This window comes from Falco peregrinus, chromosome 4, assembly GCF_023634155.1.
Source record: "Falco peregrinus isolate bFalPer1 chromosome 4, bFalPer1.pri, whole genome shotgun sequence".
Lineage (NCBI taxonomy): Eukaryota > Metazoa > Chordata > Aves > Falconiformes > Falconidae > Falco > Falco peregrinus.
In genome coordinates this window covers 39,448,579-39,576,809 of record NC_073724.1, presented here as the reverse complement: position 1 = coordinate 39,576,809, position 128,231 = coordinate 39,448,579, and the positions used below count along the sequence as shown (strand labels likewise).

Genomic DNA, 128,231 nt, shown 5'->3' with positions numbered 1-128,231 from the left:
AATTGGAGAGGCTGATCAAGAAAAGCAACAACCTCACATTTAACTCTGAATGTATGTAGATAACTTTGTTAGCAATGACTGAAGGCTCGCTCTTGTGATTGAATAAAATTTCCATCCTTAGAAATTACTCTGTCATTTAACCATTTGTCCTCATGGATCAGTATTCTCAAATTTTTATTGAGTTCAAGTTGGTTTCCTGACTTCCTGAAAGAGCAGCTTTCTGCTGTGCTGCCTCACTCCCATTGCAGAGCTCTGTCAGCTCCCTGCTCAGCTGAAGGATGTTTTAAACTCATTTTAAAAATCTGGCTTTAAGGCTACCTGTTGCCCCCACAACTGTCACATTCTTTCCCTATGAATGAAAGTCTCTTTCAAAGCTCCTGCCTTTAGAAATAATCTTTTGGTTGATGTCCACTTCAGATTTCAGCTTTGTACCTTGTGGTTTTGGGTATCAGTATTGTATCACGGCTTCTCTGAACTGTGTGCATCTAACAGATGGTTATGCAGTTTCTGCTTCTGAAATACAAAACTCGTCCACTGGAGTAAAAACCCTGGCCATCTTTAAATGTTGCTGCTGCAGCAACTCAGTTGGAAAGGTTTTGTATTTCAGTCTTTTCAGAGCTAAACTGATGTTTTGAAACTGAGAGGTGATAACAACTATGGTTGAAAAAGACTGGCTATGACGCTGGCTACTAGACTGAATTCAAGGTCTGGGCGTTCTTGTGCCTAAAAGCAGCTTTCTGATGTGCAAAGAAGTATCTGCTGTTCTTTGGCCAAGGTGCTGGTGGGCAAGGGCCCCCCTGCTCTAGAGCTTCAGCACTTGCAAGTAAAAGGGGCAGAGAAAACAAAATACGTACGCTAGTAACAGATGGTTGTGAACTGACATTCCCAACCTGAGATTACGGGAAGATTAAATTTTATTTTATATTACACATGCCACTCCTCTTAACATACAACGCTTTTTAAGCCTTTCTCCTACATAATTAAATGCTTAAGGAAAATGCTCCTAGTAAAAGGAAGCATTTCCCACTGACCAGTGACACTTATTCCTTTAAAAGAAGTGGCTGTGTATATTTGCAAATGCAGTTTGAAGTTTTGTCTTTCGTATGTTCAGTCTAGTTTTCTGGTAGCCAGGTGTTATGTCCACCTGCTGCTTTGGGACTCTGTAGATTTTTATAGTTACAGGAGACTTGCCCATTTATTTCACTGTAAGTGTTGCAGTATCCTGCAGTACCTATAGATTGTTTCTGATAAATCTGCCTGGGGGACAAGCGTGAGACAAGTTGAATTATAAGAAGAAAAATAGCAGTTCTGAACTGATCCACGGATCTGGCATAGCAATGTTAGCCAGGGCCAGAAAGGAACACAAATTCTTAACTAATCCAAAAAGCTATCCCGGATGATAGCAATAGGCTTTGTGGCTTTTCAGATAACAAATATTGATCATGTTAAAAGTTTTCTTAATATAGAGAAGAGGTGAGAAGTTTTTTGGAGTCCTGCAAACACAGACATGGAGCTGAATCAACGTGAGGTTGGGGGGGCTGGGGAGGGGAGGCAGAGTTGCTTGAAACTAAGTTTAAATTACTTGCTATCTGTACAGGTTTGAGTGTCTTGCAGGTTACCTTTGAGACTGCAAATATTTTCCCTGCATTTACAAAGACTGCAGGAAACAAGTTCTGATAATTAGTAGCAGAGACGAAACAAAGCTCTGTAAACTAGAAGCTGGTTTTTTCTTTCAAGAGCTATAGTTTGTCTCTAAGTGTGTGCTCAGTTTCATCTACCAATTGAAAGTTACTCTAGTTAGCAGGCATTTTAAAGCTAAATTTTCTAGCTGAAAAATAGCAGATAGACTATTAAGAGAATATTTGGGCCATTTTAAGCACATTTATGATTAAACTGTCAAAGGTATCTCTTCAGAAGTTGTGCTATACTGGTTATTTTAGTTCAAGTGGTTATAGTTGTTCCCTGACCCGAATTTTCCACGCACCACAGAAATCCATGTTTTTAAGGTAACAATATATTTCAATAAATAAACGTGTAATTGAAATGCATTATCTCTAGGTAGCATCTAGACTGTAGTTACAAAGTGTGACTGTTGTGTAACCCCACAATAGCAATATAATCGAGAGTTTCTTATTTTGATTAAATCCCATTGATTTCAAATACGTGAGGCTTTTCCTGAGATGCTCCAACAGCCGCTGGTGGTGGTTTGATGTTCAGTGGGTAGATAGTTTTTCGGGAATGTTTTTAAGACCTGACGTTGGCTCCAGGAGTATCGTGCTCCTGGGAAGCAGTGGTGTGCTGGCTCTTCCCTGTGGGGCTCTTCCCCCTGTACTCCCAGCCCCTCTAGTTATTCTAGAACAGTCATTAACTACTTTGGGAAACGACTCCCACGTAATAGGACGTCTGGCTGCCGCTCCTCCAAAAGATAAAGAGTTGCTGAGTGAGGAAGGATTGTACTGGTGTTGGTGGGAGGCTGGGCAGAGTGGCACAGATGCAGCAAGCTCGCTGCAGCCTGAATTCCTGCCCCTGGAACTGGAGTTTGGAAGGGCCCCCGGAGGCGGGGGAGCAGAGCCCCCCTGAGCAGGACTGTCCCCTCGTGCTTTGCTGGGGAGCCAGTGCAGGCCGCCAGGAGCAACCGGCGTAAGCAAGTGCTGCAGGGGAAAATGGGCTCTGTCTGCTGTGTGAAATAGGGCTCTGGGGGCTGAAAAAGCGTGGTGTTTAGCTTCGTTGTTGACCGGTTTTACTCCTCCCGTGATCCACCACCACCGCACGCGCGTGCTTTTAAAAGGCCATTGTCATCGAGGGTGCAAATACCAGAGCGGGGGGGTTTCAGCTGCACCTGAGGCTCCCTTTTGGAGAGCAGAGACTGAAGGGGGACTTTGTCAGAAACTACAAAAAAAAGATGTGCTGACGGGCTGCTCTGAGGTGGGGAAGCATTTTGCTGAGGGCAGGCACCTCCTAGGGTTCAGATGAGAAGCAGTCCCCTCTCCTTTGCCACTCCGGGGGTGCACCTGCCTCCCTGATGTCTGACCCTTCTCAGGGTCACTGCAGCTAATCGAAAATGAACGGGGAGTCCTGCCCTACCCTCAGGAAACCTGCACTGTGGCTTTGAAGCACTCGCATCTCTGCGTGGCCGTGAACTAGTGCATACAGGCCCGGGGCCAAGCCCCCAGCTCTGGCCCGCAGCCCCCCACCTGCCTGCTGCCCGGCGGGCAGGGACCCTGCAGCAGCCCACCCTGCCCGCGGCCCCCCTCCTGCTGGCCCTGCCTGCTGCCACCGGGCTGCTCCCCGATCCGGCATCTTTATTTTTGAGGCTCCTTCTGTGACAAATACAGCCTTGAAAGCAGCTGGCGAGCTTGCAGAGCAGCAGGCAAACCATAAGTGCTGTATTTGAAAGAGATGGAGCATCCTTTGGAGCCGATTTTGCAGCACAGGGAGATGGGGGCTGGGGGGCTGCAGGGTGGCCCGGACCCTGCTGTGCTTCCAGCTCAGACCTGTGCAATGTCGATCCCGCAAAGCGGGGATGGAGCCAGCCAGGCGCAGGGCTAGGAGCTGCCAGTGGTGTCCGTCTCTGGTGCCGCTCTGCACAGGAGCTCCTGCCCTACTCCTCGAGGTTACTGGAGTAGAATAGACTCGGTTGGAAGGGGCCTACAACGATCGACTATCCCAACTGCCTGACCAATTCAGGGCTGACCAAGCTAAAGCACGTTTTTAAGGGCATTGTGCAAGTGCCTCTTAAATACTGACAGGCCTGGGGTACCGACACTTCTCTAGGAAACCTGTTCCAGTGTTTGATCACCTTCTCGGTAAAGAAATGCTTCCTGATGTCTGGTCTAAACCTCCCCTGCTGCAGCTTTGAAGTGTTCCCACACACCTTGTCACTGGATCTCAGGGAGAAGAGCTCAGCACCTCCCTCTCCCCCTCCTCAGGAAGCTGCAGAGAGCAACGAGGTCATGCCACAGCCACCTTTCTCCAAACCAGGCAAACCCAAAGTCCTTAGCTGCTCCTCATAGGACATTCCTTCCAGCCCTTTTGCCAGCTGCTTTGTCTGCCTCTGGATGCATTCAAGGACCTTCACATCCTTCTTAGATGATGGGGCCCAGAGCTGCACGCAGTAGTGCCAAGTGAGGCTGCACCGATGCTGAATACAGCGGGATGGCCGCCTCTTTTGGCCGGCTGGGTGTGCCATGTGTGGTGCTGCCCAGGATGAGGTTTGCCCTCCTGGCTGCCAGGGCACACCGCTGACTCACACTGAACCTCCTGCCAACCAGCATCCTGGATCCCTTTCTGCAGGGCTGCTCTCCAGCCACTCCTCTTTTATATATATATAACAATTTATATTTGTTATCAGGCCTTTGCTCATGAAGTGCTGTAATGTTGTAGGAACTCATCATGATTTTCATGCACAGCTGAGAAGCCACGTTGTTCATTGTGTACCTCCCTCCACAGAAGCAATTCCACAATACGGAACGATACTGCAATTATCTCACACTGGTGCTATTAAACAAGAGCTAACACTTTGACTTGCTGATCTGTTAAAACATCAGCTAGCGGGACAGACTAGATCTTGTTTAATTACATCCATTCTCAGTCCTCCTCCCATCAAAAGCTGCAAGGAAAAGAAGTGTTTGTATACATGCCATAAGTGAGCTCGGGGGTGGGGAAAGGAAAGGATAAAATGGATGTATGCCTTAGCTATTTGGACAGCCTGCAAAGCTGACTGTTTTCTAGGGATTTAGCTATGTTAAAATAGTTCTTTGAATAACATTACTGTGTGAGAACTGAAGTGTAACTTCAAATAATACTAAGACATCCTCCCCCCACACCCCACTGAAGCAGACTGGTTGAGCTCCCGAGCCACGAGTCCTGCTTAGCTGTCACCTCAGTGCCCAGGGGAGAGACACCAGCTACCAGCCAAGACCTTACCTGTACTTGAAGCTAGCTCTGCCCTTTCTGCCTACTCTGCGCTCTTGGGCTCAAGTTCTCCAGTTCAGCTCTGGGTTAACATGTCAGTTGACGCTGTATGAGAAGCTGTTTGCTGAGCAGCTGCCCCAGCAGCACCCTCCTGGCAGCTGCTGCCATGGAAAAAACCCTCTTATGTTCTCCAACCTGTGGCGCTGGACCAGCAGCCATGCAGGAGTCAGCTGGGGAAACCATACTGCAAACCTCGGCTTTTGCCAGGCAGCTCTTGCAGACCTGCAGCCATCACACTATTGAATTTTCTGCATAGCAGGAGCCTCCAAAGGTGGGCCCTGGTTGAGCGTGTTTTCCCCTGCTAAATAAAAGTGGGCCAGGTAGTGAACTTTGGTTTGCTGTGCTGAGCCACAGGACCTGCAGGCTCGCAAGCTTCCCGGCTCTGTGCAGGACCATTCCGGCTCACTCCTTGCGAGCTGAATTGGCTCAGGGTGGGTATGGACACGTGTGGGTGTGATTCAGTCAGGGCCATTTGTTCCAAGGGCCCAGGCTAGGTCCTGTCCCTCTTGTGTAGCAGTGTAGGTGCACCTCACTTTCACAGAGCTCCGTGCTGGATGCACATGTTTAATGTGTGTTTGGGGTACCTCTAGATGCTCAGAAACATTAAATTCCTTTTGATTTCTGTGGACTGGAATTTACCTTGGGAGCAACTGTTGTGCTGGGTAGTGCCTTTTCTTTTGTGCTACCTCACAAATGGGGACCAGGGCAAGCTTTAGGAATAAATTCATTCTTTTCTATGCTCCAGGTGCCCTGGTCTATGCATAGTTGGCCATAGTCAACTTGAATTCATCTGAGCTTCAAAAGCACACTCGTTGGTCCTGAAAACAGGTTTGTAAGTTGCTTTCCTCTACACACTTCTGCATTTGTTTTGTTGTAGATGGGTACTTTAAAAAAAATAAATGCCTACACACCCCCACACCTCTTGCTCACTGCACAGTTTGGCATGATCTACATTCAGCTCTTATGGAAGAGTCAGCTGCCCAAACAGGGAAAGATTTGAGTCTGAAGGAATCAACCTTTTATTTAAACACACTGTTGACTAGCAAACAGCACATTCCGGGCATCCTGGAAGAGGATTATTCCAGTTTGTTTCATTTACTTCAGATGATACGTCCTTGAAACTTCAGTGGCAGTCACGGTCGGGTAGTGACGCTGGACAGGTATGCAGCTGAAGCCCAAGGTGACCTGTCAACCGTGTGGGTTTTGTTCGGCAGGTTTGCTTAGCCTGTGGGCAGCTGAAAGTTTTTGGAGTGGTTTGGTGGGGTGCAGCAGCGCTCCTCCATCTTTTATGACTGCCTCAGAGACAGACACCGGCAGCAAGTCACAGGGGTCATCCTGACCAGAGTTTTTCCAAAGAGTCCTCTTTTCTTTCGTAATATGTGGTACTGTACAGCCCTACATTGTGCAGGGTATTTGTGGGCAGCAGTACCAGTGCTGGGCACAGAGTGGTTGTGGCACTGCTTCTGCTCTTCTCCTTCTCCTTGGGGGGCTGGAGATCTCAGAGACCTGATGGTGTTCTGTAGAAATGAGAGTTCCTTCTCCCTCCTGGCTGAACGGGCTTGGGAGGGAGACCTGAAATTCACTGTGCATGTTGCAGAAGGTGCCAGGGGTCTGACTGTTCTATACGGCTATAAAAAAAGGTAAGACAAGGTGTTCTGCTTTACATTTCATGAGAAATATAGGGCTGGCAGTGGCCTCCTGCATCTCCAAACCCAGATCAACTGCAGGCAAATGCACTGTAAAATGCTGTTTATAAACTTGGCAGGCTCCATCTTAAAGCTACGTGCTTTTGCCTGAACTCACAAGTCCTCTCAGAATCCCCTGAGAGTGAGGCTCTTGGAGATCTTCACTGCTCTGAGCTTTGTGGCGCTACAGAGATTATGTCAGCCACAGAAAGCTGTGAGCCTGAGGTGATATTTGTAAGTTTCCAAGGAAAAAACTGCCCTTTTTCCATCTTGTTTCTGTGCTCCATTCCCTTTGGGCAGAGTTAGGACCACAGTCAGGCAGCAGCTGTTAAACTGTGCTTTTAGAAGCATCTTGATTCATTCTCCTGCAAGAACAACAACAAAACCCACCCAGCCACAGCTCTCTTTCGAAGACCTGTCTTAAAGTTAGGGAGGAGCGGAGGGAGCCAGAGGGAGGAGTGCAGCACAGGCTGGCCCAGAGCTGCTCAGCATCCTGTGGAGGACCCACCACAGACTGTGTAGAGGGACTATCCATAACTGCTTCCCTCCTTCCCCATGGCCGGGACACCCACCCTGCAACTGGGAGGGAGCGGGAACATCTCTCTCGGGCTGGCATTGCCTGTTCTGTTCTGCTTTTTGTGCCTTGGACAGCTTTGGTCAGCAGGTTGGGTTGTCCCATGCAGAGCAGAAGGCAGATCCATGGGGTGGATTGGAAGAAGAGACAGGAGGGTGCTTTGTCTCCACATAAGTAAGTGAAAGAGAGCAGGAATGAATAAAGGAGAGACTCCGAGAGATTTGGAAGAGCAGGAGAGGTGTCTGAGAAGGTACTTCAGCTCTCCCCACCTAACTCCATTATTAATTTTAGAGACGTTAGTTTTAGGAAAGCAGCAGGCAGATAACTCTGTAGGATTCCTTGTTTGGCCTTAAACAAAGTATTTGCTGATGAAGGTCTGAACAAGCAAAGGCAGATTTTTAGGTTGCTATGTGACAAACTTGGGAGTCCCCTCAAAAGGTATCAGAAATGTTCTCCATCTTCTCACAAGTCTCTTGTTCTAGTCCAGCTTGGCAATTTTGCAAAGAACGCCTTGCACGTTCGCCTTTGCCTCCACTGTTGGCATTCGTGAGCTGCTGTATTGCTCCTCGGTGCAGTTATGCAGTGCTCTCAGACACTTACCTGCCTCTGCCAGCAGCTGGGCTCCTCACTTAACCAAACTAACCAAAATAAATTCCAAAAAAAAAGGAATTTAAAAAGGATTTTATTTTTCTCTGCTTTTCCCTCATCCCACAGTTTCTTGGAGCTTTTTGTCCTATAAATGTTGCATGCATCACGCTGTGACTCTGGAGGACTCAAGTTAGCAAAGCTTACACAAGGAAGTGGTTAAAAAAATAAGAAAGCCAACCTGTCGTTATCGACTTTTAGAGCAAATGTAATTATTTGAAAACCTATTTATATCTACAGCGTTCAACACTATGAGGAAATTTTAAGACATTTAAACATTTTAAAAAAATTAAATGGAATTATTACAAAATTAATATTTTATGCAAATTCTAATTCCAGTGGAGAGAGACCGGGTACTGGGGTTTGGGGTTGGATTTTGTTGTTTGGGGTTTTTTTTTTCCAACGTGAACATCACTGTGTTTTTGCAGATCTGAATATAGCAGCACTGTGCTAATCAACAACAACAAACAGAAAATGCGGCTGACCAGCCTGTATCATTGTTTTACATCAGTGCTTTTCAATATCTTAGTTTTTAGCTTTACATATCTTTGTTTTTAAGGAAAGACGTCAAAATCTTACTCTGCTTCTCTTTGATTTTCCAAATTTTCCTCCCCCTTCGAGTTGCACAGGCATTTAAATACACAAATTAATAAAAGCAGCCCTCTCCACCCCATCCCAAACCTTTGCCAGGGTGCCCCAGATGCTAAAACAAGCAGTATTAGCCCGGTTCAGGGATTGGCAAGGAGCAGGGTAAAGCTGACAAATTAAGATGATGCAAACTGTGCCCCAGAGAACTGATTCCCAGGGAGCTCCTGAGCCAGAGGTGTCCCAGGAGCCGCTTCAGCCTGGCACCGGAGCCAGCAGAGGCCTGTCTGTGCAAGAGCAGGTCTGCACCCGGGGCTCCACACCGGGGCTGTGGGGAAGATTGTTGTTTTAAATAAAAATGTGGTTTTGAACCCAGGTGGAAAGGAAGATGTGGTTAACCCTTTCGTTGCCAGCGGTGGGAGGATGCGTAACAACATAAGACACCCACCCACCCACCCTGGTTTTGCTTCAGGTGAACCCACCGGCTGGAGCCCGCAGTGTTCTCCTGAATTTGGCTGTGTTTGATGTTTTGCAAAGAGAAATTGAGTCGTGGGGGTTTTTTTTCCCCCGTCTAACACTTCTATTTCATTCTTGTACCTGGGAGTCTTTGGGCAGAGGCTGACGTGGGAGCGTTAGGAACAAAAGGAAAACAACAGCTGGGGCTCGGCTGTGAACTGCTTGCCCACGCAGGTAATTTCTGACCTTTAATTTCGGCGAAGCGCTTACAAAAACTGTGCTGTCAGAACCCCGTTTTCCAGCTCTAAATAACTCCGGGTTTCAGTCTCTGTAGCTGCCTGGCTAACAGCTTCCCCGGGCCCTCCTCCCCTCCTCCTGCAGCCCCGGGCTGTTTTCCTCCACAGAGCAGGAGTTAACACAAAGCTTTTAGCAAATGTGGCATTTCCTCCCCCTCCGCTCTTCCATTGTCACAGATGATTTGACAGAACAAATCTAATTTTACCTTTAGCAAGTGGGGGGTTTTTTGTTGGTTTGTTTTTTTTTCTTCTTTTTGTTGTTTTAAACAGCAATTCTTATAATGACAGTGGAAACGTTCTTTTACATGAAGTGCTGATTTTTCAGGGGAAAAATACCCTCCGGGCTAGCTTCCTCTGCATTCCACATATTCTCCTAAAATTTGTGGTAGGTTTTCAATTTATATGAATACTTTTAACCTCATTGGTACTTGGAATATACTTGGATCTGTAAGGAAATGGAATATTTTTCCCTTTATTTAACACATCACATCACAGTTACTTGCTGTCTGGCTCTGCTGTATATTCGGTAGGGGCACAGACATATCCCTTCAGATGGAATGTTTTCAGTATTTCAAAACCAAGATTTTGTGTTGGAAGGGTTTTCTGCTTCTGTTCTCTGTGCCCACTTTGAGGAATTGTGTGTGGTCCCCTCCAATCATCCTTCCCTATCCTGACCATCCGTGCTCCGTTGCCAAAAGCTAGCATTTTACAGACTTTAAGATTAGAGAAAATTTGTTGCCTTTCACAGATTATAAATTTGTTTCCGACACAGCAACATAGTTGTTTTCCCTGTACTCTTAACACCAAAAATATTTCCCGATGTTTCAGTGTTGGACACAGAAATATTGGGGTGTCTCTGTTTGAACTCTCACAGAGCATGGGGACATGGGGACGGGGTCCAGCACTGCCCCCCTGCACAGACACATCATAAGCTTATCCTGCTCCCAGGAATTGCCCTGGTAGTGGGAGTTCCTCAGGTTTGCCAGGTCCGAGCAGGTGTCCCTCAGAGCTGGTGTCCCCAGCAGCCTTGCTGCTTTCAAGGACAACTTGATTATAAGGCTGATTTTCTTTTTCAACACTGTAGCATAAAAGAAAACTTTGCAATCTCAGGCAATTATTTTCTCTTGACGGTGAACATCGGATGGCAGCTTATTACATGTTCGTTGACTCTAGCCCATCCTCACTAGCGTGGCAGAAGCAGCAAGCTGGGGTGACCTCGGCAGCCTTGCACCCACCTTCCCGGCATATCCAGGTGGGGGGGAGCTGCTGGGGAGGGCTCAGGCCGTCCAGGGGCCGGTGTGGGGGACACAGCCAAAAATCAGCTGAGATTGTCCTCCTGGTCTGATAGGGGGGCTCCACGTCCCACCTACTTTCAGTTACGGGTGTGAATGACAAAGTGGGAGGACGAAGGACCTGTGCCCTGTGCCACGGGTGGCTGGGTCTGTGCTGCGGCAAAGCCATGTAGGTGTGCAGTCAGTCTGACTTGGGTGGGCTGAGGAACAACTGGATCTTTCACGCTCCATTCTGCACCTTAGCCTCCCCTTCCACACCAGCACGGGGTAAAACACTGGCTCTTCAGATGGAAAAGTCCCAGAAGCTGACAGGTCACAGCCTGAGCAGTTTTTAACATTGGGAGGTGGTAAACAACCTGCCATTGCCTTAACCTGTTTGTTCCAGGTGTTTCCCATATCCTGGTCTTTTCTAGATCCCTACTCTGATTCACAGCTTTTAAAATAATTTAACCACCATTATTTTTTTGCAGTTCATGGGAGAGCCCAAGATCAGAAATGTTTATTCCTGGCTAAAGCACACATGGTTTCACATTAGACATCAGATACCAGGAAAATGAGGCACCTCATGCAGTAATACTTTGTTCCATCAGAATATTTTTGTCTATTGGTACTACTCCAACGCTTGCAAGAGATGCGGTTTATAAACAACTTTTTGAAGGACAGGAATGCAGAGGCTACAATGCTTTGAAATATAGAAACATGACCAAAACCAAATTTTAACAGAGACTGGAGAAGAAGAGCTTGAGGAGGAAAAAAATGAAGGTAAGAATGTAAATGTGTTTATTTACTAGCCAAGGTCGTGTTGCATGTTACCGGGAATTCCATAAAGGAATCTGGCAGGCAATAGGATTTAAAAACTTAAGCTTTTCAGATTTCCACCCCCCCACCCCCTGCCAAATAGTTAATTTAGGCTACAGTAAGCAATGACTCCTACACAGTGCTGGAAATTACAGCAACCGGGACTTGTTTTACCACTGCCAACAACTGACGATTTCAGCAGCTGTGGAATTTGTTAAGAATCGGGTCTGTGCCACGCAAGTGGCCAAACACGGGGTGGAAAAAAGAAATAAAGGCGATTCCCGTGTGGATGAACTCCTGGGAACCCCTGGGATAACAGAAGGGGAAAAAAAAAAAAGAGGGGGCGGGGGTGAGAAAGGGAGCAGAGGAGGAACTGAAATGCAGAATGGTTTAAACCCAGACTATCCGTTCAAGACAAGGAAGCCAATCTCACGACAATGATCGTGACTCCTGTTGCGGCATGCCAGAGCTGCTTTCTCCAGCGAGGCTCCTGGGATGGAGCGGTTTGTCTGGCAGCTAGCTCCTCGCCAGGAGCACGGGAGGCTCCAGCTCTGCCCTGGGACGGCAGGGCGGCCAGACTGCCACGAAACACCTTTCTCAAGTCAGGCTTCCCACTGCCCTTCGGACAAGCTGCGGCTCGGCGGGGCCGCGGGGGAGCGAGGGGTGGCGGTGGGCTGGGGGCTGCTGTGCCCAGCCGTGCGGGGGCCCTGCGGGGCGCAGGCAGCTTGTGCCCCTGGGCTCCCTGAAAACCAGGCAAAAAGCCGGAGGAGGCCGGGCACCACAGGCTCGGCGTGTGTCCGGCAGAGCATTTCTTTCAGTTTTGCCTCTGGCCCCTGGTGACTCCCTCTGTACTCCCTTTGATACCGACTCTTTCATTCCCTTGGGTAAAAACCAGTAATTAGGGGACAAAAGCAAAATTAAAGTGACCGCTGTGCTGCAGGTTGACACCAAGGCCGTTACGCTTCTACGGTGCTATTTGTGTCCCAGCATGCTTCTTTTCCTGATTCGCTTCTGCTTTTTTTTGGTACGCTTATTTTGTTTTTCTGCAAAAGTAACAAACATAAAAGCCAGTTTCTGGTAGTCAGTATCACCTGTGGGGTGTTAGCAGTATGGGCACGGTTTTGCTGCAGAGGTTTTTAGTAGACATCTTTTTAGGTGGAGGTATTCCTGTTAGCTTTCTGAGTTGATAAATCCTCATTTTTACAAAATGTGAGTATACTTTTTTAAAAAATCTCCTTTAAAATGTGGAAAGAATGTAAAAGTATTTCCACCTTTTAATAGAAGTAATGTTTTTAACAGGGGGAGGAAACCTCTTCTTTCGTTTCATTTGTAAAGACCAATGCAAGTGTGTGTGCACACACACGTGCACAGAAGCGATCAAGACCAATTCAGAGAGGGCGCTTGTCTTGCGATTTGCTTTTTTATGTCTCCTCACCCCATCAGCTCCTCTGCATGACTGACAGCTGATCGAGCTTTCTCCTTCCAGCACGTTTTCCTTTCAGGTTACCCACAGCTATTCCCACCACGTGGGTGCCAGCAGCTTCCCTTGGAAATCAGGCCACATGCAGCGGTGAAACAGCCTCTCTGCTCCCAAGGATACACGCAACAACCTAGAGCATGCACACCTCCCTAAAGATTTCCAGAGGGCAGAGCTGCACATTCACCAGCGGGGATGAGGTTATACTCACTCACTGCTTGCAAATCTGATGACTTTGTGGGGTGCTCCAGCAGCCGTGGAGGCAGCAGCTCAGCCATGGGGAGCACTGGCACGGGAGGGCAGCTGTCTCCCCTTGGCTCTGCCAGCTAGCTGAAACATTTGAGACAGGTCGATTGAAAATAATTGGCACAGCTGGTTTATGTAATTTTTCCTTTTTTTTCTTTTCTGCAGCAGAGACTAAGAGTGACAGAAATAGGAGTTGAGAGCTGTCTGATGACTTTAAAGGGTTTTTTCTTTCTAAGCCAATGCTGTACATTAGTCAAGATTTTGATTGATGACCTACTGTAGGATGTAGTTAGAGCTCCCATTTAGCTCTGCTGTATTCCAAATGCAGTAATTGATTACACAGGTATTGCAACAGACTTTTTTTTTTTTTTATCAATTCCTTGGGTACTTTGACCATGGCATTTTAAGGAAGTACTTTAAATAAGGGGATTGATCAGGTAAGTAGGTAGACAGCACTGAAGTCTTTCAAGTCAGTGACCTTAAACTATTGGCTATAAGCTACCAGATAAATTACTATGAATTTAGATTAGCCATACTGCTTCTGTCCCTGCTGCCTAATGAAAAGCATATGCTCACTAGATTAAGGGCATGTAAATTTGTCATCATAAATTCACACACTGGAGCGTAATTAAAGTGAAATTCGACTGCCTTTATAAAAACATTTGGTGCAACCATGAATTTTGTTTCCCTTATGAAGCATTCTTAATATTTTATGATGTGTACTCATGCCAAGAACTTAGCTATGTATTTTTGGTGATGCTGGGTGACATTAACGGTGTTACTAAATTTGATTGCCAGAGTCCTTTAGTGTGAAGTTGCACAAGACTGAGGAGAAAGAACAGCGTGGTGATGTCACAGCAGTCACATTGCACCAGGGCGCATGTCTCTCAGAAGTACGTGAAGCATTATAGTATCTGCTAGCGCTCCGCTGACTCCAGAAGTTTCCCAAAAACAAAAGAACACAAGCTGGGGGACCCGAATTTGTCACTGGACCAGGAGACTGCAGTCATTAAAGCAAGATCAAAGGCTTGCCCAGGAGCTGTCCCAGTTCAGAGACCTGCTGCAGTCTGTGGTTACAAAGAGTGCCTGGAGAGGATCTGGCGGCAGTGGTGCCAGTGTCTGCGCGAGCTCTGCACAAAGGGAGTTGTGGAGTCTCTGCTCTCCAATCCAGTGAACACACCACATACCGGCCCTGCTCCTGCAGGGACAGGGCATCTGTGTATGCTGGCTAGCTCTCACTCATTTCTTTTCCATCCTTCACGCCGTGAGCTGCATAAGCCCTTTAAGGTTTAGTGCCTGCAAGCAAGTGTAGTTCCTCCACAGCAACACCCTGCATTAGTGGCAGAACAGGACAGGAAATAAAACTTCAGGGTTCCCCGTTTATTCCAGTTTCTTCTGTTCTGCTGGATTTGAAATCCTGTAGTTCCACTTTTGTCTTCCTTGATCTGCCTTCTGTTCTGTTCTGTAATACTTGTGTGGATCCCCTCTCCACCTTCTACAAAGATGAAAATTTTTAAGAATATGGTTTAGGGCCTGCAAAGAAAAAAATTTAAAAAGCAGGACAGTCCCCAACCCTTACTCGAGCATGATTTTTTTTTTTTTTTCCTGGAGAACACCTGTGAATTTTAGCACAAAGTAGCCACTTCACCATAGCCAAGAATCGTGTCAGTATAGGATTCAAACTGTCATTGTTCTTGCAGGTTTTTGTTCCGAGACAGATGCTCATGTCCTTACACTAGACTCTGGCAGCGTCCTTGTCTCCTCCGCTGAGGCTGACCCATAAATCCCAGCAATGACTCGCAAGGTTGCTCAACATTTGTGTTTTGACATGGTTTCTTCATTTCCACTTCCTTTTAAGACTTGAATGTAACACATTTCAGATCTGCTTCAGGCTTCCCTTGCCCGTGTGCTGCAACAGCAGTGCACTGGCTGGAAGAACTCTGAAAGCTGCTATGCCTGCCACAGAGAAGTCTGGAACGTTGGGGCATACACAAAATGTAGATTATACCTCCCTTCTGCCAAGTGTAGACTTGGGGGGATTATCTAGAGAAAGCAGCATCCTGACTCTTAAAAGAAGCCTTTATTTTATGGCTTATTTTCTCTCTTCACTCTAACTATCAAAAGCAATTCTCAGGCTTCAATTCTGACTTGAAATTCTCTCCTTTTTCAGAAACATCAGCACTTCAGGAGAACAGCTACCCAGACTCCAGGTACTCCCCAGTCCGAATACCGGGCAATACACAACTAAGGTCTGAAGCAGACCCAACCAAATGCATCTTGCTCTTTTTGCCAGAGGCCAAGCTCCCCATGGAAAAACCCCGTGGTGACTGGACCACCACTCCCTGCAGCTGTTACATCCTAAATCCTACAGACAGCACTGTATGGTTTCCCAGCCTGGCTGGAAGTTCCCTGCTGCTGAATATTGCTTCCTGACGCTCCTGCCCTTCTCACTTCAAGCACACAGGATCCCAATACAGGCAATATTTTCCTTGCACCCTGCTCCCCCCTGTAGCCTCACAGGAGGGCCTCAGAAGAACAGTGATAACTTCCCTTTGGGAGCCAAAACTGTGGCTCTCTGTGGTCTTCCTTCACAGAGCTTCACGTGACGGTTTCATTGCTTTCCTGGTAGCGCTGCACAAAAACCATATGATTTCTGCCATTATCACATAAATCTTTTTTACAGTGTGTATTCTTGGGATGATTAAATTTAAAGAGAACGATCAAGAGCAGGTCTAATAGTGTTGACAGCACTTTTCATCCTAATTAACTGAATTCTAAGTAGGAAAATGCTATTCCTGGCTCAGGGATCAGTATTGTAATTGCCTGTCTGACTAGCAGTTAAGGACCAGTACTGTTGTACAGTATAATGTGTCTTGCTTACCTAGCTCAAACCAAAGGGCAGCGGCTTTAGCCCAAGGTGCACAAAGCAACTAGTATTTCAGAAATCACACACATTAGAGTGCCCAAAAGCAACTTTACTAACAGCCGGGGGCCCACAGACATCAGAATGAACAAATGCAATACGAACATGAGAAGTGGGAATTCAAATGTGCCCTTCAAAGTAATCTAAGACTAACTTGAAAAAGTAAAATTAGAGCCTGCAGCAGCAGCAAGCAGCTGGAACAGAGCTGACAGGATGACCATCTCAATGGCAGGTCCTGCATTTAAACAAACTCTATACTGCAAACTTCAGACTGATTACAATATAGCTACTTAAGTATACGCGACATGCAGACATTAAAGACTTACAATTAATTATACAGTCACTTTAAACAGCCAGCTCCTGTAAAACTCTGCACCAGTATCTGAAGTGCACTATTAATCTGATTAAACCTCTGAATTAACTAGGAAGGCATTAATTCAATATAGACAAGAAGCTCAAGCTGAAGTAAATCTTCACCAAAGCCCACAGCCCAGACAGCCTAATCTTGCAAAAACAGAGTCCTAGTACTATACAGTAAACGTGCAACAAGTGTTATCCCCCTTGCTTTTTTTTTTTCCACCCTCCTTAAAAGGCCTTGCGGAATACACTCTCTACAAAGCTGCAATTTGAGTTACTTATTGCTTATAAAAGCAGGTGAACACTCTCAAACTTTATGGTACTACAGTGCTCAGCCTAACAGAATCACGATGTAGTTTATTTTTACCCCAGAGATACTGTTCTTCCGTTAAGAGAGTCTTCAGGAAAAGTCTATCACAATCGTGCTTCCCATTTACTTCAAATGAATTACAACAGCTTTACTCTTGTGGGAGAGCTGAGCTGCTCATTTCTGATTGTACACAGGGTCACTTTAGCACAGTTTCTGATCGATGTAGGATGTAGCAAAGATGTTGCAACTGACCAGAAAGTTCATGCAACAAGTCTCAGAAATTGGAGCTTAAGCATCTCCTTAAGAAATACGGGAATTAATATAAAAAGACTTAACAACTGTAAGTTGGTAATTAGAAATTTCAAGGAGTGATTTGAAATATCAGGAAACGTACTGAGGCATTGTTTTTGAAAAAGTATTTTAACATTTTAAACCTCTTAGCATAGTTTAGGACAAGCAGAATCCCATAAAGCAGCTTACTGTATTTCAACTGCTTTGTGTCAAAGACAGCTGAAAACAATGCAAGCTTCTAAATATTTCCAGAGCATTTACCTTTACCTTACCTTTTTGTTTGTTAACCTTTCACTGCAAACTAGTCCCTGCACTCTGACAGTAACCTGACTGTGGTCATTCTTCCTCCTGCCACATACCTAATTTATTTTAGGGTATAGTTTATTTGGCAAGATTCTACTGTTAACATATACTACCCCCTTTCTTACCCTAGACCATGCTTCCTGCTGAAGTTCTGTGGTATTGTCTTCCATATTAATTGATCTCAAAACAGACAAAGACATTTAAATGTCTTTAAAAGACCATCTTGTAACAGTTTGCTTAGAACATTAGGTTTCATGCCTATCAAATGGGATGATAGAGCAGTATTTTGATTGTTTTTATAATAAAATTGTACAGCTTCATTGGATGGATTTGATTCTTATTACAAATCTGCAAGTCTGTTACAGAATGTTCAATAATTAGACTACACATTCTTGTCAGAGAAACCAGCAGTGCAACTCTTCCTTTCTATCTATTGATCTTAAATCACTATTGGTCTTAATCAGCCAGATTAATTTTAAGTGCCATTAAAAGTAATTTCAAATTATTATAACATATATAAACTGGTTTTCCTGGACTTGGGCAAAGCTGCAGCACATTACTCAATTCCACATGAAGCGCCATTCAGGATCTCCAAGACACGAACAACTTCAACACCTCCAAATCAGACATTCCCAGTAAACAAGACTAATTCAACGAGCAGATCTTTTCTGGAACTGGAACAAATACCTCAAAGGTAAGCACATTGGAGGACAAGATGATGAAATAAAAAGTTTCCATTCATGTTGTTGTAGTCTGGAAGAATTCCTTTTACCACAAGAGCAAATGAGTTTCTAAAAAGTAGGTAGTTCTAAAAAAGATTCAAGCCAGAGATTAACTGCTTGTTTTCCTAAAGTCACTACTTGGTTTAGGAAAATTAATCCATACAAGGTGATCTTCCACCCTTTGCTTTTGAAAGACAGTAAAAACTAAGCTGTTACAGACTTAGGCCCGCTGTCACATGCGGGAGGCTGCCAGCACCTACTCTATTCAGCTAAGCAGATACTAAACAGAAGTATACACACCTATGAAGCCACAAAGAAGAAATGCATTCAAGAACAACTGTTCTTTGTTTTATTGAATGGTTGAAGCAGGACTATAATCCAGGTATATTTAAATCAAGTGTTGGTCCACTCTTATAATCAAAAAGAATTTTTTTTAAATAATAACAAAAAACACAAATGGAAGGAATATGAAGCATCATAATAGGAACTTCCAACTGTATGTGACATTAAACTATGATCAGACTGGTGCTACTTCAATATTTATAGACTCTCCACTGTATAGACCAGCCACACTAGTGTCATTTACCTTCAAATCACTGATGTTCTAGGCGAAGGATCCTTCTGTCTACAGCTCACATCTGAGCCATCAACATGAGATCAAAATGCCATTTGTGCCACTAGAATTGTGGTCTTGTAGAAATATTTCTATATTTAGTATTTTACTAAAGAATAATTACTATCCTCTCTGAAGTTACATATAGCCATTATATTTACATCAAACATCTACAAATGGTTCATAATATGCAACACAACAATTTAGCTATAATTTCTAATCTTCCAGTGTAAAAGTTTCAAACAACATGTTGCTATTATAATTTCAAATTATCTGTTTTGCACACAGTCACAGGCAGTACAGGGTATTTCAAAAACTCATGTTACATAATAGAAAAATGGAATGATGTTACTTTCATAACAATTACTTTGGGGATTTTTAGGTTTTTCTGTTTGGTGGTGGTTTTTGTTGTTTTTTTGTTTTTTTGTGTTTTTTTTAAACAAGCAGATTTCAATTTCTAAATCCCATCTGGTGCTACCACTAACATTTAAAATAGGCTTGAGAGGGGAAAAAAAATACTTAGAAATAAATACACCTTTAAAAAATTCCACAATTAACCATGTCAGAATATTTGTTTTCCATACAGTTTAAAGGAGACCTTACTCTTCATCATTCCTTGTGTTGAAATGCAGTGCAGTTCAATCCATTCTTATCTTCTGATTTGTCATCCTATAAATAATGCTGTCATATCCAGGATCCATGTTCCAGAGGTTGTAGGAGATAACTATCACAGCTAAAGCAAGACCTATCATCATCCACAGAATAATGTTGAAGATTACAGCGTAGTTGTAGTTATATGGATAGGCGAGGTTATATGGATTTTCTGTTTCACTCTGTAATAAAGAAAATGTGCATTATTTTAAAGGTAGCTTGCATACAAAACACATTCTGACTACATTGAAAATCTAAGCAATCTGAATAGAGGAGATGTGTTTTTGTCTAGACAATTCTGATACTAGGGCACAAAATGCAAAAGTGATTATGTGACTGACATTAACGGAATCCAAACGCATGGGCTTACAGGAGCCTCATGAAATTCAGTTAGGACAAATATAAAGCCCTGCACCCAGGACAGAATAACTCCACATGACAGCACAGTCTGGGGAACTGACCAGCTGGGCAGCAGCTCTGCAGAGAAGGACCCAGAGGTCCTGGTGCACAAGGCGAACAGGAGACAGCAGTGTGCCCCTGCAATGACGCAGGGCACCTGCATCCTGGACTGCATCTGGAATGTAGGCAGCAAGGCAAGGAAAGCAATCCTTTCCCCACTTGGGAAGCAGGACTCACGTGCACTACTATACTGGGGAGAAAACAACAGTAATGCAAATTCTAACAAGACATAAGGGAAAAAGTTTTCACAGTAAAAGTGGTTAAGACTTTGGAACAAGCTGTCCAGAGAGGCTGTGGGACTTCCACCACAGGCTTTCAAGAACTTGGCTGGACAAGGACCTGAGCAGCCTGATCTAACTCGTGAATTAATCCTGCTTTGAGCAGTAGGTTAGAGTAGATGACCCGCAGAGGCCCTCTTCAACCTAAATTACTATATGATTAAGTCAAGATCAAGACAGGTAAGCTGATCTCTTCACACTCATGCCTAAATCATAGTCAGTGTCCTAGTTATTAAAAAAAAAAGTTATGTTGAAGTGAAGAATTGATGCAGTTTGGATCACTTTTAATAAATGAGATATAGAAAAATGTGCATCTACTACCTGTGAAGACTGAAGAATGGAGCGAGTCTTCCTTGTGAGGGGAGAATTAAATGCCTTTACAGCTACTACTTCTACTACTGCATTTCCGCTATACAGATTAAACATCTCATCTGCAAACTAGAAAAGCAAAAGTGATTTGATTTAATTTAAAACTTACACTGTAGCCAGGAATTAAGTAGTTTTTGTTAGCAAGATGTACTAAACCATAAGATGTCAGCTTCAGGAATAATTATGAAAAGTTGTAAAAATCTATACTAATTTAGAATTCCACTAAGAAACTGCCAACTTTCATGTGGTTTACAAAACTTCTTTAAAGCCCCTCAACCACTGTTCAGCAGACTGTAGCTTATGACTGCCTTCTGGGCTGAAACTCATCCTTTCATCCCTTTTACAAAAAGCCCATCACTGTACAGTTTCCCAATTGTATGACTGACAGTTTCAACAAAATATTTAGGTTCTCAATCTTCCACTGGGAAATTATGAACTTGAATATTTTAATCTGGTCCAAGGACTAATATGTCTAGTATTTAAAATATATTTGCTTAACTGCAAAGAGGCCGAAGAACAATGTTTAAAGAAAGCAGTTATTTGACTTAGCAAATTCATGCTTTTACACTTTTCCATCATGTTTTTGAAATTCTCAGAAGTGACTTCCTAATATTTTTATCTAAAGATTACATAAGACCTGCTGAAGAATTATTTTCTTGAACACACTGGCAGATGAACAGCAGTTAATTTAGAGGCTTGGAAATTTAATTTATATGGCTTTGTGGGCAAGGGGAAACTAACCACTGTACCCTGGGATAAAGATACTTCCACATTTCTGAGAGCCAGTTTTTCTGAGACATAGTGGTGGGTTTTAAATGCAAGGTATTTATTTAGGAAAAACACACATCAGGTCATGTTGATATATGGTTTCAATGTATTCCTGCTCGTTACACAAAATATTCAACACATGGTAGAACCATGTCAACACTTTCCAGAGTGACAAATTGAAATATTCCATTTTATAACTAAACAACTGCATTAAAAAAACCTCAAATAACAAAAAACAAGCATCAGGCAAGCTATCATTAATGAAGTGGCAATTCAAAGCAGAAGACAGTCAATAAACTAACTCCCTTGTAGGTAACACAAAATATTATTTCCTTAGTAGTTCTGTGAGTTTTGTTCATTAGGTAGAAAGTATACCTTTTGCAAAGAGTCTACAAGAATTTGAGAAGCATCCTTGAACTGCTGAGAGTCTTCCCCATATCGTTTTCCAACCTCTTCCAAACCAGCCAGTTCCAGAGAATACAGGTCTGGAGAGTGATCTTTGGCTAAGTGCTTGTGTCGAGATAGCTATGTCACACGATTGATGGCAGAAAGAAATTAATTCATACAAAGGTTATTTTAAAAACACATTTCACAAAATCGGTTTGCTGGGACTAATCCAGCCTCACTTTCCACAGTCATATTCCATATTGATTAGGAAGTGGAATTTCTTGCCAACTTAACTCTTAACTAGAAGATGTCCACAATTGTTTCTTTTCTTATTCTACAGAAGAAAGCAGATGCTCATCATGTAGCATCTATTCCTAACCCAAGGTTATATACATGTAATACAGAGCTCTACTATAAAGAAGCATTATACTTATTCACATCAGAATCCTTGTTCTATAATTGCCGTAAAAATAAAGCTTAGAGGGAAAAAAACCACCCACGGAACTACAGTACTTGGATACTATTCCCTCCACTGAAGCTGGCCCTTGCAAAACTGAGTAGGTTGCAATTTCTACCTTGCTGTTGCTCATGCACAAAATTTTACTTAAGGGGTATCATTCCATTGTCATTAAATCCAACCAATATAATCCAAATTATCTAAAACAAGAGCAGTGATATTCTTGCACTTCTACAGGTATGAAGCTGCAGCAATGATATTTGCCTGCATAAAAGAATACTCTCTGAAAGCAAGGAGTTTGATCTGTTTCTATCTTCCTGTCTACTTTAACTACAGCATTTCTAGTCCGCAAGACAAAAACAAGTTGTTCTACCTCAATTTGTCAAAAGCCCCATTTCTCTCCACTGGCCCTTCACCTAATGTGAGCTTCCGAGTTTTTCATGACTCACTCTTTCAACTCTGAGTAGCTGAGGGCTGCAGGTTAAAAGACACAAAAAAAGAACATCCCCCCACCCCCAAAAACACCAAAACCAAAAACCAGAACAAACCCCAAATGACAGCAACAAGACAGTAGTTTCTTAGTAAAAAGATCATAAGAATTAAAAGAATTTCTATCACCAGCACTATTCACACTACAAAAGTCACTCCCATCTTCTCAGATACAGTGTTACAGTGATATTTTGAAGTAAAATGGTGGACAGGGAAAGAACATGTTCTCAACTACCATTATCCCTCTCCAGTAAGAAAACAAGGAAAGCCCTGGCAAACTCTTCATTGAGCACTTCCTGTATCATTGGGTATGGAGAAACAGCAGCTCAGAATTCCTTGTTCTCACCAAATGCAATGCAAAAGAAACCACAAATGAATAAGATTCTCATTTTCTTCCACCAGTGACAGGGCTGATTAAATAATGCATTCTCAAGCTATTTGTAACTGATGCAACCAATTGATGACACATTTGAATATATATCACTGGTTGTCAAATAGCCTGGCTATGGCTTCTCTACCTTCAAAGGAGATGTCTGAAGTTTGTGATACAAGATGGGTAAAGTATTTCAAAAAACCTTACCAGGCTTGCGATATCATGTAGGACTTGTAGTTCTGACAGGAAAAGCAAGTCAACCTGGGGAAAGAGGCAGAAGGAAAAGGAATTTCCTCTGATGAAACCAAAGTTAGGGAGTCTTATTTTGTTGTAAGTCTCAGTATTTTACAACAGGTTGTGTCTGTTACAGCATCAGAACATGCTGGAAGGAAATTACTCTTTCAATAAAGTTACTTACAAAAACCTTAAAACTTAGTTCCTAGAGTTCTACTGGAAAAAATAGAGCTCTCCTAGGCAAAGCAAGGCGAAAAAGAAGAAAAAAAAGAAAGTAAAAGCACAAGCTAACTAAGAATATTAGAAAAAAACCCTAATATTAAAGTTCCCACTGATTAAAGTTTTTTTTTACCTCATTGTTTCTGCTGAGGGAGTTAAGAGGAAGGGAGCTGAGAATAGAGTTGTCCTGGAATAAACGGTTTCGCAGTTGGCGCAGTGTAACAGAAAGATCTTCAAATACGGAGTTTGCCTTGCCCACCATGTACACTCTCTGCAGGAACAGCCATTATTTAATAACAACAGGGGTTAGTTTTTAGTTTTTCCAGTGACACATTAATAATCATACTTGCAATCTCTCTCCACCACAAAATATTTCATATAATCCATTGGTTTTCCTCCAGCCACACAAGTGGAAAGAGGTTTACTATTTAGAACATCCAGAATTAGAAGTGAAGCAATACTCACTTCCTCACTGGGGGCCAGCTGCAAGACCACAGGAGTTTCCTCAGAGAACAAGGTATGAATAGCATTTGCAACACTGTCAAGACTGAAAGGAACAGCCTGGAAGACAAAGTGTAGTTAGATTTTTGAGTAAAATGGGGCCTAATGATATAAAAGGAGATAATTTGGTTACCTACAGAAGTCTGGAATAACGGGCTCTTTTTGAGCAAAGAGTATGAATATTGCCAAAGTAATAATGACAAGTAATAGGAATCAATGTGCAAAAAAAAACCCCATGAACTGCTACAGACTATTTATTTGTATATATGGCAGACACAAAAATGAGAACTCCAAGGGACCATGACTGTGTAATTAAGAGGCTTCTGCTAAGAGTATAGCCTTATTTGTCAACAAATATAGAAGCAATAGAAAAGGGGAAACCAACCTTAGTGCAAATGGAAAGTTATGAACCCCAGAAAACTGATGAATGAAAATATACCAGTAGAAAGGCCAACTGCTGAAACACCGAAGAGAAGAGCCATATAAAAAATTACCAACAATAAGAAAACCTACCACAGTATAGTGCCATTACCAGCAAGCTAATTACATTGTTAAGTTTTTCTAAACACTTACTTCTGGGTTTCATGTAAAAAGCATCAGAATGGCACATTCTGTTAAAAATTCTAGTTAAAAAGCATAAAAAACATCCTTGCTAATAAATTTTAGTAAGTCTGTAAGCTAGGTCAATTTGTACCCAGTGGCCCTGAACATGGACTCAGTGATGATCATTTGAAACTCATTCTTGAGTATCAGAGAACCAGTACTTTGCCAGCATACATCTGGGGCAGCTCATCTGAAGCCATGGCCTGGTTAACTGAAACAATTAAAGCTTAAGAATAATAATTCCTATCAATGGGAAATAAAGAAAATACGCATTATGTACATATCAGAACCTTATCAAAGTTACAAGTGCAAATATGACTGAAGACTTCAAGTATATTTAAGGCTTCCACAAGTTAGCAATGCCTACATGGTCAGGTGCAGACAATTCTAAATCAGTTTTGGTCTAGAAACCATTTCAGCAATGCCAACATGTAACTGTGCCTGAACTACTGAACTGTGCTCAAAAGCTGATGTGAAAGCAGATCTGTGTTAACCACAATTTGACCTAAATTCAACGTAAAGCCACATAACATTCCAATTAGACACTGATATTTTCATCTCCATCTGTGGAGATACTCAAAACCCAATGCAACACGGTCCTGGGCAGCTTGCTTTAGCAGACCCCGCCTGATCAGGGTTTTGGACTAGATGAGTTCAAGAAGTCCCTTCCAACCTAAATGGTTCTGTGACACTGTGACAAGTGTAAGAAAAGTCTCAGCAAAGACAGACAGTGATAAGTAAACATAATGTTGTTTGTTTTCTTTTTTGATACAGTATAATCAAATGGTGTCTCCAAGTGCTATATTTCACAGTCAAGTACTTGAGGAAAACTCAAAAGACAGCTTAGAGGGTGATACAGTATGTCAAAGAATCAACACCACACAAAATGCTATCACACATACTCAGCCTAAGCGAAAAAAGTTAGTAATTCTGCCTATGAATCAGTAAGTTAACATGGAAAGCAGTGGATTTTCTGCCTTTTGGTACAAATATATTAAAACTAGATGCCTTTCAAGGAGAACATGCTGCAGTCAAACAAGTTACTGAATTCAACACAGGAGGCCTTGGGTGATCTTAAAGGCCTCTCACCTTGTACAGGAGTCTGACTGAATTATTTATCCATACAGCCTGATTTTATCATTCAAGGGGACATGTGAACTTCAAGTGAAGTAAGAATAAATAAACGTCAAGGACTACAATAGGGAGTCACGTACTTCTCATTAGATCACAAGACTCACAGAAATCACGCGATAATTCCAAATGTGGATACTCACATTCTCAATAGGGTAAGAAATCCCTTTCACGGGCAACACCAGCTTGTCTACTCCCTTCACTGTTACCAGCACAGTAGCTCGTGGTCTGTGAAACAGATCACCCACTGCAAGTCCAGGCCAGGGAAGGTCCTATTACAAAACAGTAAAAATACCTTATATTTCACAGGAAGAAAGAGAGGAGTCCTCCCCTGCTGTTACAGCAAAGTAACTTCCTATGTTGTTGATATCTCCAGGACAGCCTACTGGAAATTTCATGGGGAAGTAACTTAATACTAGAATGCTTTCATCTTGAATAATACTGTCTCAAGTTAACCATGAAGAAACTGTTAGTTTAAAAGCTGCCAGTAACTTTCTAACAAAGTTACGCTGAGAAAGCATTATACGTATTGTATGTATCAAGAGTTATTTCCCATAATTAAATTAGTAACATCACAGTTTGTATTTAATAAGGCTGAATTTAAATTGTAGGCTGAATTTAATAAAACAAACGACCCAACAAAAAAACCCAAACAAAACCAAAGTCCTTCCCAAAACACCATAGAAACAGGTTTAGGCACACTAAAACACTAACATCTTGGTATTTTCAGTACCAGAAAGAAACTGGGGGTCAGTGGGGTGGGTGGGAGTGTCAATCATACTAACAGCCTACTAATCTAAAACTTCAAAACGTAAAAAGATTCCTTAGTAGCTTCCTACAGTTATGTATCAGTAAGAGCACAGTGAAGGTTTATTCGGGAATAACATACAAATCCATCTATTTGGAATTAATTCAAACAGATTTCTCCATTTGTGTAAAAGACATAACTGCTTGTTTAACTTTTATGGAACAGATTTATTTGGATTTTAGAATTAAATGCCATTGACATTATACTCTGTCTCACCTCAAAGAAACAAAAGAAAAACCTTGTAAAGCATCATCAGGGACAAAAAAGGGGTTCAGTTTTATCTTGCCTTATTAAGAGAGGAATATTGAGGTTGATAATCCCCAATGTAATGCAGCAAGAATGCCAAATTCTCTACAGTGCACCTACTGCACTGTCAGTTTATGTTCCTAGACTACAGCCTTGATGTAAACAGCAAAACGAATGTTTGAGCCCTGCAGTATTCTCCAAACCAGGGTTGGAAGCTACCCATATGGTGATCTCTGCCTTACTGCAGAAAACTTCCAGTGTCGGGGCTTAACTGAGTAATCTAAACACTTCCTTCCCTGCCTGCTTCTAGGATTTGAAATAAGAGCTATTTCTGAAGGATGCTATGGACCCATCACAGCAAATGAATTCCAAACTGGCAAAGGCACAGAGCAAGTACTGAAACACTTTTTTTTCATGATAACCATGTCACACCTCTGGATGACCAGTACGCCAAAAGTCCAGTGTTCAAAATGGGCCAAACCCCACTGTTTTGCTGGGTGTCTTCACATGCAATGCACACAATACCACCTCATGTATTGCTTTTTCTTGATAAATAATCAACATATACTTCTTAGGAATACTACTCATAAGAGTTTGTTACTAGTTTAATGACAAAAAAGCGTAATTAATTGACAGCAAGATATTTTCAGACAAATTCCAAAACACAGGCTAAACAGACCTGCATTCAAACCAGATTTATCAGACCTCTTCCCTACTGCAGTATGGGAGAAATGGGAACCGGCCTCCCTCACTAGCACTGTGAGAACATCCCAGCATGTAGCTTTGAGTATCTGGCTGCACTCAGACGCTGCTAGAGATGTCTGGCTATTATGCTTTCACATACTGCTTCAACAGCCACTCATCCCTGCTGAAGCCCAGCAGAAAAGTAAGTAGGTAAGATGGAATCAATCCAAGGGCTCCTACTCATGTGCCCCACTTTAAACATCTCTAAAGCGATATTCAAAACCCTAATTTGGGAAAACACTACCACAAATCAGGTTTTCAAGTCTTTGGATTACTTCCTAAGTATCCAGTCTACTCATTCTTATTAACTATGCTCAGCAGGCAAGCTTGCTGACCTGACAAAATGCCTGCTTAGCCAAGCCATTTCTTGCAATCTTCAGAGTACTCAAGAACAGAGCTCTATGGATAGCTCATAGGCAAGAAATGACACTGGTTTCCAGAGATTCTCAGTACGTGACCACGGATGGGGGGGATAGCATGTAGTTGGGTCTCAGAGGAACTTAAGAACAGCACTGTAAAGACTCCACAGGCTTGCTTGCTTCCTTCTATAGCTGATGATTCAAATGAGCCAGCTAGCCCAGCCTTTTGCTGCTCACATGACCGATACAGCTCTATGCCTGGAAACCACACTCTGACAAGTCAGTCATGAATTCCTCAAAACAAACAGGATGGTATTTTATATATTCCAGCACATGACAGAAAGATTTGCATGTTAAGTGAGCAGGTCTGTAGTTTCAGAGGTGTTTCAAAATCAAGACCTGAAACATACATCTTCAACAGAAAAGCCCATGGATAACGCAGCTACATCTGGGATCCGCTCGCCAGGAATGGGCCAACTTCCATCTCGAAAAACAACTGACTGAGGTGATCGTAAGATACTAAATTCATCACCGCATACACCTAAAAAACAAACATAAAAAGCTGTCAGAGTTCTTGCAGTCTTTCCCTTATATAATAGGAAAACAGCACATTAGAGCTTATAGTCCTTCTTCCTCCTTCTCATGCCTATCAGTTTATGTAACATAACAACTAATCATTTTAATGCTCTGGAATACAAAATAACACTTCTATACAGCAATAACTAAGGGCAGACAAATCCACATTAACAGAAGCCAGACAATTATTCAAGCAACAGCACAGTACATTTCTCATACGCACTAGCAGGTTGTGAGTGGTGTTAAGAGTTGAACTCTGGAAAAGCTAACTCTCAGCAGAGCCAGGCAGACTCCAAAAATCCTGTTAGCTCAAAAGCAGCTATGCAGCAACACAGCTCTGTTTGCTTCCAGGAGTGCTTGGCATAGCACCTCTTTTCATGCAGACAACAGCCTGAGCCACTGAACCCAGCGCCAGGAGGATCCGCAGAGTTTGTTCCTGGCAGTGCTCTGTTTAAGCCGGCACCGACAGCCTGGCTCCTGCAGAACAGTTCCAGCGCTCTCTGCTCTGCCTTCTCAATCAAATGACGTTGTGAGATGTTTTTCTTCCTTGGATGCCGTACTGGACCTAAGCTGATTGTGTGAAGCCACAATCTGCAATACACCTCATGTGGGGTTTTCACTTATTTGAGATCCCCCTTCACTCTCTTCCCTATTACCCTGAATAGCAAAGTTGACTAAAAGCCTATTTCTAAACTGTATTATGATGACAGTAATTAACTGTGTAATAAAGTCAGAAAGGACTTCATAAATATAAGAGATGGGCTTATTTCAACCTAGCTTCCTATTTTGAAGTCACTTAAGCATAACTGCAATACCGTGTACACATTTATCTAAATAAATTTTAAAACATATTTGGTGCATAGAGGCAGCAACATGCACAACACAGAATTTCAGGTGTATTCCCCCAATGAGCAATCTCTGTAGGTTTCTAACAGAAAACTAATCTAACACAAGATTCAAGAAAATAACGTATGAGAGCAATAAATATCTGCAGGCCATCTAACCTGAAGTTCTAATCATACAATTAGTCCAACTGCATACTTCAAAATGGCATGAATAAAGATAACCGTCGAAAGAAAATAGAAGTATTTACTCATATGATCACTGAAAATTAGTTACCAATCCAAGCAGCTATATACAATAGTTTTCCAGGGCATCTGCAAACACGAAGGCCATTTACAAAAATAGTAAACTGATGTGTTGTGCAGTTATCATTTTCCCTAACATTAACCAATGTGACCTTGAAGATGCTGTTTTAAAGCCTGGATCATGACAGCTCATATAAACGTTGACAGTAAATCTGAGCTATGTTATGATAAACATACTAAAGGAATAAAGCACTGTGACACAGGTCAGGGAAAGGTGGCAAAAAGGAAGGAAACAGGCCAAACCAGTAGGTGTATATGGAGTAGATTCAAGCATTTTTTGTTTTAAATTGGTATGTGTTCATTGGATGGCCTGCTATCAGGTTTAGTGGTGTATCAACCCACATTCTGAAGGTCAGAAATGTTTCCAGACCAATTTGTTTACGAGGGAATTTACAGAACTGGTACAAGTATTTTTGCTCAGCGTGTAGGCCTTCACAGGTCTCTCTCTACAAGGGTGTAAGACAGTCACACATTATGTCAGACAAGTTGGCTTACTTAAGATCGCTTAGGTGGATAAAATTAGAGCATTACCCTTTTCAGTCAAATCTGCCTAGCCAGACTTGATCAAGACCTCAATGATTAAACCTGAATTAGAACTTGGGAACACAAGCCTCTTCCTCAGACACACTGTAACTGCTTGACCACAGCACCTCACTAGGCCACATGAGCACTGAAGTCTAGTGAGTAAATTCTGAGATGCAATTAATACTACATATGGTTATGCACCCACCTACAGAATACTTAACCAAACTTGCACCTTGCCAAAGCTGCACCTCAGGAGAACTCCAGCTCTCAAAAGCCTTTGTGAAGCTGGACTCAAGAACTATGGTATACCGAGTGAAAACTATGTACAGCGCCTGGAAGCCTTCAGTGCAGATGACATGCCTGACTGACGAGGAGTAACAGAAACCCTCCAGCCACCACAACAGCAGCTCCGCAAAACGCCAGAATTCGTACATGCAAAACGGCGTGTACCCGCAAAATGCTCCGCGCTGCCTTTGCTAGAGGGGGAAGTGCCAGGAGGAGCTGGGGGGGAGGGAGGTGGGGGGGCAGGGAACTGCAGCAAGAGGCCAGCCCCCCACTCCCACCCCTCGGTCCCGAGGCTGCCAGGCCGACCGGCACACACACACACACGCCCGCCCGGCCGCCCGCCCCCAACGCTGCCCACGGGCTGGTGAAGCCCTGGCGCCGTGCGGGGCCTGCGGGGCCTTCCCGCCCAGGCCGCCCCAAGCGCCCCCGCGCCCGCTTGGGGCCCCGCCCCTCCCTCCTCCCGCACCCCCCGGCTCGCGCGCTCACTCCCCCCCTCCCCAGTCGCTCGCGCGCCCCCCTTCCCCCCGCCGCGGCCCGAGCTGGCTGAGGCGCGCGGTCGTCCCTTCCCCCGCAGCGGCGACGCAGCCCCCCGCGGTAGCTGACCAGGCCGGCGCTCCCCCACGCCGGCTCGACCCCCGCTCGCTCACCGGCGAGACAGGCCGATGTCACCAGCACCGCCACCTCCAGGGCCCAGGGACCCCCGCCGCGCCGCCCCATGTCCGCCGCCGTGCCGGCCGCCGCGCTGCAAGACGCCGCCGGGAAGTCGCTGGGCCGCACCGTCGGACAGAGAACCCCGAGCGCACCTCCCACTAGGGAGCGCTGACGGACACCCGCCACAGCCAATCTGCAGGTGAGATTCAGGGCGGTTAGGCGGGACTCTGCAGGAGTGACTGACGGAACTGACCATTCGCCAGGGAAGCACACCCCTACCCTGTCACGGGGCTGACCGGTCAGCTGAGATGCGGTCCCGCCAGGGGGCGGAGTCTTAAATTGAGTGGCGTTTCCACTTGGCCAATCAGATCGTGAGAGATCTCTGCACCATTTTCCTCTCTGCACCGTAAATTCAGAGGGGAGCGGTGAGGAGGCGGCGCCTCGCCGGAGTGAGTTGACGGCTGATTGGACCAATCGGAGTGCATGGGATCGGGGCCTTGCCCCTCCCACCACTCATCAGCATCACCGGGATGGCGTTAGACGGAGACGAGGTTGGATCGGGCAGCCTCGGCGCGGGGGGCGGGAAAGCGCTCTGATTGGCAGTTAAATGCACCATTCAGAAAGCAAGGCCGCCTGCTCCTCCGTCCTCGCACCTGTGTAGCGCGGGCATCTCTGGCTGTGCGGCCGTGGCGTCCCTTCCCCTGCGCCCCTCTGGCAGTGCATCTGGTGTACCTTGGGAGGGGCAGAGGGGAGGGCAAGAATACATATTAAGAGTGAGCTGGTCCGCCTAGTGAGGGAACTTGTTTCAGAGGGGAGGGGGGGGACTGTTTTTTGTTTTCTTTTTTATTTCTTCAATGGAGTTTGAAATAATAAATAATGTTTGAGTTTGTGTTTATGCCTGATACCTGCCTCAGTGCGCCACCTCTGACAGGCAAGCAAAGGGAGCTGAATCTGAGGTGGGCACCTTGGCGTGGTTTGTGGTTTGGACATTTATGGGATCCATCAAGCTGGAGAGGGTTATTGAGCTGGGGAAGGAGAGGGATAGAGATGGAGTGTTTGTCTGGGAAATCCCTGGCTGCTTCCCTGAAGGGTGGTGGTTGGGAATGGTTACAGTAATGTATCCATGCTCATCTCACCTCAGCTGTTCTTGATTGTAATAGAAACAGGCAGCTGGGCGCGTGCTGTTCATTGTATGCGTAGTGTTCCTGCACCATGAACAATCAAGTTGTGAGTGTTTCTTGGCATCTTTGTACATTTCTAGGCTTGGGGATCTTGATGAGACTATCTGTAAGTTAAGGCAGAGAAAACTGGGCTTTTAGGGTGAATTGCCATGTAGCATATGAGGTGAAGACCTCCATTTCATTGTGGAGAGCATCCTGTAAGTAAAACTGTCTTATTTCTGTCCTGCATTCCTCAGAAAGCAACGTGTGTAAATTCACAGGAAATCCAGCAGTGCCAGGAAGTATTTCGTCTGCTTTGCTGGAACATGGCAACTGTGTCACATCTACATGATAAGACTGTATTTATGTGTTAAGCATGACAGAGATTACTAGCCACACAGCTGTCTGACCAGAGCTGTTCTGCTGTGTATTTAGAAATTCCAGCCAACTACAGAAAGACTTTGAAAATCTGCCTGAGCAACATTTCTGCACCGAAAATGGGGCTGTGTCTAGGAGAAGCAGTGAATGAGTTGGGGAATGCCAAGTAGTAAAATGAAAGTGTGTGTACAACAATTGAACGGTATTTAAAAGGCTAAAGTTATATGCCTGCATCTCCCACACGATGGTGTGTAACAATGGGCAAATCATTTAAACCCAGCTTTTCATAGGTGGCAAGAATAGTCTATTCCTTGTCTGTAAGATGATTTGCATAAATGAAGAGGAGCTGCTGCTCCCACTGTTGTCAGGTGGAAACTATACTTTGAATATGAAAACCATGCCAAACATGTAGAGTACTCTGAAATTCAGCAGCCAGGCAAGTTACAAGCACTTCAAATTAATACTCATATATTCTTTACTTTGTATTGTGCATCACAAAACCAGCACTGCATAACAGCTTTTGTAAAATAAATGCAAATAGATGTTTGTGAGATTACCTGGATACTGTAGCAAAGAGCATGATCAAAATAGTTGCTTCATTTTGGTTTTTTCTGCCTTCAGAAAAGGATTAAAGAACATACAAAAGACAAGGCCTGGATCACTGAACAAAAACATTGAATGATTGCTTTTTCAATAAGCCCAGCCTGTTTGTGCACTGAGCAAGGTAAGATGATATTAAAAAAATAGTATCCTATCTTGTAAGCTGAAATGATACCACAATGTGTATGCCCATGGATTCTGGATTAAGGTTATGTGGGTTACCTCATTCTTGGCTTTTACTGGCTCTTGGGTGCTTGATTTTGCAAGTGTGCTGTTTACTGTGTATAATTTAGCATTGTTTCACAAAGTTTAACCTATCTGGGAAAAATACAGTTCCTGCACTAAGATGCTTGTAGTTTGAAATAAGTGATCATAGGACGTGAAATATGCATATACACTGGATTGCCTTGTCACAGCAGCAGCTGTAGAACTGCATTTTCCCCCTTATCCTCCCCTCCCTTCAGATTGGGTCTACACCCAAAAAATGTGTAGAAATAAGGCAAGAAGGGTGGCTCAAAGCAGTGTTTGTGAAACTGCTAGAGAGCATTAGGTGGATGTGATGGTGTTTTGGATGGGGATGTAGCAGAAAGTGCAGAGCAGGGGAAGGAGCACGTGAGGGAAGAGGTTGTCCCTTCTTCTAAATCAAGGACTTCTTACAAACATGATGTGTAAAAGAAGGGGGCAAAGTGAGTAACACTGTTTTAAATAAGTTGTTTCTCTTATATTTGTTACTATCTCTGTGTTTCATATCTATGCCTGTTAGCAATCATTTAAAATTTCGTTATGATTATGCTGATACTGTTTTCCATAAAACAGTCACTCTAGAAGTCATGCTAGAACCACAGTGTCATCTTATTTTTTCATATTTGCAGCAAGAATTGTATCTTTGAGACTTTAGGGTTCACATTCCCCTTTTTTTTCTGAACTCTCAGTACTGGCAATACTATAAATGAATTTTAGAAATAGAAGATAAATCAGAATTCTGCATTTGGATATTCCTATATTCCTTCTCTGCTACTTGAATTGCTTTTCTTCTTGAAATCATGATAGAAACACAGTTTGTGAAGAATTCTCTCTTCTATCTGGTGTTTTCCTGTTTTCATCTTGGTTTCTTCTTTGGGAAAATAGTAAGTAGAAGCAATAAATTTTATTATGAAACAGTCAAGTCTCACTAACTCTGTACACTGGTTTTCAGTGCCCACTGGGTATATCTGTGTGTCAGTGAAGCCCAGTATAAGAGAGTAATACCATCACTTTACAGGCTGACAGAGTTCTAGCTATTTTCTCTAGGCTTAATTTAGATCCCAGCTGTCCTTTGAAGAGACTGCGTTTTGCAATCCTTTAAGCAATACTTGTGACAAAATCTACATGCAGTAGAATTATTCTAATAAAACTTATTTCATTCAGAGCTTCTGCTCAGGGCAAGTAAAAAAATGAGACAACATGCACATTAGGTCAGAAATAATTTTTATAAAGCCACATACTGCTAGTAGCAGTCACAAAATCAAAGTGCCAGCTGTAGGCAAAATACCAGTATTCACTGGTTCTTTTAGTAGTGTGCTGTGCAAAAATGTCCTCAGCAGGAATTGCTCATGTGCTGTGTGGATGCTGCCTTTGCCTAGAGCCTTGTCTGTGCTAACAGTGTTGTGGATGATGGTAGAAGAGGAAATGCGAGGAAAAGGCTAAGTCAAAAGCCCTTTGTCTGTACTGGACTACTGTGTTATCATTTGGTTTTATTGTGTCACTACTAAACCAGGTGTAGTTGCTAGCAGAAGTAATTGTCTCAACCATCATTTCCAAAACAGTGCTTTACCTGGAGAATATTCGCCTAGCTGCTGCAGCCACCAGGCCAGCCGTATCCTATGGCAAAGAATGATTCCCAGTGCCAGGTGCCATTCAGTGTTACCAAGTTCAGAAGCGCGGTGGGGCGAACAATATCCCTTTTGGTCCTAGGCTTTACAGTCTCACAGAAGATTTATGCACAGAAGCTCCTGTGATGCTTTCTGACTTTGACATGCTAATGGAACATGTGCCTAACACAGTATGGGTTTGTTGGATACCCCCTGTCCTGGTGTGGTGGGGGCATGTGACAAGTTTGAAAGACACTCTCTGTTCGGCAGTTAATTTGGGGCTGCTGACATATGGGGAGACTGGGAGATGAGAGACAAGATGATTGTGCCTGGCTTGGTGATTTATACCGGTTACAGTTGTCAGGCAGGTCTCACGTGAAAAGTTGTTAGTCTTTGCCACTGAATTGCTTTGTGGTCTCCTCTCTCCTGTCCCCATTTACAGACTTCGTCTGTGTGAGCAGAAACAGTTGTTCCTGCAGATGTGAAAATCAAGGCTAAATAAACCAAAGGCAGCTCAAGCAATTTCTAAAGGGCTCAGAAAAAAATCCGAAAACAGTAAGAAACCCCAAACCCCTTGTTAATAAGCTAAATCTTAGGCTGTGTCAGAGCCGATTTCGTGAAGACTCAGATCATAAGAAAAATGGAAGTACTGCCCTCTCTACAAGGTGGAGATGTCTTCTGTACTACTTTGGGAAAGGAAGGAAAAGTGCCTTTCTCTTATACTTCTATCAGTCAATAGCTGACTTTGTGATCTTAAAAGGAGATTGCTAGCTTTCTTATCAGTGGGACGGAGCTACAGTTAAAGCCTGCAAATATGCATGAGAAGCCCATTTTAGGGTTCTTTTTGCTGCGTTCTATATGCACATCATATAAAGAGAACTATGCTTCTTTTTTATGTGTCAGAACAAATGTTACAATGTTAAAACTGAGATCCTGCAATGCAGCTCCTGTAATCTCTTGATGTTTTCTAGCAGTTTTCTCCGTGCCTTTGTTTATGACTTTTGGCAGCACCTATGGGCTCACTGGAGGTGAGAGTGCCACTGTACACAAGTTTTGCTGAAGGCGGTCCCCGGCCTGCAAGGTTTGCAGTCTGAATAGTGGTAGTGGCTGGAACAGAGTGTTGATGAAGTGACTGACTTGCCTGAGCTCTTACAGCAAGTTAGTGGAAAGAGGAGGAGGACCTTGCCTCTCTTGCCTGTACTTCAGCCTATGCTGCCCTCTCAGCCCCTGAGGGATTTCTCTGCCTTCAGTGATCACAGCAGATTTTTAGAAATGTATTTTACAAACATTTTGTTCTGGTACACAGCACTGCACTCTGCTAAGAATGTAATTTTGATGTAACAGTTCTGAGGAAGATGGTCATCTGTAGTCTGCTTAATGTTAGTAGTTTCAAAGTCACATTAATCACTATCTTTTAATTAAGCCAGCTTAATAAAAAAAAATTAATGTGCTATTTTTAATGGCATTGAAGGTAGGGGGAGAGTATGGTTTTAAGGGTATTTTATATAATTAAAGGTACACAGCTTCCCAATGTTGATGTTGTAGCACTAATGAGGAAGAAAGCCTGGGAGAAAGAAACCAAATATTTCCCTGGAATTATGGAGAGAAATTAAGATATATGTGTGTGTGATGCATATGAATTGTAGTTGATCTGTTCATTACATTTTCCTTCAATTTGTCTTGATAATCCCAGCAGTAAGGACTTCAGCAAAGTGAAGATTTGCCAGCGGCCTTTGGAAGGTATTTTGAATGAGCGTCCCGGGATCGTGGGCACTTTTGGCACCATCTGCTGGTCAAAAATGCGGTTGCAGCCTCGCCGGGTTTGTGTTTTCATCTTCAAACCAAAAGTTAATTGAAATGCAGCCTGTCTGGGGCACTTCATTTGGTGTCCCTTCTGTCCTACTACCCAGCCTTTCTAGTAAACAGTGGCTAAGAGCATCACTGAAGTGGATGACAGAAATTGAGTCAGAACTAGGAAATGAACTAGGTGGGAACTGCAGTGAAACCGGCATGCACTGTTTCCTTCCAGGTCAGTGGAGAATTTAAGTTATTCTATCCCACTTGTTTGAGCTTACATGGTTTCATAAAAGGCAAGAGGTCATCCACAACAATTTATTAGCTTATTAGGGAGAACTTGCCTTCAGTAGTGCCAGGCTAAATTTTACAATCTGCAAAGTCTCATAAACTGCACCATGGAAGCTTAGAATTGTAGAATGGTTTGGAAGGGACCTTAAAAACCATCTAGTTCCACCCCGCTGCCAGGGGCAGGGACATCTTCCACCAGATCAGGTTGCTGACAGCCCCATCCAGCCTGGCCTTGGGCACTGCCAGGGATGGGGCACCCACAGCTGCTCTGGGCAGCCTGTGCCAGTGTCTCACCACGCTCACAGTGAAGGATCTCTTCCTTATACCTAATCTAAATCTACCCTCTTCCAGTTTAAAGCCACCTCCCCTTGTCCTGTCACTACATGCCCTTGTACAAAGTCCCTCCCCAGCTTTCCTGTAGCCCCTTCAGGCACTGGGAGGCTGCTGTGAGGTGTCCCTGGAGCCCTCTCTTCTCCAGGCTGAACAACCCCACCTCTCTCAGCCTGTCTTCATAGGAGAGGTGCTGCAGCCCTCTGAGCATCTTCCTGGCCCTCCTCTGGACTCACTGCAACAGGTCGATGTCCTGCTGATGTTGGGGGCCCTGGAACTGGATGCAGTACTCCAGGTGGGGTCTCATGAGAGCAGAGCAGAGGAGGAGAATCACCTCCCTCGACCTGCTGGTCACACATGTTAGCTGACAACACTTAAAGCATCTCTGTTCCTAATTCTTCTTAAAGACCAAAGCTGGTACCTTTGCCATCCAAAACCTAAAACAGTAAGTTAGACTGTGTTTTTATTTGATATACAGCCATTGTTAGAGTTTCTGAGCACCTTCTAGAAAAGCCTTAAATCCTTCCTACATCCTTTCAATCATGGCTCTGAGCTCTGGAGTGGAAAAGTGGTAAAGCAGGAGACAGGCCTTGGTCATGTGCAATAGGGAAACAGCCAATCATCTTCTCCCCAGAAGCTTCTGTCCTATTCCAATTCTTTCTCTACCTGGTCTCCCACCTGCAACTTTGATATTCAGTTTTGTTTCTACAATTTCCCCCAGTTTCCAAGAAACCCTAGAGGCTAACCAGCTACAGAGGAGACACTGGGCCATTGGGCGACTAGGTTAGGTACTGTGAAATGGCATTCCTCCATCCTGTCCTAAATGCAGAATATACACAAGTGTTCCAAGAGCATTATCCTTTCTCTGGCACAGCTGCCTAATATTAACATCAAAATGTAGGCTGAGCTTGTAGGTGTAGGCATGTCAGCCACTTGTCACACAGTAAGTTGGGGAGTGACTTGCCAGCAGGTAAGCAACTCGGCAGTAACTACCTGCATGTCATACACAGCTGTAACAGGAGGGCAGGGTTCTTTGGCTCCATTTCAGTGAAGGGTAAAGCTAATTTACACTTTCTCCACAGCCAGCAGGTATAAGAGTTGGCTTCTGTAATCTGTCGCTATCACTTCACCAACTGAGAAGGACAAATGTGATCTTTTATACTTTTGGTTAATGAGGCCTCTCTGCTCTGACCTATCGTGTTTTGCAGCCCCACAAACCTAATATCCTGTTGTGACTACTCAGCCTTTCTGGAAATGCACCTCTTCTTCCAGTTTGAGAAGATTTAGGATGTGGTGAGAGGGAGAGAGTTAAATTTGACATTCTATGCTTGAAGAGATTTAATTGAAGTTCACCCAGGGGAAAAGTCACTACCAGCAGATAAACACCTTAGCTTGCTATTTCTACTAAAATGGTTAACAATGGAGTAGTTAAGACTTAAAATATAATTTGTTGTCATTAAGCTTTTATGTTATCTCCATCTTGAGCTCAATAGAAGCTCCTGTTGAAGAGTCCGCGTGCTTTAGACGTGTCCTATAATTTGAAGGTAATCATTGCAACCATTAGTGTGAAGATTGCTGATCTAAGCTTATAGCTTTTTGCTTTTGAAAGGTGTGGCAATGTTTCTGTTCTCCCCCAAGTCTGGTTATCTCCCCCTCTGTATCACATTGGCTGTGGGCCTCCTCTCAGTTTACTGCATGGTTATTCTGACCCAGCTCTTGTGGGGAGTTGGTTTTCTTAAACTTCAGGAAGCTGAACTGACTTGTTGAAAGGTGAGATGATTATCAAAGCTAGGGCAAGGGAGGGGGCAGGAGTTCGTGGAGGGGAGTAGGGGAAGTGCAGTCCTCCCTGTTTCGGTGCCCTGATAGCATTTGATTAGCACAGGCTGCGTTGCACTTCTTGGCCTTACCTCTAAGGTCAGGAGCCATGATTAAACAGTCATTTTAATCTGGTTGCTGCTGTTGCCAGAAAAATTCCTGGTTCCCTCCCCTTGTTTGTGCTCTCTCCCTTGTGCTGAAGCTCAAGTTGAGGGAGCTTTTCTTCCTCTGGGGTGGGTCACTCCTCGGTGAGATCAGCTCTGTAAGTGGTGTGGCCATACAAACGTCGACACTGCTGCAAGCAGTGAGGCAGGAGCCACTAGCTGAACGTCAGACTGTCTAGGCACCAGCACAGATTCATACCTGAATTAAGTGACTATGTATCCACTAGTCATTTTTCTTTTCTGTGCCCTTCAAATCGGGCTTCCAAATGAGATACCTGAATACAAACACGCTGACCGTTCTCCTGTTAATCACGCTTTCTTTAGTAGTCACTTAGTGTTTGGGAAAATCAGGCCAGTTCTACTTGTACTCAGTTGCACTGCATCCTGGGTCTCATTTGTTACTGATCCTTGTTGTGGGAGGAGATAGCGTGCTTGAGAGCTGAAGGGATGGCAGTGTAATAGTGAACATCTGTAAGACCAAATTGTGAACTTAAGGGAGATAATGAGAATGCTTTTGGTAATACACAATATGTATTATTGAGAAAACGACCCTTTTTCCATTGCATCTTACCTCATGGAATTTGAAACCACAGTGTAGCTACATACACCTTTGGGAGGGTAAAGAAGGATTCAGCATTTCAGCCGTAAGCCACAGAAAGGCTTTTCACGCTTGCAATATCTGTGTCTCATTTAACAGTTTCTTTAAATTTTGGTGCTTGCTTTGGGTACTTTCCCTAGCGGTCTCCCAAACTGATTATAGACTTGTTCAGCTGATTTCCATCTCGTGGTTTTCTGTCAGTCATTGGGTTATTGGAGAGCTGCTGTCAGATTTAAAATAACTATTATGCAGGTCCCCTGTGTTTAAAAAAGACAAAAAGTGAAAGAGAGAAACTGGTCAAAAGGGCTGAGCTGTGAGTAAGGAAGCAGCCTTAGCAATGGAAAATGCAAGGCAGTTGTGTGAAAGAGCTCTCCTAGCCAGTGTGGACTTGGGATAAGACAGATAACCTCAATGAGGCTGAATGAAGTTTGCTTTTTAGTGGCTTGAAATGAAATACAAAGGTGGTGCATGAAGTGTATTATTCCCATAAGCCTCTATGAAATGTCAGACAAAAATGTCTTTCATATAATGGCACAACCAAAGCTGAGAATTGTGCAAGAAGAAATAGAGCCTTGAAGTAAGCAATTTGATTACTGGAACTATTAGAATGGAAAAGGAAAAGTTGTAACCTGGAATAGTGGGGGCAAGGATTTAAAAAAAAAAAAAGCCACAAAAAACCCCCCACCAAAAAGTCATATAAATTTTGCTTATTCTATTTCTTAAAAAAAAAAATAAAACACAGTAAGACCTATAAAAACAAGGACCTTGCTGATAGAAAGTTACTTTTTTTGAGACCCTACTACACAGGCACTGTACACTATTCTTACATATACTAATCATGTAACAGAGAATGTCTGTTGTAAATTTGCAGAATTCAGTCTTTTTTTTCTTGAATCTCTATACTGTCTGTTCTTGGAGCGCATTAAAAACATTTACCTTCTTATAAACCATTCAAAACATAAGTGAAGCCCAAAGAACTGCTACATCCATTAGGAACAAGGTAGAAATGTCAGCAGCAGGGCCAGTCCAGGGCTGACGGTCTATGATGCCAGAGACATCTGCCTGAAAGGAGTAAGTGAGGTCAGAACAATGGGTCTGACACACATCAAAGCAATTCTGGTGCCAAAGAGGTTTTATAATTACCTGGTAAAGTTGAAGAACTACTCAAGTAACAAGAAATTTCTGGTTCAAGTTAACATATAGGTCGTGGTGGTGTTGTGAAGAGTGGCTGGGAGATTGCAGCCTGAGTACATAGAGTAAAGCAAAGTACCCCTGCTATGTTTCTGTGCCACCATGCAAGAATTCTGGATTTTCAACCTATCCCCATTTCTTTCTCCCATGTAAGGTTGCAAGGGCTTGGTCTTACCTCTAGTAACAAAGAGAGGGCTGTATTCATTGGCAGTTCTGTTGCTGAGATCTCAGTGTAGTCCCTCTGATGCCCCACCAGCAGGTTTGTAGTTGTCATAAAAGAGCTTTGCAGTATTCCCCTGAAGCAGCTCAGCTTGCCACTGCTGCTTGCTCCAGCCTGTGTTTTTGCTGTCAACAGTCTCTTAGAATCAGAAAAGTCACTTTCTTTTGACATTGAACAAAGAACTTTGTTCAAGTGAAGGTTGCCCCCAATGCTACGCTGTCTCGTTCATTGGAAAACTTCTGCCTAGAACATTCCCATGACAATAAACAAGGCATTCCAGTGTAGTGATGCTGCAGTGACACTGCATTGCTCTGTACTGTGTTTGGCTGCTAAAAAGGGACATTGTAGTGTGGATAAATCACAGTACTTGTCCCAGACACAAGAGCTCATAAAATTCTTGCTATGATGTCTTAGGCCAATGCTCTGGAACACTGCAATGATTTTTAAAAGCTGTTGTGGTATTAGTTAATATACAAATTACTTGTTATGAGACGGCATTTTTGTAAAACTTACGTAATAAAAATTAAATAATGATTATGTTTTTTAAAATAGAGATATTAAAAGTGCCCTATTCTGCAGACCAAAGCAATAATATGTTGGGAAGCATCAAAGCATTAAACAAGATGGTTTGCATCATTAACACTAAATGAAATGGCTTAACAAGCCAATAAATGATGAGAATAAAACAAAGTTATCACACAATACAGTTCTTGAAAGTGCCAGAAAGAAATTTTCTGAAGCAAATAATTTTTCAGTAAAACTAGATGGAATTTAAAGGAACATGTTTTTCTGATTACTGAACGTGGGATCAAATATCACAGTTAAATACTATTTTGCATATTCAGTGTAGTATATGTATGGTCTTCATAGCAGCCTAGTGAAGCAGAAAGGAAGAGTGAGCATTATTTTTCTTATTTTGTAAATCAGGCAAATGTATCAGGAATTACATCAGGAAGACTGGGAAAAAACCTTGCCTCATTTTGAAATCCATATGGTAGTTAAATCTTTAAACCTTTCTTTTTCTTTGTTTTCTAAGTCTGCAGAAAGTCTTTACACATTATGTTCCATAAACAAGGCTATGAACAGAACAGTACTTACAGAAGTGTGGGCCATTTCAGAACCTGTACTGTTCCACTATGTAAACTGCATTTTTTACAGTGTGATATTTATGTGCATTAGGCTTTACAGTTAGAGACAAGAAGATAAGGTTCATGCTCCACAAAGCTTCATTTAGGGCAGGGATGGGAAATACCGGCTGTGGGCTGGCTGTGACCTGTTTCTTAATTTCATGTTGTGGGATTCTTTTCATTTTTAGGTAAGGTGAGTGGTAATGGGGCTAGACGGGTCTCTGACCCTTGACAAGGAAAAGATTTCCCACCCTTGGGATAACATCAAGTTGGTCAGATTAACATGCTTCCCAGTTCTGCTTTGTGTCTGCACATATAGCTACTGTCCTGGGAGCTAAATATTTTTCAGATCCAAAATCTATTACGCTTGCTTTGGAAGATAGTTTACCCTGTGCCTTTAAAGAGTACTGATGGCACAGATGAACCTGAGAGATCTTATCAGTCATTATTGCAGAATCTGCACACAGCATTCTGAGATAAGAATATATACAAGTATACTAATTCTGTCCTTTTGACATTTGGTAACTTTGTCCTTTAAAACAAACCTTTGGCATACACTCATGCCCTGCCAAATTCAGCCATAGTACTGCTAGGCCTTCTCCAGTGACTTCAGTGGGTTATAATTAGCATTCCACTGCTATATATCATTTTCTCTTCCAAACTCTGATTCAGGAAAACACTTGTGTAATTATGAGCATCTGTTGAAGTCCATGGTATAACCCCACGTCTTCTCCATAAGAAGGAAAGTGGAGAATATTTCTTTTTTTACTAAAGTAGTTTTCTGGGGAAGGGTGGAAAAAAGCGATTTTGGCTCATTCCTAGAAGAGAAAAATGGGAATGGTGGTTTCTTGGGTCAAGTAAGCAATAAATCCAGGCAAAGAATTAGCTGAAAAGACTCATGAGAAGTTTGTGGATTACACTTGCCTTCAGTTAATTTTTATTTTATCTTTAATTTTACATTAAGTACCTGCTTAATGTTTTACTGAACTGGTGTTTCCATCCGGTATTATGTATCTCTCAACACATTGCATTGAAAGCAATTTTGAGACAAACCCCTCTTCATTCCCCACATTCTTCCAAACACTGCTGTTACATGATTTGATTGCTTTTGATTGTTCATCTCTTCCTTTTCACAGCAACCCCCACCCTCCTCTACTGATGGCCCAGACAGTGTTCCAGAGCCGTTTCCCCTGACAGAAACAGAACTTAGAAAATAATGAGTGAAAAATCTTCTCTCCCTCTAGCTGGTATTGAGCAGGGTAATGGGCTGCTCCATTTCTCCGCTGGGAGATGACTTTTGCAGAAGTGCAGTCTCAATGGGGAGAGTTTGGGGGTGATTTCTCTTGCTGTAGGGGAAAACCCCGTGGTGGTGGTGGTTTTCCTTGCAGAGAAGCCCCCAGAAACTGCCTGTTCCCTTATGGATGGGTTCAGGCAACGATATTTTTTTTTTGTTCCTTGTATCTTGCTGTGAACTGTCATCATGATGACAAGGACTTTTTTCCTCTTTACTTATGAGGGTGAGGCTGCAGTCTTTCTCTGAGGAGCCTAAGAAACAGAGTTGTATTTGGGCAAGGCTGGGGGCTTGTCTGTGATGGATGTTCCTTGCAGCTGACTGTAATGATGCTCTCTTCTGTAAGGTCTAGGTCATGGATACAAGCAGCAAAATTTCAAACAGAAAGGGCTACAAGCAAAATTAAAGCTAATATGAAAAATAAAGCTTTAGAAAAAAGTTTTCCACATGAAATTTGACAATTTTTGTTTTATAACCTTTTAATTGATGTTTTCTCAGATACACGTCACAGACTTATACCACCAACCCCTACAGCAATGGCATTTTCTTTCTGATTACAGGGGGGCTTTGAGTCAGGCCCTAAATGCTTTGAACCTGTTCTTGCCTGTCTTTAAAATCAAATGATGGATTGGTTGTCAAAATGAAGAACAAAACAACTGGGACTTTTGGAGGTCCGTTTGCACCCTGAGCTTATTGTCCAGAGGTGTTCAGCTCCTGCTGGTGCCTGCCCATTGTGGTCATTGCTTTCATTGCAGTGTCCTCACTCTCATCGTATTTCAGTGTGACTTCTCTGTTGGTGCATGCAGTTGAGCTTGATTTTGTAAATGCTTTTAGGATCTTGGAGCATTGTTGGACAGTCTTCAACAGTATGTATGTGACAGCATGAGCATCTGGAGGGTTTGTTTGCAGATAAAGCATCTGTGATGTTGGGAAATCACTGTATAGTGTTTTTGCCAAACTGAAGTTGAAATGTCCATATCTAATTGAATGGCAGCTTTTGAATCACAAACTGGAACTTTCCATGCTACAAACACACACATGGATCTTATGGCAGAAAGAATAGTTTCCAAATCAACACAGGGAAATTATGCAGCTAACTCCCCAGCACAATTAGAGTACTAAAGGCATGTGAAAACAGAAGTATTTTTTAAAGCTAACAAAATAATCATAGATTGAGGTTTTCCACAGCTTTATAAAATGAAGCCAAGGATCACTTCAGTGCCAGGTAAAAGTTTCAGTCCATAAAGAGCAGCTGTGTTGTGCTACTTTGCGCAAAACAAATAAGCCAGTAAAGTTTTACAGGACGTGGGTATACTAGACTCAACATGCCAAACCAAGAGGCCCTATTAAAGAAAAAAAAATCTTGTTACCTAAAAGAGCTTGTGTGTTTCCATGTTTTAGAAAAGATGATTTAAGGGCTGATGTCTTCTTGGTTATACTGCAAGTTCAATGCTCTGAGAGGCAATCTAACTGGAGAGACTGCATGTCAGCTGATGAATGAAGGCGATGTAATTAAATTCAGGTCATCATAATGTAGAAAGAGTTTCATTGAGATAAATAGTGTCTGCATACCTCAGCTTTACTGATTGTTGGTTATACATCCCCTAAAGTGCTAATCCCAGCCTTGTTTTATCTGGAGCTCTGTGGAGTGACTGAAAAGGCAATCATACTTAAAAATTGGACACCCTTTGTGAATTAGCAATGGTCTGCCCATAAATCATCCATAAGAGCTTTCTGCAAAGTTCCTGGCCTTTTCTAGCTTCTGTCCACAAAATACTTATGTTTGAACCTGTTTGGTAGAAATGGGATATGTGGGGAAGAATTTCAGGGGCTGTGGTGAAAATATGAGTTTACCTTAACTTTAGCATTTGCAGTACTCCTGTGTTTAGGGTGGAAAAAGTGGGGAAACTCCAAGGTCTATCTAGCTGTTGTGAGTGCTAAACAACCATCAGGGCTTATTCTCAAACTCCTTATCGCTTTTGAGCTGGTCAGTCTGGCAATGGGGGATCCTCAACATGCCAAGGGAAATGAAACTGGAGAAAGAAACTCCAGTCTCTTGGTGCTGATCTAGTTCCAGCCCTGCAGGGACCCTGTCCAGTTCTCATAAGTTCAAGCACCCTGTGATGAAAAAGCCTGGGCGAGGGCCAGCATCATCTGAGAATCAGCATGGGCTCCCTAGCATCCCATCCCTTCTCCTGGGCTCAACATATCTTGGCACAGGGAGCAATCTGGCCCCCTCCTCAGAAAGCTCATGTCACTTCTTCCATGTCCTGGGTTGGCTGAGTCCCTCCCGAGTGAGCAGGCGGGTCGGCTTTGCACGGTGAGAGCCATTTTCACTTAGTTTCTCAGAGAGAGACTGTGTTTCAGCTGAATTCAAAGCAGCTGGATAATCAGGAAAAAACATTTCTTTTTGTCCCTTGTGTCTGTCTAACTCTGGCAGTCAGTGTTTTAGCACATTATTATCTTTTAATTCCCATAGTTATTGGGCATTGTCCAATTCATAAAACGCAGGCCTGTTTGGATCTGGGGTAAGTATGGTGAAAACATGGAGACAGACAGCTGAGGGCAAAGGTTCTCGGTTTTTCTAAACTGTAGGTAGTTATTTCAGGTTTGGAATAAAGGTTTTGGTTGATTCTTTTGTTATGCAAGTGTTGCAGACAAAAAGGCAGTCTTGAGTTGGGGAATTTCACAGAATTTAGTTGATTGCAGTTAAACTTTAAAGTACTGATTCCAGTATTGAGAAATACAAACACTTAGGGAAAATACCACTTCCCTGCACAAAAGCTTTCCTCCCCTTCCCTATCCACAGTCCCCTCACTGCTCACCCCACATGCTTCATCCCTTTGATAAGACGATGGTTGTCACAGGAGAAGGCAGTCAGTGCACGATTTTTCCTTTTCTTTTAGTGCTCCTTGTTTCTTAATCAAAAGCTCTGATGAGGTTCCTCCACAGGTCACAGTCCCCTCAGAGGCATACCTGCTCCAGAGACTCTGCACCCCTGCTCAGGCCTTTCTTCTTGCTGTGCCCCTACTTTGCCCTGGATCGGGCTCCTCTTAGCCTCCTTTTTCTCCAGCGTCTCTCCTGCTCTGGTGTCTCTCTTGCCCCTGCTTGGCCATCTCTTCCTGTTCTGTGCCTACTCTGGCATCCCTCCTCCTCTGGCATCTCTTCTTGTTTGGTGGCTACCACCTTTCTCAAATCTGTTTTTGCTGAGGCACCATATGCTCTTCTCTTTGGTTCAATCTTGATGTACAGGTGGGTTAGTGTTGCCCATTGCAGAGCCAGCTGGAAACAGCTGTGACCAGCACAGGGCGGTCCCTCTTCTTCTTCTACACAGGTCACCCCTGCAGCCTCTTCTGCTACCAAAACCTTGCAATTATGCCCAATATAGCGAGTCATTCCAATTGTCTCTGTCTTTAATGTTATATTACACTGATCTCTGTGAACACGTTCATTCTCTTCACTTCAAGTGCATCTGGCTGTGGTGCTCAGCACCTTTCAGAGCTGAGCCCTGAGTCAAAATTATGTTGATTGTAGCAATTTGGTCTAATGATTTATCTTGCATGTACACGTACCTATACGCTTTATTTGCTGGTAAAGAAGCCTTAGAACTACCCATAAATAAGAGCAAATAAATTATTATATGTAAACCGATTTAACACAAATGTGAGTGTTTTTGAGATTTGGGGAAACATGGCTAATTTTCAACATGAAATTTTCACAGTCCTCTGGTTTTTGCATCTGTTCAGGGATTTAAAAGTCGGTGAACATCACTGTAACATTTCTAATTTAAACAACAAGAAATGTATCATATGACTGTATGTGTTAATACACACATACAAAAGACCAGTTTGTAAGGTGAAACTCTGAGATACTTGATCAAATCAGACTTAAATCTCTATGTTGAACACAAGCCAAATTTCTAAGTCCATATCTAAATAAACACCTAAACTATTTCTGGGTGATGAGGTACCTAGGTGCCAGACATGCATTCAGCAACTGTTGTGACCTGCTCTCATCTCCAGTTGCTGAAAGTCTGTTTACAAGTTCAAGTGATCCTGTCTGTTGTCTTTTCTCCCTGCTACTTGGATTATGGCACAGTCTGGGGCATTGCTGTACTTGACAAGGAAAACCAAGTTTGTGAAACCTTCATGATGGCAAACAGCCATAAGCTGTATGTGTGCCCCACATGCTCTTCATTTTATACCTATATATTTCAAAGCTTTTATCTTTTATCATTCAGAGGTAGGTATAAAAAGTTAGACCTGCAGAAGGGCATGAGCCACCACTAGGCACGTTAGGTGATTAACTCTGGTATTTAGAGCCTCAGCCAGAAGCCTGCTGAAATGAGACAGCATTACCACCATCACTGGCTCTTCACTGCACCACTCTGGTGCGGCACATGGCACTGGTGTTCACCTTACTCTCCCCGCCTGTGTGGGTGGCCAGGGTACACCAGGTGCCCCAGGCAACCACCAAACCACTGTCCCTTTCCCTGGCCATCACCCTTAAAACTATACCAACCGGTAACGCCATAACTCTTGCGCTACCTGACACTAGCTCATAGCTTTATCTATGCCGCTTAAAGTGGAGCTCAGTAGCTGCCAGAATTTCTGAATACTATCACCTGAGCCGTGGAAAACCCAAAATCATTTACCTTAGAAACGTAACATACAGGCATATGTATATGTGTATACATGTTTTTTTAAACTCCTATAGCTTTTATTTCTGCTGCGGTGGAGGCAGTTGCATGCAAAGCTAGCACAGCTCTGTCGTCCCAAAATAGCCCTATCCATGCTGTTACTTATTTTAGGAACACATATGGCCTCTCTTTCTTTAGCATCCGAGCATCTCACAGTCCCTGAGAGACTTCTTTGCTATTGTCTCCCATTTTATACATGGGGGACTGAGACATAGAGATGGGGTGACTTAAAATAGTGTGAGGCACTTTCCATTCCCAGTGATGAGCTTGGCAGAAAATACAAGTACCGATCTTATGCCTCCAGTAGGAGAAGGAGTGGACCCTGGGCTTCCTGAGTCTAAACGTGCTGCTTAACTGCTTGGCCATGCTTTGTCCATGAGAAACCATTCTTTCATTTTAAAGAAACATCATGGCTAGCCAGAAGCCACCTTCTGATTAATTTTCACTGTAACGTGTAGGAGCAAAACCAGCAAGCATCCTAGTTGCCCTGGTTACTTTAGGTTTAGAGAGTGATAGACCCTTCCTGACTAAGAATTAGTAGACCGATAATTCTTGTTCCTTCCCTACTCCACACACATTTGCAGCTAAATAAATATAACCACTTTAACCCTGGTTGAAAAACTTGGTCCCATCTTGGGCTTCTCATCTTTGGCTTTGCAGTGGAGCATCAGCTCCAGAAATCGTGTTCTACCTTAAGCAATCTGATTTGCGGAGCTGTAGTCCTAGTGAAGTACCAGACCAGCCAAAGTTTCTGACCTCTGCTTCCCCTCCCTTGAAGGTACAAGGGGCCCCTGAGCTCTCATATAATTTGCTGCCCCTGTGTCACGTTTGTTTCCTAGCAGGACAGCTGCAGAGCTCTCAGTTGAGCAAGACCTGTTGGCGTGCACATCCATTTTCCCATTAGCTTTCTATGAGAAAAGTGCAGCTTTGGTTGGCAAGTGCTGGCCAGAGTCCTGGTGCTCCAATTCCCTCCCTCTGTGCACGAGAGGCCTGGCCTGCAGCCACGTTCTCACATTCCCCAGGCAAGGGAGAACTACTGACCTGGGAGAAAATGCTGGCTACAGACCTGGCTTCCAATGCCTTTTCCATGAGAGAAGATTACTTGAGGCCAGGTCATTCCTATTCTGTATTAAAAATAAGATCTAAAAAGTACAGTTTTATTTATTTACAAATGGTCTAAAATAGAATCCTTTGGATATGTGTAGCACTCCCATCTCTGCATCAGAAAGCACTTCGTAAAGCATTGAATTAATTAAGCTTAAGATACACTCAGGGGATACAGAACTATTTATTATTACCCATATTTTAAAGTTGAGGAAATGGAGACAGAAAGAGAGTAAGGGACTGGTGTGAGCATGCAGACCGAGTCATTTGTCAACTCAGAAATTGAACTTAAATTCAAGATTCTATATCCTTTCCTGCTTGCAGCTAGAATTGGGTAGAAAATGGTGGGTTTAATCTGTGAAAGCACATGGCCCTTTCTATTGTAAATAAATAATCAACATTTTTAAGCAGAACATTTTCTAGGCTGGATTATATCTAAATTTTTCTATAATGGTCCTCATAAACATCATTCAGTTCTTTGGTATCCATAAATCTGAAGTGTGTGTGTTTGGCTAGGTGCTGAGAGGGGAGGTGGAGGTACAGCTTCCCTCAGTTCTAAATAATAGAACCCTGTTCCTGGTAATAAAACCAAACCAGATGAAAGTTTATGCAGGTCCAGAAAATTCAGTTAAGACCATTCATTGGTGAATATGGAAATAGCGGATGCTTATTTTCTCTTATACGTTCAAATCCTAACTTGCTTACTTCCCAAGAGCTACCTTCTCCTAATGACTTTCCTTCTTCGCTCATGCTGGTTTCAAGAATTAAAGTAAGCTCTTTTTGGCATGCTTATCATTGCTTGTAGTAAAAATCCCCAAGGGTATATAAATTAAAGCTAAAAAAGAGAAGTAGGTTTCCAGTCATCCAAATAGTGAGGTTTCAGAAAAATGTCCCAGAAAGAGTGGTGGTGGCAAGCAGCTTATTATTAGACTGTGCTTGGTAATTTTATGAAAGAGATTTTGTGATGTAGTTTCTATAATAAAGGACCTCAAATTCAACAATTCATGAGATCTTTTCTGCTCCAATGTAATTAACAGAAAATTTTACTGATAAAGCAGGACTTGGGACAGAAGTCAGCTCATTTTCTCAGATCAGAGTTTTCTCAAGTGGATTGGGGGTGCAGTGGTGAGCAGCTGCTCTTGTCTATAAAGTGGATAGAGAGAGACTACATCTAAACCATGGGATCCAAGGGCAAGTGTTAAATTCTGGCTCTGAATGAGCACCCTGGTGATGCCTTGACTATGTGTGAAGGGGAGATAGAGAAGCTCCCTCCCGGAGCCCTACATAAGCTCTGGCTCCTGTGGGCAGTGGGGCAGGGATGCATTCGTGGTGTTCTCCGAGAGCTCCCTCGGGAGCAGCTGGGGAATCACAGTGTGCACTGCAGCCATGAAGATCCCTTGCTGTTTTGGTGCATAAGGAATGAGAAAATACCGTTTTGCATAGTCTCCTTTCTGTACTGTTTTTATACTTGAAGTGTTCTCACTTTTTTGAAACCCTTATAGAATAGCAGTCAGATTAGCATCAGGGAGCTCTGAGCAATATATGAGTTGGAGAAGTTAGGTTCGGTTTCCAAAAGCAAAACTTAAGATTAAAGACGACAGCGTAAGGAACAATGATGTTTGAATTTTTAAATACTAATATTGCCTTAGAGATCTTTCTTTTCATTTTACTAATTAATTGATGTCCTGCCACTAGTGTGTATATGGAAATAAAGCACGTATCAAAGTAAAGATTTGGAGATTATTACCTATTTTAACATACAGTGCTGAAAGTATTAATTTCAGCTAAAAACACTGCTACTTTTCTCACCTTCGTTAGCTTTGTTCATTTGACTTAGCCTAATGTTAGAATGAAGTTAGTCCATGCAAATGACATCATTCTATAATCAGACTTCTACTAATTTAAAATTAATTTCAATTAACTGTTGGAAAAAGGCTTTTTAGTGTCTTCTTTAACTGTGTGTTTCATTTGTGCTGAACTATATATCTCAATTAGAAGAAAAAGTGCTGCCAAATGAGTTGGATTATGGGCTAGACCAAACCTCTAAAATAAGAACTTTAATCCAGATTTTGAATGCTAGAAAGTGTCACATTCCTGTCTCTCTTCATACAAATTCTATGAGTTTGGGGCTCTTCAAGGGAAAATCACTACTCATTGTGAAAAGTATCAGAATCTGGACGGAGTGCTCAGCTTCAGAATTTGGTCCAAATGTGCTAGAAAAATAGGTACCATGAAAAATGCAGTGCTGGCTTAAATATGCCAAAGGTTTGAGAGTTTTAGTGTAATGTTTGGCGTTTTAATCTAACCCTATGGGTCCACTAGTAAATGGTTTTACTTTTCTGTTTCAGGAACATCTGTGTTGTGGTGAAGGGTAGGTGAAGGTAAAAAATGACCTGTATTAATCTAAAGTTCAAAGCCTGAAATGTGCAAGTAGGGGAGAAAAAAGATGTAGTTTTCTCCATGGTAACGTGGATGTGTACGCACCTTTTCATCTATGAAATAGAGAATGGCTTTAAATGCTTTGGAGAATCCTCCCTACTTTGGGAACATTTGGGCTTTCTTTTTGGAGCAGTGGGCACAGATCAGTTGATTGAACCATCTTCCACCATTTCTCATTTTTAACCCTTCATAACTTCAATTCATGTTGGGGGTGTAGAAGTGACACTTTTTTCCCAGCTGGTAGCTTATGTAGCTGAATGCTCCAAAAGTAAATATAATTTCTCTAGCTAAGTGACCTTTCCCTGAGCAAGATCACAGGAGGGATCATGCTGTTACTCTGCATCCTGGAGCTCAGTGAAATATGCTTTTATTGTATGAGAGGACACAATCATCAACACTTCATCTTAGTTTGCAAATAATTCCACCTCTTATGTGCAACTTTCTCTGATGCTACGGTAACTGTCGACGTGCAACTTGGCAGTTTGCACAATGGAAAGCAATAAAGACTTACTGCTAGATTTGGATGCAAAGTTTATATTGTATGTACTGTATAGTGAAACAAACAGAAGGTTCTTTAAGTGCTGTTTTCTTTTGTTCTATGAGGTCTTGAACCACAGTACTGAATGCTAAAGAACCCAAACAGTTTGTGTGCAAGATGTGTTACAAGTTTATTTATACTGGATAAATGTGGGGTGCTTTTGCAGTTACTTGTAGTTATTTCATTTTTCTGTATACCAAGGCATCTGTAAATATAGCAGCTCACCTACATTGGGCAGACTGGCAAGAGCAAGGTGATCTTCCATTCAGGGTATCTGATGGCTTTTTTGCTCAAATACCCCTGCAGCCTACTGGAATGTAAGCTTGGCTGGTAATCATGCTCATTCCCAGCAGAGGAGATGCTGTGGAAGAGCTTTGTTGCTAGCAGCATTAGTTAGCAATGCTGTCTTGTAGTCTCTTCCCTAAGGCTCAGGCTCCCTTTCATTATGCCCCACCACATACCTTCTTGAAAATCCTGGTTGTGCTACTGTTGATTACTTATTCTGAATGAGCCAAAGTGAAGCCACTGGCCAAGGGGGAAGCCCATGTTCCTGGAGTCAGGGGTCCTGAGGCTAAACATCCCAGCAGTGCATAGGCTGATGACAAGAGGCCTGTCTGGCATGGACACAGCCTTGGATTATTCCTCATTTATGTCAAATCTGTTCCAAGAGATGGCTGGCTCCCCCACCATGCTCTGGGAGCCAGCCACTTCTTGGAAAGTAATTTCAATAAAGCCACCATCATCTCTTTTGAGGGGAATATTCCAGCTCATTGGCCTTTTGATTTGAGAATTCAGCTGTTACTTCTGGATTCTCTGCCTTCAAAGAGCTATGCAAGAGGGGCTGGTACATCACATATAGAGACAAAAAGGGGGCATTCATATTCTTCAGCTGTAAGTCTTTTAATAAATCACATGCTTTCATATTACTTTGCTGGTTTTGTCCTATTTTCTGCTTCTTATGTATGTAGCTAATTGCCAAAGCCCCAGAAAAAATAGTTCACTTATATCAAATCTGATCCTCCCATGTGCTGAGCACTTATTAGCTTACAGGCATTTTTCCAATATCACAAAAAGAGATTAATGTAGGGATATTAGTCTGAGGTGTTTTAGTAGCAGCTATCACTGTAATTTCCAAGGCTCCAATAATGAAGACATTACAGGTGAAGCAGGTAGTAACTCTTTGACTTAAGCTCACTTGACACCTCCCACTGTAACATTTTTCAGACCTTTTAACCAAACTTTAATGGTTGGGGTTGCAATTTTCCATTCTACATAGCCTAAGTTGCTTATAACTTCTTTGTGAGAGGGAGACAGGGATGATGAGGTATCATATAAGATAATTCAGCCATTTATGAAAAGGAGTCTGGCCAGGGACACAGTATTAAATGGGGGAGATCCTTCCTGTGGCAAGGTGCACTTTTTTATTTTGCTGTAACAGAGTCATATTTTGCCAACTTATGAGGCCCTAAGTATTTTCTGTTTCTGATCTGGGATGTTCTGGAGTGTGAAAGGAGATGCAAAGCTGGATTTTTCATGTAAAATGTTCTGTGAAATTACTTTGCTTTTTCTATGGTTGGGGGAAGTAAAATGTTTTTTCTTCCTGCTGGAAACTCTGAGCCTCCAACGTCCAGCTGATAAGGTGAGAATTAGAGGAGAATGTAGAATATGGAGATGTTAAATTTCTAACTTACATCTGGATCAATACTTGAAATCAGTTTTTGAATATATAAGTGATGTAATATTAAAAAATAAGGTGTCATTTAATATTTATTGGTTAAAAATATGAAGGATTTTACTGCTTTTCGAGGATGGAATATACCCCACTGGATTAGTGGTAGATCTGAAAAAAATAAAACCAAAGGTGGTATTATGATGAATTACAGTTTATCAAATACCTGGGAAGAAAGTGCTCAAGATACCCAGCACTGACTGATCAACTAGAAAGATGCCTGCAGCTGAATGTTTTTAGGGCTATCCAGGGAGAAAGGAAAAGAGAAGAGTAGAGGTCATTAAAAGTCCTCTTTATAGTTACTTCATTTGCAAATACAAGCAAAACCCCAGGTTGCATCAGGCTGGGCTTTGTCCCATCTGCCCCTCCACCAAAGAGGAATTCATTGCATTACATGGAGGCATTCCTCTTGGTCACTAACCAAAAAGATAATTCTGTCTGAATTTATCATCTTTCACTGCTTTTTCTACTGCTTTCCATCTCCATTGTCAATCACATTTCCAAAAGAAAGATCAGCGCCCTTTAGCTTCCGCAGGTGGGACTGGTTCATTGTGAGATGAGCCCCCTTCAGAGGCCAGGAGCTGCTTCTTCAGTTGCTGCCTGCCATCCTCCATGTGCGAAACGCCAGAGTTCATGAACAGCCATCCAGCTGAAATCTGCTTAATGATTCAATCTGTGCATGAACATTTCTGGTGTAGTTGTAAAGGCTGTCTTTGCAAATGTGTGGTATGTATTTGTTTACTTGGCACAATGCAAGGCCACACAAAGACACCCAAAGTGGTTTCCAGTGGGGCTAATTGGGCCAGGTGGAGCCGTGTAGTAATGTAGCTACGCTTCCCCTGCTACCGCGCTGGCTCTCTTAAAACTAGTTCGGTAGCTCTGTGGGGCATCCTGTTGTGCAGCTCACTCAGGCCCCTGGTGTCCACAGGGTGCCTGGATTAGCAAGAAACAGACCTTTAAAAGACTCATGACCTCCTGCAGGTGTTGGGGAGTGTGAGGTTTCTTCTGCCAGAAAAGTTCAGCTCTCTCCTGGCAGGCTCAACCTGGATGGGGGAAGAGTGGAAATGTTGCCTGGCAAAGCCCTGTGTGGAGAGAAGCAGCTTTTGTTTCTGCTGAGCACTCCAGGAGAGGCTGTCTGATAAACGTCATTGAGGCAGGGAGGGGGGGTTACCCTGGGGAGCTGTAGGCTGTCATTGTATCTGCTGGCCACCTTCAGCATGCCCGCCTCCTCCCTGGTTAGCTTTGGTCACTTTGCAGGTTGTTGCTTGCCGATCCTTTGTTAGATCCCTGGTGGCTGCTAGGCTGGGGTTCATGTGGATGGAGAGCAACCTCCGTGGGATTTCAGCACGTGCTGTGCAAGGCTGCTCTTTAACACAGACAGATGTTGCAGTGGGGAAGGCTGGAAGATAATCTGCCTGTTAACCTCCTGCACACTCTCACTGTGCTGTCTGAGGTCGGAGACAACTAGTAGACAAGACCCGCATTTCACATGGGAATTACTCTTTTCTTATGGGAAACAGGCAGTTTTCTGGCAATCAAACGCAGCCTGACATTTTCACTTCCTCTTTTACTGCTTTAGTGTGAGAAAAGATCATTCTGGCTGAAGGCTACACCATGAAAGAGAGTTGCACTCTCCCCAGTTTTGCAGCCTAACAGTTAAAACTGAGTTATAGGTTTTTTAAATAAAACAGATGCCACTATAAGGTTGAAAACAGAAGCTGATTTAGATGCATGCTTCCTCAGATAACAAACTGCTCCTCTGTAGATGTCTGTCTCTGGTACCTGAAGCTGGGACTCTCAGAATGAATCATATGCATCGGAAACTTGGCAAGGTAAAAGTAATGCTTCTCCTGGACTCTATACTCACAAATGGTACTTTCAGTATATTGTAGCTTTTTTTATTTCTATGTTTTTAAAACTGATTTGTTCATAATATTTTGTGTCTTAAGCTATTACCCCTCCCTTTAATTCCACATGCATTGCTCCCCTGAAAATAAGAAAATGTAAAAGTCAATGCTGTGCTATATAGAGAAGTGTTAACTGAGTGTTAATGAGCTGCCACATCGGCTCCAAGCCATCTCTGTAAGCCAGCACAGTAAAACAGAATTTAAAGGCTATCAAGTCCATTTCATGGCTACAAATCCTGACCATGTTTTGCAGTGAAGTAGATGTGCTTATTATCTGGGTGCCAGTTAAACACTGCCAGCTTAATGTGTGCATGGCGTAAGTTGCCTTTCTGTGTCTGGAGTGATTATTTTACTGTACACACCTCAGCTAGATACTGGTCCTCATCCAGACCACATCTGCAAACTGAAGAATAGGAAAAGCTTTTGGATCAAGAGGAGAGCAGCAAGTGCAGAGACCGCTGGTGCTTGATGTGAAGTAGCTACAGAACACAAGGAGAGAAGGGCTGGCACATGATGGTGGCTAACAGCCTTCAAACACATCTAAAAAGCTCTTTTAGCTCCATGTGGCAGAAACATCTCTTCAACTAAAAGTGAGCCATGGAAATTCTGGAAACAATAGTGAAATCAGAAAGAAGTTCCATTTACAAGCAATGCTCCCTCCACATTACGCTGCTGACTGCCACGTTCACGAGCACAGCCATTCCACAAAGCACTATTGAAGGCAACCATGTGTATATTCTGGTGAATATCTTTTCTATTTGCCTTTTTTATCGAAGTGGGAAGGGCGGAAGTTGTAACTTCACCAGACAGTAGAAGAACAATGGAAGGAAAGATGGTAAAAGAAAGGAGGGCCAAACAAGTTGCTGTTCCTGGCAGCAGGAATTAGTCAGTCAGTGAGCAGGATGGTAGTAATCAACCTTGGATTTCTTTGCAATAGCTCCTCTTCCTTTTTTCTGGATGGTGCTTAGCTAACAGTGATAAACATGTTTGAGGAACCTACATAGGATAAAATTCTCTCTCTTTCATGAGTTAGAAAAAGATGACGAAATCATCTGTTTGGACTCTTCTTTCTGGGGAAGACTAACCAAAATACAGGCACTTGGTGAATTTGATGTAGAGAGCTGTCAAATCTCAGTTTTGTTGTGGTCATCAGGTGGGCATCACTCATAACTGCATCACTGCATTGGGTGGACTGTGGGTACGTGGTGGTGCAGACATAATCTGCTTCCACCCATACCCATTCTAGTAGAGGAAGATCAGGTGAAGATACGTGAGTCAGCCCTATCTGTGCCAGCTTGTTTCCAGAAGCTGTACTGTCTCAGTGAGAGAGGAAGGAAATATTGTATTGGTTCTCTGTGTTAGGATACAGCACATTGTAACTTCTCTGGTCCTTAGCATCTTGGAGATTGCTGTCCTGTGCTTTGTTGCACTGGGTGAGTAAGACTATTGAAGTACCAGGGAGAGCTGAAGGAATTTGTATTTGGACAGTAAGTTGAATGGATCAGGAGCTGAGCTGTAACACGTGTGAGCTGACTTCTCCAACCCACTTAAAGTAAGCAGATGTGGGATGTCTGCTGAGACTCCATGACTCTGTAAATAGCTCTTACGGCTCCATGTCTAATTTAGTTGGCAAATTTTATTCTGGAGGTAGTTTTTTTCTTAGTTCACCTTATGTAGCCAGCAGAAAACTTGTCACTTAACACACCTTTGATGCTACACTGCTAGTTTTACCTCTCTTCAAACTTATTCAGAAATACTTATTCAAACCTTGTTATAAAGCTTGGTTTTTTCTCAGTTTCTTGCTGCATATACAGCAAGAAAATAATACAGATTCAAACACTTTGAGTACGCTTACATGGAGGTGAGATTTAAAAGAAGAGTTGCAAAATCTGAGATGTAAAATCCTAGATAAATGCAATTGCTGAAATTAACAGGTAGGGTGCTTTACCAGTTTGAGTTGAGAAAACAACACTCCATTAAGAAGTCTTCCCAGAAAATGAAGGGTTAATCTTCTTTTCACCTTCTAAGGAAAAAATAATTCCAGCCTGAAGAACCAGTTTTTAATTCTGTGTCAATCAGAGATTTCCTAACAGAAAACAATGATTGAAGATTTCTTGTACACACACTGGAGAAACTGGTATCATCTAGAGAACAGTAAATAAAACACAGTTATCTGCCTTTTAGCCCTTTGGGCTATGATTTTTTCTTAGCATCAAACTATAATTCTCAAATAGTTTAAGAATACAAAATAGTTAAGAGAAAATATTTAAGAACCTTTGTGCATCTTATTGAAAACAGCTGTTTTCAAGGATATGTTTTTATGAATAGGGATAGTTTTATACCTGTGCTTGGACACAGTTCTGAATTAGGACCTCAGGCTCATTTACATAGGAGATTCAACTTAATTAGTCCAAATTCACTTAAAGTGTAAATTGAAAATGGATTAAGCTTTATACGAAGCTTAAGACTACTTTAATTTTGAAAAGTCTTTACAGGGTTAAATATGCTTTAACTAATCTGCTTTAAATTAAGCCTTTAGTTAATTTGGATTAATTTTCCTGAATATCTTTGTGAAGACCAGCTCAGAGTTAGGATCCAGTCCTGCAAATACTCACAGAAATATTTCATATTAAATTAATTATTCCCATGCTTAAAATTAAGAATGTGCGTAATGCTAGGTATGCAGGTAAGGTCAGCACATGCTTAAAGAGCCCTGCGCATCTTTGCAGCAATCTCAAACATCTGATTATGAATGAGTTTTCACCGTGATTGATCAGCTTGTCTAGTATCAGCAAAGAATATATAGTCAGATTCCTTGCTTGCTTTACTGTTTGAATGCATGTACAAATACTTGAGGGACACAGCCCATTTGGTATCGTCTCCAACCTCATTCAGACTGGACCTGGAAAGCTATACTAGAGTATTTGCTGTGTGTTGATTTTGCATTTCCTTCTGATGTTTGTGATAATAGAATGTTTTGTTTCCATATCCTTACTAGCGATGAGTTTATTTAAAATTATTTTTAAAAAAGCAACCTTGTGCCCATGCTCTTGATATGGTTGATATGTTCTTGGCCTGTTTAATTAGTTGGATGGAAAGGATGAGGTCTGCTTCCATTCCAGTCAAATATGAAGTGTTTCTGTTGAAAATGTCCCAACAGAAGGATTCCTGTGAATAATTTTTGGTCCACAGTTTGTCAGTGAGAAGCTGACGTCAAAGAATTTGTTTCTGGTTAGTTCTGCTTTGAACATTAGTAGACATTTTCATGCTTAGGCTTAAAAGGAATGTAAGTTCTGCAGTCAGGTGTCCTAGGAAAATAATTATTTCCCAATTCCAACAGGTGACATAGGAGTCCAGTAAATTAATTTGCTTGCTGGAACGGGGCGAAGCTTCCCTTTCGCTCCTTCAGAAACAGTGGAGAACACGAGGATTCATTCTCTGTGCCCATCTGAAGAGCCCCATGCCTTGAGAAGGGAGAATGTGTACCTGTTCTCAGCAATGCATGTCCCTGACTTTCAGGTTTGGGCTTGTCAATGTTCTCCACATGTTCCTCATATATGCTGGGGAAGTGGGAAGCTCATAGCTGTCTTTAGGACAACCCTGCTCTCCAGGTGGTACGGAGCTGCTGCACTAACCTCAAGGCAAGGAAATTTGCTATCCCAAGCTTTTGGTTGCTCTTGATATTTGTGACAAAGTGGACTCCGGCTTTCTTGCTTGAGGCTACACAGCCTTGCAGTGCACACGCTGCAAAGCAATTAGTGCCCACAAGTAGATACGAGGAGGGAGCTATGGGAAGGACCTGGCAGGCCCCAGTGCCTCCCAGCAGCGAGCTCTGTCAGGGTGGTGAGCTCGGTGCCAAACTGGGCAAGGTGCATACTGCATGGCCTCTGGACTCACTATGTATATCTTTTCTGCCTCTTGAAAGGGACCCTGTGCAAGCTCACCTGGTCAGATCTACCTATCAGTGCGGAGGGTTAAGCTGGAAATATAGCCTCTGGAGGGGTGGGAGGATGCCCTGCAGCACTGTATCCCCAGGTGTTGGAGGCCTGTTACCCTGGTGGACATATCCCAGGCAGGCTGCCTCTGGGCTGCCTGCAGTGCTCTGCACATCTCCCATGGTTTGCCTGTGACACAGACCCACACGGGGCAAGCAGAGGCTGGGAGAGCACACCATGCTCGCGGCCACGCTTGGGGGCAGCCACCAACAGCTGTGGTCCTGTAGACTCCGGGAAGGGGAGAAGGACAGGTCAGGCCTTGCAGGCTGATGGTTTCCTGCAGGTTCTGGCAGTGATGCTGTCTCAGTTTGTATTCAGCTTACAGGTTTTCAGTTCTCCTCACAATGAAAAGGCTAGAAGCCCAGCTAAATGGAGATGCCAGAGTATAGTTGCATAGGAACGATTTTCACAACTATGGGACTGCAGGAGATATATATATTTATTTTTATATATATATTACTCATTATAATGAAATTGTAGCTAGCTGTAGTCTCAGTGAAGCTATCTGGAGTATTTAAAGTCCTGTTCTGGCTGACAAACGCAGTGCAACACTGGCTCTCCAGCGCTTGATGCACTTGATGTGCTGCATGGGAGGGACTCTTGCTGGAGGCTGCTATCCCTTTTGGTTGTTTGGGTAGTTCTTTGCTTTTCTGCCTGCAGTTTTAGTGAGCTGAACGCAGCGTGGACAATACAGAGGTCATATGCAGAGAAACTCGTGCAGGGCAACCAGGAGCAAAGGGTAACAGAGGGAAGGAAAAGTCATTACCATCTGTTTGAGGTAAAAGGGAGGAGGATCTGTGGTGCCTCACTGTCTAGTAAAAGACACGATTTGGCTCTGGTTGATCTTCGTTGTGTGGCTGCCAATGCTGCACCAACTGTGACAGGTAAGATCTTGCCTTCACTCCTGAAATGAGGAGACAGGCCTGCTACTGATGCAGTGAAGCTCAGTGTTTTCTCTCTGGGGTGAGGAGGGAACGAGGAGAGCAAAAGGCAGTTTGCTGCAGCGTGTCTTATGTATGGCCTAATTACTGAGAGCCAGCATCACCAGCACCTCCTTCTGTCATTGTTCACAGCTGCAGAGGCAGACAACCCCAACTATTACTTCTAATACCTGACAGATCACAAACCTACCCAATTTTGCACAAAGTGCATAATAATGTCATAGGCGGATATTGGCAGGAAAGGTATTATGGGATGTTTCAGTTTATGCTTTCTCAACAAAAACACAGATATATATTTGTATACATGCTTATGGTGCTGACTGATAAACAGCATGCATTGTTTCAAAGTAAAGGTTCTCAGGGTGTGTAACAAAATCTGAAGCTCTTCTTTGAGAGTCTATTGATAAGCCACTTAGTGCTGAAAAAATGTGGTGTGATATCCCACTTACAGGCGATAGTAAGGAGATTGTAATGTTTCTTTCTAGAGCCTATGAAATTCCCTTACCGCAACCTTGTAGGCCATATGTGTTTAACTTGGCTTACTTAAATGGAGTTATACAAGGCTACAATTTGCTACATTACTGCCTTTAAAAAGCCTGAAATGCTCACACACTTTTTTTTTTCTCTCTCTCTGTGAGTGAGAAACAGTGTTAGTCTTATGGATTTTGAAGGCCTTTTATGAAATTGATGATACAGGAGAAAAGATTATTTTCATAAAGCTAGGGTCCCTTGTGTTGCTCTGGTTTTGATTAGCCTGTGTGCTTTGAGACAGACTTCATGGTGAGTGACTCGTTTAAATGCTACTTAGTTTTTAATATTTCATTTGTTGCCTTTAGAGAAAAAAGTGAGATGTCCATAGGAACTACCATTAACATCCTTTACTGTGTTCCCGAAGGTTGCCTTCTACAAGAGAGATTATTGATTGTGACTCTTTGAAGGAGAATTGGCCAAAATTAATCCTTCTTGACAGGATTTCTTCTTGGGATAGGACCTGAGAGGGGGCAGTTTAACAAAAATAGCAAACACAGTTACAAACGAAACAGAATTTATTTCAATCTCATGAAGGAATTTCGTGAATTTCTCTGGTTCTAATAATACATCACCTTGCTGTGCAAGTCTGCTTCCCACCACAGGGCAGTAGAGGAAAAGCTGCTTTTTTCATACCAGGAGCCTTTTATGTCAGCAAATGGGCAATAATATGTTCCTTAAGAATTAGTGTTTCAGTCGGTTGGCACAGGGAAGAGAGGAATTAGAGTTCTGTGTCTAAGGACAAGGTCTACTTTTGTGAATCACAAATTGTAGTAGATTGGCAGAATTGGCCTATGAAGCAGAGGCACAGCGTTCAGAGCATTACATTCATTTTCATATGTCACTATGTGTCTGCACTGGAGATTGTCTTTGGGGATCTGTTCAATGTAGACAGAGTTCTTCCTTCAAAAACACACACTAAAAATAGTGACAGGTATGAGAGGGTTTTTTAATTTGAAGGACAGAGAGGGCTGCCAGAATGGTGAACAAAGCCAAATCCCTTGAGACAAAAGGAGACACAGCTTCCTAATTTCTTAACATGATATGCATTTCTGAAACAGCAAAATCAGGAGACGCTGTGGAATTAAAATTCTGACCTCTGGGTCCAAGAGGTGGCTGGTCCTGAGCTAGATTAGCACCGTTATAATGATTTCCCTAGGCTTATAAATACTACCTCAGATCTTAACCTCCCTCCCTCTACCCTTTTCAAATATCTGCAATAGATACAGGAAAAGTGCCGCAAGTCACAAGCTATTTTAAGCTTTTTGTGACACCCACAGGGAGGAAGAGAGGAGGAAATCCAGGCAAATGTGGAGGTGTAGTTTCCTCAAGTTCAGTTTATGCAGCTTCTGTGAGAATTAAATGTTGCTGGGAGGGGAAGAACGGACAGCTCAAAATCTCAGTCCTGAGCCCTGGACAGGATTTGGTCTCTGCATTTGACTCCGTGGTCCTGTATATAGGTGAACTTGGGCACCACTGGAGTTGTGCTGCAGGAATCAGTGTTTTCTCAGAGCAGATCACAAAAAGGTAGTAATAACAGTGGCAAGCAATTGGTTATAGACTCTGAGCTCGAGAGTTTGCAAGGATTATCCTCCCAGTCCAAAAGACCCTGAGTGAAAAAGCTGTGCCACGTGGGTTCCTCACATTGCCCTCCCCATGTAAGGATCAGTTCCCAGGAGTTCCCTGAATGTTACAAAGAAATACATAATTCAGAGAGCTTGAGAGATAAGATGTGTGGCATCTTTTTCATAAGCCAGTGTTTATTACTAGGACTGTATACCATTAATTTATTTATTGCAGTCCTACCTATTGCAGGCTCTGCTAAAGCAGTTTTTTTGATAAAAAAGCATTTTTCTGGGCATATGTGTTTTAGGTAAGAAACTGTCCAGTGAACACCACTGAGTAGTTACCATAAAAATGAGTCATTTCCATAGATCTAGTAAGTGCAGAGATTTCCAAGCCCAGGCCTGCAGACAGGGTTTTTGTAAAGGTAAATGTTTGCCTCTCGTTTGCATCGAGTTTGGTTAATTGTTTACTCTCCCATTGCATCTGAGCACAACACGGGGAAGCAGATGCTGTGCATGTATCCCAGGTCATTTTATTCCAAGCACACCAAAAAGAAAAAAAGAAATCATTAATATTAAAAAGGACAGCTCACTTCTAGCAAAGGCTTCAGCATGCCATCGTGTCCCTGTTCTTGCTCAGGAAATACTTGCTTCACCTGCCTCACATAATCCATTTTTAAGTTGTTTCATGAAATCTTGGATCTTACTTCTTTCTGATTCTTTGCTATTTCCCCAACTCATTCCTTCAGTAACTCACAGTGCTTTTCATCCAAGGTAATTTTGTTTATTTTGGATAAATAACATTCAGCTATTCTGCTCCCAAAGCTTTGTCCCATGTAACCTTTTATGGCTCCATGATAACTTCCTCCTTTTCAGCTTTAAATTGCTCCCTGAATCTCGTGGTAAAGTCTGTTGCAAAGAGGAAAAAAGAACAGTTTGTTCACCAGCTCTGGGCTGGGGCAGACAGGATGTAAGGGTTTGAAACCGCAGCAGAGACTTCCTCCCAGCCTCATGGTAAGGAAGCGTTCGTTAATGGTAGATTACTTAGGGAGGTAGGTCTTAAAAGAGAGAATAAAAAAAAAAAAAGTCAGAGATGTTTGTAGTTTTGCCTCCTGGACTTTTCCTCAGTCCTATTTTCTGTAAATCCATAATTCATCCAGAAATTCTTCTCAACTTCTTCTCACCTGCTGTAACTTCTTTTTTTGGTGGCTTCTCCCCCAATACTCTGTTGACTGTTCAGTGTATGTTCATGGCGTAGCAACTGTATCTATATAGTCATATGGATTTATTATTAGAAATCCTTATATAGCATTAATAATTGCGATACAAACCATTTATATCTGTGAGTAGTAGACTTTTGATCAAGACAATGGCAAGATATGTTATAGAAAGAAGAAAGTCTTTTGGTGGAGATATTTCTGGTTTTTTATAATATATTTGAGACTTTCTGTCACTGGCAACAACAGTCAAATGTATTTGTTTGTTTAAAAAGCATTTTTAAAAGGCCAAATTAACAAAAGCCTTTTTTACCTTCCACTGACAACCAATCCCTTTACATACACTTTTCTTGAAATTAAGTTATTGCTTCAACATTTCTCATATTCTGGAGTCTTCCCCTAAAGCTACTTCATAATGTTTACGATTAAAATAATACTAGAATTATACTTAAGTATCAGAGGAGCAGGTCGTGAATATTTTATATGCATATGTGCAATTTTTAAATTGTTATGTGTACATTGTATGACAATATGGCATGATGATATATTTTATAGCAATTGTTAAAGTTATTATTTGTTGCTATGGTATTTTATTTCATTTACAGGAGATTTGTGTAAAAATTATACCTGTTTGATCCTTGTATTTTCGTCCTCTTTGTGCATTGTATATTGTGCAAACCCTACTTGTCTTTGATATCATTTATACATGGTATAAATATAATCCTTACTTCACTGAAAATAAGACTTTTTGCTCAATTTTATTCAGATGTTTAAAATCTTTTCATTTGGACTCAGGTTGAAAACTGAACTGAAATTGATTTCTCTATGAGATGGAATGTCCTAAAATATTTCAATTTGTAATGTTTAATTTCAAAAATTCCTCTCAAAAAGTTTGGATATTCCTGATCTGAAATGCTTGGTTTGCACTTGGTGAAGGAGGAGGACCCGTTGCCACTTAGTTCACTGTGACATTAATTTCAGTCTGTCTGGCAAGCTGTGGCGCCCATGGGACACGTCTTAGGTATCAGATGCTCAGATTCTGTTAACTGCTTGGCTTTTGGCAGGACCATCTGCACCTCCTTGCAGTGCCTCGGTCTCTGATGGAATACAAAATCCACATCACATCTCAGGTTACCATGTGAAAGGTGTAGCCTGACCAACCTGTAACAGTTGTTACAGTGTGGTGGCTCGGCTGGGTCAGGGAACCATTCTAAGTCAAAAATCGCTATTTTTTTTGTTGCATTGGTTATTTTTAACTCATAACCATTCTTCAGTCTGGTTCCTAGCGTGGCCCCGTGAGTAGCTGTTCTAGCACAGTCAAGATGTAGCATGGTATAGGGGCATGCAGCAAGGTGCAGGGGCTGCTTGCATTGGCACTGAGGCTGAAGGAAATGGTCAACAAACTGTGGCAAGGGTTTCCTTTGCTCCCTGACTCCCTGACTTTGCTGCCAACCATGAGGGAACAGCGTTAAATCATGAGTTAACGGGCAGTCTGCTGCTAAGCTTGAGCCTAAAACCATCCCAAGGTGCCAAGGAGAAGACTTGACACTGCACTGGTAGGGTAAGTTCCCAGCAGGTAGATTGTACAATATGTAGGGGGATAGGGAGAGGTTAACTTGAGCAAAGGCTAGAGTAAGTTATAAAAGATGACACAAAAAAACCAACAAACCACTCCTGAATCTGTGTCTTGCCTAATCCTGTCCATCCCTTGTCTTAACTGGACTAGGAGCTAGAGGGGTGGTGGTGATTGTTTAATCACATTCTTACATTCTTAACACCTTGCAAGCCACATTCCCTCTCACCAAGTAAGAGGGGGTGCTGTGCCAGGCACAGAGAAGCTATAGTATCAGCAAGCTTCCTGATCCTGTGATAGGTGTGATGAAATCAGTGTTTCCTTGAGGTCTGTGTAGTGACCTAAGTGCATGAGAGCAATGTAAGCTACCTAGGATAGTTTTTCTCTCATCTTGCATTCCTTTTGCTTCTCAGTGTTGGCTGACAGCTGTGGAGCTGAGGTGATCGTTCTACAGGAGCAGAGGGAACAGGAGATAGAGGCTGTGGTCCTAGTCCTTGCCTATGTTCTTCCTGAAGGGTGGGAAGCAGAGAAAGCCTTCCAGAGAAGCAGCAATAAGGCATTGCCTTAGAAAAGCCAACTCTCTGTTTTTTAGCAAATATTTGGGTTTGTACCTTGAGGCCAGCAATGTTTGAAATGCTTTTCTTACCCTGAGGCCAAAGAAGTTTGTGCTTTGATTTGAGCATTCATTCTGGTCTGTATTTAAGCCATCACAGGGTAAACTATCACATAAGGAGGGCTCTCAAAAATGCTCATTGTGTCTCCACCCTCTGGTTTCTATTTCATCACAAGTGATGAAGGATTGAAATTTCGTAACAGGTAAAGTGTAGAGGTGGCCCAGAGGGTTAGCACTGTCACCTGGGCTCTGAGTGCCTGGTAAAGGACTTCTGATCAGCATGTTTCTCTAAGGCTTGGAAATCCTACTTCACTGTGCTGCAGTCAAGCAGCAGCATAGATAAGCTCCAAAGCTTCCTCCAGACTTTCACAGCCAAGGCAGATTGCTGTAAAGAGAAGCCTTGGGGAAAGAAGTCTTTTCCAGCCAAGTGGATCCCATCAAATAGTAACATGTTTGTCCATTCCACTGAGTCCTCCTGCAAACCTGAAAAGTGGGAAGATCCGTTTCTCACGCACAGTCCACCTGCCTTTCTGAGGAGCTCCAGAGCAATGAATATGGGCTGCAGCCTATGAGATACTCTGGGGTTTATTGACCTTAAGGAAATCCAATTGACTTCAGCTGTGACGTCAGATGAGTGCTGTATTTTCAAAACCCTTTGCAAATGTACCTCTGCATTCCTAAGATGGTAGCCTTGTCTAATGGTTATGATAATACCCATGTGTCAAAACTGAAGTGTCATCTGTTACCAGTGGCTGTGTGACGGAGTCTCTTCCTATATCACAGCATGCCCATTTGTAAAATGGATAATATTTAGTTACAGCAGAGAATGGTTTTGTAGGACTGATAAAATGTCTGCAAGCAGTGCAGAATCTTTAAAAAGAAAGATTGCTCTTTTCTTGATTAAGCTGTGTATCAACAATTATTCCATTTCTTTACACACACAAAAAAGCTATCGCTTCTGTACCACAGTTGTCAAAGCTTCAATGTAAAGGCAAGGATGAAAGAGTTTATCTCTCCTTCCATGGTGAATGGAGTAATACAAATGTTACTATATACCTAACATTCGGTCCAGCCACAGTCAGATTGCCATCTAATTTTGAGAAAAGCAGATTTAGTGTTGTGAGATGGAGTGCTCTCTGGCAGATACCATATTCCTTAACTGTTACTGACTGCTTGCTCACAAACGGCACTTCGAGCATCATACACAACTAGTTTCTTTTTGTAAGTGATCAGGAGACCTGGAGGAGGAAGAGGAGGAAAGGGCTGCTTCATTGGAAGGGCTTTGCTCAGAAGTACCTAAATCTTTCTCTCCCACTGAAATTACTGATTTGACTTTTTAGTTTAAATTAGTATTTGACTGGATGTGGTCATTCTTTGCCCTTGTCAGAGCTTAAAAGTTGCACACAAGTAACGATGTCAGTTGTGAGGGTGACTTCTCACCAGTGTTGTCATATCTGTAAAAAATACCATTATATATGTAGTTACATGTAAATAATGAAGTGGCAGAGTGTTCCCTTGTCCCGCAAGGGAGCATTTCTACCAGAACAAACCACATCTGAATACCAGCACAACTATGTCTCCAGTTAGGAGAATGTACTGCTTTGCAGGTCTCTTACATTAACTGGGGGAAACTGGGAAGCAAGGGAAAGCATCGTGAAGACTTTCACCATCACAAGACTGAGATTAAGCATTACACCAGGTAGCACTGATGTTGTATCTCTTTTAAACCCATGCAGCTGGTAAATTCCATCTGGTCTTACACCACTTGAAAGTAAGTGCAGATGAACCCTTAAATTGTTTTTGAAACAACTCATAGTAATAATTATTTTTAATCTACATGATTGCTGTCTTAAGTTAAATGGATACCGGCCATTCTTGAATTGGATTTGAAAGTGCCTGTAGCAGATAGAAAAGTCAACATTTGACTTTTTTAGACCACTGACAAAGATTTGTTTGGGAACCACAGTAAGACGTGATGCTTTTTAAAAAGCCGACAAATACAGATGTAGGGTGTAGCACCAACCATCCAAAGCATTCAGGCTGAGCTCTCAAGCAACTGGATAAACTGAGAAGCTCTTTCTGAGCATGTACACCAGCTGTAGGTGTGTTTCTGTCTGTGTGGATTTAGAGACTGCTGGCATAGCCAAGAGAGAAGAAAATACTGTTCTTTGGAGTCAGCTCACCAGGAGCTGAAGAAAATGGAAAGGCACAGATTACACCACCTTACTTTACCAGTGCCGGTTTTCAGTCTTTATATAGGTATGCTTTATGAACTGTCATTTTGCAGGTTTCTCTAGCTGCCTGTGCCTGTAACCATACTTTTCTTTTATGGTGTACGGTTCTGCTTCTCTTCTTTTCTATTTGCTGTCCTGAAGCAATTCTAATGTATGCTGGTGCCATGATTTGGAGGTTACCTGCTGCCCATGAAACTTTGGGATCACAGGATCTGTCCTATACTAAAAGATTAATTTGGAAAGTAACTGAGCAATAGATCGATTGTTAAACAGTGTTCTAAAGCTATGCTCACCATTTTAGGTCAAAGTTAAAATAGTCAAGTACCAATTGCTGTGGCTTTCCTTAGCCTTCAGTCACTTACTTCAGTGCAATTCAGGGGCATTACCCAGTATTTTAATGCTGATAACCCAGAGGTTCGGAATGTAAAGACATCGCTGCAGTTTCAGATACCAGCAAATATTTATAGCGTGTGTCTCAGCAGTTTTCTTTCTTCCCTACAATTATTTGAAGGCTGTAAGCCAACTCCAACACCCACAGCAAACCGGTTTAAATTGAGATTTAAATCTCCAAGCAGGAAATCTTGGTTTAAATAATAGATTTTATCTCTTTTTGCAGTTGTCAGTTATGCTAGTTATTTTTTAAAAGAAAAGTTAGTTTTCATGGGTTGGTAACCATTAGAACACCTTGATTTATAAAAAGAGGAAGTACTCAGTGAGTGAGGTCTTTCTTCTTGTTAACAAAAGGTATTTATCTATGCACATTTATAATAGAATCATAGAATCATAGAGCCATTTAGGTTGGAAAAGACCCTTAATATCATTGAGTCCAACCATTAACCTAACATTGCCAATTCTACAACTAAACCATGTCCCTAAGTGCCACATCTACATGTCTTTTAAATACCTCCGGGGATGGTGACTCAACGACTTCCCTGGGCAGCCTGTTGCAATGCATTATGATGATAAATTAAGAATCACTTTATCAGATTCTTAGTTTTGTCATATTTTTAATTGGAAAATGAAAGATGGTTCATTTATTTCCAGATTTGTTTTCTTGGTTTTATGAACCTATGTTTGCATGAAAACTAGAATTCAATCAAAATTTCCCAGAATAGCCTAATACTCTTTTTGTTACTTAAATAAACTACCTTAAGTGATATCTCATGAGAAAATTTAAAAAACAGACATTTTTTTCTAAGTTTACAAGTAAATAACTGGAAGTAAGTTATCAGTCACTGAAGTAAGTCATAGCCAAGCTATTGCAGAACTCATTTTTATTCATAAATTGGAGAAGGAAAAAACAAGTCGTCCCTTTTTTTTTTTTTTTTTAAACTTCTCTAGGGTTTCTCAACTTGAAATGCACTTGTTGAATAGAATTGACTGAATAAAATAAAGTACTTAAATATTCTGTATGTGCAAAAGCCTACTGCTTCCAAATCTGGTTTTCTGCTTCAGCAAATGCTTGTCCCAGGCAACCCACCTAGTTCACCTGTCTAGAACTTCAGCAGTAACAATATGTTGCTGAATGTTATTTAAACAAATGATATAATTTTAAGCCTTGATATGATTTGTTTTAATTTCACATTTCATTTAAATATGTTTATCTCTGAAGTCTTTATTTCATGTAATGTTGTTTAGTTTTTAAGTGCTTGGGTTTTTTTGTCAGCTATGTCCACTACCAAGGAGGGTAGGGAAGGCAGTGGCTTGTGTTCTGCGTAGCCCTACTAATTTAATTCAAGTTATGCAGGTTGTGAATTGGCACAAAGTTTGTGCTCTCAAAAACAGCAAACTGCATTAAAATGACCTGGAAACCTCATTCTCCAGATGGAGGAGGGTATTTTGAGCTCAAGCACTTAGAGGGGAAGGGAACCAGCCACAGCTGCTCTAAGAGGTTTCCAACCTAAGGATTTTGCTGTGCCAGGGTGGTGTCCCAGGAGAATGGTGGGGCTTAAAGGGGAGGGCAGAAACTGCTCTGTTGTGAATGAACACGTGCAGCAGGTTAGCATGTGACCCATGGCATTACATGCCCTATAGGAGCAATTGTCTTCCAGCTAGTATTACCTGGCGTGGCACGTATTCTGTATCATGCAGCAAGTAAGATGCTATGCATCTCTTCTACTACCATTGCTGCTGCATTTGGCTTTAGAGCAGGAAGATGTCCCCATCTCCTTGCTCTTTCTGAGACTCTAGACATAGGGGACATGCACAGGAGAAAGAAGAACTAATTCTAAGGGTGTTCTTCTGTAAAGCTTGTTGCACTTCAATGTGGCGGGCTCTGTGGTCCTTGCCCAGCTCTTAGAGCACTGACCATTGCACTCCTGGTGGCTCATACCTTATCTTTCAAAACAGAATTTACTTCATTGCTATCTGTGCATTTTGGACAGACAAGCACTTTTCCAGCAAAATTCTAGAAAACTATTTCTTGATTGACAGCTGAGCACATGAGCACAGCTGAGCACGATGTGCTGCTAGTGTCTCCTGGCCTGGCCAGGAATTCCCTGGGCTGAGAAATACTCATCTCTGGCAGGAGCAGCATCTAGCATCATCCCTGCTCAACATCTTTTTTTCCTCTGTATAACAGTATAAAGAAGAGGATGGAGGTCACAGCAGCAAATAACAGTTGAGGCATAGGGCATTTCCCAGGGAATTAATGGCTGGCTGGGGTTAATGGCCCTCCAGTTTGCTTTGGGCCATCAACTCTCCCAGCTACTCATTAATCCCTAGGAAATGCCCTGTGACTCAGTTGTTATTGCTTAAGCGGGTAGTATGAATCAACAATATTCTGCATCTGCTCTAGGTATTTTAGACAAGAATGGAAGGTAATAAATGTGCTTTTATTGTGAAAATCTGCTGTATTTGCATCCAAAAACCTTTAGTTCTCCCTCTTAACATTGATCAAATGTACTGGAAAAGGATTCCTCATCAGTTAAGTGATGTCAGAGGCTAGCAGGATACAGACAAAATGGCTCACCTCTTCACTCCAAGGTCTATTCGCTTTAGCTTTTTCACCCCCAGCAGCCCATTTGCAGGTTGTTTTATACTTTTGCCTGAGTGGATTTTAGAACATGGACAGTTCTTCATGTTAACTAGTAGGAACTCACTTAGCAGGGGTAGCTGAGTATTATGTTCTAGACAGGGGTTGCTGAGCAGGAGTCCCACTTACACCTCCATCTGCTTTGATTTTGGACAGGCTTGGAAGCATTACATTAGCAGAAAACTCCTTTGAGACAAGTCAAAAGGAAGACACTTAACAAGTGTCTTTGCTGCAAGACAGGGAATGAATAGATATGATCAAGACTGAGTTGTTTGTAGAGCAGGTAATACATAGGTAGAAGAAAAGGACATGATACATCTTTGTTGGGAAAAAAAACACTATGTTTTGGCTCTTCACCTATCATTTATTTATTACAATTTTGAGTTGTGCATTGCAGGTGATGGACACAACACATCCTGAGCTCCACTGTAAAATGCAGTCCCTTCTGCCTTAGGTAAGCTGAATTCAAAACCTTATACATGCATAGTCTAATTTTGTCATGCACAGATTCTGCATATAACTTACCATTATATGAAATTCCATAGCGTTGCTATGGAAGAGCTCTAATTTTATAGTAGCCACACACACTGCAAAAATAAAAAAAAAAATTCTCCATCACTCATATATAAGGAGGTAGGCTCTAGCTGGACCTGTACCCATCCTTGTATGAATGGGTCCTGGTAAGTTCTGTGGGTTTGCTCAGAGCCTATTTATTTCATCTCCAATGTGGTATTTGCAGGCATGCCCCTTGTCCCTGAGCTAAGCAGCAGTACACCTCAGAAGAACAAAACAGTGGAGATGACTCACTCCCAGACCAGAGACTGACTGGATTGATCTGAATGCATGTCAAAAAGCATTCAGAGGAGGCTAGTTACACACAGACGGGTGCTGGAAAAAGTATTCACAGACATGCTCTAAACCATCTCCAAAGTCCCACGCTGGGGTAGAAGACTGAGTGACGCAGATACCTGCAAGTAAAAGCAAAAGACAGATGCCAGGTCTACCTCTTTCTGACAAGGAATTGGAAAATTTGTTCTTGTTCCCAGCGCACTGGGAATGGTTGCCCAGTGTTGCACTGTCCAAGCCGATTGCTTGCCTGTCTGAGCAGACAATCCTCAGATCAAATAATCATTTTTTTTTTTCTATTTGTAGGCTGATATAGGAAAACAGCATGGCTTGCTGTCTTTTTCGGCAGAGGTTCCAAGCCAGGCTCAGACAGCCTGGGTCTGGCTTGCTGTTGGGTGCTCTGTGTTGCAGACAGACAAAGTGTTCCCTGTCCAGTGCCTTGTGCTGCTTCTGTGGAGAGGCTGCAGGCCATCAGGCCTCTGGGAATGCTATTCTTCAGGAGCAGCCTGCACATTATTACCTGCATTGTGATCCAGTCTCCCACATCTACCCGCCCAATGCATTTAAAAACACTCTTGTGGGTTTCAAAAGTTCATATGACTTCTCTGATACTTCTGCAGTCTACAGCAGATGAGGGAGCTGGGAAAGGAGGAAAGTGAAGCCAAAAAAGTTACATATGCAGGAAGGAAGCTGCTGAATTCACATAATACAGATATTGGACGTACATCTTAAAAGAATCTGTCTCAGATACCAGCAGCTTTGATATATGTCCATGGTCCCCCAAACTGAGGTAGACAGACTGTTGCTGTTTATGAGGCCATGCACAACTACATCCATGTTACCATGTTTTTACATAGAGTGTTCGTAAAAAACAGTGTCTGGTGGACTCTGAGAAATCAGAAGTTTGGTACTGGTCTGCAGTCCAAATTTTCTGCAAGCACAGGTATATGCTATCCATCACCCTGTTGGGAGTCCAGTAGTATCTTGTTTAATTTTTGGATATCACACTTGCACTGTGGACCCATATGCAGAGGAGATAATCTTGTTGTAAAGAAAAACTTTTCATTCAAAAACAAGACCCAAAACAATCAGCGCTAATATGCCCAGCAGTTTCCACATGTTTGATGGTGGACTCACCTTGAGTTTAGTGAAATTAGCTGTTGTGCTGACAACATGGGCAATGATCCTCTGAAGAACCTCCTTATGGTTGCCTTTGGATCTCATGTAGATTCCACATCAACAGAGAAATGGTTTCTTTTCCAGTATTTCACTGTGTGTTTTAGTAACTAAGAAGTAACAACTTCTCTTTACCTTTTTTTTTTTTGAGGTTTGCACCTCTTGCTCTGTTGCTGTCATCTTTCACTTGTAAATGCACCAGGATCTTACAAGCCTCTGTGGTTTTGGAAAGGAAGAGTATTCTTTGCATGCCACCCTAATAAGCCTAGAGGAGCTGCTTGCTTTGCCTACACCACAGGAGAATCCTTAGGGGCAAGTGTACAGCTGTGATATAGACCAGAACTTGACCTGTAGATAAGGAAGGAGCTGGAGCACTCAATGGCCAGCAAAGTAACAGCTCCCGGTTGTCTCTTTGGTCCCTGTCTCCTTCAAGGCAGCATGGATGCCTGGGAGTTTGGGGACCCAGGATGTAAGGGAAGAAGCTGGGATCTGTCACTGGCTCCAGTTGGGCTTTTGGTAAGCTCCCCTGCTGGCTCCTTGGGACAGAAAATTGTAACTAATGGCATGAGCTCCCTTTCTTTCAAGGTCATCATTTCTTCACAAAGTGCAGGTAAAAGTAGAGCAGCATTGTTTTCCCAAGCCGATTGCTCTGGGTAGGAACATCTTGCTCCAGACCCTCTGTGCATGTGTAGAGGATCTCGGGATGACATGTACTATATGGAGTAAATATCAAATCCACAGCCTGTCTGCCAGCACAGTGGGTTTTTCTGGTCCACCTTCTATTTTTCTGCAATAGTATGGCTTTAGTAGTTTAAAATGTGTTTTGTATGCACTTTGAGGAGGCAATTCCAGGACAAATGATAGAAGAAAGGCACCGACTGTTAGCAGTTCACTGAGTTTACCACTTTTCACCTCTGCTCCCTTATATAAACAGCAAAGCTTTAGCTTTTCTGTCATATCAGAACACAAGAGTACTTTCATTTTTTCAAAAATAAATTATTTAAAATTTCTCTGCAGTCAGCATTTTCACTAACTTAATAAAATATAATTTTCTCTCTGTGAGTCTCAAATCAAAAGCTGTTCCTTTGCCCTGTACTCCTAGGCTCTAAGATTTAAATAAAAATGAACATATTGAATTTGAACGATTGTAAAGCTGAATTTTACTACAAGGCTTAGACCAACACATACATGATTTTAATATCTGGAATGTGTGGATTTATTCTACCAGTTATGTAATGGCATGTTATTAGCTATTTCATTTATATGCTAGACTGGGATGTATTTATGAAATTCCTAAAGGTGACCTGGAAAAAACAAAATATAATGGACGAAAATGTAATGATTGGTGCCATAAACAGCAAATTAGTACACAGATCTGAATTGGAGAGTTTAAAATAAACTACGCTCTTTAGAGATACATTAAGTGAATATTGATGTGTTAAAAACACGTGCATGTTGCCCCGACTTTGCTATCAGGCTCACAATATCTTCGAAATAGGTGCTCGCAGATTGCAGCTCTAACTACATTTTCAGCAGATAGTCTTTCATGTGAAAAAAAGAAAAAAGTCAAGGAGACAGATTTGGGTTTCTGTTTATTTTTGAAAAGCTACAAAAATACATTTCTATAGAAGCCATATGAATGTTATTCCTACACGGTCCCTTCCCAGGCATTGCCTGGGCTATAGACAAAGGGCTGTGTTGCTTAGCAACCCCCCTAAAGCTCATCAGCACAGCCTTGGTATTAATATTTATCCCCCCCTTAAAAAAAGCTTTACTCTGAAATTTGAAATGGGATCTGTCCTCCCTCTCTTTTGTGCAATTAAAGTAATACTGCTCACTTTTCCCAATTAACATTACTGGCTAAGCCAAACAATTTCTGCCAGGCACACCAAATCCAGCTCTTGGGTAACCAACTGAAATAAAAGTTATGGCAGGGATGAATTTCTGTAGCCCAGTGTGTCTTCTGCTGTCAGTGTTTTGTGGTACCTCTTTCCTTTAGATAACCTAAATCCATATTTTCCATCTTCCCAGCCTTTCTTTCTGAGTTGTCTCCCTCTGTGCCCATATTGAGGAGCTCCCTCTTGGCTGCATGTTCCTTGCTGCCTCCAGCAGCTCTGGCTTTCTTGGTGGGACACTGCAGGGGCAGAAGGTGTTCCCCAGCGGCCACCAAGGACACCCAGGCACCAGAGTAGGTGCTGAACAAACCGAAGTGACAAAAATCCAGTAAACAAGACTAAACCCTCAACTATCTACACTAGGACTAACCAAGACCCAACTGTTACTTGGTGAAATACTCCTCTACACAAGCAAGAGCCCTTTGCGTTACGTGAGTCCCCTGTACAGCCCATTTTTGAGAATTTCAGTGAATGTAATTAGCACATAGGCCAAAAATAGGAGTGAATGAAAATGTCTCTGGAGGGAGCAAAGCAAATTTTTCAATGCCATGGAAATATTCTGGTTCAGCTGTGGCTTTCTGTTTGTGCTAAATGGCCATGAGATCCAGGGATATTCACTTTTCTACCCTTCAGCCTTTCCAGAAAGTACCATCACAGGATTCAGAAATACAGATCTGAGTCTACCAGGCAGTAAATACTCCTGCCATTGTATCAAAACACCATGGTCATGTTGGGACTTTGTGTGAAAAAGAGTAGCAGAAGGAAAAGAAGTCAGCTAGAGCTACAACACGCTATGCACTGCTGAAAAAAAAGGGCGCTCAACACACATACCTAAATATGGGCTTGGTGCTTGAAGTTTTGGTCCCATTTGCTTTCTTCAAAATCTTGGCCACAAAATGTGATGCTCAGCAAGGCACAGATTCTTTCTGGAGTAAGCTGGAATGTACGAGACTGCCTACCAAAGCCACTGAAGGTTGAGGAAAGAACTGTGATTCTGGAAGCAATTTCTTTACAAAATCATTTTCCTTTGGGGGTGGAGGGGAGATTATTTTAAGGTCAGGAGCAGATGTGTATGGAAAGCTAATTGAAAATGTGATAAAGGAAGAGAGGCAAAGGGTCCTTCAAACAGAAGCAGCAACTCTGAACAGCAGGCAATACTGACCTCAGGCTCCAGCAGTGTCTTAATACTATGTTTTGGGGTTTTTTCTTAACTTCTCCCCCTTCTGTCATGCTAAGCAATAGCAAGAACTGTTCGCTAATACCAGTGAAACAGGAGTCCACAAACACATTTGTTAGGCTAATCCGGACTGGAGAGAACGTTGTGCAGATGCCTCACAGTCTGCCTTTCTTATCTGTGAATACAGAACGTATCTCAGGCCCACACTTACCTTGGAAGGTTACACCAAGACCTGTCAAGTGGAATTTTCTCTGCTTGTAAACTCATGCAGTGCTGCTCTTTAGAACAATGTTAATTCCACCTGGCCATATCCTCAGCTGGAGCCAATCGATACATCCATTGCTTTCATCGTCTGCACTGCCTGTGACAGCCAGGAATGATCAGTTCTTTATGTCTAAAAAATTTCTTTCGTAGAAGTCCTGAAATCTGGAAGCTTCTTAGTTTTGATTAGGTTAGCCTCCATTCAAAAGAAAATCAGCTTTTAGCCTCTATAAATTGGACCTCCTTTCTATTCCACTTGTTTTTCACTGGTTTTGCCCTTATGAATTTCCTTTAGGATTACTCCTGTCTTATACTGGTATAAGAATGAGAAGATACAGGACCACTAAGTGCATTTACAGCCAAAATGTGTGTATCAATTTAGGTGCAAATACATCTCGGCACATTGGGTACAAATACAGGAAAGGAGAGAAGGGAGATGGGGCAGACACGAGCAAGCTGAGTGACAGCTATGCAAGGGGCCGTGCCATTTACAGAACGGTACTGCAACACCCACACCTCCTCTTTTGCCAGTTGTTGATTATATAGCCTCGCCTTTGCTAGCTCTCACATCACTCAGGCTATAAGCAGACATCATCTTTTGGACCCAGTTGTGTCAGTGAGCAAGTACTCTTCAGCATCTCGCTGATAAACTTTAAATCTCTTCTTGACTGACAGGTCTGGTAAGAAAACAGCTTGCGTAAACTCCCCCCCATTTTACTGTAGGCAAAATAGGTAGGCAGCTCAGCCTAATTATGCCTGACCTTTCCTGCTGTGTGATAGAAAGTATACACATGGGGTACTCCTTCAGCACATCTGGAAAGACCACACTCTGGTGAGGAGGCGAACCTGAGGGTAATGATGCCTCCCAGGGACTTTAATACATGCAGAAGAGACTGGCTGTTGTCACTGTGGACACCCTGTTAATGCTGCCTTTATGCCTAAGCTATAGCGTCTTGAGAAGCTGCAGAACAGCACTTCCAAGGGTAACTAGTGTAATTGGGTTCGTCCTGCTTACCACTTTAAATGGCACCTTAGGAGAGCTGTTGCTTTTCATTTACTTCCTTCCTTTTTTCTTTTTGTGAGCTAGTGCTGCTGTTCATCCTAAACTCCTAGGCAGATTCTTGTCTTCTCAGTGACAGTAGCTCCTTTTGTGTCCTGGACTTTTACTTTTGAATTCATTTAATTTAATGCTGGTGAGAAGCAGGAGGAATAGCTGTGTGATCCGGCATTTAATTCCAAAGGCTGGACCTAGCCTGGGCAGGGAAAGTGCAGATTTCCTCACCTTGCCATGGTGAACTTGCAGTGTGAACTTGTTCGCTCTTCTGGAAGCCCAACTGGGATAGTATCTTTTCCAGTAAGGCCCATGCCATGCCTGCTGCCAGATTGACTGGATTCAGAGGCCACCAGACAGTCAGGACAGCTGGCTGCTGACTCCATTGGGCTTGAGCCAAGAGCCAAGGAAGAGATCTTGTCCACTTGTCCACTAAAATGCTGCTCATTTTCACCTCATCTGGCTTCCAAAGGTCTGAAAGGTTTCATGTTTGCAGCCCTTTCCATATTAGGATGATCTCCCTTCATCAGCATTCCCACATCCTGCTGGTTTTGAGTTAGACAGCTTTTCTTTTCTCTGGTTTTAAGCTTTTAAAATCACTTGTATAAAGCGGAGGGAGGGGGTTTTGTCCCAGAGAAACAACAATACTTAACATGTGTAAAACGCTTTTCACCTTTCAAGCAAATTCAGTTAACTAATTAATCCTTGCAATATCCCTGGGAGGAAAGTAAACGTTATCTCACTTTTACACATGGGGAAACTAAGGCAGAAAGGTGAATTGCTCAAAGCTAGTGAAAGATTTAGTGCTGCAGTCAAGTTTATAAACACAGGAGTTTTCTGCCTCCTGGTTCTGCATGCAGGCAATTAGACCAAGTCTCCAATGGCCAAAGCAGGCTACAAGGCGTGACCTTCCCTGTGAAGCAGTAGCATTGCTCTGGGGTCTGCAGAGAGGCCGAGGCTCAGAGCTAGGGAGAGATGAGGTAGGGGTAAGCACTGTCCTGGTTTGAGCCTCAGCCCCTTTCTAACTGTGCTCCATCACTGCCCCACAGGTAAAACGAGCTGCGTAACAAGTACAGCAAGCAGAACCGCAGAATGTAGCGAGAGTTGAAAGAAATTTTGCACCAGCTGTGTCAAATCAGGGACTGTAATTTGGAAGCTGTGTGGAAGACATGAGTGCTGCATGTCCTACAAATGAGTCTCCATATGATGGAGATAGGATGTGCCATGCCTGTCATCCAGGGTAATAAATGAGAATATTAATCTGCCTAGTTTATCAGTTCTCCATCTCAGGAGAGGGCATGGACAACTTTTCTGATACGTATTTTGTGCTGCTACTGTGCTTATTCTGCTTAAAACAGTTCCACTTGTTCCAGAATTACACTGAGCAAGTGAGCAGCCTTATCACGGCAGTAGACAAGGAACTACATTCTGGTATCAGTGACAATGGTGCAAACAGAGAAGCTGCTTCAGTTTCGGAGGAGCTGCTTAAGCTTTCTGCTGCTGTATCTGAGCACTGCACTAGCTGAAAATACCTCTGTTTGGACCAGCTGAGAGAGGAAAATCAGGGCATCTGTGCAGCACACAGCAAGGAAACTTCTCCGTGTCACCAGCCAGCACTGTCAAAGGCACTGCTCTAGGGAAGCTTGCACCAGCACTTCAGTCTTGCTATTAATAATGAGCATTCCTGCTTTTTCTGAGAAAGGATTGGTGACTGAGGAATTAACACTACCCCTCCAAACTCACCAAACTTTTCTTCTAGTTAGGGGGTCGATGCTTTAAAACAAAACAAAAAGAGCACCAGAAATACAGCAGGTGAGTGCCAGTAATTTTTATTTCTGCACTGGAACAAATTGTGCCAAGCATTTTGTGAGAGAAGGACAAGAGAGGACAATCCATCAGTGCAGAGTACATCAACGTATTAAAAAAATGCAAGTAGTGGGGAAAGCTTTTAATTTGAATGATATCAGTGCCCACAAGCACGACAATAATTAAAGGTCTGCCAGCATGGCTATTATACATTCTGGTTTAGTGCATTTAATATCTCAGCTGCTTCAAATCACATCAGCCTGATGGCTGGCAAGCACGATTCCACTCTGGATGCAAATCAAACTCTCACACATTGTTCTGAAGCCTCACTTTTAAGGTAGGACTTTTTTGCATCGGGACAGGACAGGCTGTCCTTTGTCCTTGCAGTTCTGTGATGCTGGTGCGCTTCCACTGCCCAAGGAAGAGCAGAATAAATTATTCTCCTTAGGGTTAGTCTGAAGTGATATTGTACCCTACTTCAGGGCAATTTTTCCAGTTCTCAAAACTTTCCTTCTCCCCTGGCAGGTGTACGCTCTGTGAACCAGCTGGGATGTTCCCTCCCTTTTGCGTTGTAATGAGGGTAAGCGAGGGGACAGTCCCTCCCGTCTCTCCAGCCCTAAGCTGGTGGCTGACAGGACACATTGGGCTACATTGCATTCAGCTTGCTGGTGGCAGGCTTATTACTAGACTGCAGCCATCTCTGATGGGGTGGGTGGGCAAACAAGTGTTTTTCCTTCATCTTCTGGTGCTTCCGTGCTGTGCTATTCCTGAAGAGCCACAGGACCTCCTCAGGAAGCGCAGCCTGGAGCAGCACTGGCACAGAACCAAGCTGGATGGAAACAGATGATCACTTTTGCAAATACTAATTTACAACACTCCCAGAAACAAGCCAACTTATTTTATTTTCATATCAGGGGGGAGGGAAAAAAAAAAAGAGAGACTAACAAGCAATGTGACTAGCATCATCATGATTACTCCGCTTATGTGTATCCCACTCGCCTTCACTCTGCCTGCTTTCCCTTTCAGCCCATAACCTCAGGAGGACAGGACCTGTCTCTCACTGGCTGTTTATGCAGATCGGAGCGCAAGGGGGCCTTGATCCTCCCTGGGTCCTTCTGATGCTACTGCAGTGCAGCTGATGAGGAGGTTTTAGACCGAGGTGGCTGCTCGCTTCAGCTCATAAGAGATTGAAAGTCAGGAGGTCAGGGGGAGGTGCCACGTCCTTCGACCTTGAAAGCATTAAGGAGTTGAACAATTAGCTGGCTGGAGTTTGGCAGGAAGAGTGCTGGATCTGAAGCCACGAAGCAAAAGTGCGACCTTGTTAGGATTAAAAAGTGGAGAGTTCAAAGGGATACAGGAGGGAGAGTGGGAGGTCTAATGAAGGATATAGGCAGACAGATAAAAAGCTGAAGGAAAAATCTGATGGCAGTTTTCTTTGCCAGTTTAGCATCTGCTGTTGTACCAACTCAGTCTCTTGGAAATCACATTTGAGCAGGTTTTCCCCTTAAGAGACATGGTAAACAATGCTGCATGCACTTCTAGACCATTTCAAATGCAGGGTGAAGTATAAAAGCATTTCAAGCAAATGTTTTACTGTGTATTTGCAGTGGACCAGGAGAGGATGCATCACAGATTTGTATCACATCAGCTGAGGGGCAGGAACCCCCTATTTTAGGGGTCAAATATTTCTTATGCTGTGATAATTTGATCACTCAGGGCAGCTTCGTTTGGAGGATCCTGTCATGTGTGGATTCACTTCTCTCGGAGGAGGTGCAAATTCATACTGCAGCCTTCCCTTCAGTGGGAACATTAATACAGCCCTGTCTGCCTGCCCCTTTGCAAGCACAGTTTGGAGGCTGATTAACTTTAAAGACTTTCATACCTTGTCAAAATGTTCAAAAGTTATTTGCAACAGGCATCTACCTTAGCAATTTAGTGTGCTGGAAGGGTTCTTGCTATAAATACTCTTTGTGTCTTTACTTTGTCTCTTGCAGTTGCACTAAGGCATTCACCTGATCACAGCAGTGAATAGCTCAGGGCCATTTCCCACCTATTGGACCCAAGGCTGGAGTCATGCAGTGCCGTGCCACCCAGGACGCTCCACTTGCAGAGTAGACAGGAGATCTGCCAGCTGTTAGCGCTCTGAATTTGTGTGGTGCGTTGCACCAGAGACTGCACTGGCACAAACCTCATGGCTGGTAAAGATGTGGTGTGCATGTGTGGTTTTGGAACCATAATGGGAGGCAGCAAAATGAACTAGAGTCCTTCCCACTTGGCGTCAACTCCAGTTGGTTACGTCGATGTGTCCACAGAGCATTGAAATCAGGTAAGCCCTGTCTCCAGAAGACATAAAACTAAAAACAGCACCAGCCCTGATCAAGTGCTGTTGGCTAGATTTGGTTGTTAGCTATAATGAATAGCTTGAAACAGCATCAGTTTTAGTGACTGTGTTGTTAATTTTAATAAGAGTTTTGTTTTATGCTGATCCCCTTAATTATTAGTTTAAATATTGCTGTCTGCTATTAATTGGTAACTGTGCTGTCTGCCTGGCTACGTCCTGCCAATGCAGAGTGTGTGATGCGGTGCTGGCTCCCTGCAGGACACCCTGCCAAACAGCCCCAGTATAGGCAGATTTTTACAAAGAGCTGCAGCCTGAAAGGAAACCAGATCGAACACACTTTCATTTGCATTGTGCTCCTCACCCACAGGATCCTGCTACCCAAACCTGGGCAGCATTTCCAGTTATCACTGTTCTCTGATGTCGTATCGCACTGGCCCAGGCTCATACTTCCCGCTCCATTCCATTCCTTACCTGCATCCAGTGCGCTGGGAGCTACCTTCTGGCTTTTGTACATTGGAGGTTCCCTGAGCGTGTTTTCCATGAAGGCTGCTCCTTTTCCACAGCATCCAGCTCTCATCACACAGACTCAGATAAAAACTCCTTTTCCCCTGCACTGTCCATTGGCCGCAGGAGCACAACAGATTGCTAGTTAATATCTGGCGAGAGCCAAGTGTGAAACCTGATTTGGGAAAATGCATCCAAAACCAGTGTCTGGATCAGAGCACCTGGAAGAGGCTGTCTAGTAAAAAACTTCAGGCCCAGGGAATAAGCTGGACACCAAGTCGGCCTCCCACCACCTAAATGATGCTGTTTGGAAACACAGAAAATCCTACTCTACCTGCCCTCCTGTAAGGGTTTTGACAAGATGCTACCCCATAACCTTGGTTGCTTCAGCTGTTGGGCATCCAAATGGTTCTGGAGACAGTACCACGTTCCTTTGTCCTGCCAAGCATGCCAGTGCTCCACAGCCACTCTCTGTAATGAAATCTTTTTCTGCCAGTCCTCTGAGGTCAGAGTGGTCTCATTAGCTCACCGCTGGGCAGCAGCCTCAAGCCCAGCAGAGGGCAAATGGTGGGAAGTAAACACCAGGTCCTGCCATTGCCTGATGCTCTCCTGATGCATCCCGTGCCAGCGTTCATGAGCACACTGTCCTGGCCGGGCAAGCTCTGCACAGGGAAGAGGAAACACACTTGCAAAGCTTGAGCCCACAGGGATGATGTGGACATGCTGCATCAGTGTCCCTTGCTATCTCAGCCGCTTCACTTAGGTCCTCTGGGCCAACAGAAGTGTCAGTGACCTCCAAAACCTCCCTCGGCCCATGGTTTATCAGTGCAGGCTTGGGCAGGGTACTAAGGAGCCTCTGGTTCAGGCTGTGTGTGGGAAGCAGTGGTGGGCGCTGAGGAGGAACTGGAACTTAAGACAGATGGCATGCTAGGGGGTTTATCCCAAAAGGAGAGATGTATTAGAGCAGCCTGAGAGGAGATCACAGCAGCAAGAGCAATAATGCAGCTCTTTTTTTGCTACAGAATAGAGAAAGGGAGTTAGATTGACATGCAGATATCACTGCTGGCAGATATGCTTCCCAGGGAGTTTCCAGCGCACTATCAATAAATAACAATTTCTCTTACATGCTTTGCACTTCAGAAACATTCTGATGGTCACTGCTTGCTTGCTTTATTTTTGAAGGAACACCACCACAAGAGTGGCATTTGGGCACTTGGGCACACTCTAACATGTAAACTTACCCTTGTCTTCTTCTACCTGCAGATTGCCAGTTAGGGGTGAACAGTACATTTTGAGGGTAACTTCCATAACTTTCAGCATTTGGACATTGCATTTGCTTACACCCAGCATCAGAGACAGGCCATTAGTGGAAATACCAGGGGTTGGGGAAGGTGGAAGGTGCAGATTCTGCTGGTTCCTGGTGGCATGGGGATTTTTATACTCCCTTCAGGCATAAAATAGAACAACCTCCAGGCCGGGCTAGGTCAGTCCCATCCCTGTCTGGTCTGTCTCCCCGTAGACCATCAAAGCTCCCCAATAGCTTCCCATTCTCCAGGATAGAAGTGATAGATACACGTGGGCATCTTTGAAACAGCATACCTTTGTCTTTCCAGTTCATTTTTACTGCTGGAGTTGCTGATACCCAAAATTGATATTTGGGAGCAGCAGGACATGAATGGAGCAGCATAGCCAGAGGTTCTACTCTCGGAAAATGTTTGGGGAACTGCAGCAAAGAAAATCTAAACCCCAATAATCCTACCTGAATGTCAGCATTAAAGTCACATCAGGACACCACATGCTTGTGGTCAGAGTTACTTCCATTCTTTTAAATGTAATGGTGAAGCCAAAGGGCAGCACAGCAGCTGCATGGGAAATTGATCATCTCTTCTGGACAGATCCCACTGTATCCCAAAATCTATGTGATCGGCCCAGACACTACAGCGATAAATGCTTTGGAGACATTTATACATTAGATGAGACTTGTGTTGTTTAGGACACAGTGGTTGAATCCTGGAGCTATGCCTTTGGAGTTTATGACTTGCACCAAGTTTTCTGACCAACATAGTTTATTCTTTTTTTCAGGGATTTTAGTCCAACAAATAGCACTAAAGGCAAGCAGACTTAAGGTTCACAGATTAAGATTTTCTGGCACAGATTGGTTTTATTTCTTAAATCATTTATTTCTAAAGGTCAGTATATAAAAATTCATGTTATCTAAGATCACTTTCCTATCAGACAGGCATATTCAAATATTTGATACATAAGTCAAAGTACACTGCCTTTAGATCAATCACCCTTTTCATGCCTAAACCTATACAAACTACATCTCTGTTTCATAGCAATGCTTGAAAAAAACACTCCAGATTTGTTTTTTCACAGATGAGCAGCAAGCTTATACTGAAATCCAGACCTTTGAAACATGCTCTTCCGGCCAACTTTCATCCAAGTACCCGAGATTAAAATGGTGTTTGCTACCTCCTTGAGGAAATCTTGCACCTTTTCTCCCATGGGGCTGGAAAGCTGTCCAGTCAGTGCTGCAGCAGGCTTGGTGGAAGTGAAACAAAGCCCTCTCCAGCCATCACCCAGGCTTCTCTCCATACACCATTTGGGAACCCACCTCCCAGCTCAAGATCTTGCCAAGACCCTTGGGGAAACACTTATGCTAAAGCAATGTAAAAGTCTAATCCTCACATTCCTGACATTTTGTTGGATCATGGCACCATTACGGTGTAGATTAAAAAGCATTTGTTACCTTTATTGTTTATCTTATGGGCTAGATTAATGTCACTATGTCACTTACTTTGCCAAATTGAACTGTCAGTTCAAAACTCCAAAACAGGCATGTGAAAAATGTCCAGTAGATTATTTTCTATCTAAGATTAAGTTCTACCCTATCATCCAGGGTTAATTTAGGACCATTAATTATGTGTGGGCTGGACATAAGTTTTCAGGCATGTATTATTTTATTACCTGGTCACATAATTAAAGTGTCACCTATCAAGGGACAAATTTTAATGAAGTTAAAAGCACCTTGATGACATACTATTATTTGACCTGTTATATAAGAGGATTATTTCTTGCCTGTTACTGATTTTCTTTGACAACATGAAAAGCACTGGTTTTAAATTAGCTTTTTCTTCAGAGGGGCCAAAGCCTTACGCTACATTCTTCTTATTACCTCCAAGACCCCCACTCACTGAGGTACACTGAGAAGACCCCCTGTTTTTACACTTGGAGCTCATCAGCTTGTTCAGCTGCTAAAGAAAGGGTAAACATTGCTAGTCTGCAATAAAATGTGCGTAAAGAAGGTCAGGAGAAAAAGGCTATAATTGCAGTGGTATCTGCTGAAGGTCAGTGAGACTGAGCTCTGACTTAGGAGACAAGAGAGAAATGTAAATTTCAACAAAGTGACAGCTAGAAAGGTGACAAAATAACCAACAACACACTTCTGACATATGTAAATACCACTGGAAAGAGGTGAATGCGGCGTGGGGCAAGATGCTGTAGGGAAGGATAACAGAGGCACTAGAAAAGCACTGGTTTACTAGTAGGTGCTTCCTGCTGGTACCACTGAGGTGACAAACAAGTGGGACGTGCGGGCAGGGGTTTGCTGCTGCTCAGCTAGTCACAAACTAGATGTATCATTGCTATTCCAGATTCTGAAGCCTGGCAATCAGGTTTTTTCAGGTACGTGCTCAAAGCATTCATTGTGAGTTTACTTAAAAAGAGAGCCTGACATAATTTGCCAGGATTTCACCAGTATTTCTAATGTCCAGCCAGCTTGCTTGCTTGCAGCAGGAGCAGGCTGTGCTAGATGCTTTCTAGCATCTAGAAGCTGGATGGAGCAAGAAGGGATGGGGCTGTTCCTTACAGCAGTGTACATTCCTGCACTCCCTCCTTAGACTTATCTTGGCTGAGATCACTCTCAGCTTCTTCTGAAGATGCTAATAAGAATTCATTGGTTCTTGTGAAAGGAACCAAGATCAAAATATAACATATTTTAGGATGTGTCCTTGTTTCAGCTGGGATAGAGTTAATTTTTTTCTTAGTAGCTGGTGCAGCGCTGTGTTTTGGATTTGGTGTGAGAATAATGTTGATAACAGATGTTGTTAGCTGTTGCTAGGTAATGTTTATACTAAGTCAAGGACTTTTCAGTTCCTCAGGCCTTGCCAGCAAGAAGGCTGGAGGGGAACAAGAAACTGGGAGAGAGCAGAGCCAGGACAGCTGACCTGAGCTAGCCAAAAGGGCATTCCATACTATAGAAAGTCACGCTCAGTATATAAACTGGGGGGGGGTTGTCCAGGGTCTGCTGACCACTGCTCCAGGACTGCCTGGTCATGAGTCAACAGGTGGTGAGCAACCGTATTGTGCATCACTTGTCTTTTTCTCCCTTTCCTTTGGATTTTAGTCCTCTCCCCTTCTCCCTCCTTTTCATTATAATTGTTATTATTGTTGTTATTATCAATATTGGTTTGGGGTGCGTGTCTCCTACTTTTATTTTATTTATTACAATGTTCTTATCTCAACCATCGAGTTTTACATTCCTTTCCAGTTCTCCTCCCCATCCCTCAGGGTGGGGTTGGCGGGGAGTGAGCAAGAGGCAACATGGTACTTAGTTTCTGGCTGGGGTTAAACCACAACAGGGTGAAACAGGAACTGTGGAGTTAATTCTAAGGAGGCAAAATGTAAGACTAACTAGCAACAACAACAAAAAAATTCCCTCTGGAGAGTCCTGCTAAGTTTCAAGATAATCTCTGAAGAGTAGAAGTTCAGTCATTCTGGACACTTAAAATATATACAACAAAGCACTAGTGGGACTTGCTAAGCCACTATCCATCATATTTAAGAAGTCGTGGCAGTCCAGTGACCTTCCCGCCAACTGGAAAAGAGGAAACGTAACACCCATTTTTCAAATGGGAAAAAAGGAAAAACCAGGGAACTACAGGCCAGTCAGTCTCACCTCTGTGTCCTGCAAGATCATGGAGCAGATCCTCCTGGAAACTACGTCTAGGGCACATGGAAAATAAGGAGGTGATTGGTGACAGTCAACATGGCTTCACTAAGGCAAATCATGCCTGACAAATTTGGTGGCCTTCTACAATGGGGTTAGAGCACTGGTGGATAAGAAGAGCAACTGACATAATCTGCCTGGACTTGTGCAAAGCATTTGACACTGTCCTGCATTACATCCTTGTATCTAAATGGAAAAGACATGGATTTGATGGATGGACCACTGGATGGATGAGGAATTGGTTGGATGGTCGTACTCAAAGAGTTGAGGTCAACAGCTCGATGTCCAAGTGGAGACCAGTGAGGAGTGGTGTTCCTCAGAGGTCAGTATTGGGACTGGCGCTGCTTAGCAACTTTGTCAGGGACATGGACAATGGGACTGAATGCACCCTCAGGAGGTTTGCCAGCAATACCAAGCCATGTGGTGTGGTTGACATGCTGGATGGAAGGGACGCCATCCAGAGGGACCTTGACAGGCTTGAGAGGTGGGCCCATGCAAACTTCATGAAGTTCAGCAAGGACAAGTGTAAGGTCCTGCACCTGGACTGGGGCAATCCCAAGTACAAATACGGTCTGGGCAGGGATTGAGAATAGATGGAGGGCGGCCCTGAGGAGAAGGACTTGGAGGTGTTCCTTGATGAGAAGCTCAGCATGATCCAGCAATGTGTGTTTGCAACCCAGAAAGGCAACCGTATCCTAGTCTGCATCAAAAGAAACATGGCCAGCAGGTCGAGGGAGAGGATTCTTCCCTTCTACTCTGCTCTCATCTCATGAGACCCCACCTGGAGTACGGCATTCAGCTCCAGGGCCCCCAGTGTAACAAGGACATGGACTTGTTGGAGCAAGTCCAGAGGAGGGCCAGGAAGGTGATCAGAGGGCTGCAGCACCTCTCCTATGAAGACAGGCTGAGAGAGGTGGGGTTGTTCAGCCTGGAGAAGAGAGGGCTCCGGGGACACCTCACAGCAGCCTCCCAGTGCCTGAAGGGGCTACAGGAAAGCTGGGGAGGGACTTTGTACAAGGGCATGTAGTGACAGGACAAGGGGAGGTGGCTTTAAACTGGAAGAGGGTAGATTTAGATTAGGTATAGGGAAAATATTCTTCACTGTGAGGGTGGTGAGACACTGGCACAGGCTGCCCAGAGCAGCTGTGGGTGCCCCATCCCTGGCAGCGCTCAAGGCCAGGCTGGATGGGGCTGTCAGCAACCTGGTCTGGTGGAAGGTGTCCCTGCTTGTGGCAGAGGGGGTGGAACTAGATGGTTTTTAAGGTCCCTTCCAACCCAAACTGTTCTATGATTCTATGACTTAACAGGGAAAGATTCTGCAAGGGATGGAAGATGGAGTAGATTACCTAATGCTCTCTTTTATCTCAGTTTATGATCTTGAGACTAGGCAGACTGTCTTATAGTTACATAGCCTCCAGATTACATAGATGTCCTTATACCAGTCTGGTCCACTTTAGAAAGGAATGAATATAGCAACTTTGACCATACCTAAGTGAGATAAGGCATTAAATACTGCCACTGCTACCTTCAGTCTCATAGCAATGGTGGGGTTTTTTGATGCCACCATCTTACTCCAGACTGGACGTAAATCTTTTATAAGAGGTGCAGGGATAACCCTGGCGTTTGCCCGAAGTCCAGTGGTTCTCAGAGCTTTGTTTCTTTAGTGGATGAAGCATTGCAGTGGGGCATCATGTAACAAAAGTTATTTGCAGTGCAGTAAGTACTTCCATCTGACACAGCTGGCAACAGCATAAATGCAGAATTTTTCTGTTTATTCTGGATCAGAGTTCAGCCTGGGGGTGAGCACTGCCTCAGTCTGACATGGGCTGCAACTTGCAGGAAAAGCCCTGGCCACTAGAAAATTCAGCCCCCTCGTACCCCCCCTGAGAAGGGAGTGTCAAGCTGTACATCTCCCACCCTCCATCCCCTGAGAGCAGTGTCCTCTAAGCCTCAGTGGCATGGCACCCATGAAGCAGGGCCTGCAATGGTTTCTCATTGCCAGGTAAAATGCACCCAGAATGATGGAGGAGCAGCGAGGAGCAGGAACACGCTGCTGCAGGGTGTCCTGAGCTGTGGTAACTCCAGGGGTGCAGGCTGCATTCTGCTCAAACCAGCTTATTGCTCCAACCCTGGAGTGCCAGGACACTCATCCCAGTGTAGCCCCTTGCCTGCTGCTGCCAGGCAAAATCACTACAGCCTCCAAGATCAGCTGGCTTTCGGCTGTAGATGTGAAATCCCTTTGCCTGGCAGCACACAAAGGTTTGGTGGGCTGCAGCTGGCCACAAGCCAGGCTTCCCCTCTGCTTTCCAGCCCCACTTTGACCTCACCTAGACAAAGCTCAAGCTATTTCGCTTCTACAAGTCTCCTCTGCTCACATAATATGGCAAAATATGGATGCCACATTATCCACAGTAACACAAAGTTTGATAAAAGACCTCACCCTGTGTTCCAGTTCCTTTCAGAGCCCTGAGACCTATACGGCACAAAAAAGAGCAAGGGCAGGGAACCACCTACAGCCACTTATTACACATTATGGATCTTTCCATTGTGAAAAACACTCCCTTTTTCAAAAAGCCACCTTGCACTCCCTCTCTCACAGCTATTGATTCCATAGACCAAAACAATAATGTGCACCTTGCTGCAGTGAACTTATGAATGTCTAATTTTGAATGGGAAAATGTCACAGACCTCCACTCACAGACAGGACTTTGAACTGAAATGTGTATCCTGTCTCTTCATCCATGGTGTCCTGCAGGGGCACATTTACTCCCTCCAAAATTTGCTATTAAAGTAAGCATTGTTAATGATACCTAGTCTCTTGCTGGCAGAGAGAGGAGGATGCAATTGTCCATTTTGGTTCCCAGGAGGTCCTTGAATGGCTGTGACAAGCACCAATAATAGGACTTAGATAAAAAGAGAAGTTGGTAACTTTGTCCAAATGAATCACAGTTATAATTTCCTTGAAAGATGAAACGATTGTTAAACTGACGGGGAATACAAAGCAACTCTCCTCAGATTGAACTGAATCATCTTTGCACATTTCAAGTGTATTGTTCCTTTTCTTATCTGCGTATGGTAAGAGTCCTAATGATTCTTGCAAGTAGATTACTCTCAGACATGTGCCTTAAGTGACACAGATGCTGGTTTGTATGGGCTTTAGGCACATTGAGAACCTGATCCTTGAAGGTATTTAGGTACATAAAGATGCAGAGATGCCTAGTGACATTTTTCTCAAATGCCCAAGGTTACAAATCCACCTGGACTATCATTTCAAATATATGAAAATCAAACTGTCAGTAAGATTCTGACCACAGTTGCTCTTACAGCAGGCTGTACTATTTTATGAGAAAGTTTCTATAATATTATATTCTTATTATGCATTACTGGCTAATTCTGGATTTTGACCCATTTAAAATCCCAAGATTCCTATCAGAAAATAAACTTCTCCAAATTATAGGGCTTTACAATAGGACTGCTGTGTTTCTTTTAGAAGATTACCATAAAGGTTGATTCTGCTGAATATAAAGAACATATGTTTGGGGACAGGGACAAATTTCCCCTTAACAGCTTCAACAATTCTTCCTTTATAATGATTAGGAGCTTTTAACAGAGCATACTAAACAAGGAAGATAAATTTTGGATTCACTGCTACTTTCTATCTATTTTCAGCTTCACACAAAGGCATTCTTGGTGTGGCAGCTCTCAGCCACGCAGGATGTAGCACCAGAGGATGCTGACAGGGGAAATTGCCGGTGTAGGAAATTATCTTTCCCCAAGGAAGGGAAGCCAAGAAAAGAAGTTCACGTTTTGCGTCTTTGCAATAGTAAAGCAAGGGAAGACTTGCACTGGGGTAGAGAAATTGAGTGAGACCTTAAAAGAACTAAGGGCTTTTCTTCTTGGGGTGCTAAGAAAAATTGTAGCCTCTGCATATCAGAATTAAGGACCTAAGAAACTGTCAGGCAAGAGCTTAGAAAAAGCAGGAGAAAATGGGGTAAGAAGATGTCAGTGCAGGAGAGTGGTTTGGTTTAACTGTTGGGAAAGTAAAATGTGGGAAGTATTCCTGGGATAAGAAGCCCCTGAAGTCAAAGAAATTCTGTGTGATGTGAGATTGGAGACTGTAATAGGTCTTGTGTTCCCATGAAAGACACATGATCAGAGCAAACTGCTCTAGCCTGTCTTACTTCATGGATAATTTCTTTGTTTTAATTCTTTATTTCACTACTTGAAGACACACTTTCTTTCCCTGGTATTTGTATGGGATTGTCTGCACGTGCATGTACATGTTGCATTTATGGGTAGGTATACTTATCTGGATTAATTTTGTTATCATGCAGACTTAATTCAAAATACATTGGAGGAAGACATTATTCAATAACTAATAGATGTTATACCATCAACATATTCTAATGGGCTGATTAGCAATTTTATTGTATTCAATTTGCAACGTGGCAATTCTGTGTCAGATGGAAGAGCTATCACAATGAAAAACTGCATTAAAATTAAAAACCAATAGTCCAAGTTGCAGTCTGAATGAGCTTCCTGGTGGAATGATGAAGTGCAGTTATCTGTGAGTCTGCCCTGGATGCCCAGTAAAAATAGGCGATGGAAATCCTTGGATAAAGGTGGAGAAATTAGTTGTTTTTATTTCACATCTAAAATTGGTAAATATGTCACTGGGGTTTTAGGATTTCTTTTTTTAATCCTCTCTGTTCTCTCATGAGAATAGCACTGAAGAGTCATGACCCTGCGGATTTCTGTTTGGAGGACCTTTTGTCCTGCCTTCAAAAACCGTCTGGTTTGTCTGCTGCTTTCTGAAACACAGGGATGGAAGCAATAGTCTGTTGTCATTTGCCTCTTGTTTTCACACTTATAAAGCGGCCACCTCCTCACTCACTGGCAAAAAAATATATGCTGAAAATACAGCCAAACTGTCCTTCCTCTTAGAGCATTAGTTCTTCTGCCACCGGGGAAGACATTAGGATGTTTCATGCATTCTGCTTAGTCCTTCACAAAGCCTAGGCAAGGGCAAAGCTCCTTGAAGGGAATGGGTAACACATTTATACACTCAAATGCAAGAGGGAAGCCTCTTCCCTCCTGAACCTTTCCAGAGCCCTATGTTGGTGGTGGTGGCCCTCACAGCACGGTGGCTCCGTGGCAAGGCTGGCCCAAGGGACTCCCCTGTCCCCATGTTCTTCCAGCTTGCTTCCACCTTGTTTGCACTGATGCAACTGTTTGTGAAGCTGCACTTCGACATGTTGGGTCACTGAGATGATCCAGTTAAAAACAGCCCTCCCAAAGAAGGAAGCAAGAAGATGGATTTGCAGCAGGTGCAGGTACTGCTGCCATCCTCTGCCCTTCTCTCTCTCTGGTGGAGTGTCTTGTCCCCTAGCAGAGGCACTGGTGAGTCTCTGTGGCTGCAGCACTGCCAGCCAGCCCCAGATGCCAAGGAGAACCAAAAGCTGACAGCAGCTTAAATTACCGCTGAAGCAGTAAACTCAAAATGTGACTTTGCCATCAGCTTAGCTGAACTATGGGGAATGGACTACTGAAAGGGAGAGATCCCACTTCTCCCAGCCATGTGCTCCTGCCACCTCATTGCAGGGTGGGACAGCTCATCTTGTTGACCTGGTGAAAAAGGATCTTTTTCTCCTTTTGCTGGGTGAGCTTTCAGCCCTGTCGCGCCTGGCTCCCACTCCCTGTGTGGCTGCAGGATCAGCAGCACCAGCATGGGGGCACCAGGAGCATGCAGCCAGGTTGGAGGAAGGCAGGACCATCCCTTTGGGAAGCAATGTGGTTTTAGGTCAGTTTAATCCACTTGCAGGACTGTGCCTTGAGAAAGTTGTGGAGAGGACACCCAGCCCAGTCACCAAGTTCTCCTGAGTGACGGTGACTGCCAGCCAAAGGCCATGGCAGACAGCTGGGACAAGAACTGCTTCAGCCCTGGCCATTAAACCTGTCGGGGGTGATGAGACAGACCCCCAGGCACACAACGTAAACACCCACGAAGTTGGTGGGGATTTGTCTAACATGAATTTTTTCACCTGATGTTTTTGCAAATGCATCCCCTTTTGGCACTTTATCTCATAAAGGCAGTGGAAAAGCTTCCCGCCTGACACAGCCGTGACTCCTAGGAATGAAAAGCTTTTGGAAGTGATGCCTGGATGAGCCCTGCTGAGCTGGGCTCCCTGCAGCCTGCTGAAGGCTGTGTGAAATGCTGCCCAGCACAAGCGGCACTGCTTTACACCCCCTTAGCAAATCGCAGTAGAGGGTGCAGTGCAGCGAAGCATCTGGTCATCTGCACTTGGGAAAAGCCTCGGACAAAGAGGGAGGTGGCATGACTGAACACACAGAGTCTTGTTACAAACCTATTTCTGCAAAAGAGATGAACTGACTAAAGCAGAAGCTGCAACAAACTGCAGGACAAATTCTGTGAGCCAAAGTACACTGAACATCATGTGACATCCTTTTAAATCTTATTTGGAACTAAAATATCCTTCTTTTTTTTTTTTCCCTCCCAATGAAAAACACGTTCTATTGTTACTTAAATAGCATATATTTCTGTAATAGTCTTTTAATGCAGAGCTGTTTTTCTTTAGGGCCTTGAATATATGCAAATGACATTGAAGAAAAGAGCTGAAGTATAAAGGAAGCACAGTAGTCTGGAAAAAACGGAGGGGCGAGTGACTGTAAAGATCAACTGGCAAAGCAAGCTTATTAGGCTTCTGGGGGAGGAAGCGGGGGTTATTAAACGCCTAGTGTCTCATCCTATGTGAATATAACTACCTTATTACAGCAGCTCTGCAGAAGTCAGAATATGTGAAGGAAGCAGCCTCCACTGAAATAAGTGATACAAATCAGAGCATTTCCATTCCCTCAGCTGTGATGCCATCCGACTCCAAAAGCACTGTTTAAATATGAATGGCATCCTGTTTATGTGCGTATTAACAATATGTATACCCGTAAAGGCTTGCAGAAATGCAAATATTGCTCTGCACACAAGTGTCTCCCACTGAGGCTGCCTAGAAAAATAGCATCAGGACACAAATCGGTAATAATAAGTACAGCTGAAGCCAATAATGAGGTAAAATACATATGCATGTGTGAGGAGTGTAAAACTTTGGCCCTGAATCACGTGCCTCTTAGTGTCTGGTGATAACAGTTCCCTAGTGCCTCTGCCCTCAGTTGCACATGTGACAGGGGATCCCTCCTTCTGCTTCCAACACCTCAGACGAGTGTCCGTTTTACAGGACAGAGGCTGCCAGAGCAGATGGGCTAGGAACAGCTTTGTCACACATGTGCAGGTTTAAGCAAATACAGCGATTATGCTGAAATTTGCTTAAAATGAAAATTCCGCTGAAACGTAGGAAAGAGTACACAAATGGAAAGCCCGCAGTGCAGTATGAAGTGGATACATCCTGCCTGATCAATGAAGGCACTGGTGCTGCCCAGTTTACAGCAATATCCTACGCACAGACTTTTAAGAGCTCGAGGAGACACAGTTCCCAGTGCGGAAGTTTACGGTTTTATGTGCTTAGTCATTTCTGCTGTGTTATCACTGGGAGGGTCATGGAAGGTCCCCATGACATTTCTGTACATAGGGTGTATTTTTTCCAACTCATCTGCTGTTTTAGTCTAGTGTCCCTAGCTGTGCTGGAAATTCTGACTAGATAGGTTTTGTTCCAGCCAAGAGCTCTCCAAAGCATTATTTGTGAACATTCATTCAGAGAAAACCTTAAGATATGCCTATAGTTGTTTTTCACCAGCATTTGCACAAGTGATACCACTGCATTTGCCAGAACATTGGTGGAAAACACAAGCTCTGCAAGGGCTTTTGTGAAAGTGTCTGCACACAAGTTCACGGAGGAGTTTTCTTCCTTCCCCTAATATCTTTGGCTGGTTTTGCCATAGCACGGTTAGAAATTGATCCTCAGCAAACACACTCGGCAGGGAATTTCTTCCTATCACATATCTCTGAATTCTCACCACCTCCCAGACTGCAGCATATGACTAGTCCTACGCCTTCATGACAAGTTTCTGTTAAAGTTCACTGAGACTTCAGAAACCAAGTTGGAAACAGGTCATTAGACCACTTTCATGATGGTGAGAAAAGTGTTGTGCTTTTTGGTTTAGCTGGAGAATAGTTAACCAGGAGAAAGTCTCCCGAGTGACATGTCTCTGGAGAACTCCTTAAAAATCACTTATCTTCTGAGAATGGGTAATCTCAGCCAGCAAGCTGAACCTCTGAATAGCTGGGAGATTTTTGTACAGAGAGAAATCAATTTCCAGTTTCAGCTCCAACAGTTACAAGCCAAACTAGTTACAGAGAATGCAAACAGATGCAACACTTTTTAATTAGTCTTTGTCCAGGTCAGTTTGTATTTGGTTTCTGTACAACAGGCCATCATCTCATCTACAGTGAGGCATCTTTTGGTCTTTACAGTGACCTGAATCTTTTTGCTATAACTTTTATTGTTTACCTCTGAAATTTTAGTGAACTGGGAACTTAAATGGGGGGTGTGGGGGTGTGAGTATAGGTGTGTTGGTGTTGGTTTTTTCCCTGAAGTGTTATCTTACCACCTTGCATTCAGAGGACTTCCATCTTCTGATGTGTATCGCCTGAGAACAGAATTAATAATTGTATGATCTATTTGACTATATCAGGGATTTGACTGATATTTGTCCTGAAAAGGAGATATTGAGCTCCGCTCGGCTGTAGAACTGAGATGGTCTGGTGTGTTAGCAGGTACAGAGTGCTACACTCACTTTCTTCCCCGCTGTTTCTTAACCTGACCTCCAAAAGGTCCAACCAAGCAGCAGAGAATTGGGCAAAATGCCCATGCAGTTGAACGGGAGATTTGCTCAAGAATGGCAGGATCAAGCATCTGAAATGATGCAAGCCAATGCTACCCAGGATTCAGAGGTATGTCCAGTTCTAACAGGGGCCAGACACTACAGCTAAGATGTTACCCTGTAAAGAGAGATAGGTAGGGCTACCTTTACCCCTGAGGCCACATGCTGTGGATATTTATTATCATATACCTATGCTTCATAACCCTGCTATATCCTATATCTTATACATGATGCAGTAGCTTTATATGGTATTTCTCCTTGTGTTGAAAGAGTCAGCCCCTAACAATTTACTGTAAACATGAATGCCCAGGGAGGAGCTCCCCAAGTGGAGCTTTAAGGATGCGATAATGCTGGGACCATTTACTCTCTCTGTTATTATCACAGATTGTGTTTGAGTGCTTTTCTCCTTGCCTAAGTCTATTGATGGATTTACTGCAAAGCAGTAACAGGACATGTGCAGGGTTGCATGGTACCTGCCATCATGGAGGTGCACAGGATGAGGTGGGACAGCAGGGTTCGACCTATTTACCAAACACTGGTTAGCCTCAAGCAAGGCAAAATGTCTCAGCGTCCTGAGTCAGATCCTTTCCTAGGCTAACTGCTCTTGTCTTCCACTTGTCCTTGGCCCATGGAACCAATTTCACTGCTATCCATACTCTGTATCCCTAAGGATGTTCCCCCTGCCTCTGAACACCCACATCATCTGTTCACTCTGCTTTGCCACATGCTGAGACATCATATTTGGTGCTTTTATGGGATGGTGGCAGCAACAACAGCGTTTTCTGCCCTCAAGCCTTGAACATCCACTAAGGACCAAAGCTGCAGCGGCCTGCCGCTGTGTAAGGCTGGGAAACTGGGGGTGCCCAAGGCTCACAGGCTGAGAAACAAGCTGTACTCACACCCAAAGCTGAGCCTACCTGGTGGGGCAGGAGCTGGGCTGATGATTCATTGCAGTGGGGCCACAACCCTGCACTTGCCTGTTCTGACATCCTAACCTGGGTATGTCACTGCCCTCTGGGATGCACAAAGCCTGCTTGGCTGGGTGCTGCTGCATCAGGAGGCAGCCACCTCTCATACCCCCTCTATCATTGCCATCCTGCCCAAAACCTCACCCAATTCCCCTGCAGCCTGGCTGCGCTTTTGGCCAGGATCACAGCAGGTAACAGCTGCAATGTATCTGTCTCCAAACACATAGAGGACTTGATCAGTTTATCCATTTATAACAAAGCCCTGCTCTGAGGTTGAGCTTCACTCTATTTTATTTTTTTTTTATTTCCATAACTAGTGTGCTGATTTCCTGTCATTGTGGAGTGGGGGTTTTGGGGGGGTTTGGGGTTTTTTTCCAATTAAAATGAGCTTATGTTCTTTGGGGCACTCAGCAAGAAAGATTTCTAGAATCCCTGGGAAGATGGAGCTTTTCCAAACCCTTATTCTTAAATTTTGGTCATGGATTGGATTGGGCTTCTGTTATATTAGCCAGCAGATGTGGCTAGTGGGACACATCAGTAGCACCATGATCCTCTAGGTAGTGTTGCTGTGGGTGACTGTAAGGTGCAGCCGGATCCTTGCCAGCAGTACTGGCACAGTGCAGCATGCCTTGTGTCCTACTTGGCTCTTGAATTCTCTGGAAGAAAGTAAACTCTTGCCACTGCATCTAGTTATTTGTTTTGACTGTTTTCATGTAGTGTTATCTCATCTCTTTCACTGTGAATTTTTTTCCCGGCTTAGGGGTATGGCTAAAACTCTGAAAGCTGGAGTGATTTAATTACAGCTGTATAGACAGCAAATGAGAGTGTACTCTCAGTCACAACCCCTGCAGTTGGGATGATAAAAGAATTTCCATTACCCCCTTCTTTTCCATCTCAGGGAATTCTAAATAAAATCTTTCATTCTCTTTGAATAGTTGTAATTAAATCAGCACAGCTTTCAGGATTTTAGCTGTACCCCAAGTTGAGGGGCACTGTCTGCAGAGAGCATTCGTACCTCTGAAAGCTACTGTCATCGGACTAAGACACAGCTTTTGAAAACCAAAATGATCAATACACACTGGAATAATTTCACTCTTCATGGAACAGCTACATGAAATAATGTAATTGGCCTCTGGAAAACTGATATTATACATTCATGTCTAGGCTGTAATCAAGCCACATCTTCAGGTAACATGTTATGACTTTAAAGGCTCGATCCAGTTGTCAAACACCTGGTGAACATGCTATGATTAAGAAACAAAAAATATTTGTTTACTTCCATCTGAACGCCTCTACTTTCTCTGCTGCCTGTTTTACGTGCTGAAGAAATTCCAACTCAGTTATCAATTTAACCCCTCAAATTTTAGTGTTAAAAGCTGTTTTTTCAGTGGCTACAAATTTCTGTAAAATGGTATTTATTCAGCCTTTGGCTTCCCAGCGTGGCAAGAGTTATGAAGTGGGAACAGCTATCTGTGCATGTGCTGGTCTCTCAGGTACCAGCCTGCACACCAGTTCTGTGATCTGGCACCCCTCAGGCCACCTGGGGAGGTCCTCAGGACTGGGCTCTGCCTTGTTTGCATGTTTGTTTTATCCTAAATGTGGAGAAGCTGGGAAGAGTTGCACATTGCTGAGGGCTGTTGAGTGGCTGCTGGTTCTGCCCTGCAGTGGAGGCACTCTGCCTGCCCCTGCCATGATTAGTTTATTATCCCAACACAGGCTATTCTTATTGGGACTGGAATATGGCTATGCTAACTTTAGTTTTTCATTAAACTAAACAAATGAGACCCAAAAGATATACTAGGATCCAAAAGGGGCATTACCATTCTTTAGCCAATTTTCTTATCGCTGCTGTAAAAGTATGAGGAGATGCATTTAAGGACTGTAGTTTAAAAATGTGCCAGCAGAAGAATTTAGATGTTGTCCAAAATTAACAAATCCAAGCTGTTATTTCTCCCAGAGGTTAGATAGTATAATTTTATTTTATTTTCCAGCATGCCTAGGTAGCACCTTCTGTAAACTCTGCTGCCAAGGAAACTCTTAAAACATTTCAGTTGTTATTAAACTTAATTTTAGAGACAATTATCAAAGCGTGATTAACACATATAGCAGGGTGAGGGTCTAGTGTGCTTTTATTGGACAGCTAGAAGCCATTGCTTGTTTTTCCCAGATTACAAGGACTCTGGGTCTCAGTCATGCAGATGTGTTCCTGAACACCTTCATTCCCAGGAACCTGCTGGCTTTCCTCTGTGTTGTATGGGGGTCTCTTGTGTATGCCTAAGTGTCTGCAGAATTTGGGCTGTGGTACATAATGGTGTGACAGAGGGAAAGCACGACTTGCCTCAGGTGCACTGGCAGGTGAGGACAACAGGCAGAAGAGAAGCAAACCTCTCCGTGGGGCTGTGTGGGTCGAGGCAGATGTCCTCTTAGCTCAGCACTAGGGGAGCCAGAGCAGTAAAAGTTGTGCTTGTTCCCTAAACCAGCATAGCAGGCAGTCAGCCACTTTATCTCATTAGTAACACACACATTAATGCTCCTTTGAACTAAGGCAACGTGGAAAACACAAACTTCATGTGGGCACCAGGCTGCCAAACACACAGATAAAAGCTCTGCTCCTGCCCTCCCTGCCTGCACCCAGTGGACTGGGGCCCCTGGGAGTTTCAGAAATGCCCAGTTACCTCCTGATACTTGCTGCTGATATCATCTGCAAGGGATGTTCACTGTCTACTCTTCAGATATCTAGGGACTGTTTTATCCTGCCAGCTGTGCAGTGGGAGGCCTCCATGCATGTCCGTGGACGTAGCATGCGCAGAAGCTGCTGCAGCCTGCTTGGCAGGGCACTGGTGTCTCCGTTGAGAGTAGGGACCAAGCCATGTGTCACCAAACTTAGCTGAAAAAAGGAGCAAAGGGAAAGGGGAATAAACACCCTTAAAAAGCTGTTCTTACCTGTGAGGAAACAGATGTAATACTTCTGACGCTACCTGTGCTATTCACAGCCTTGGTTTTGTTTGAAGTTTTTGGCTAGGTAAGTTGAGTAGCTATTCCCCTCCTGAAAAAAACAAAAAGGTTAATCTCAAACTTCATTTCAGCTCTAGCCTCAAAATGTTGTCCTATGGCAGCATGTGAATGACCAAAGCTTTACTTCTTGTCACAGTACCAGAAAGGCAGGAGGATGGTAAAGTGAAAATCAGTTTCTGATTACTAAATGTTTTCCCTTCTACTTACCTGTTTTGACAATGGGTGGATTATGTCAGCTGAAAGGAGTCTGAAGATACGTCAGCATCTTACTTTTTTTCTGTCCAGCCAACTGTGTTGGCAAGTCAATTTATGAAGGCTAAATTATAAGCAGTAGACCAGAGATGGAAAAATCTTTATTAGATAAAATAGGCAATGCGGGGTACAGTTCTCTGCCTGAGAACTTATCTGATGGCAGGCTGACAGTATTCCTGCCTGGCGGAAATTATTAGTCTTTGAAAGGGGTATGTAGAGAAACACATTAAAAATGGCAGCACAAAAGGCATCTGTCTGCTCATCGGTTATCACAGGTAGCTAACACCGCGCTCTGTGACAGCTGTGGAGGAAACCCACCCAGAGCTAGGGATGTGCCAGCCTTTAGGACAAATCACAGAGCATATCTGATGCCAGTGCCACATTCCTTATAGGCAGATGTGATGAATCATAGAACTAGGTATGCAGGGTGACACCGGCATAATTAGTTTTCAAAACTCTCGGAGGTCATGGAGTGTACATATACAGTTTTGTCCAATTAACTAAAACTAGTTTTGTACATTGCATGCCAGGGGTGTTTGTAAGGTTTTGGGGATAAAGACTGGAATGATCACTCTGGTTCAGCAGACTATTAGGCTTTGAAGCGCTGATTCAGCAAGGTACTTCAACACATGCAGAAATTTAAGCATTTGAGAAGTCCTGTTGTTGACAGTGGGACTACTTAGGTGCTTCAAGCTGAATAACTGCTTAAAGGTTTTGCTGAATATGACAACACTGAATAAATGTGGTACTGGTCTAGAGCTTTTAAATGTCATGTCAGGCAGAGCAAACACCATTAACGAACACCAGGTTCCTGTCAAAAGGGTACCCTGCTCCTCCAGGGTGAGGGAAATTTTGAAGTGGTGCTGCTGTGTGGGAGTGAAGTCAGATCTGACTGTAATTCACTGCACATTCACTTTTCCTTGCTGTAGAGACTGCCTCTCATCTCTTCTTTGGTAGCAGCTTTGTATTACTTCTCCTTACTAGAAACAAAACCCAAAAGAGTAGCACACAATCTAAGCTCAAATTCTTGCACTTCTTGCACAGCTTCATTCAAATGAGGGTCCGTCAGCATGTCCAAGATGTATTGATCTGCTGCAGAACCTCAAAGGCTGCAAAATCCAATGACAATTCATTTTTTGTTTCAACAGATTGAGTCAGAAGCCGGGGAGGGGCAGGGGTGGAACATTTCCATGGTTGATATTGCATTCATGAATCCAGCCCTTTGTTCAGCTGGGGGCTCCACGCTGACAAATGCGCTGTTTCCTGAAAGCTGTAACACCTTTGTCACCCGGTGTCCAGGTGCAGGAAGTACAGAACAGACTGGGACAGCCTTTTCTAAAAAGGATTTTTTAAAAATAATTTTATGATTAAGAAAGCAACCCAAAATTTCAAGACATGCTTAAGATCAAAAGGACTCTGGCTCAAGAAAATATCAGAGCTGCTTTTCATCCCACAGCTAGCCATCTTTCTCCACTAATGAAGCCTGGTTGAATTAGCTATTATCTATCCTTTTTCATGGATGCTGCCTTGTTTTTCCTTTCTGAAATCTTCTTTATGGTCAATAAGTCTACTGCAAGCTACAGATTAGGTAGTTGTGTGTATTGAGATACACCATGTCAGCCTTCTCCTTGGCTGTGATCAACAGAAGCCTAGTTCCATGGCACTGGCAATTAGTCAAGAATGATGATACCTTGAATGCTGAGTTCTGACATATTGTTGCATTAGATTATTTTACCCTTGAATTGCCTCAAGACCCAAGCTAACACCCAGTCAGGCTATCAGTTTCATACAGCACTTCCCAGCTTCAGAATCAACAGGAGGTAAGCAGAGGGTGGTAGGGTCCCGTGGAATTTGACAGCTTAGCATTGAAGCACAGTGAAAACCTCTTCGAGCAGAAAAATGTGGGACTTAGCTTGCAATAAAAGTCACTTTTTCAGTGCAGCGTCAGAGCTCAAAAATCGAAGGAAAAATACTCAGGATTGACCTAGTCATTTTTTGAGCAAACAAAAGATTTCTTTGGGGTGTTTTAAGTAAGAATGGAGATTAAAAACAAAAGACTAGATCACAAGTCTTAGACATTAGCTTAGGTACTGCTCATAAAACTATAGAGGAAAAGCTGTCCTTCTCTCTTCAGCTTAGTCTGATCATCCGCACTGCAGAAAGCCATTCATCTGACTGTTTCTGATTCAAACCCCATGAGCACTATCCATATCAGCCTACAGAGTACTGAGTCCATGTTAGAGCTCTCCAGCACTTGGACCAACAAGTGAGCGTCCTAATTACTGACTTATAACGTCCTTTTCTTTCTTCAGTTAAAATGGATATTCAAGTGGCTCTGCTGAGTGCAATAGCTCTGTCAGGACATGGAGAGCACATCCCTCTGGACTGCTTGGTGGTTAGGAGCTGCACCTGGCATGGAGAAGAGCCTGGTTATAATTTTTATTCCAAAATATGCAGATAAGGCTTGTATACCTAAGTGTCCCACCTCTTGGATTGTGCTTTATCCCTTGAACCACCATGGATCAAAGGCTACTCCCAAAAAAATAACAAGATGGCTTGAATATACCAAAATTTCAATATTCCCTCTTCATTCTTTTTAATTAGGTCATAACTATTTCTCAAATTCAACTTGAAATGGAAAATGGCTTTCTTTGATCTGAAACTCCATTGTTCTGCAAATACACTTTTTTTTTACACAAAAAAACAGGCCTACAGAGAAGTAGCTAGGTATGTTTTTACAGCTGTACCTATTAAAGGACTCATTTACAGCCCAAGTAGGATCCAGCACTCAATGAAGTTGACACAAAGCCACTGAATTAAATGGGCCTTGGACAAGCCATGAAACTCCCTGCAGATAGCATACAACTGGATATCAGAAACAGAATATAGCCAATGTTTTATCATGGCAAATAAAATTAAAACCAAATATGTTCTTGTGTTTTGTCACACTACTGTTTTGTCACTTATCTTCTGACCAGCCTTAGAGGAACAGACTCTGTGTTAGGTGTCAGGAGAAGCTGGGCTGTAACTCCACTGCTGATACAGATGTGCTAGGCAGTAGTTATTTAACTGTCACGGCTAGTTGCGACAGTTACAACTTTCTTAAATACCTTCTGTGGAGGAAACTGCGCATGCAGTACTTCTCAGCAAGCAAAGATGCCACCACACAGGGAGGGAAAGGACAGTACCTCACAACAGTCAGAGGAGCACAGCTGGTAAGGAAGGGCTGAGGGCAACCTTCCACCAAGCAGAGAGACTGCCCTCCTGCTCTGCTCCCTGGGCACCCCCTTAGCCACCCTTGGTGGAAGGCGTGGCTGGATGCTTCTGCCAGACAGGGATTATGGAGGCCTTAGTTGTAGTTAAGAAGCTTCAGGATTTGGGGTGGTTTTTTCATTGCTTTGGGGTTTTTTAATTGTAGTGTACTCTGCAGCTGCTCCTGCACTTTGCTTCTCCACCTTTCAGTTGCATATCATACAGGACACTAATCCCTTGGGAGGCTGACAGGCCATCCTCAGTGACTCCTGCTACAGCAGTTATGAAGTAACTGCCCACAGCTTTCCACTGTGGCAGTCAGTTTAAGTCTTTGGCTGTTTCATGGAAGGAGTTGAGTTGTCTCTGTCCACATTGAAGTCTGAGATGAATGACCCTGGGAGGGGAAGGGACAGATGGGGATAATTTCTAGTGCTGACTGAGGTCCCCCATGACTCGCCTGTCAACAGTGAGTCTCACACCACCCTTGGAGAATACATGGAGCATTGCTGTTCTGGTCTTAACGGAAAAGAATGTTGCAGCAAAAGGGACCGGTATCACGATCAGGCCCAGACTCTGCAGTGCCTTGTTCCAGCTCCTGTCCCACCTCTGCTAGCAAGGGGCCATCTCCAGAGAAGACATGAGCACTTGGAGCATGCCTGGAATCCCCAGGCGTTTTACATGCCCACTGCACTTCAGGACTTAGGTCTATAGAAATAACAGGGACTCCTTTGTAAAAGGTAGGGGCCTTCAGCACTGCAGAATTGTGTCCCTGTCTGATCTCTGCTTATTTATCTAGCCTGTTTTGAAGGGGGGGTGGGGGCTGCACAAAAAGGAGGTTTCTGGACATATAGATTATGCCAGTATATAAGTCACTGGCTTTGCTAAGCAAAGACTCTCCCCTAAATCCCGTGCTGAATCTCTCATGCTGCCTGAGTCATCAGCTGTGTCACCCCTGAGGGATCTTCCCAGGCAAGGCAGTAAACCACCCAGCTGCTGAGCACCTTCTTGAAGGTATATTTGTTATTGTGCATTTCACATGAATTGCTCAACAGCACCTATTTCTCTCCATTCAGCAGAGACAGTTAGGAAATACTACATATTCTGAGCATACACTCAGGAGTTTGCAGTTTTCATGTCATGGCCCCATTTCGCTTAGGGCACAGGGCACCCTGGAGGCAGAACAAAGGGCATTTGTCCATTCGATCCAGTCTATTTTCCCTTCCTTAATCTCCAGGGATTTGTTCTTTTATTCCCCTCCTCTTCCATGGAAGATCATATGGTTTTTTCAGCGTGATGTTTTTCCAGTGTGAGGATGCTGTCAAGAATACTGTAGTAACTCATTCATGCAACTCTCCTGTCCTAAATCCTTCTTCCACTCATCAAGGAAGAGGAGAACAGAGCCAAGATGGCTCAGCAACATTCAGGCACCTGAACAAATTTTGAATGCATACACTGACCACTGTCCATTTTCTGCCTCAGAGTCATCTACGTCACTTATTTTTTCTTCTAGTAGGATGCCGGGATGTCATATGCCAACACGGCCGTTGTCATTTCGCTGGTCTTGCACAGATACGCTTCTGAGGTACTGTAAGAGTTAAATATTGGAAGCCCTACCTTACAGGACAGCCGGCTCCAGGGGGAGATGATGATCTGCTATGCATGCAGTTGCCGTTAGATGTCCCTAGCCCCTTGGTCTTGGAAACGGAGGCAGTCAAGCATGACAGCTGGTCGTTGGTAGCAGAAGATGGAATTGGAAAGTGGTCGTTAATCCTTCTAGTTAGCAAGCAAGGGCTGATAAAAAGTGTCCAACTGCTTGGGAAGGAGCTCTTGGACCGCAAACTAAACTCCTTATAAATAAAGGTCCTCTCTGACCTCTGGTGGACTTGGACTTTCTAAAGGAAGCAGCCTAGTGCTCCAGTGGAAACAGAGGCAGTGGTGGAAAGCGTGTTGAGATCAGGATGCTCCGCGTGTTATAAACATGGGCCTACAGAATTTGCTTCTCAATTGTTGAGAAGGCTGCAGTTATTTTCCTCAGTTGATTTTGCTTATTTAAACAACGCAATAGATTTTCCCAGTGATTAATGGTGGGTTTTTTTTCAAAACAGTAAGGCTTACGTTTCCAAAAAGATTTACCAAGCCAAGCAAAGCTAAGCAAAGCCAAGTTTCTATTATCTTAGTTGGGGCTGGAGTAGACCTTTAATATGGATCAGTTTGCTATTTCCATTTTCTATATGAATAAAAAAACAGCCCAGAGCAAAATGAAATGACTTGCCATGGCCGCCATGCAAGTTAATGGCAGAACTGGAATTTAACTAAACATTCATCTGGTCAGTTTGTGTCTTTCTAATATTTTCATGCAGCAGTCACAGAAGAGAATGACATCTGTTCTTTGCTGTAGGCTCACTGAAAGTAATTAGAATGACAATGGGTGTTAAGACTAATGAAGGTCTCAAAAGTACATGGATAGAAAACCTGCAAAGTACTAATTACATTAGTTGTGATCAATTAGAGAAAACTTTCCCCTCCCCCTCTTCTCTGAGCGAAAGAGTCTTGGAGAACTTGACTCATGAACCGTGCCTGGTGCTCAGCGAAACCTCATGGGCCCGAAGCTAACTGGAAGAAACCAAGTAGCAAAACTAGACCAGCTGCAGATGTAAGAATGGCTCCACCACCTCAAAGCAGCAGTCTGTTTCCCCCAGAGCACCCAAAAGTAAAGGCCAGGGTGCAAGTCCATGGCAAAGGTCTGCTCCGTCCCAGAAGGCTGTCCTCCTCCTCCTCCTCTGCCTGCTGCTGGTGCCTGGCTGTGAGAACACTCACAGCGGTGCTGCCCCTGGGCACCCATATTGCATGTGCCTGTACCATTCTCCTGCGCACCCCGGCCCTTACTCACGCGATCGCTGCAGGCACTGGCAACCCTCCTAAGGACAGGACGCCCACAGGCAGGCTCAGGCTGGTCGTGCTGTGTTTAGCCGCATCAAACTTTAAATCACTAGCTGTGAACAGCTGCAGGGCCACATAAATCAATAATAATTTCAAATTTTTCTGATAGTTGCTGAACTTCTTGTAAAAAAGAGTTAATGATGACGATTGAAGCAAATTCTAACTGTTGGAGATTTATGGTCTACACGATGACCTTCCTTTGAAACAGTGTCAGTGTCATTCCCCTTGCTGGCTGGGTGCACACATGCACGCACACTGTCATGCAGCTCTCCCAGCCCATTTCTTTTCTGTTTCTATTTTTTCTCCATCCTGATTTATAAGGATGTGCCCTATCTCCATGTCTCAGGGAACACAGCGGACTTTCAGTAAACATACACAGTGCAATTCCTTTTTTCCCAAGGGTCAAAAGGAAAAGTCTCCTCCCCACAAGATAAACAACCCACCCACCCATTCCCGCAAGCAAATACGCAGGGGAAGAGATGACTGGCTTTGCATTGTGCCCTGTAGGTCTTCAGGCTGCTGCCTTCTGCTGAGGAGAGGTCCATTGGTGAGGACTGTGTCCTAAGAGTGCCACGCCATGGGTCACCCCAGGTAAGGCCTGGGACTCTCAGACCCAGCAGTGCCTGATGCCTGGCTTCTCCCTTACCCCTTGCCAGCGAGGCAAGCATTTTCCACCAGGGTGATTTAACACCCAAGGAGCCAGGCGTTGTGGACAGCATGACCTGATCTGGTTCCTGTTGAACTGGTACCAAATGATTTCTATGGCTGATGGCTGAAATGTCTTTCTAAACTAATAGCATGGCATGGTTTTGATTTAAAAAAAAAAAATAAATCCATTGACCTAGGGACCTTGAAACTTGTCCAATTTGCCTTACAACCTGACCTCAAGACCATTAAAGTCAGTTTAAAGTCCCGCTTTGATTTCATCAAACTTTAGATTGGCCCTCAGCAAATGTTTCAATTAACCTTTGCCAGGTTCCATGTTTGTAATGAAATCTAAATTCATGTTAGTTTTGTGCAGATCGCATTTTATAACAAATGTTCTTCACTGCCTTATTTTCAATAAAAAAATGTGTTCAGGGCCTACAGACCTTAGGGTACAGGGCCTTAGAAGATAAATGTGGCCACATGAGACCTACATTTTAGAAGGATGCCATAGTAGTGTCAAAACCATGGTGGTTATTTATTAGAAGGTCCCCAAATCACTTTTCACCACAGGACAATCTGCTTTTCCCTTCACCGTCTGTACAGAAACAGTCCTGTTATTGGGGAGCAACACTGGGCTCCCTAACTTGGTTACCTGAGGAGGGAGGAAAGAATTACATCACAGTAAGAAAAGCCTATATGGCCAACATACAGGCAACGACACACTCATCCATGCTCAGCCACAGCAAGAAGAAACCACAGGAGAACCAGTTGCCACCAGTCAACTTGCAGAAGACAATTGTCTTCACAACCACTCTTAGGCTGCAACAAACGTGAGGTCATTCATGTTGGTGTAGACCTCTCTCTTGTCTTCCACAGAGGCTGCAGAGATCTCAAATTATCCCACATATGCCACCATGTAAATTAGCAGGGACAGTTGCCATGGGTCAGCAGGCACCTGATAATTTCTTACCGAGCAGTTAAGTTCTTCATGTGTTCAAACCTGCAATCTCCCTTGGGACTGAAAGGTGCTTTACAATGTTTTGGAGTGTGCCAGGCCTTCTGCCTAGCACTCAAATGCTGTTTACCTCTTTTTAACTCCCTTTTATTGTTATTTATTTTTAAGAGTATGGTCAGAATTGCAGTTCCTGATGCCTTTTATTAACTGGCAATTTTTGTTATTCACCTGCTGATTGGAGTGATTATTTCAGAATATCCTTAGCACTTGTCCCACTCTTCACTCCAGTTTGAGGCCTATTGTTTTTGGGGCTGCTCATTTCTGGAACGGGTCTGTGCTTGGGAGTATCTCCAAGTAGGGATAAATCACTTTCAGATGGGCTGTGAAAATTCTTCCTTCAAAACACTAATATTAGTCAGGCTCCAGCCCTTATCTTTTATATTGCAGATGCTTGTCTCCCTCATCCCACCAGAAATGTTTAAAACTAAACCAGAACCAAGAGAGCCTAAATTAGCTTTCAAGGACACAAGCTCTACATCATACTCACTTCCATTCAATTTTGTTTACGTTCTCAACAGTGTTGGCTCGACAATATCCCTGATTCCTGTCCAGTGCTTACTCAAGATCAGTCTCCAAAGCACATCTGATGACAAGTTGGGTTTCCCATTTGTATCCCACAAAGGGCCATGATGAGAAGGTGGTAACCGGCTTTGATGTCTTCTAGAATAAAACCTTGCACAAGCAGAAGCCACAGGACATGCCAGCCTCACCATATCTGAACAGAAAGTCAGGCTGGATAGCACACGGCATATGGGAAACCTGGAGATGTTGATTTAGTGCAAGTCTAGCTTCCACAGCAACCAGCAGCAGTGTCACATCCTTGGGGTATATTATCCCAAGGAATCTTCTGCTGATGTGATGCTCAGACCTTACTATCACACAGGAGTCTTCTGAGAGTTAAAGCAGTGTGGCACTCCAGTTGACATTGTCACCCTTCTGTTTTGTGTGCCATTTCAGTCCTGTGTGCTGTGTCCAGTGTGGGTTTCCACAGAATTAATAGTACATGCTAATAGTTAAATGATGATGGTCTGCATGTTCTGCAGAAGGATGACTGAACACATTGGAGTCTCTTATTGAGCTGCAGTTTGGATGCTTTTCTTTATCTGATAGTCAACTGCATATCCTGAATTAACACAGATAAGCTCAGCTGAATTATAATTCCTTTCACACAGGGTTTAAGGCCCCATTTCTTGAGGAGCTAGACAAATGTGTACCAAAAATCCAAGTCTTATCCCAAAGTATAAGCTATCTTGGCTAGTATCACACTGCAAAAGACAGATTTAGGAAATGTATGGTATTATTTACAAACTCCAAAATATTGTGTTGTGTTAGAGAAGTTCTTCCAAGAAAAGAATGGACTTGACATAAGACAAATCCTTATGTCTGACTCAGGGTGGTTAAAACAACAACAAAAAACCCCTATAAAGCAATAATTAGAAGGACAAGCAGGAACAGAGAGCACAAGTAAACGCAAAACATACAGAGCCTTGGAAAATACAAGAGAGCAGAAAAAGCCTATAAATACTTATGTCAATAAAGCAAGCCACTGGCCCTCATTTAATTAGCAATTTTTATTAACAGTGGTTTGTTGACTCTTGTAATGTTTACCTAGGGCCTGCATAAAAAGCATTACAATCAGGAGATAGTGGCATTTTAATCCCTCTATTCCCGGTGTGGAAATGAAAGCGCTAAACTGGTCATTTGTGTCCATCAATAGACGAGGAGCACAGAGATCACTAGTCTTTGTATTTTCTTTGGTGGGCAGGATGCAGCCGCGTATACCCATGGACCTAGCTGAGCTGCAGTTCGCAGAGAGGCAGGAGGTAAAATGACTTTGGCTGATGTTGTTTCATCTGTTGCACATGGATTCATAAGACCACAGCTAGAAAAGCAACTGCCGGTTCACAAATACTCCTCTTCCCACTGGTGGTGTATCAGGATGTGAGCCCAAGGTCACTTTTTTTTTTTTCAGTATTTTAACTCAAAACCCAGTAATTTGAAATCGAAAGTCTAGTCTACATCTAAAATGTAGAATTCCATTCCAGCAAAGCAAATTCACTGGAGATTTTGGGTTGGAGGTGGGGGGCAGGACCCACCTCACCAGTTTATTTACCACAGTGCTGAGTACTGGAGTTATCCTCCTCTCTCTGTTAGCAAAACAGGAAACAAGGCAGTCTTTGATTTTTCTTAGGGGTTTTTTTCCCTCCAGAAGATCCTCTCTAGAATTCAGAAAACATTGCTCTGTGCCCCATTTCTGCTTCCCTGAGGTCAAGCAGAGACTAAGCTAGATCTAGAAATGGCTTAAAAGGATCAAAATGAAGTGTTAGTTAGGGCTGTTTATCATAGAACGGTTTGGGTTGGAAGTGACCTTAAAAACCATCTAGTTCCACCCCGCTGCCAGGGGCAGGGACACCTTCCACCAGACCAGGTTGCTGACAGCCCCATCCAGCCTGGCCTTGAGCACTGCCAGGGATGGGGCACCCACAGCTGCTCTGGGCAGCCTGTGCCAGTGTCTCATCACCCTCACAGTGAAGAATATTTTCCCTATACCTAATCTACATCTACCCTCTTCCAGTTTAAAGCCACCTCCCCTTGTCCTGTCACTACATGCCCTTGTACAAAGTCCCTCCCCAGCTTTCCTGTAGCCCCTTCAGGCACTGGGAGGCTGCTGTGAGGTGTCCCCGGAGCCCTCTCTTCTCCAGGCTGAACAACCCCACCTCTCTCAGCCTGTCTTCATAGGAGAGTTGCTGCAGCCCTCTGATCACCTTCCTGGCCCTCCTCTGGACTTGCTCCAACAGGTCCATGTCCTTAAGAGTGACCCTAAAGAATCAGTGCTGAAGCCTGCTGGACCATCTCCACTCTTCCTTGCTGCCCTGTGCCTGTCCAGAAAAGCCTGCGCTGCCAGGGGCAGCTCCCTGCTGGGGACACTGGCGCTAGGGACAGAGAAGGCTTCCCCTACATCCCCACTGTTCCACGTGAGCCCTGTAGGAGAAGCCAGCAGGAGCAACGTGGCTGGCTGGTGTAGGTAGGGGCCAGGATATTGTCTGCAAACCTGGCCTAGACCCATCAGTGGGTTGTCCCCATCGCTGCTGGACCTGCAGCCCGCTGCATGGACTCGAGGTATTTGTGCAGGGAAGGCTGGGGTAGCAGGAACGCAACCTGCCTAGGTTACATTACATACAACCCCTAATTAGTCAGATATTTCCAAGTCAGACGCCGGTGACTAAATGGGTGTGGACTGAAATCCTCTTCCCAGTAGTCGGCCAGGCTCCAAGGAGGCTGGCGTGCAGCCGTGACAGGGTAAGGCAGCCGGGCAGCCGACTGACACATCGTGGGGTGTCTCTTGTGCCTGCTCCGTCCCTGCTCGCTCTGTCACCCCACAGCATGCAGAGGTCGGGCTTTCCAGCCGAGTCCAGCCAGGACACCCCAGCATCTGCTGGGCTGGGGCCATCGGCAGAAGCAGAGCAGCTGCTGGCCTCACCTGGGGACACGCTCACAGCCCAGCGTGCCCTCAGCCCACCCTGAGCAGGCATGCATCCTGCCCCTCTACACAAGGTCACCCTCCGGTTGATGCAGACACCTTTCTGCTTCCTCAAGTAGCAAAACTAACAACTATCCCACCTCAGCTGCTGCATCTGGCAGTAAAAAAAAAAAAACACCTGAACTTTTTAACTTTTTTTCCAGCTTACATTTTCCTCAAAAATGAAGGAGGCTGAGCTGCACCATGCTGCCAAAGCAGGCATCAGGATCTCTGGCTTTCTGCCTCTGTGGCTGCGCAGGGTGTGAAGCATACCTGAGGGCTGATGGCATTAATGACCTTTATCTCCAGGAGAGGAGAGGAGGGATAACTCACAAGTGGCTTTAATGGGTGAACATAAATATAACGGGAGACTCGCAATCACATAATTATCTATCTAATCCATCCATCTGTTGTACACACACTGTATTGATTGCACACACACACACACACATAACATATATCTGCAATATGTATATATATTTGCAAAACACTTAACAAATCATCCACAGACTGGAAGATTTATCCTACTTGTCACGACTGTTAAGGCTGCCATTATAGCTATTCTTTTCCAGCGTGCCTTTCTTCAGTGTGGCACTTTTATTCTGGCATTTAAACATTGTGTTTCAGCAAAGTTTGAAAGGAAAAATATGAAGAGATCTTGTTCAACCACTTTTAGGTTCAGTAAAAATGAAAAATTACTTTCCCCACATTTTTGTGTTAATAACAAACTCCTCTACTCAGCCTGACTGATGATGAGACAATTTACCTGGGAGGCATTGCAATTCTCTCAGCAAAACAAAGCAAGAAACTTCGGTAACTCTCCTTGGTCCTCACTGCCTCAGGGGAAGGGAAGGGGGAAAAAAAGCAAATAAGAATTATCTCCTTCCCAGGGAAGGTGGGGGAAGGGGGAAAGTATGCAGAAGAAAAAAACCCTACCTTTATATGTGGGTCTCTCAGCATTATTTGTGAATATTTGCCATGACTGAAGCTTTTTCCTTCTTTCTTCTTAATAAGAAAAAATGTGGGGAGGGGTTTTGTCTTGTTCCTTTATAAGAAGTGAGCTGCTTCATTGCAGACAAGGATGCCATTGCTCTGCTAATCCAGCACTGCAGAGCAGCATTTCCAGACAAACAGGAGAGCTGTGAGGGTATGATGACACTTACCCAAGGCATGACCCACACAACAGCATTCAGCTGCTCCCTCAATAACTCTCCTCAAGAAATAAACAGGATTTTTGACCCCATTCTCTCCCTCTGGCACAAACAAGCAACAAAATAAAGGCCCTAAACTCAAAATTTGAGGTCACATAGTTTTAAAAAGTTAGGCTATATATAAAATGAAAGAAACACTATTGCATTGTATTTTGCTTCTGTTATCAATGAAATGTGTGGAGGTAGGGAAGCTTTTAAAGGCATACAGCACCTGTGGGGTGCTGCTCTCTGCCCTACCTTGTGCAGGAGCTCAGAGGGATGCTCAGGCAGTCTGGCTGAAGAGCTTCAGATACAAAAGGTGTAAATGAACACACCTGAAAGCACTACAGGTGTGCCCATGGCCAAGATAACGTTGTCCTAGAGCCTTAACTCTTGCGCTTTCTGGCTTAAAGCTTGCAAGTTAATAGCATGGACCTAACAACCCTATTATCATAGTGTTTGGCAGGGCAGGGCAAGGAAGAGAAGGGAAGGAAAGGAAAATGAAGAAAAGTAAAGGAAGCAGGAAAGAGGGCTCAATGAATGGTAAGAGTAAATAGGCTTTATTACAAAAGGATATGAAAGCCACCTGCACATGGAGCCAAGGTATGGAGTGCTTCTGAAACCAGTCTTGGCCTAAACACCCCAAAACCCTGTGGGTGGCAGCACACCCAGGAAAGCAGAACTCTGATGTGTAACCACAGCCCACTGTGCTCTGGCAGCAGCACGGGGCTGGCACCCTTAGCAGTGGCCTCTGCAGTGGAGGTGAGGTTAGCTACCATGGGGCTCTTTTGTTGAAGACAAATCTGACTTTTTTTGTTCTGTAACAGACCCTGACCCTCATCCTCCATTTGCCACAACACCCCTCTCCTTCTGTAGCCAAAAGCCAGATAAGCCAAGGCAATACCTGTAAGGCAGGAGCTGTTGAGCCGAAGTTCGCTGAGGCTGAGCAGATATTTCTGAGTGGGATCACTGCATGCATGTCTTGCACTTGTACTCCTCCCTCTGCAGCTGTGGCCAGCTGCTGGTGGAGACAAGACGGCATGGCAGAATAGACTAGACTAGTCTGGAATATTTCAGTTGGAATGGACCTACAATGATCATTTAATGCCTGACCAATTCAGATGGATCTTTGATCTGTCCTGACACAATGGGTCTTGTTTTCTTCTAAGTCACTCTCTGTTTAGGCATATTATGGCACAGAAGGTGCCTGCCCATTGTTTTTTAATTCCATTTGAAAGCTGTGAAATTTCCTAAACGCTTACCTGGGAAAAACACAGCGATGGTACGTACCACTGCAGCCCCATGTGCCAGGAAGCTGCCTGCATGGCTGTGTTGGTGGAGATCAGTGACCAGGAGGCTGGACTTCATGCCAGGCTGCAGGTGCTGGGAGCAAGGGTGGGGAAGAAGAGGTCTGGGAGCTTTGAAGGCAGTGTGATATTGGTGTAGAAGCTATGTGAGAGGTGAAGGTGGATTGGTAGTGAATTCAGGCTTTGCTGGCGATTGCTAGATTTTGAAGGATTGTCCTGATAAGAAAGGTGTTCCTGTAAGCAGGAACAGCTTGGATATTTTTTCATTTTTTTTTTATAATTGGACTTTCCTGGGTAAGGTATATGTCCATCTTTCTGAGGTGTAAATTAGTCTCAGCTGATGATTTAGACCCACTGATGGTCCATTCACATATCCTTTTGTTCCTTACTAACTTGTTTATGGCTTGAGTTATATTTTCCCCCAGAGCTCCCGATGAGGCCTGGCAGGCTGTGGGATTTGCTGGAATACAGCCATTTCTCAGGCAGCCACAGCCAGAGGCTGAAGGCCCTGTGCCGAAACACCATAGCCGAGGTGTGATGATCACACAGTTTAGCATGGGTGGATGGGATGGAGTCTGGTCCTGGGGCTGGAATGGGCTGGGATAGTAGGAAGGAGGGCCAGAACTGGTCCCACCTGTGATGCTGCGTGCTGTAGCCATGACACTCCAGGGTTAGAGGCAGCTGCCCCAAAAGCTGGCATCACCTGGTTGTCTCTGCCACAACAGCAGCGGCATCGAGGAGAGTGCAAGTCTCTTCACGCCACTTGGCTACTGAACCACAGCCCTCTTCTGAAACGGCACTCCCTCCCCGCCGGGGCTGCGGGGGGCTGGTCAGCCCTGCCAGCCCTGCCAGCCCAGGCACCACGCAGCAGCAGCTCCCGAGGGGCAACAGCCACCAGGGATGGAGCAGGGAGAGGCAGGAGCTGGGGAGACAAAGCAGCACCTCCCGGTTCTGGGGCTCCCTGCTGCACCGGCAGCAAGGTCCCTGGGCATGCAGGAGCCTGGTACCAGCAGCCCCCCTCCCTGGCTGCAGGATTCAGGACTGCCCAGCAGCCCGTCTTGCATGCCTTGGTGCTGGCCACGTACATAATCCCAAGGCAAGAGCCGCGCTTGAACTGCATGTGAACCGTAAATCCCCGCTCCTAAGGCTGAGGGCAGTTCCCGCTGGCACGCCTGCTGCGGCGGCTCAGCCTGGTCCCAAGCACTGCCGCCCAGAGCAGCCGTCTCATTTAAATTGCTTTATAAATGGGCCAAGGAACTCTGGCTCCAGCCTTCATCTCAGTAATAAATACACAATAAAGCAGCCTCCGTGGCTGAGGGAGGCCAAACGATTAACATTTCCAAAACAGGGAGGATGCTCTTACTGAAAAAAAGGTCGGCTTTTGTACTGGTTTAGCCCTTTTCTGCCCCTTCTAAGGATCCCTCCTGGAGGAGATGAAGTAGACGCTATGTTTAGCCAGCTGTATACCCAGATGGTCACAACACTTACGATCACCATCCCCTAGGAATACTTGTATTAAGTCTTCTTCGGATTTCATACTCTTGGGATTTAAAACAAACAAACAAACAAAAACAAACAAACAAACAAAAACCCAAACTCTCTAGAATTAATGGTTTAGCACTTCTGCATTTGATTACTGTATTAAGAAAGAAGCCAGGACCCAACAGGTTTTTGTAGCCACCTCCAAACATGAGACGTCACACAGAACTGTGACTTCTTAATGAAAAGCTGCAAAGTATATAATTGAGAATGAGGTAGAACATGCTGACATGCCAGAATGGACATTTGAACCCTGTTATACCAGTATGTCCACATGGGTTAAAGTCTATACTCACCAGTCAGGCAAGAAGCTCTTCTTGCACGGACAAGAAGAGTCAGTGAACAGTTTTCAGCCTCCTGTTAAGCTGTGCACATGGGAATAAATGTATGCTCTATTTGGCTTGCAAATTTTACATCACCTATTGCATTTCCACTCACTGCTTTCTTTGGGGAGAAAGAAAAGAAAGCAAGGAAAGAAAAGAAAGCAACAAACAAGAGAAATCAATGAACCATGGCAGAGCACTCTGCTGCACACACACTTCACACCTGCCTTGGGAGAAGGCAGGGAAAGGCAGGGGGGATGAGGGGATGAATGAAGGCAATGACACACACCTCAGTTAAGGAATGTGCTGGGAGACAAGAGCAATGACAGTAACGTAAAAACTCTTCAAGGAAACCATTTGGAGGGGTATGTAAGTTTTAAAAGTAAACTTGCACTTTCCCGGTACATCCCAGTGGAGGATCGTGAAGTGCTTGGCAAGCGATGTAAACCTGCAGCGCTGCCCTGCCATTACCAAACTCCTGTCTGATGATGTGCCCATTTTACAGGGACACTGAGGCACAGAGAGGTTATCCAGTTTTTGCAAGGAGAAATTAACTTACATTAGAGAAAGATAGATAACACCTGTAATTGCAGAGATTTGACCTTGATGGTCAGGAGGCTCTTGCCCTAAGACTTACATTTCTACTTATTATTGCAGTGTTGGAAAAGCCAAGAATAGACAAACAAAGGATCTGCAAAACATCCACCCCACACACCAGGTTCACCAACAGCTCCCTGCAACCCATTACAAACTGTAGTAAATGATCTGCAGCCGTAAGTGTTATATTCCATAAAAAGAAGCTGGAAAGGGCATGACTGGTGGTCTGGGTCCTTGTGGTGGCAAGGAATGTACAAAATGGCTGAAACAGAAATGAAGACTGCTACCAGCATAGTGCCTGGTCCAGTGAGGTCTGAGTACTGCAAGTAAAGCTTTCCAGAGGTGTCCTGCATGGAGAGCATGGGGAATTAAATCCGTGCTTCCCCAAAGCTATAGCAGCCCACACAACATACCACAGGCAAAACCAGCTGTTCCTGGCCTGGGCCAGTGTCAGAAAAAAGGGAGCATTGCTCTCCACCTCATGTTTGGTAGTTGCTACAGGACTGCTTGAGCTTGGGTGCAACCGTCCCTCAGCCCCAAAAGGCTGCTCTGGCAGCTGGGAACAACAAGGCTGCAGCAATGTCCTGGCCGTGGCCGTTATTCCCTGCCATGGCCCTTGTTGGGACGCCACAGGGGGCTTGGGAGAGTATAAGCATGTGATTCCTGCACAGCCGCTCCATTGTCACCTGCCTGGTGAAAAGGCTTCACTGCTGCTCTCTGCTCCTGCAGCGCTGCAGGGAGCCACAGCAAACCAATAACCAAGGCCCCTGGCGTTATCCTCCTACCACACACAGGATTCCTGTCTCTAAAATGGAGCAGGGATGAGATTAGCATCTTCTCCCTCCCTTGCTATGCCAGCTTTTGACAAACAGGGAGATGGGGGAGCAGAAAATGGTGTGCAGGTAGAGCTGTAAGTTTTGATAGAAATTGTCATCAGCCTGATAGCAGAAGCGTCGGGTGGGGACAAGGTGGCTGTGACCTGCTGCAAGCCACTGGCTGGAGGAGGGGGTGGCAGAGGAGCACAACACAGTGCAAAGGGGCTTTAGCTCAGCACAGCCCGCAGAGCAAATGGGGATAACAAACCTCTGCCTCTGCCTGCACCCCAACATTGTAACACATAAACCCCTACAAACCCGTGTCATGTGGCTGATCCTACTGAAATCACTTCCGCAGCCTGCAGTATCAGACACGTACTTTAAGCCCATTTAATGTATCATTCAGTAACAAATTAGGTAATTTTTACTTGTCTTTTAGAAGACACATTTTTTCATTATATATGCACCAAGTAGAGGCTAAAGATCCAGAAACTACGGCTATGGAGTTTTGGCGTTCCCTCTCATCAGTTTGGTTAATTGCTCATTTCATTTACTAGCTGGGCTTTAACTTTCCTATGGATCACTTGGCTCTTGAAATTCCGTAAGTACTGAAAGTCAGCAAATTTTGGAAAGTGTTCTCTGGAGGAAAGTCCTGGAACTCTTACAACAGGCATAATTTTCATTTGTGCAGGTTTAGTGCTCTCACAGAATAAATAAGCATTAACTATCCCACAACTGCGCCAAAATGCAGTGGGTTTGTAGCCTGCCGTGTGTTGTGCTAGAAGGCTAAGCATTTTACCTTGTAGGCTAAATGCCTCCGTGAACAGAAATTGCAATCGTTACTCAGGAGATACTTTCCAGCTGAAACCTCACCCAAGAATAGCTATGTCTGAATTTAATACGCGTAATACCAAGACAGTGGTATTTGCATTTAAACGCTAACTTTTGTGCAAGGGGAATCATAAGGGACAAAGGTAAATTTTTGATTAACCTTTCTAGCCACTGGGTGCCACTAGTGATTTGTTAGGATAACAGAATAGCAGCAATCTTGCAACTTCAGGGGAGCAATTCACATGTAAACCATTGCAATAAACTATTAATACACAAGAAGTTCACCCTCAACCTCTTCAATTTATTTAAAAAGCATCCAGCCTGCATGTCTCTGATTTCCCTCTATTCTAATTCTCAGTGACTGTATTTCAGTGTCAGGGTATCGTTTAAGGTGCTGATTTACAGGCTGTGTACCTTAGAAAGCCTGATGAAGCAAGCAAAGCTCTCAAGCTCATGCTTCCCTTCACAGCAACTGAGTAGTGCCTTTGTAATCAGTGAAACTGCTCACATGCTTACAGCTAAGCATATATTTGACTGGATTAGTGCATAAAGTGACTGGAACTGAAGACATGGTCAGCAAAGAAGCCCTCCAAGCTATTGCCTTTGCTGCTGGTAATCTTCCCCAGATTCATCTTTTGCAATGCAGCTGCAGTTCTGTGCCCTCACATAAGACACACAGAACTACTGTTACTAATTCCTAGCAGGGGACAGGATCAGACCCCCAGTTTTAATGGTCTGCTTTTCATCTTTGTAACCCCCATCCCATCTCTCACTCTGCTTTTCACTTCAAAATTTCCTCACCTGCCTCCCCCTCCTCTATCCTTATTGTTCTGATGTTCCCTGCCATGATTTCTCCAAAGGCAGGATGGCGAAGCGGTTCAGCTCAAACGCTCCATTTCCACAAACAGGCATATACAGATTGAAGTATGCATACAAGTTTACACTACACCTGAAAACATACAGGGAAAAATAAACCGCTGGGATCTAATTGAACGCTGTACCTACAGAGAGGTCTCCACTGTTTTGGTTTTTTTAATTCCATTTAAATTATTTAAATTAAATTAATTACTTTAAATTCTGTGTAGAGACAAGTCTGAAATAGCCAGGAATCTGCAGGTACACATTAAACCCCTACAAGCCAGGTTTAAATCGAAGCTGGACCCTTGAGTAAGAACCCTGACAGAGGAACAGGTTGCTGAGGGGAGTAATGAGTTACCACGTGTCAGCTGCATCAGGATAATTTGCTGGTTGCAAATGCCCTTAGCCAGTGGTACCTGCAGTGACTACGATGCACCCCCTGCGTCTGCCAGCCCTGCTTCTCACATCTCCAGGGTGACAGCAGGCATGCAGGCATTGTATTAGACTGGCTGATGTCCTGTAGATCCACCCGCCAGTACATCTTGTGATAAAAGCACCCACAGACCCCCGTTCACCTTCTTCCTTTCATCCAGTGCCAGGCATATCTGAAGTCCACGGATGGCTCTGCTCACCCTTCCTGCGGCCCCCCTCCCCTTCCCACTGCTGCTCCAGCCGCAGGGGCTGGCTGCTCCCACGCTCCCATTTGTATGTCACTCACGTGGCTCTCCCCACTTAGAGCTGTCTTCTGTTTCCTGCTGCCAAGAACCATCTCTATTTGAGACTCCCTTTCAAACCCATGATTACCAGAAGCCTTCCTCTCATCTCATCTCCCTTCAGCTCTTCCTTACTATTCGCTTCTTGGTCCACATTTTATTTTTGCCTGCGAGTGCACGCTGTGGGGCAGGGAAGCCCCATATGTGCTCACTGCATTGCAGAAGTGATGTGACAGCACACTCCTCACCACACAGAAGTGGCCTGGAGAAAAGGGAACCTCGTCATCTGAAGACAGGCAGGACAGCACCGTGACAAGTTTTTATTATCCCTGATTCTGCAGTCAGGAATACTCCCATGTCTTCTTCCCACTGGTGAGACAGCCTCCTCAGGGAGGAGAGGAGAACAGGAGCAGGGGTGTCACACAGCTGCCTGTGTCTCTGCTGATCTATGGGGCCACCTTCTAGCATAGGTTGGGGACCAGGCTCAGAGCAGTTTGGTGTGGCAGGCTACAGAGGAGCATACTGACAGGAAGCTGTGGGTGCAGAGACTGCACAACCGAGCCAAAAAGTTTAAACCAGAGTTTCATTTTCAAGTAGCTGTGCTGGGTAAGTGGGGCGAGGACGCAGATGCGGAGCATGCATGGCTAAGGTCAAGTCCATGGGTCATGTTCAACTGCTTATACTCAGCAGGACCCCTTTTTTAATTAATTAAGGTTTTTCTCCTTCAGACATTTAAAAATTACCCAAACGGTTCCTCCAAGCTACAGGTTTCACACGAGAGAAGGGTTGCAAGAAATCACCATTTAATTAAATAAACATCTCTTTGGCCGATGACCCTTCTCCAAACTTGGAACCTCCTTGCCATCATTAGAGCCCCACATAAACTGTAGCAGTTAGCAGTCTGCTTCGGGATTACAGTGTTCCTAGCAAGAGAAATTGCTCCTGAGATCATTTAACCTCCCCGGGGAGATGACAGGAAGGAATTAATCTTCCGCTGCTAATCCGCCCTGTGCTGCTGGATCAAAAATTGGCATCGATGGGGGTGCCTGCGTAGGGGAGCCTGCAGTGGCATTTAGCATTCATATATACTCCCTCCCACCTCCTCCCCAAGCACAGCTGAGGAATCAGGGGGCAGCTATTTCAGGAAGTCTACGTAACGTACTATTAAACCATTTGTACTGGCTGGGAAGGAGGTTTGGTTTCTGGCGTTACTCTCCGGTCCTATCTATGTCAGCAAGGTGAATGCTACTGAAAAGCTTTCACTTCAGTCCCAGGAATCAGACTCCTCATTAGTTTTGCTGCTATTTGCCATCTTTTTTAAAAAAATATTTCTGTTTATTAGTGGTTTATATATATTACTCACCAATGCCCAGATATATCTGTGTTTTTTTCCCTAGAGTGCTTGGAAGAAATAAAATGCACGACCCTATGCCCAATGAGAGCCTGTGTATCAGAAGCACCTCTGCAGCTGTCTTGGAAATATCCCTTTTTTTTTTTTTCCTGGTGAGCACAGTAGATCCAAGGAACAATTCAGTGTATTTGTGAACAATCTGCAAGCAGAGAGGCGGTTCCAGATTATAGTGCTGAGGTGAGACCAGTCCTGGAACAGGGACAATACCTTGGGATACAGCACCCAACCATACAGCATGAATAGCAAGTAGCAAATGCCCTTAGCGACTGGCTTGTGGAAAAAAATTAATTTGCTAAAGAGCATTGGTATTAAGTCGCCTTGAAGAGTTGTAAATCACAAAGGGAAACCTGCTCCTGCAGTCTGTGAACAGGGACAGACTATTACAGTGGATCAGACTATTACTAGCTAGTATGAACTTAATAGGAAGAGCTCAGAAAATAGTAGGCTCATCCAGAGGCAAAGCTCCTGCTGAAGTTGGCAGAGGCAGGATGGGACCCAACAGGCAGATTTTCCACTGTAGAGGACAGCTGCCCATTTCCTCCTCTCCAGCACTCCAGTTTTCAACCCAGGTCCAGCTGCCTCAGTTGGAACCTTGGCTCCCAGAGCTCCAGCCTCCCCAGGCAGTGGGACTGAGGGGTGGGAGCAGGGTGCCCAGCCCAGGCCCTGTCCCTGGCACGGAAGACGCTGTGGATAGGTAAGCCAAGCCCAGAGCAGGACAAAGCTGCAAGTGCTCTCAGGAAGGCTCTCACCAGCTGGAGGAGGGGGCTGCCCAGTGTGGGAGCAAAGTCAGTCCCTTCTATTGCTAAAACCAACCCGGACACAGGTGCTTTTTGCCCTGACTGATTCAAACACTTGCACAGAGCAGGTTTTCTTTTCGCTAGCACACTACCACGTGGGATTCGCAACAAGGAGGTATGAGGGATAACAGCCCATCTCTCATACTCGACAGAGCCTGCAGGCTTCTTTTGCTGCTTTCAAGTTTCCCCTGCATTAATCCCCACAATAACACACAATCACCAGGAAAACCTTGGGAAATAGGGGGCAGGGGGATGTGGATACTTTTCAGAGAGAAAGGTATAAAAGGAAGCAAAGAACATCACAGTGGAAAAACATAGGTTGTCTGCTATTCCATTTTTTTGTTGAATGGTGCTGAGAAGAGAAAACGATCTTTCTGTACCTGTCAGGAAAGGAAGAAACATGTTCCACTTCTCTCTCAAAAAAAAAAAAAAAAAAAAAGTCCAGTGAAACAAAAGGGATATTATTTCTCTGACTTAGAGAAGCAAAGCAGTCTTCAGGGGTCTGTGAAGGTTTGTGAAGGTGCCCTTGCAGTTATTGTCCTAAACACTGAAGAAAGCTTGTTTCCCAAATGTGAAGGGTGGCACAGATGACTCCTTCAAGATGCTTGTCAGTTCCTGGGTATCTCCAGCCACCTAAACATGCCTCCAGTGTCTCTCATCTGCAGTTTTGGAAAGTTTTCTGTAGGTGTCCTGCTGATAGTGCAGCTCTCTGAAGCTGCTCCCCCATCTCTCTGAAGATGTCATTGAGCCTCACCAATGCTGTTCCTGATGTGGCTTGCTCTCACTGTAACTTCCAGATGCTGACGCTGAAGGAAACCAGGGCTCCCTCTGAACAGACTTTTTGTCTTCTCTGCTTCACTGCACGATCCTACAGTTAGCAGCCAAGATATACAGAAACAGACTTGTGGAGTGCATAAACTTTGATGCTCTTTATTTCAGGTCTGGGATCATGGGCTATTGTATTCTAAAACAAATGACAGCTCAGATGACACAAACACAAGTTTCAGCTCACCTAACAAGTATATTTCTAGTTCATCACTTTTCCTGAGCTCTTCTGCATTATGATGCTTTTTTTTTTTTTGTACACTAAGCATTTTCATTCAGGCCAAAATTAATGTTTGAGTGTGTTTAGGGTGACCCTATTCTGCATTTTGTTTCAAGGATAGCACATCTAGGTATGCTGAGGCAAGTCCAAAGAGCCTGCTAATGCATGAGCTGGAGTAATGAGTGCAACAAAACTTAAGCCTGTGACTGAATCCGTGTGGCAGGCAAGCAGGCGCTGGATTGGAGCTGCCGGGTCAATGTGCAGCAATAAATATGTCAGGACACCCAAATGGCTATGTCTCCCCTGTGGGCTGTGGCACTGCACTTCAGCAAGTCCTGGTGCCCAGCCATGGCCTGCCTTGGTTTTGTAGGCACTGATAACATGCACCAAGCACAATACAGTCTGATCTAATATAATTTCACCCAAGGAATCACTCAGGCTAGCGGCTGTAAAAGACATATATTCAACATCACCCTTTGATAGTCAATTCATGTTCCCCATCTAAGACAATATGGTTAAAACCAAACAACCAACCCAGCACAAAACACAAGTAGCTGCAGCAGAATGTATATTTCATTTTTACATTAAAAACTACTTACAGTGATAGATGATAGCACAGCACAATCCAGAAACCAGCTGCCTATATTATGCATTATAACAATATTTATTTTAATTCCAAAGAACTGTAGTTTGAGGACTTTTATTAAAATAGACACTGTAAATGTTATCCTGATAGATTATGTTTTGCTCAAAAGTAACTTTACTTGGATACCTCTGAATTCTGTTTGTCACTTGTTCTTCTCTGAGTTTTTCAGCATGCTGAAAAAAGAAATTATAGAATAAAAATAGAGCTAGCTGTGTATCTGTGGTGAGAATTATCTTCCCTGGCAATAGCACGCAATTGGTCTCCAATTGTAATTACTGTCTTTTTATTCTCTAACAATAGATCTGAAATTGTGTTTTGGGGATATGGGGCTTTCCTTCACAGAGCCTTTACTGTGTGAGTCTCTATGTTAAGGTGCTTTTTCCCTCACCCCCCTTAAACCTTTCCCAATACTAGTAACGTACTGCCTAAGGAAATACCATACACATACACATATATATATAGCATATTGCTATATACAGAGCATATCGCCTAAGCACACAACCCAAGCTGAGGCTGTGCCAACACTGCTGACAGTGCTAACTCCACTGGGAGCAAAGGGAGCCAAGGCAGTGCTACGCACAGCCAGCAGCAGCCATAGCCCTGCGTGCACGGGAGCTTATGCTGGCTCAGAGTGACCTGGCGGTCACAGTACTCTACGGCCATTTCTCTAGAATAGACAAGGGCTCAGCATTTGCAAGCCTCAAAGACCATAAATAAGGGCATTTTGCCGTATTGTTAACCTGCAAGTTTTTTTACTGCTTTTTCCATGCAGAACCAGAGGCAAGGTATCATAGAAAACACAGCTTGGGAGTTACGAGAAAGAAACATGGACAATTTTAATTTCTTGAAAATGAATTTATATTTTTGCATCTTCTTCAATGCATAGTTGCTCTTTTTGGTGGGCAGCATGGTTAAAGTTTAGCATTCACTTCTATTAGAAATTGGGAACAGTGAGTTATTTCTTTAGTGCAGCCCTGTTTATTTGCAAATGCTTGATTCCTAGAATGCAGGAGGAATTAAGCAAAAGGAGACAATTTCTTGGCTTATAGATTCAGCTTTTTTCTGGAAGCACTTTAACCCCAGAGCCCTTTCTCTGAGCATTTTCTCAGTCATGCTACAAGTGATGCTATGCTTACTGCTTGCTGGCTGACTTTCCGGAAGCTGTCCATATGGCTTCTCCTACCTATCATACCTACAGACATCCTCTTCTACCTATTTCCATAGCTACCTATTTCAGCTTAACTGGTCTTTTAAATGAAAGATGGTGGCTACACACTTCATTTTCCCTATAACTGTATCAGCCAGGTTAATGATAAAATTTAAGACTCAATGCTGTGCTGGGGATACTCAAATCAATGATTATCACTTTATTACTGTGACAATTCAGCATCATTCAGCCTGAATCCCTTTCGGAATCACTTCAGAGAGAAGTGGCCACTGCCATATTCTTCACCTAGTCTGTGCTCCCCTCTTCACCAGGATAACTCCTATACACAGCACAGTACCAACATACTCACTGCTCCTTGTTGAGATCTGAGCCCATAGACTGCCATTTCATGGAGAGCTAGGGCAGGACCAGGGTGTCATCTCCTCACCCAGCACCGGAGGAGGCAGGGCCCGCTGTGACAATGGCTGCTTTGCCAGGAGACCCCAAATGTCTCTGTTGCAGGGACTGAGTCTGAGGCAGATGCCTGTGGTGGGACACAATTTTGTCTTGGTTAGTTTGCAGCAAACCAAGCTCAGCCCCAGCACAAAAGCTTTCATCATCTTCAGATTGCTGGCTCCAACAATGAGCATTTCTAAAACTCTCAAGTTGAAAAGGTGTCTAATCTCCCAGTAAATCTAAGAGAATCAGTCTCACCTCAGAAATGAGTTTACTAAAATGTTATGATGTATTTAGTATTGGCATTAAACTGCAGCCAGATTTTACTGGGTGGTGCTCAGCAGTGACAAGGCTTTTTCTGCACTTGCATTATTTAAAGGTTAACAGTAGAAAGGTGTATTACTTAAGATATAGGACAGTATATATATGTAAGGTCAATGATTCTTCAAATAGCAAGCCTTGAAAAGGACTATGCAGGTGTAGCCTAAGGAACAACATAAACATCAACCAATTACTTTTAAGTTTCCTTTCTTAGTGTAAGCTTCAGCAGCTGGGTCGCATATGAATATGTCATGACAGATGAAAGTGATATGAGCAGATGAACCCCAAGGCAACCCACTATCCTGTCAAGGAGAGGGCAAAGCTAGGTCCCCTAAATATGCATAGGCTGTGTCACTGACAGCAATTTACTGTTGTGGTCAGGCACCTGGAGTCTATATTCTTCCCCAAGAAGCAGTTTTTAAAAGTATTTTTAGACACGAATACCAGTAAAGTTTGTCTTCAGTAAGAATCGCTAACAAAGGAGAGCCCAATCTTCCACAACCTAGTAAAATTTCATGGTTTTTCTAATCTAGCATTTAAAACTATGTTTAACTAAGCCCTGCCAGCCTTCTTAACCTGTCCCACACAAGCTAACATCTATAGCAGCATTAAGCTGTCAAGAAAGAGGAAGAAAGGTTACTGGAGTGATTTGTCACAAATGTTTATATTCTTGTAATTTGGCTCACACCTGTCTTTTGTCTGGCTCTGGCCATCTGGTTCAAAACACTGAACATAGAGGCAAATACCCAGTTTCTTCCTTTAAGGTGAGGCCAGAAACATTTTTAGTTTCAGTAGGGTGCAAAAAGAGTGGCTAATCCATCACCTCCTTTAGGAGCTGTATAAACAAACCAGCCACCCTGTGATGCTGATAACCTACAGCCTGTTGCTCGAAAGCTCGGATCAGTTCCTCGTCTGGCTTGCACCACAAAAAAAGGCAAGGTGACTGTTGCAGAGGTGTGTATGAGTGCAAAGGCAAGGGACAAATTCACTCCTGGTGCTTCTCTAATGGGGGGAATTCAGAGCCTGTTTAAATATTAACTCCTTCCTTTTATACACCCCATTTTCAGTCATTTGGAATATCTTCTCTTTTCTCAAGTGATGACTGAACACTTCCCGTGGCATTTTGAAGGCGTGTCAGTGATTTCTTATGGTAGGGATTCATATTAGGGGACTCTGGTGTGCATATTAGCTAAAGTAAACTGTGCTCAATTAAATAAGAGGGAGGATATCAGTATTGGGGCCATCATTAAAGCTGGCTTGGAATTTGCAGCCAAAACAGGAATCAAATCCCTCTGTATCAAACTTTCCTGATTGAGTTCAATCTCCAGATTTTAGAGGCTAGCTCTTCCATAAGGCAGAGAGGGGTTAACACATTGTTTTCTGACGTATCTACTCACTTCTAAATGATGCTCATTTTCTTTCACATTTATTTCTAAATAATTGTAAATGTCAGATATTACAGATGGAAGATCTGACGTCACCTCAAGGATTCTGTTGCTTTGTACCTGGGAAATTTCAGGCACCACAAATCATTCTTCCCACCTCAGGTGGCAGATCCAAGTTATACTGAGTTTAGCCAACAGGACTAGGTCAGGTTTGCCAGCAGTGTGAATTTAAAAGCCTTCTTTCTCTTGCACTGCTCACCTGATAATAGAAATTACAGAGGTGGGTTTTCAAGGTAACAGGGGAGTGAGATGAGTGGGATATGCATGCATGCGTGCGCACATGATGGGATCAGCAAGCGGCTGAGCATTGGATGTGTGTAAGTGATTAAGCCCTGCTAAGCCCCAAATGCTCCAGCATCTCTGCAGTAGAGGGGCAAAGGACTAAGCCTGGCCCCAGGCCCTGAGGTACCACATCAGATCAGTAGTATTTGAGCAGCGCTCCTTGCAGATGTCTCGCCCATGTCACCTTCCACTCTTCTGCACTCAGTTTGTGCCAAAGGAGCTGCACCTCTGTGCCAGTGCATACCAG

The 128,231-nt window shown here is 43.6% G+C and overlaps 1 protein-coding gene and 1 long non-coding RNA gene across 3 annotated transcripts; one reads left to right on the top strand and one right to left on the bottom strand.

The window, feature by feature from the left end:
- Window positions 1–18,256: 18,256 nt before the first annotated feature.
- On the bottom strand, window positions 18,257–31,029 carry ATP6AP2 (ATPase H+ transporting accessory protein 2). Its single transcript, XM_055802310.1, has 9 exons — window positions 30,805–31,029; window positions 28,034–28,164; window positions 25,610–25,738; window positions 23,697–23,792; window positions 23,365–23,502; window positions 22,986–23,039; window positions 21,448–21,597; window positions 20,257–20,373; window positions 18,257–19,380 (listed from the first exon to the last, which is right to left on the bottom strand). Exons 1-9 carry the CDS (start codon window positions 30,872–30,874, stop codon window positions 19,186–19,188), a joined length of 1,080 nt encoding a protein of 359 aa, XP_055658285.1. The 5' UTR covers window positions 30,875–31,029; the 3' UTR covers window positions 18,257–19,185.
- Window positions 31,030–55,685: 24,656 nt separating this feature from the next.
- Window positions 55,686–124,414, top strand: LOC114011326 (uncharacterized). Of its 2 annotated transcripts, none has more exons than XR_003553180.2 (4): window positions 55,686–55,958; window positions 72,131–72,187; window positions 81,940–82,271; window positions 121,832–124,414. It is a non-coding gene; the product is annotated as an uncharacterized LOC114011326 (long non-coding RNA). The 2 variants fall into 2 exon arrangements; XR_003553181.2 differs by lacking the exon at window positions 121,832–124,414 and adding an exon at window positions 85,170–85,547 and having other exon boundaries at window positions 55,689–55,958.
- Window positions 124,415–128,231: the final 3,817 nt, after the last annotated feature.

Coding starts and splice junctions, on each gene's coding strand:
- ATP6AP2 (XM_055802310.1), bottom strand. CDS start 30,874: ATGGGGCGGCGCGGCGGGGGTCCCTGGGCCCTGGAGGTGGCGGTGCTG. Junction 23,793..25,609: donor TTTCTTACCCTATTGAGAAT/GTGAGTATCCAC, acceptor TTTGTCTTCCAG/GCTGTTCCTTTCAGTCTTGA. Junction 20,374..21,447: donor TTGTAGACTCTTTGCAAAAG/GTATACTTTCTA, acceptor TTGCTTTTCTAG/TTTGCAGATGAGATGTTTAA.